The sequence below is a fragment of the Hyaena hyaena genome, unplaced genomic scaffold (assembly GCF_003009895.1).
Source record: "Hyaena hyaena isolate Hyena2069 unplaced genomic scaffold, ASM300989v1 scaffold_614, whole genome shotgun sequence".
NCBI classification, from domain to species: domain Eukaryota; kingdom Metazoa; phylum Chordata; class Mammalia; order Carnivora; family Hyaenidae; genus Hyaena; species Hyaena hyaena.
Genome location: NW_024081244.1, coordinates 952,610 through 1,089,610, shown reverse-complemented (window position 1 = coordinate 1,089,610; position 137,001 = coordinate 952,610). Strand labels below are relative to the sequence as shown.

At 49.8% G+C, this 137,001-nt stretch overlaps 9 protein-coding genes, 2 long non-coding RNA genes and 19 other non-coding genes across 37 annotated transcripts in view; 14 read left to right on the top strand and 16 right to left on the bottom strand.

The window, feature by feature from the left end:
- LOC120248837 (high mobility group nucleosome-binding domain-containing protein 4-like) overlaps window positions 1–7,200 on the bottom strand; it is a 9,249-nt gene extending 2,049 nt beyond the window's left edge. Inside the window, exon 1 of one of the 5 annotated variants that reach the window (XM_039257331.1) lies at window positions 7,062–7,200. The gene's annotated coding sequence lies outside the window, so the exon portion shown is untranslated. Of the gene's footprint in view, window positions 1–2,360; window positions 2,777–5,348; window positions 5,520–5,621; window positions 5,830–7,061 lie in introns of those variants that run through there. The other 4 variants (XM_039257333.1, XM_039257328.1, XM_039257330.1 and 1 more) reach the window with 4 other exon arrangements.
- Window positions 6,098–6,170, bottom strand: TRNAV-CAC. Its single transcript has one exon. It is a non-coding gene; the product is annotated as a tRNA-Val (tRNA).
- On the bottom strand, window positions 6,664–6,736 carry TRNAR-ACG. The gene has a single exon. It is a non-coding gene; the product is annotated as a tRNA-Arg (tRNA).
- Window positions 7,201–10,570: 3,370 nt separating the features above from the next.
- Window positions 10,571–10,644, top strand: TRNAT-AGU. The gene has a single exon. It is a non-coding gene; the product is annotated as a tRNA-Thr (tRNA).
- Window positions 10,645–14,852: 4,208 nt separating this feature from the next.
- On the bottom strand, window positions 14,853–14,935 carry TRNAL-CAG. Its single transcript has one exon. It is a non-coding gene; the product is annotated as a tRNA-Leu (tRNA).
- Window positions 14,936–19,384: 4,449 nt separating this feature from the next.
- Window positions 19,385–26,763, bottom strand: BTN1A1 (butyrophilin subfamily 1 member A1). 2 transcript variants are annotated; one of them, XM_039257260.1, is made up of 8 exons: window positions 26,739–26,763; window positions 26,106–26,218; window positions 25,630–25,977; window positions 23,628–23,909; window positions 22,397–22,546; window positions 21,920–21,940; window positions 21,801–21,827; window positions 19,385–21,273 (listed from the first exon to the last, which is right to left on the bottom strand). In XM_039257260.1, exons 2-8 carry the CDS (start codon window positions 26,182–26,184, stop codon window positions 20,600–20,602), a joined length of 1,581 nt encoding a protein of 526 aa, XP_039113191.1. In that variant the 5' UTR covers window positions 26,185–26,218; window positions 26,739–26,763; the 3' UTR covers window positions 19,385–20,599. The 2 variants fall into 2 exon arrangements, with proteins under 2 accessions (XP_039113191.1, XP_039113192.1); XM_039257261.1 differs by lacking the exon at window positions 23,628–23,909.
- Window positions 26,764–30,883: 4,120 nt separating this feature from the next.
- Window positions 30,884–30,985, bottom strand: LOC120248846. The gene has a single exon (XR_005532695.1). It is a non-coding gene; the product is annotated as a U6 spliceosomal RNA (small nuclear RNA).
- A 4,075-nt stretch (window positions 30,986–35,060) lies between these two features.
- Window positions 35,061–45,886, bottom strand: LOC120248845 (basic proline-rich protein-like). Its single transcript, XM_039257340.1, has 3 exons — window positions 45,841–45,886; window positions 43,627–44,192; window positions 35,061–37,439 (listed from the first exon to the last, which is right to left on the bottom strand). The coding sequence occupies exons 1-3, from the start codon at window positions 45,884–45,886 to the stop codon at window positions 37,419–37,421; spliced, it is 633 nt and encodes a 210-aa protein (XP_039113271.1). The 3' UTR covers window positions 35,061–37,418.
- Window positions 45,271–63,395, bottom strand: LOC120248823 (butyrophilin subfamily 2 member A2-like). Of its 2 annotated transcripts, XM_039257312.1 has the most exons (9): window positions 63,356–63,395; window positions 56,226–56,337; window positions 55,716–55,968; window positions 54,705–55,052; window positions 49,196–49,477; window positions 47,644–47,844; window positions 47,251–47,271; window positions 47,124–47,150; window positions 45,271–46,608 (listed from the first exon to the last, which is right to left on the bottom strand). In XM_039257312.1, the coding sequence occupies exons 3-9, from the start codon at window positions 55,798–55,800 to the stop codon at window positions 45,986–45,988; spliced, it is 1,587 nt and encodes a 528-aa protein (XP_039113243.1). In that variant the 5' UTR covers window positions 55,801–55,968; window positions 56,226–56,337; window positions 63,356–63,395; the 3' UTR covers window positions 45,271–45,985. The 2 variants fall into 2 exon arrangements, with proteins under 2 accessions (XP_039113243.1, XP_039113242.1); XM_039257311.1 differs by lacking the exon at window positions 63,356–63,395 and having other exon boundaries at window positions 56,226–56,466.
- An 8,043-nt stretch (window positions 63,396–71,438) lies between these two features.
- LOC120248781 lies at window positions 71,439–81,178 on the bottom strand. 2 transcript variants are annotated; one of them, XR_005532684.1, is made up of 3 exons: window positions 76,973–81,178; window positions 76,468–76,576; window positions 71,439–71,982 (listed from the first exon to the last, which is right to left on the bottom strand). It is a non-coding gene; the product is annotated as an uncharacterized LOC120248781 (long non-coding RNA). The 2 variants fall into 2 exon arrangements; XR_005532685.1 differs by lacking the exon at window positions 71,439–71,982 and adding an exon at window positions 74,019–74,332.
- Window positions 74,219–74,290, top strand: TRNAW-CCA. Its single transcript has one exon. It is a non-coding gene; the product is annotated as a tRNA-Trp (tRNA).
- On the top strand, window positions 75,410–75,481 carry TRNAM-CAU. The gene has a single exon. It is a non-coding gene; the product is annotated as a tRNA-Met (tRNA).
- TRNAH-AUG lies at window positions 76,952–77,024 on the bottom strand. Its single transcript has one exon. It is a non-coding gene; the product is annotated as a tRNA-His (tRNA).
- On the bottom strand, window positions 77,365–77,446 carry TRNAS-AGA. Its single transcript has one exon. It is a non-coding gene; the product is annotated as a tRNA-Ser (tRNA).
- TRNAR-UCG lies at window positions 80,941–81,013 on the bottom strand. The gene has a single exon. It is a non-coding gene; the product is annotated as a tRNA-Arg (tRNA).
- Window positions 81,179–83,101: 1,923 nt separating the features above from the next.
- Window positions 83,102–83,173, top strand: TRNAW-CCA. Its single transcript has one exon. It is a non-coding gene; the product is annotated as a tRNA-Trp (tRNA).
- Window positions 83,174–84,041: 868 nt separating this feature from the next.
- On the top strand, window positions 84,042–89,141 carry LOC120248784. The gene is made up of 2 exons (XR_005532686.1): window positions 84,042–84,332; window positions 88,562–89,141. It is a non-coding gene; the product is annotated as an uncharacterized LOC120248784 (long non-coding RNA).
- On the top strand, window positions 87,249–87,319 carry TRNAG-GCC. Its single transcript has one exon. It is a non-coding gene; the product is annotated as a tRNA-Gly (tRNA).
- TRNAM-CAU lies at window positions 87,687–87,758 on the top strand. Its single transcript has one exon. It is a non-coding gene; the product is annotated as a tRNA-Met (tRNA).
- On the top strand, window positions 88,187–88,268 carry TRNAS-UGA. Its single transcript has one exon. It is a non-coding gene; the product is annotated as a tRNA-Ser (tRNA).
- Window positions 89,142–89,390: 249 nt separating the features above from the next.
- TRNAQ-UUG lies at window positions 89,391–89,462 on the top strand. Its single transcript has one exon. It is a non-coding gene; the product is annotated as a tRNA-Gln (tRNA).
- Window positions 89,463–89,908: 446 nt separating this feature from the next.
- TRNAQ-UUG lies at window positions 89,909–89,980 on the top strand. The gene has a single exon. It is a non-coding gene; the product is annotated as a tRNA-Gln (tRNA).
- A 7,096-nt stretch (window positions 89,981–97,076) lies between these two features.
- On the top strand, window positions 97,077–97,158 carry TRNAS-GCU. The gene has a single exon. It is a non-coding gene; the product is annotated as a tRNA-Ser (tRNA).
- A 4,464-nt stretch (window positions 97,159–101,622) lies between these two features.
- On the bottom strand, window positions 101,623–101,695 carry TRNAR-UCG. Its single transcript has one exon. It is a non-coding gene; the product is annotated as a tRNA-Arg (tRNA).
- A 4,473-nt stretch (window positions 101,696–106,168) lies between these two features.
- Window positions 106,169–106,240, bottom strand: TRNAM-CAU. The gene has a single exon. It is a non-coding gene; the product is annotated as a tRNA-Met (tRNA).
- A 748-nt stretch (window positions 106,241–106,988) lies between these two features.
- LOC120248816 (histone H4) lies at window positions 106,989–108,829 on the top strand. The gene is made up of 2 exons (XM_039257299.1): window positions 106,989–107,460; window positions 108,362–108,829. Exon 1 carries the CDS (start codon window positions 107,004–107,006, stop codon window positions 107,313–107,315), a length of 312 nt encoding a protein of 103 aa, XP_039113230.1. The 5' UTR covers window positions 106,989–107,003; the 3' UTR covers window positions 107,316–107,460; window positions 108,362–108,829.
- Window positions 108,830–116,048: 7,219 nt separating this feature from the next.
- Window positions 116,049–116,473, bottom strand: LOC120248808 (histone H2B type 1-C/E/F/G/I). Its single transcript, XM_039257289.1, has one exon. The coding sequence runs from the start codon at window positions 116,457–116,459 to the stop codon at window positions 116,079–116,081; it is 381 nt and encodes a 126-aa protein (XP_039113220.1). The 5' UTR covers window positions 116,460–116,473; the 3' UTR covers window positions 116,049–116,078.
- Window positions 116,474–116,841: 368 nt separating this feature from the next.
- On the top strand, window positions 116,842–117,342 carry LOC120248799 (histone H2A type 1-E). The gene has a single exon (XM_039257280.1). It carries the CDS (start codon window positions 116,857–116,859, stop codon window positions 117,247–117,249), a length of 393 nt encoding a protein of 130 aa, XP_039113211.1. The 5' UTR covers window positions 116,842–116,856; the 3' UTR covers window positions 117,250–117,342.
- A 909-nt stretch (window positions 117,343–118,251) lies between these two features.
- On the top strand, window positions 118,252–128,332 carry LOC120248843. The gene is made up of 3 exons (XM_039257339.1): window positions 118,252–118,672; window positions 126,733–126,843; window positions 127,770–128,332. Exons 1-3 carry the CDS (start codon window positions 118,268–118,270, stop codon window positions 128,268–128,270), a joined length of 1,017 nt encoding a protein of 338 aa, XP_039113270.1. The 5' UTR covers window positions 118,252–118,267; the 3' UTR covers window positions 128,271–128,332.
- LOC120248812 (histone H2B type 1-C/E/F/G/I-like) lies at window positions 126,428–126,859 on the bottom strand. The gene has a single exon (XM_039257294.1). It carries the CDS (start codon window positions 126,840–126,842, stop codon window positions 126,462–126,464), a length of 381 nt encoding a protein of 126 aa, XP_039113225.1. The 5' UTR covers window positions 126,843–126,859; the 3' UTR covers window positions 126,428–126,461.
- Window positions 128,333–137,001: the final 8,669 nt, after the last annotated feature.

Sequence of the window (137,001 nt, the reverse complement as noted above, 5' to 3'; positions counted from 1 at the left end):
ATTCTGTGTCTCCCTCTCTCTCTGCCCCTCCCCTGCTCATGCTCTGTCTCTCTGTCTCAAAAATAAACATTAAAAAATTTAAAAAAATAATTCCTACAGATATATGAGAGAAGGACAAAATGAAAAATTTAAAACAATGAGCAAAAGTGTTAACAAGAACTTAGAAGCAGCAAGAACGGTCCATAAGCACAGACCAGTATGCCCAACCTCATTAATAACACGGGAAATACATTCTGACATTTCACAACCATCAGATTGGTGGAAACTAACCGGTCTGACAAAATCAAGCATTCAGCAGATGTGGAACAAGGAGACATCACACACTGCGGGGGCTTGTTGTTTATTTGTGTGTAAATTAGTGTATTAAATTTGAAAACATCCTGAAAAGCAATTTCACTTCCAGGTATTTACCTAGTGGGACTCTTGGAGATGCGCGTAGGAAATCCCTCTGAGAATGTTCACACCACCCTCCCGCCTTTCAATAGCAGAACAAGTCCCTTATTAGCATCTATTAGCATCTATGCAGAGGAATGCTAGTCGGCGGCAGAAACGAATAGATTAGGAGGAATCTTAAGAACATAATGTTGAGCAAAAACAACAGGTTGCAAAACAGGTACAGTATAGATCCACTGACAAGCACCGCAAGCACGCAGTACAACTGAAACAAGGGACAAGATAAAAATCAGGACAACAGTCACATCAGAGGGGCTTGGGAGAGATGGTGGGTGGGTGGAGAGGGCTCGAGGGTCCAGAGGAAGGGGCGCAGTCTTCCGTGGACTGGGGGTGGGGACAGGACGTGGCTGGGACAGGGACAGGCAGGACATGGGTGGTGTACTATTCTCTAGGTTCTACAGAGACATTTTTCTCATCTGCTCAAGAATTAATAGAAACCACTTTTGAATACGTGGGTAGCCCAAAGCCCCATTTCAGGAACACCCAGAACAGAAAGTGATTTGAGTTTGGGTAATTAGGACCCGGGGCTATGGCCGGCATTCACAAGCACTGCGTGAACTTTCTTAAAGCTTTAGGCCAAGACCAGCTACTCACATCTCTCATCTCTGCCCTACCCTGGAAACCATTTCCTGGGGAACTCTGTAAGGCTGTGCCCTGCCCCGCTCCACAGTGTTTTAAGAAAAGAGAAAGAAAAAGATCATCTTGTCCCTAAACTGCTCCAAAGTTCTGTCGTGTTGTTTTTGCTGGGCCTCACTATCTGGATACTTCGTGGGCAAACACGATCCTTGAGCAAACCTGGTTGCGATCTTTGTGTTCCTTGGCTAACAAAAGTAACCACCTATAAATGGTGCTAAAATATCAAATTAGCTATTTTTCTCCCCATGTTTTCACCATGACTAGAATTACTGGAAATTTTATTTCTCCCTTCCCGCTTGTGCGATGGAGGGAGAAATGTTAGTATAAAGAAGAAGCAAAGGGCCTGGAATCGGTCAGTATTTCCCTTGGGAGCTGGTACGGGCCTCTGGGAACAGAGCCCGACACTAAGGAGAGGAAGGTTGTGTTCTCGGCTGACCAGCCATGCGCTGAAAAGCTAATGTGAGATTAGTGGGGCCCCTGTCCCCCTGCTGTGCCCTTCCCCCGCCCCCGAATATTCCAGATGACTGCAGGCCTGAAGTCGCTGCCGCCACAGAAACACCGGGAAGGCCTGCCCTCCCCGGAGGCCACGCGTCCCTAGACATTCCCTGAATCCAGGCCTAATTTACCTCTTTCTACTTCCTCTCCCAAAGGTCCCACTAGAGAAATGCTTGAACAATTCTTAGAGAACAAAAGGTGTGCTATTTTTTAAATCCAAATTCTGACACAATAAAGACAATGATTTTTAAAGAAAATAACTGAGGACGCCAGAGAGGCCCCTCGGGCGTGGTGGGTGGTGTGGCCGGAAAGGGACAGGAAGGAAGCAGCGCTGCCAGGTCCTGTGTCACTGTCAGCAGGGCGCCCGGTCCCCATCCACAGGGCCCGCTTGCATGAGGCAAGTGATACTGTCACTCTAAACATCCTGCATCTTTTCTCAGAGGCCTTCTTGTTACCAGAGGATGGGAGAGGAAACCCAAGGGGGCGGCTCTGTCCCAGGACGCGCGGCCAGAGACGGGCGGCTCCACACCGGCCTCGGCCCGCGGCTCCCGAACCGCGCTGCTTGGCCCACGTCGCGGCCTGGGCGGCCTGCGTCTGGGGCCCGGGCCCAGCCGGCCTCACCTCAGGTCCCCTGCAGTCCAGGCCACGCAGGGGGCCGTGATCGCCACGTGTCAGGGGCCGAAAGCCGGCGGGGAACAATAAAGATCAACTCAAGGAAAGCGGGCCGCCGGCTGGCAGCCGTGAGTATGTGACTTCGGTCCTTCGCCCACACTCACCTTCAGGCTGCTTAGCAGGAGACCACGGGCCGCTGTCCAGGGCCCCAGCAGACGCAGGACACATACGCAAACAAGGAAGAAGGGCCAGTGGGATCAGGGGTCCTTTCGTTTCCATGAAGGCCGCAGAGGGCCGGGCAGGGCGGGGCTGTGGCCACACAGTGGTGGTAACTGGAAAGAGATCTCTGAGGTGGGGCATGGGGAGCGCGGGGGCTTTTCTAGGGCAATGGAACTACCCTGTATGTTACCATGACGGGGGACACGTGACATTATGCGTCTAGCAAACCTCAACCGTGTGCAAAGAAGGAGGCCTAGTGTGGACCGTGGGCTTCAGGTAAGGACGCGGACATCCCGGCTCATCGGCCAGAACACACGTACCGCACCGCTGCCAGTGGTTAATAAGAGAGAAAGTTTAATAATAGGCCAGACTGTACTTTCTGCTCAATTTGTCTGAAAACCTAAAGCTGTTCTTAAAAAAAAAAAAGTCTACTGATCTAAATGTTTTTTTTTATTTTTGAGAGAGAGAGAGAGAGAGAGAGAGAGAGAGACAGCGTGAGCAGGGGAGGGTCAGAGAGAGAGGGAGACACAGAATCTGAAACAGGCCCCAGGCTCTGAGCGGGGCTCAAACCCACGAACCATGAGATCATGACCTGAGCCGAAGTCAGACGCTTAACCAACTGAGCCACCCAGGTGCCCCATAAAGTCTACTCATCTAAAACAAAAAAAACAAAAAAGAAAACCCCCCATAGTTTAAGATTAAAAAAAAGAAGAAATAGTCTGTCAGGCAATAAAATACCGAATTCTCAGGATGACAAGCATTCCGTTGTGCGTGTGAGGCAAAAAAAAAATATTCCGAACTGGCAGATAAATCTACGTACTTTTGTAGCTTGGGGAATACAGTAATAGGACCTTCGATGCTATCTCCAGGGCAAATTATCAAGATTTTTAAAGTTCTAGGAATTTAACAACTCCCCTTTGTTACTACGGTTTTGTCCATGGTGCAAGGCTCTCTCCCCCGCAGCAGTCCCGGGAAGGGGTACACGGGCTTTCCTTAACACACTTTTGTTAGCTACGAACACGTGCATTTTCCCATTAGCAAAAAACCTAGAAAGTTTAAATTAACTGGCAGAAAGAGGTGAAAACACCTAATAGTCATATAATGAGCGAACCCTAGCTTTCATGTGCGGGAGAAGTGTGCAAACGCCGGCTCCGATGAGGAGATGCGGGTGAGCTAGAGTCCTCTGTGACGGGCACGGGGAATTCTCCAAACCGTGTCCATAAACTATGTACTACATCCAGCTCAGTCTCCAGAAGTGAGCTGCGTTTGCACACACGCCCCCGAATTCATAGGCAGAGGTCCTAACCCCCGGGACCTCACACTGTGACTGCAGCTGGGAGGCAGGGCCTTTAACAAGGTAGTTAAGGTAAAACAAGGCCATGGGTGGGGGTGCACCCAGCAGGGTTCATGTCCTTATAAGCGGGGGTCGGGACGCTGACCACACAGAGGGGTGACCGTGCGCAAGCTAAGGAGAGAGGCCTGGGAAGAAACCAAACTTGCCAACATCATGATGCTGGCCTTCCAGGCTTTAGAACTGGGAGGAGATACGCTTCTGTTGTTCACGGCCCTCGGCCTGCGGCATTTTGTCACGGTGGCCCCAGCGGTGGCCCCAGCGGCCGGACGCGGAGGTGACGTCCTCACTGACCCACCCTCCTGGCTTAGATTCCTTGCGAGGTTTCGCACAGCTCTCAGATTCCTTCTCCCACATGTGTTTCCTCTCTTCTCGTAAGCGTCTCCCGCATCCAAAGAGCACACCCCGCCCCGTTGCCAGCAAACAAACCGGGCGCCAGTCAGCGGCACTTGCTGAGCTGGATTTCTGGGGGCTGGTTCTAACTCCGGTTCTAGTCTCAGGGCCCCGAAGCCACAAGGCCACCTTCTTGTCTCTGCCTCTTACTCAGGGCAAGACGGTGCTCTGGGCTGGAGGGGAGGCTGCTAACGCCACGTCTGGGAGAGACAGTAACGGGTCTGACAAAGAACAGATGGTGCGCAAGGTGCCTCCAGCCACTAGACCAGCGCCCACCTGGCGGCAGCCACGGTCTAGGGCCCACTTGCTGCCCACATGCCAAAGGAAGTGGTCAGTCAGGGAGGGCAGCCCAGCCTCCACTGGGGGTTCAGTGGGGGACACTGGGGGCACAGGGGGAGCAGGTGAGACAGGGCAGAGTGTCTAGAAGGGCAGGGCTGCGGCCGCATCTTGCCAGGATGCCCCTGGTTGGAAGAGAAGCACAGAGCCACGGGCTTCTAAATGAAACTCACGCATCTGCAACAGACTGGCTTGGGGCCCCCTCGCGTCCCAATTCCGGTGCCCGGTGCTCCTGCCCACTGGCATCTCGGAAAGAAGGGGGAGGACAAATCCCCAACATCTCCCCGGCCCCTGAGACCCGGGCCTCCCTTCTGGGCACCACATGAACTCCCACGTATGTCTGAGTGTCTCTGAGTGTCGGGGAAGAGACTGTAAATGAAAATGTCTTAGATAGATTTCTATCCGGCACCTGCCAAACCTTATCATCTTGCTAGCAAGGGAATTAACAAGATGATAAAAGCATTTGTTTTTCAAAAAAAGTACGAATATGGAGGAGGGAGAAAGAAGGAAACCTCATTAGGTGAAGACTGCCCTTTCTTAGGCCATAAACACCTCACATTCGCATCAGTCATTTCAGGGACCCCAGCGCGCTGCGGCCTGAGGGTCTAGGCGCGGCTGACCCTGAAAACCGGCAGGGGTGCAGCGGTGGGAGTAAAAATACATCTAGGAAGGCAATCCTGAGGCCCCACGTGGAGTACCAACCCTCCTGTACCAGAAAGGCCTTTGATGGATCCAAATAAGATGCAAGCGGACCATGGATCAGAGGTCAAGCGGCCAAACACCAGGACTCAAGACCCGATCTGAGCAGGTGCGTCCGGTGACCCCAAGATTCAAGGCGACAGGCAGAACCCACCGCTGGTCCGTTTCTTAACTTTCTGCGGGCGGGGGCGCGGAAGGCCAAAGCGGAGGCAGACGCGGGCCTCCGGGGTCCCGGAGGGGGGGTGGCTTTCCCGCAGGTGAGGCCCGGGGGAGTCGGGGAGAGGGATGCCGAGGGTGGTGGGGGGCAGGCCAGCCCACCCGCCACGGCCCGGCCGGCGCAGTCCCTTCGGGCCCCCGGCCGCCCCCCACTTGGCCCGAGCGCCCAGGCGACGCGCCACCGGAATTCCGCCCCTTCCCAGAGACTCACGCCCGGGCCGGCGGACGCACCGTGATTCCGGAGGCGCGGCGGCGGGAGGGCCCCGGTGCACGACCGCCTCGGCGGCGCCCCCGAGTCCCGCGGCCGTGCGACAGGCGCGGGGCTCCCAGCCGCGGCCCGGGCGCGGGGGCCCTCGGCTGGGGCGGGGCGGGCGCGCCGGGCGGGCCCCGCCGGGGACAGGAAGGCGGCGGCGGCGGCGAGGAACCGCTTCCGGGGCCGCGGGCGGCCTCGCGTCCGCCCGCGAGCGGGGGAGAGCCGCGTCTCCGCTCGCGAGACGTCGGGCCGCCGCCCGGGGCCGCGGGACCCCGACCCAGCTGGGGCGGGGCCGCCTCAGCCCCACGGCCCCGCGGCAAGACGACAGCGGCGGGGAGCGTATTTATGAAGACGTGAGATTTTGTAGAAAAGAAATGAAACAAAACGTTAAGGGATTAGATTAGTTGCAAAATGGGGGAAAGAAAAGGAAGCGCTGTTTCCGCCCGGTTTCGAACCGGGGACCTTTCGCGTGTGAGGCGAACGTGATAACCACTACACTACGGAAACGTGGCGGCGGAGGGCTTCCTGAGAGGGTAGTTCGCCTGCAGAACACGCCCCCAGGCCCGCCGTCCCTGCCGACGGTCGTCGTTCGTGTGCGCGTGCGGCCGGGGCGCTCTTGCTCTCACCGCACAGACCCGCGACAAGCGCGGGCCCAACCCTCGCAGTACACACATGTAATCAAGTCCATGACATTTTATTCTGGAAATGACTAGATTGGGAGAGAAAAAAGAGGCTTCAACGTTCACGGACGACCCTCCGCTGTCACCCCTCCCTCGGCATGGGCCCGCCGGCGGCCGCGCACGGGTCGCGGGCAGCCTGGCGCCCCCGCGTGGCCGAGGTGCGGAGCTCGCTCTGCAGGGGCGTGGGGACCGCCGCTGCGGGAAACGCGCGCCTTGCGGCCCGGGACACCGTGCAGGCAAACCTCACTGTGTCGAGTTTTCGGGCTCCGTGGCGCGTCGGCGAGCTCTGCGGTCGGGGAGCAAAATGGCGCCGGCCGCCCCGAGCCAGCCAGGAGTCGAACCTGGAATCTTCTGATCCGTAGTCAGACGCGTTATCCATTGCGCCACTGGCCCGCACGGAGGCGCCTGTCGCCTCGGGTACCTTCGTGAGGACGCCGCGCCGGCGGGGCCCCGGCAGCCGCTGCTCGCCCAGGGGCGTCCGGGCTCCCCTCGCGGCGCCCTCTCCGCCCGCGTCACCTCGCCGTCCACGCGTTCGCTCCGCAACCGGTGTTACGGTCGGAGGCGCTGGAAGCGGAGCCCTGAAGAAAAGCGCTGTGATCCCTGTCCATCGACAAGATGGCAGCGAAGCGCTAAACAAGTAGAAAAATCATGATAAGCATTTGGAGGAAGAGAAAAAGACCGGGAAGACCAGGAAAGCCCAGCGGAGAAGGCGATTCACGAGAGAGAAAGGCGGGCATCAGGGAAGGGAGCCCGCGGCTCCGGGGAAATCTGCGCGGCAGGGCCTGGAGGCGGGAGCGCGCGCAGACGCCCGGCTTGCGAGGACCGTGGATGTGATCTGTTGGCCCCTGGAGGTCGTGGTGGGGTGGGGTGATCTAGCTTGCTCTCTGGTCTCTCCTTCGGTAGTTAAAAATATGTATTTCAATATTTACTAAGCAAGGCTCTGTGCCAAGCACCTGCTATGCCCGTGCGCCTACGGCTGGGCCTGCGACTCGGAATTTGACACCTTTTAAAAGGAGCGTCATCAGCTCGTGCACACGTGAACGCGCCTGCGTTTGCTTTCTTGGGAAGCAAACGAGCATCTCCCATATGTGCGCTTCACCCTCTTATGTTTCTGAGACGTAATCGTCATCTCCATGCCTGGGTGAGCATCGCAGATAAGTGGAGGGTCGTTAACGGAGTAAAACTGCCTGACATTGAGAACATATTCACTGAGTTTAGAAAACAGTGGTTTTCAGTTCACAAGGTTGCAACAGCCCTAAAGAATAACATATGTGCTCCTGCTCTTTCTGCATAATGTTAAAGTAGACCTAGTTAGGAATTCCCCCCCCACCCCCCCCGACTGTGGAACAGGGGACCCCTGGGCAGGTTTTGTACTTGTATGTCTAGGGCACTGGGTGGCTATGGACTGCCTCACAGAATGATACTTTCAGCTGGTAAGAAAAAAGACGAATATGTAGGATTTCAAAGAGAAATCAATTATATTGAAATACGTTATCAAAATATTAAAAATGTATGATGTGGCAATATTTGAGCTCCTTTCTTAATGCACTAAATGACAAAGTACAGCAGGTCTAATAAATACTGTAATTTCAAAGCACTAATGAGCTTGAATGGTATTTAAAGAAATTTGTAACCATTGTAGTTTGATGTGAAATATTTGTGATTTCCAAAAGTGACAAAGTAAAAAGCGCTGAAATACAACAATAATTTGTTGCCAACACTCATAAAGGAAGAAAACACAAAATTTCAGTACCAAGTTAGTCAAGATAAGTATTTATTTTCCCATCCAAGTTCACAGACTACCACCTCCCTATAAGAAGCAAAAGATTTCTGTTCTAAAGAGGAGCTTGGAAACATGAAGAGTCACGCTTAAATTTTCAGAGATGAAGCAAACAGAGGTACTTCGTGGTTCTATTTTCTCCTCATCGCATTCCCAGGATGGTCTGGCCAGACCCCAAAGCGTCCCTGGAGCCGCTGTTACGTCTTGAACCTCTAAAATGGGCTTCAACTCAGCTAGCTGGGGGCTTGTCCACATGTTCTCTCCTCAGTGTCCGCAGAGACGTCCCTTTGTTGAGCAGGCAGCTTCAGCTGCCTCAAGTTCTCCGCCACATTCACAACCTGACATGAGCTGAGGCTCGCTTTCCCCTCGTATTTGGAGATCTTTCTGTGGGTCACGTTTTCTGAGAGTTCCAGTTTCTAGTGTTCAGTCTTTTCTTCAGTGGTTGTATCAGTCAGAGAAACAGAGCCCAGAAAAAAAAACAGAACTAGTAAGAGAATATGAATGAACAAATGAACGAATGAATATTTCTGAGACTGGCAAGTCGGGAATCTGCAAGGCGGGCCTGTAGTTTAGAAAATCTCAGGCAGGAGCTGATGCTACAGCCTTAAGACAGAATTTCTTCTTCCTCTGAAAACTTCCCTGTACTTTAAAAGAAAGCCCTGCACCTGTTTGGAAATACTAATTTGTGGGAAATAATCATTGGTTCAGCTGGCTGGCTCACCCAGGTTATGGAGGATCTTATAGTCAACTAATTGTAACCATGTTACCCCATAAGGATATTTACAAAGTATCTTCACGTCAATATCTAGATTAGCGTTCAGCTGAATAACTGGATACTGTACAGCCTCGCCAAGTTAGCACATCAGGCCAACCGTCCCAGGGCTCTGTTCTAGTTTCTCTCTCAAGCATGTGGAAAACGGCACACTCTGCCTCGCCCATGTTTCCTCACTTTATTGTCAGCAGTCTGTGACACAGAGATCTGCACCTTCTCCAAATTCAGATGCGTCGAACGGAGCCAATGTGGGCCTTTCCATGGGCTCTGCTGGTCACACTGGCAATTGACCAGAGGATAGAAGTCATACCCAGATTTCTGGAAATGATTGTTCTAAGTCTCAGTTTCCCCCAAGATTTGTCTCCAGCTTATTAAAGAGCCGCTTTGACTTACCAGCATTCCGCTACAAATTTTGACAGCTGGTGACCGACCAATGGAAAAAACCCAAATCAAATACTCACCGCGCTGCTGCCTTTCTGGTGGTCTGCCATGGTTTGCTGTAAGCCGTAGTGGGTGTGACTGTGCTCCTTATGATTGTGTGGGCTCCAAGCACACTAAAAACATAATGGCTAATCTTATAATATTAAGGAAATAGGTGCTTGTTTCATGGAGTCTCAAACTGATGTCATGTTTCACGGACTTTCAAGGTTTTTAGTGCAATGAGAAATCTAGCAGAGTCATGGGATTGTACACCCCAGCCCCCAGCTCCCCGTCACGCACGTAAGGTGGAGGTAAGTGCCAAGGGCTGCCTTGTAGAGTGTGACAGCAAAATCCTTCAAATATGGATACACTTTAGAAAAACTGAAAGGCCGATTTCAGCATTATCACCAGGGAAACAGATTTCAAGCCACACAGCCAATCATAATTACAGTTTTCGTCTAGAAAGTTACGTTCTTGGTTATGACAGTAATTTGTAAACTCTTGGGAGTTTGACTAACGGCCTTGGTTCACATTCTATTCCCAAGGACAGATTTATTTTACAGAGAATAGAATAAGTTGGGAATCGTTACAAACACACAAGTCCCCATGACAACATAGAAATCCTTGTGAATGGCCTCAATTTGACATCTTAATCAAAACAAAACCTTTGGACAAGATTTAGGACAAGAAAGCTTCTCTCCCTCTGTAGCTGCTTCTCTCTGTCTTTCTAAAACTAGGTTTTAATTATGAAGTCTTGTATTTTTAGGGTGTGACTGTGGAATTCCATTAGTTAACATGATAAGCAGAAGCAGGCAGGTGGAACCCAATTTTACTGGAAGAAACGGGGTGAAGAATGACTGGAGTTTTAATTTAATTAAGACCGTGAAATACAGAACACAGAGCTCGCTCCCGCGGGAACCGTTCTCGGTGCTGCAAGGGGTGTGGTGTCAAAGGCGGGCGCCCCTCCCCCCACCCCCGGGGCCTCAGGTCACACCCCCCCTGCGGAGGCGCGAGAACTGCCCTCCCCGCAGTTTCTGGGACAAGGCGACCCGGCGCCCGCGGGAAGGGGACTCAGGTTTCCTGCAGCCGCGGTTTCTTGGGCCTTCTGGCGGCGAAGCGGGGGCTTGGTTCCTCTGGTTGTGAAGAAGCATCTGCGCTGCTCCTGAGCCTCAACGGTGAGAAAATAGAGACGCGCACACTACAAAAGCAAACATCATTCCTTTTCTCTGTGGATGCGGAAGCGGGCAGGCGTGCTGGCTCCGTGGCTTAGCTGGTTAAAGCGCCTGTCTAGTAAACAGGAGATCCTGGGTTCGAATCCCAGCGGGGCCTTTTGTGGTTTTCCCGCTCCCAAGGAATGAACATCGAAGTGTAATATTAGGGGTAAATTTAGTTAGCTTCAAGGTGTAATATTGGGGGTAAATTCTCCTGCGGAACTTAACCAAAGTGTTTTATGTGGGTCTGAGGGTGACCACTCTGTGTACAAAGAAAAGGGAAAAAGATGAGTTTCTAGCTTTCGTAACTGTTAGCAGTTTTGTTTCACATGTAATATATTTTTTTCCAGCCAATACTAGAGGAAACCAAGGAAAGCAGAAGGCAAAATCAGTAAGTTTAAACTACAAGCAACATCATAATCCCTGGCCATTCCATGCTCTTTCATGGGAATTCCAAGCCAATGCACTCTTAGGAGCGGCAGGTAATATCTGCAGAAAGATCAGCCTCTGGAATGATTGATTGACGTGCAGCATCTCAATTCACAGCAGCCACTAAAAGCCAACCACGTCACTCAGGCCGCAAACAACTAATTTAAAAGGTGGTGTTGTGCTCAGAGTTTTTTGGAAAGGAGACTCAAACTCAAATAGTCGTCACCAGTGATTTCAGAAAGACGGTGGCAGGGAGAAGCGTCTGTCTGTACATCACAGAGTGCTCGGCCCACTAGGACGGGCCGCCTTGCGAATGGCAGCCCCAGGCTGACTGGAAGACGTCCCGGGAGAGCTGGGGCGCCGACTCCCAAGCTCTCCAAGAGGGAAGGAAAAAATGAGAAGTGGGAAAGAAGTCTGGAGTCTCACTCGCAGTCAGGCCCCTGCAGACACTGGCAAAATGGAAGTTTCCTCTAGTTGTTACCATCTCCCACCAGCGAGCTCCCCACCGCCTGGCACAGAAAGTTCCCCTGGCCTGCTTTTACCTTCTTCGGGGCGCACCATTTTATGTAGATGCTCAAGGGTTCAAACGTGATCTCCTGTCCTATCTATGGAAACAAAATGTCCCCGCACTCCGAGGCTTCTCAGCTCTGCAGCTTAATTCCCCGCTTTTCTTCAGAGGCATCAGATAGCAATGGAGAGACAGACCCTCTTGTTCACAACCTCCTCCCACCTTCTGTCATGAAAGTGTGTTTTCCAGGCCTCGAGTCCAGACTTCTACCAAATGCTGAGGACACGGTGCAGACGTCCACACTTGGCCACTACCTCATTCTGCTTCCAGCCCAGAGGCCCTCTGTGGATTGCGTGATCTGTACCACCGAGGTAATGATACTGGCTCCTGAAATTATAGAATATTCCAGGTGAGGAATCTAACCGTCTCTCCCAAAAGCTCGAAAGCGTTTCTGACTCTCCATATATGGACCATGAAAGTGGTTTATATGTACAAGTGGAAGTGATGTGCAATCCAGTGCTTGTTTCACCTCCCAGGGCCTGTTTGAGCAGAGCCGGTTCTATGACAAGCACGATGCCAGTTGCACGTGGGTCATAAGCCTGGGGGGAGGGGGTGGCGAACAGTTCAATGGCAGTTGCAGAGTACGGGGCCGTAATAACATGGGGGGCGGGGGTCCTGGGGGCCGCCGTTCACTATTTAGCCCAGACGGCTGGAGGAAAGAGGTGGGGGAAGCCTTCATGAAGAAGTGACACCCATACTGAGCATGGAGGAGACGGAGAGAGAGGGCTGGAGCCGAGTGGAGGAGGTGCTCCAGGCAAAGGGGACTGTGTGGCTACAGGCTAGAAAGAGAGCCCTCAGGGAAGACCTGCGGGAGCGATGGGGCGGGGCGGGGGGGGGGCGCTGTGTGTGCAGATCACGAAACTCGTCTAGGTCTGGAGATGACCACGGCCCCTTGGGCATCCTCACCATCTGTGGCCTCCTGAAGACCACGGATGGACTTGACCTGACAGTAAGTTATCAAGTGCTTCATGGGAGATGTTTGTTTGTCTGTTTGCTTCATGCTTTGTTTTCTTTTTAAAGACCATGTGGCTCAGTCAGTTAAGACTCTGACTCTTGGTTTCTGCTCAGGTCACGATCTCACGGTCATGGGTTCAGGCCCTTGTCAGGCTCTGTGCTGACAGAGCGGAGCCTGCTTGGGATTCTCTCTCCCTGTCTCTCCGTCTGTCCACTGCTCAAGCACTCTCTCTGTCTCTCTGTCTCTCTCTCTCAAAATAAATAAGTTAACAACGACAACAACAACAAGAGACCTGGGTGGCATTTGAACTCACTTTGGGTGAAGGGCAGAGGCTCTAGCTGGATGCCGAGGTCGCCCCGGGAGCAGGTGGGGCCAGAAGGGACTGCGTTTCTCTCTTCATCCCAGAGACAAACACTCATCCACCGGCTTTTCGTCTGACTTTGTCGCCCTCCTGTCTCCTTCTCAGGGCGAGGGCGAGCTCTGGCCTCCAATCTCCGGATCTCCAGAGGCCAGCACAGGCCCCAGCAAGGAGCAGGTGCTCCAGCGTAACAAAAAAAATTGATCCGGTGTTTCTTATTTTCCAGGCATTTGTCCTTTGCCAAGCACTTTCCATCTACCAAGTCATGCAGTCCTCAGAGCATACGTGTGCAATAATTTTCGGTTATCTCCCTGCCTTTAGAGAGGAGGGTGCCAGGGCACAGGCGTACAAAGTCACTTGCCTGGAAGGGCATAGAGCTCACCAGTGGCGGAGTCAGGGGCTCACGCAGCCTGAAGACCACTGCACCTGTTCGTGCTCCGAGTGTCTCCAAATGCTTCTCCTCTTTGTCCCTGTTTGCCATTTCCTCTTTTCTCATGTGTTGCCAGGGCCCAAGGGAGGGCTCTAAATGGGCAGAGGTGGACTGAATATGTGGCCGCCTGGGCAATAAGGAGAAACCTTGTTTGTTCTTTTCTACCCTCACTGAGGACAGTCTTTCTAAACAATAGCAACTCACTTTTCTTTCAGGGTGTGTGTGAATGTTTCTGTGAATTGTGAGGAATTTGGGAGACGGCAGAATGATTCTGAGCATCAGTGATCATAAAACAGATTCACTCTGCTTTCTGTCCTTGTAACCTGAGATTAGATTGGATTTCTTTTTTAAAAAGGAATGGTGAGGAGAAAATTCCAGTCACCTGTGCTTTTTGATTATTTAGGGCTTTTGCAATAAATTATGGAAGAATGATATTCACGATCTAAGTTTTGAGTTCAAAATAGAAACTTAAGGGGCGCCTGGGTGGCTTAGTCGGTTAAGCGTCCGACTTTCGCTTAGGTCATGATCTCACGGTTCGTGGGTTTGAGCCCCGCGTCGGGCTCTGTGCTGACTGTCAGCTCAGAGCCTGGAGCCTGTTTCAGAGTCTGTAACTCCCTCTCTCTCTGACCCTCCCCTGCTCACGCTGTCTCTCTCTCTCAGAAATAAATAAAATATTAAAAAAAAAAAAACAAAATAGAAACTTAATATTTTTAACTCTAACTATTGCCGCTTAAGATAAGCAGGTTGGACATCAGGAGACTTGAATTTGAGGGATATTTCTGAAGATGTCGCTAAACATGAATTTCTGTGTGTCTAAATCACATTCCCTGGGGCCTGGATCCTGTTCTGAAGTGTAAACTTTTAACTGTTAGACCCGCATGACCGGTCATTTGCTCTTGCTGTTTGTCAAAGAGAGCTTCATAATGGAATACACAGCTTCATAACAGAAAACGTAGGAAGATGTTCATTAATGGCACCCTTTTTTGTGGTGGCGGGGCGTTGGACCCGGTCTGGGAGTCATCCCTGCAGGCAAACCCACGCCTTCAGATCTCTGTGCAGCAATTAAAAGCAATTGGTCTAGATGTGCCTACGGCAACAGAGGTACACCTCAAAACCACGGTAGGACAGGGATAAAGTTAAATAGAATGGTATATATGAAACAGCGTCATTTATGTAAATTAAAACCGCAAGCGCTTGCACCAAAAATATATGCCACAAACACGTTTAGAAGGAAAGAGATGACCTTTCTTAGAAATTTCCTATGGGGGTGGAGGAAGGGACATGAGCTTGAGAAAAGTGTATTATTATAAGGAAATCTATAAGCAAACAAAAGAAAAGCGGGCCCTGCCCACATCAGTGTTTGTGATTTAGGAGTAACATCCACTGAATTCCTTGAATGTGAAAGAAGGGACAATCACAGACACAGAAAGATTAAAATGACCAGACCTTACACCGCCTTCTACGTACAGAGCGCTTACATTTTAGAGCGTGGATAATAATTTTTTTAAGTTGATCATTTCACTGTTGGAATCTGGGTAAAAGTAACGGGGTACCTTCCGTAGTCAAGGATCTGAAAAACACCGCTCTGTCAGGAGTGGGATTCGAACCCACGCCTCCAGGGGAGACTGCGACCTGAACGCAGCGCCTTAGACCGCTCGGCCATCCTGACTCGGCGAGCACCGCTCTTGCCGCGAGTGTATTTCTGGGTTACCCGAGACGCCAAGCCGTTCCCGGCTCAGGACGCCTCGGGAGCAGGAGGGACACCGCGCCCCCGGGGCCGCGGCCCAGCGACTCCGGCGGCCGCGCGCACCAGCTCCGGGCTCCGGGCGCGGCCGAGTGGCCCCTGCCGTGCGACCGCGGCTGCCAGGCCCCCGGGAGGGGCGGGGCGGGGGTGCGCGGGGAGAAGGGCGCCCTCCCTCCACGGGGGCAGAGCCCTACTTCCCTGGCGGCACCGCGTGGCGGGAACGCGCGCTTTGTGCCGGGGGCTCGGGCTGTCGCGGGAGCGCGCAGGGCGGCAGCGCGCCCGCAGGTGCTCGCGAGCCCTCTCCCTCCTCCCAGCGGGTCGGGCCGCGGGACGCGGTGCGAGGAGCCGGCGGGCGGGGCTCTCCGTCCGCGTTCGGAGGACTGGCCGGCTTTCCGGTGCGGATGTTCTACTGCAGTGAACAGTCGTCTCTGGACCTAGTAAGCCTGGCGTGGCCTTGAAGCCAGGCCTCTACTGCCGCAACTTTTCCAAACACACCTCCCGTCGGATGTGACCTACCTCGTGGTTTCGTGCCCAGCGTTAGCGTCAGGATGCTGTGGTCGGGACATCACCGACTGGGAGTCAGGGAACCCGACCGTGAGCTTCAAACGAAGCTGGAGCTAGTCGGGGACCTGCCTGGAAGCGTGCGCACGAGTCAGGTCGCCTGTGTTGGCCCGAGGAACTGCTTTCCTAGATGCTTTACAGTTTCCTCTAAGTGCATTGGAAGAATGAACCCGGGCCTACAGAGCTTGAATTCTTTTTTTTTTTTTTTAATGTTTTATTTATTTCGAGGAGAGAGAGAGAGAGACAGCGTGAACAGGGGAGGGTCAGAGAGAGAGGGAGTCACAGACTGAAACAGCTCCAGGCTCTGAGCTGGCAGTCAGCACAGAGCCCGACGCGGGGCTCGAACCCACGAACCGTGAGATCATGACCTGAGCGAAAGTCGGACGCTTAACCGACTAAGCCACCCAGGCGCCCCCAGAGCTTGAATTCTTAAATGAAGCATCAAATCCCCATCCCCGGAGAACCAGTTAGACTCAAATTCTCAGTCTCCCCCGGACCTACCGAGTCAGACATCTGGGGGGACAGAGTCCAGGAATCCACATCTAACAAGCGCTCCACGGAGCCTGAGGGGCGCCCAGGTTTGGGAGTCATCGGCCGGAAGCTCAATAGCCCTGTAATTCCTAACAGAGAAACTGGTCCGGCATTAGCAGGTGACAGGGGGGAGCAGGTACTGCCAGCACTGTCCCCCCCTCAGTCTCACTGAATTAGAGTACCTGAGACTCGCACCTGGGGACTGTGTTCGTTAGGGTTTCCCCTCCCACCCGGGTGATTCTAGTGTGCACCCAAGTTTGAGGTCATTACTTTAGGATTTCGCTTTAGAGAAAGGCTGGATCTCTTCCGGGTGCGGTGGAGGGGCCACGTTCAGAAAACGTGTTCCGGCCTCTGTGGTACAGGGCTCTGGCCCCAAATAGTTGTGAAACATGGAGAGCAGTGGTCCAAGGCACACGTTTCGGTGGCTGCTCATAGGCTCATATGTGGCTCCACCTGTGTGGGATGCCTGCCCGGGAATCACTGGAGGTGGCCTGAGATGATTACAAGCAAAGGTGGGTTCCACCCCACCCCCCGCACCCGAAATGTCCAGCCTTTCCAGGAGATGAGGTGGAAACAATCCATAGAGCGCATTCAAATCCAGTGGTCGTATGGGAGGAGGTTGCGCGTGAGCATTTTGGGAAGACAAACAGATCTCTCCAGGAAGAAGATAAAGTTTCCGGGTTCCAGAGTCCACAACACCCAGTGTCCTCTCTTGTAGGAGATTCAGAAATAAAGCCGGACTGATCATTTCCTCCAGGCCCGGCTAGCTGGTGCCAAGTGGAAAAAGAGCCTCAGGCTCATCAGAGAAGTTCTTCCTCAAGGGTGCCTCATGCAAAGCGGGGGTGGGGGGGAAGGACACAGATGTTTCCTAAGAATATACTGTCAGGTTTGTACCGTGGCTCGTGACCCCTTTTCCTCAAGTGGTCAAGGAAGTCACGGATCGTGGCGAGGTCAAGAGTCATGGAGGAAGGGGAGGGGAGTCAGAGAGCTGATTAAAATCTACGGCTGTCTTTCCTTCTAGTCTCAGAGAAGGGTTCTTGGCGCAGCCCCATCTGTTCTGGATACATTTCAAGATACACATTATACATTAAACCAGCAAAGCAACTGCCTGAGGTTCCCAAAAGTTTTAAAGAACTTTGGACTTTTTCTTTGACGTTCTGAAAATCTAATTTGAACAAAAACTGACGCTTAAGTAGTGATATATGATGTTTTTCTTCCCGGGTATAGTGTGGGGTGGCTGGCCTGGGGGGACAGTGTGGGGTGAGAGGTGTTTGAGGAAGGGTCGTGGGAAGGCGGAACTGGTTCTCCGGGGATGGGGATTTGATGATGGAGGAAGGGGCCCTTTCTGTCTGGTGGTCCAGGTGCCGGCCCTCGGTCCAGGTATAATGTGGCACGCTTACTTTTGTCTTCTCCAACCCTCTTCATGCCTAAGAGTGTCCTGAGCCAACGGGCCCCACCTTGATAATTTCTCGAAGCCTCTAGCCCTCCCACTCAGTTCAGTGGAAGGTGTCCTGGACAGATGGCAAGGACACCCCCATCAGGTCCTGGCTTAGCACAGACTATATGCTTTAATCAAATCACTTTATGTCTCTTGGCTTCACATTCTCATCTCTGAAAAGAGACAGAGGGAGTAAATGTTGACAGTCACTTCTCATCCATTACATTTTCTTCTTGATCCCTTTCGCAAATAACACCTGTGTGGGCTCCTGATTTACAAGCCTTTATGCAGAATGATTTTTTTAATTTTTTAAATGTTTATTTATTTATTTATTTATTTATTTATTTATTTATTTATTTTGAGAGAGAGAGAGAGCATGACCTGGGGAGGTGCAGAGAGAGGGGGGACAGAGGATCTGAAGTGGGCTCTGTACTAATAGCAGAGAGTCCGATGTGGGGCTCGAACTCACGAACCGCGAGATCATGACCTGAGCCAAAGTTGGACGCATAACCGACTGAGACACTCAGGCGCCCCTATGGGAATGATTTTAAAATAATGCAGTAATTCATATGTGGAAATGTCATTATCTAGATATTGTTATGTACGTCTTGAACCCCAAATCCGTAGGAAGACACTGAAACCAAAATCATAACCAAAACCAAAATGGAAATGGGGCCCAGGAGGTGACAAGAACGAAGATGAGTACCAGAGCGTTGCTGACAATGCCACCTGTCACAATACACAGTGGATGTGACAATAAGAGACCTACCTGTCTGGTGTTCAGAATTCTCACCTGAGAGAGAATGTTGGGTTTTAATTTGTTACGATCCTCTGTAAGGGTAGTCAGTAGACTGAAAACTTAAGAGAAGTTGGGTTTTAGCTTAATCATGAGAAATATATGTGGTGCAACGATGGAAATATGTTAGTGTGCATGTCATTTGGAATTTGGATTTCTGGCTGTTTGATCTATAATGGGTCTGATTTTGATGATTTCTCAGCAGAAGACACACATATTAGGTGATCTTCCCACCATTTGGTGACTCTGGAGACTCACATTCAGAGCTGGTTGAATTGCATTAAGGTCATCTGTGAAGGAGACCATTTCCGACCCTTGCTTGGGGCAACCTACGGGAAAGTGTTCGTGTCACTGAACCGCAAATGTCTTCAAGTAGGAATCCACAGGGCTTCTCCTCTGGGGGAGCGGCTTCTCTTCTTTTTAAAAATTGTTTATTTATTTTTGAGAGACAGAGAGCAAGTCAGGAAGGGGCAGAGAGAGAGGCAGACAGAATCCCAAGGAGGGTCTATGCTGCCAGCGCAGATCCCGACGTGGGGCTCGAACTCACAAACCACGAGAGCATGCCCTGAGCCAAAATCAACAGTTGGATGCTTAACCAATTGAGCCCCCCAGGTGCCCTGGAAAAAGGTTTCTAAAGATCACCTGAGGTTTTTGTTTTTATTTTTCCAATTACTAGGCATTACAATTAAACATTTCCCAAATATTTCCTCCTCCTGGAAAAGTACTGTTAAAATGTGAACAGGTGGCTTCACTCACCTACACCAGGGGCCAATTCCTTCTTTAGTAGTAGATACAGGGTCACCACGCAAATAGAGGCTGAGGGTGGGCAGCCACTGGCACCCTGGCCTTTCGGTAAGTAGCTAGACCCTCAGGGGACAATAGCCCAGTGCCCACCTGCCCCGGGGAGCCCACTGCCGTCAGGCCTGCAGATGAGCCCTGGATGCACAGAGCCGCGCCGCTTCGGCCAGCCAGCCACACCCCCGTGCAGTTTCGTTCCTGTTTCTCAGTTCCGCTTGTTGGGATAAAGAAAGGAAGGTGCAGATGCTGCTTTTAGCAATCAACAAACTTCTTTATTAGGTCAAGACCATAGGCGACATCTATGCTGGAAACGGGAAAAACACAAGTAGAAGGGGTGAACCCAGATAAATCTGCAGTCCGTTGGTATGACAAGCCACAAGCGTACGGGAAAATGCAAACACAAGCAGGTTCAGTCAGTCTAGCTGAGCTGAGCACGACTCAGCACATGGGGGCCCTGGGGAAACGGCGCGCGCAGCAAGCTCGGCGGGGAGGGAGGATGCGCTGCTTGGGGCGCTGCCTGAGGGCACGTTCAGGGGGTTAAGCCAGATGTTGGGATGAGGGGCCCTGAGGCTGACACGGGCTGGTACAGAGGTGACGTCACTGACCAGGGTTTCTGGAAAGGCTCTTGAGATGGAGAGATTCTACATCAAAAGGAAGAAGACAGCTGCAAAGTTTTGGGGTCCACAAAGTGAGGCTGGAATGACCCCAGAGGGGGGGGAAAAAGAGGCTGCTGAGAGGAAAGGAGCTGAGTCATGGCTTCGCACACAGCTCCGGTTTTGTCTCATGTTCTCTCCTGGATCAAATCTTCGGTCTGGCCCCCAGCCCTGCTCATGTCATCCCTCTCCACGCGCCCATGCCATGTGCTCAGATCCCACAGGAGTAGGGCCAGTTTCCTCTACTCTGTAGGCCATGTCTTAGAAAATCTGAGAGATAGGCCCTAAAACTCGGGGGGCAGACCGGGTATTCATCATTGGCCTAGGTTCCCCTTACTTTCCTCCATTGCGATATCCCCCCAACTTCCTTTATGGGACTTCAGCCTCGACTTTTCCCTTCCCAGAACCTTATGGGTTTCCCGCTTGTCTAAAACCTGTCCCTCTACTCATCCCTATTCTGGACACGGAGATGTTTCTCTCACAACCACAAGCCAACCTAACCCCATCTTGATGGCTGAGCTGTCCCGCCTATAGGATTTGGCCTGGGGCGGGGACGAGGTTGGAGAACACTACAAACAGCTTCGGAGTCCTCTCCTTGCCCACCCCTCCCCCCACCCCGAGTCTCTGTACAGAAACAGATTAGGAAGGCCCTACACCCCACACTCTCTAGCAGCACCAACACAACCTTCCCAAGACCAACCCATCCCTACCCAACAGGAAGAAACAGGTTGGGTGAGGCCGGCAGCTGGCGACTCAGAGGGGACAGAGCCGAGGGCTTAGCATAAAGGACAGCAGTTTAGCCGGGCTATTCCCTACAGTGCCCCGTGGCTGGGCTGGGTAGGGATCAGCTTAGAGTGGAGGGTACCTGCATCCCCAGAGGCAGGGTCCTCACCCATGGCGGACAGTGGGATCTCCTTAGCGAAGTCCTTGGCATCAACAACTACTGTGACTTTGTCAGGCCTATCAGCGCTTGCGCAGATGGTCAGGGGCTTCTTACCACAAGACCACAGGCAGAAGAAAGGCCGAAGGGGGCCAGAGAAGGAGGCGTCGGAGAAAGTATAGATATGGGCGCCACTGGCCATATTGTAGAAGGAGACGTCCCCTGATTCATAGTCCAGGAAAATCCCCACCCGCTGGGGGGGTCCTGCCAATGGGAGAGGGGTCCGCTGTGGGGTGAGGGCCCAGTACCCGTTCCCATACAACTCCACAGCCCAGAACCCGTTCTCAGGAGTCATGGGGTCAAATCCTTTCTTCACCACATTCTCCCTACACACGCCGACCGCCCAGTCGGCCCTGTCCCCCACCTTCACCTCCCAGAAATGTCGCCCTGATGTGAAGGTCTCACGACCCAACACACAAGGCCAGGAGTCAAATCTCTCTGGTTTCTCGGGCAGTTGCTGGCGTGAATCTTCCAGTCGGACAGATTTTGAATCCTCAAACAAAAAGAGGTGGGGGTGGGCGGTGTCTGGATCCAGAGTCACGTCAACTACAGACAGAAAGAGAGCAAGTCTGAGCATCAGCGAGCGTTAGAGGGGACAAGACATAGTCTTTCTTCTCAAAAAAAAAAAAAATATATATATATATATTTTATAATAAAAAATAATATATGATAATATATAATAAAAAATATATATTTTAAAAATAAATATATATTTATAAAAATATATATATATATAGACTGTTCTAGACTTTGGCAGGTCTCCTCAGGAGGAGAGCCGTTTGGCTTGTTTTGCTGTCTCTATTTTCCTCTTCTGTGAACAGCCGCAGGGTGATGTGTGAGCTGACTGTCCCCAGGGCCTGAGGGGTGCCTGTCAGAGGGGCCTGTCTTTGAAACATCTTCCAAGGGCCCTCTCTGTGCCTCAAGGAAAATGTGGAACCCGTTTACACCACCCTTCCCCTATTTCTCCTCACCACGAAACCGTGTGAGTGTTTTTGCTCTCCAAGCGTTACGGGACCTCAAATCCCTGGGCGATAGAGCCTCAGAGCCCTTGAGAAGTTCAGTGAGTGACTCACCTGCATGCAAGGTGGCCTTTTTCCATTCTGCAATGAAAGAGAGGGAGGAGGTCATGGGCGGGTTTTCTTATAAGAGAGAGAACACCTTGTGGGTGAGCTAACAAGGAAAGAGAACTTACTGAGCTCATCTAGGAGTTTCTCTGGAAAACAAACAGAAACACCTTAATGACCTTCCAGAAATTCCTTAATGACAAGAGTAAATGGCTCATCTCTGACTACTTAACTACTGAAGCTTTATCAATAAGTGAGGAACAAGGATTTTGTTTTGTTTTGTTTTTCCTAAGAAATGTGCAAGACATTCCTACCGGCTCGGGATGAGATCTTTAATCTTAACTGGGAAACCGAGTTAGAAGTGAGAAGAGAGTCTGAGGGTAGGTAATGAGTGAGCAACAGGTCTCCTATCTCAGGCAGCATTGGTTTTGACTCCTTCTGCACCCCAGACCTTCATATTGGGGATCAGCGGCTTCAGGTGCCTTACGACCCCCCCTCTTGACTTTTGGAATCCTGCACTCAAATATCTCCCCGTCCGCAGTCATCAGACAGGACTTGATCCATCCGCACTCGGGAGCAATCCTGACAAGCAGCCTCTGACTTACCTGTAGAGCTGAATTCATTTTCCCTCTGTCTGGATCTTTCCCGGTATAGTCTCCAGGTGCAAAATATGGACCCAATTGTGAGAAGTCCCAGGACCATCAAGATGACAGCCACTGCCACCATCCAGGGAGTCAGCCGTGGGAAGAAGGAAGCTGAAATGAAATCCCCAAGAGGGACATTGTGCAAGTCTAAGCAAGTCCGCCTCTGCTCCTGATTCCAGGGGGGCTGGAAGGGAAGAGGACCTGGGCCTCCCCCATGGCTCCTCGGGCAAAAATGAGTCCTTCCAACGCTGCTCTAAGCTTTTCAGAAAAATGTGGATCTCAGGTAGGAGAGGGCAATGAAAGAAAGAAATGAAGATGGACAGGAGTCATTTCGGGACAGGACCTGGGAAGTAAAGAAAATAATGGACCAGGGGCACCTGGGTGGCTTAGTCGATTAAGCGTCCGACTTTCGCTTAGGTCATGATCTCGCGGTTCGTGGGTTTGAGCCCCGCGTCGGGCTCTGTGTGACTGCCGGCTCAGAGCCTGGAGCCTATTTCAGAGTCTGTATCTCCCTCTCTCTCTGACCCTCCCCTGCTCACGCTCTCTCTCTCTCTCACCTAGAAATAAATAAAAAAGAAAAAGAAAAAGAAAAAGAGACAAAGAAAAAGAAAAAGAAAATAATGGACCAATGCATGTTACTGCGGAAATTCTTTCTTAGCTATCAATGCAGGATGGGAGCCAAGGGGATGAAGGAATAACTGAGGGAGGGGCAATGTCACCTCCGAGTGCAAGAGAAAGGGACTCAGTGACCAAAGAATAAAGAAAGGTTCCTGCCTGAGCCAGAGATGGTCTGGGGGGAGTAATGAGATTTGCTTTCCTGAGGACCCTGGAAACCTAGACGGAGCTCTAGCATGGGATGGGGGAGACCGAGGGGCAAGGGTGGAAATGGGTCTCCCTGTTACTCAAGGAGAGAAGGCTCTGAATTAGGAAGCCCCCAGGGACAAAGCTTCTGTATCTCCGACATGTCTGCTAAAATGGAAAACCTGGGATTTCTGTGAGATCTAGGGAGGGTTTATGTGTTCAGAATCCTTCTTCTTTTAATGGGATAAGTGGGGTTCCCTCACGTCGGTGGCCAGGGGGGTAGGTGGGGAAAGTAGACAGCTGTGTCATGAGGGCATGGCTGGGGCAGCTGTCCCAGATGATACTGCCCTAAACCTGTGTCACCTAGGAACCCAACGCTGATCTCACGGACCTGGTATGGACATCTCTACTTCCTTCTCCTGGCCCAGAAGGAGGTTCCGGAAGTGGCAGGATATATTCTTCATGGAAGTGTCCCGGATGATCACAGAAGCTGCCACAGAGAACAGGCCTTCTTCATCAGGATTCTTAGACTCTGACATGGATGGAAACTTCTCCCCCTCGGAAGTTCTCCACTGCACCTGGGGCTCTGGGTACCATCCTACTGAGGTACACTCCAGCCGGATCGCTCCACTTTCTTGAACTTCCATACGGATTTGAGGATCAGAGCCCACAGCTATGGAGAGACAAGGTGGCCTTACTCCGTGGTCACCCTTCTGGGAGCCTCACAACCACAGGGTTACACAGTCTGAGACACAGAAGCACATGGAGACTAGGAATGAGAGGGCTTCATGCTCTGTCTCTGTCTCGTTACACAAGGAAACTGAGGCACCAGTAAAGGGAACCTTATCAGACAAGGAACCTTATCAGAGAGGGATGCCATAATGGGATTTAGTGTCTGAAATGTAGGCAGGAGTTTAATGGACACACATAGGAAGCTTTTCCAGTCAGCAGGGACAGCAAGACCAATGGCTTAGAGGCAGGCTAGGGAGCTCCAGAGAAGGGAGAGGGCTTTGTGATCGGAAGTATTATGAAAAGACTTTGAGGAGGAGAACCAGGAGTGGGTATTTCAGGATGAACAGAGAAGGGGTGTCCTTGAGGAGAAGGGGGATTGGAGGTTCGCTGCATTGAGACTGTAGCTGACAATTTAAGTTTCCTTTCCCCGTGATACTGACTCGGGAATTTTCTTAAATGGTTTCAACCTCATCGCCTCTCCCCCACCCCAGTTATGTCCTAACATATATCAAAATAAAGCTGCATTTATCTTTTCTGTTTCCAGCCTAAGTATTTTCTAACAATGCTACAGAGTAAAGAAAAACACCAAGCTGCAGAGGAGAGCCCTTAAACACGTGTCCACAGCTATTAGTTTAAATCCACGTTTCAGTTTGTATGTGTGAAAATGCATATTCTTTTCATGAAAAGGGCTGCACTTTCAGCAGATTCTCCAAGATGTCCATCACTTTGAAAAGGTAACAATAACCGTTTCCTGCTCTCAGATCTTTAGGGTTTTATAATAATCAACCTTTAAGATAACTTCCCGACAAAGGAGATGTGAGTTCTACACCATGCTGCCGCATGCAGCCTGTCCTGAGGCGGGGGCCACCCAAATTACACCCAAGTATTTTTTAAATTGTATTTTAATAAATACACAAAAGGCAACACATCTGCATATTACACATTATACGGGGCAGTCTGAGGCACAGTAATAGTATCTCACCAGTATATAATGCTTGTCGAATTGACAAAACACTTTCTTACATATTGTCTATTTTTATTTCATTCTTGCAAAATCTTGTCTGAAAGATGCACGCCCAGTTTTATAGCAGGAGCTTAAGGCTCAGAAAGGAATTACTCTGATGCCATTCACTAGTAAGTGGGCAAGACAGACCTCAATGCATACTTTCCTCCGGAATGCTTACCGTTTTCCTTAATGTGTCGCCCTGAAATCTGGCTTGAAGAAAAAAAAAAAAAAAGGAACCAAACCCCAAAAACCTTTCTAGGTGGATGAGGAACGCCAGCGAGCAGCCACCGCCTAGGATGGTGGGAGCCGGTCCTCAGGCCCCGACCCACGCGGCGGCCTCGAGGGACGCGGCGGACGGCGCCGCCCGGCCTCCCCGCGGCGGTGGTGAGGGACACACCACTTACGTGCGCGGTCCCGGGACCGGACCGAGTATATGCTGGTGGCGCTCCCGGAAGAGAATGTCGTACAGCCCCGCTGCCAGCAACGTGGGGAAACCCGACGACGCCCTTCCCGCCGCCCCCCCGCCCCCGGCCCGCCAGCCTCTCCGCCCGAGACGGGATTCGTTCGGGCCGTGAACGTGGGGGCCTCGAAAGTACGGGAGCCGCAGGGGGACAGACGCCGCCGGCAGTCCCCGGGGGCGGGCCCGCGCACTCACCCGCCACCTTCAGGTGCACGCTGGCCTCCCCGTAGCGTCCGTCCTGCCGGAAGAGGCAGCGGTACTCGCCGTCGTCCGACGCCCGGACCCGGTGCAGGCGCACGGCGGCGCGCCCGGCCGCGAGGCCGCCGTCCAGCAGCGTGGCCCTGCCGCGGAACTCGGCCGCCTGCTCGGCGTCGCGCGCGCGCCCGTCCCGGCGCACCAGCACGGCGGCCGCCCGCCGCCCGCGGTACCAGCGCAGCTCCATGCGCTCGGCGCTCGCGCTCGCCGACAGGCTGCAGGGCAGCTCGGCGTCGCCGCCCAGCGCCGCCACGACGGGCTCCGCGGGGCCGACCACGTCCAGGGGGGCTGCGGACACCGGGCGGGGGGGGGCTGAGGACCCGCGCGGACGGAGGGAGGTCCGCCCCACCCGGCCCCTGGCCGAGGTCGCCGGGGGAGCCTCAAGGGGCCAGAGGGGGAGCCCCAGGGGGACCTACCCGAATCCGGCCGGGACAGCCGGACCAGAGTGAGGACCAGCAGGCACGCGGGGAGGCAGGAGTTCGGGAAAGCTGCCATGTCCAGGCTTCCTGGGCCGCAGGTCGCCGGCGTCCTGCGGGCGACGCAGGCCGGGAGCCGATCTTTCGACGCCGTCCTCCCGCGGGGTCGCGAGGCGTCCCCCCCCCCCCCCCCGGCCCCGCGCGGACTCCCGGCCCGTGCGCACACCGCCCCGGGTGGCCAGGCAGGTGCACAGCCGCAGAATAGACCCGAAAACCCCGAAAGAATCCCAGAAGGGAGGCATAACATAGCATAGTACCCATTCGTGGGCTGCGTATCAACGAACCGCTGCTCCAAAAAGCTCCCCCCCTCTCTTTTTTTTTTCCCCAAATATAGTAATTTGGTATTTGTTTCCAGCAATGATAATGAAGATGAAGCGACGCAGGCAGAGATGGAAACCAGGGGATTGAACTGGAGGAGTAAGAGGAAAGATGGGCGAGAGGAGGGGAGCTGGAGAGAGCAAAGGGTAGGCGGTAGAGGGCCCAGGACCGGGGAGGAAGGAGCCAGAGGGAGACAAGGTGCCCTCCAGGCTGCTGGCGCCCTCGGGAGGGACCAGGGCGGTCACAGGCACTGACCTCTGATCTGGAAGGAAGAGGCACCAACGAGCCTCGCTACCAAGTGGCAAAGCCCGTTGTGGCCTCAGGGGCAAAAGTTAAAGGCAGGGAAGAAGGAAGCGGGAAATAATCTCAGGAAGGCCTGCCCCCAGCTCCCAGATGCCTTGACTTTGGGAGAAAAAGTTTTCCAGATGGATGAAGGGTCTGTGCCTTTGCAGGCTTCAGCTCAAAGACCAGGATATTCAAGGACAAGCTGGACTAAATACAAGGGGATCGGGTGAAAAAGGAGGGTCAAGACAACTGAATGAGAGGGCAGGCGTTAGGCCGGATAATTTCCCTCTTCAAGTCTAACGTCTTTTATCCTTAAATTGGGGTGGAGGGGGGCACTGGGAGCATTAAATGATATTAAGCCTGTTGAGTGCTTAGCGCATGGTTAGGATTTAGAAGAAGGTAAATTGTTATTCTGTGGTTTATGTGGGTTGAAAGTTTAAAGGTAGTCTGGCTGCAAGAGTGTGACTAGTTTGCACGGCCTCCCAGATGCCTCCCTGCAACCAATTCAGCCTTATTTTGGGTTAAACCTCTTATTGTTATGAAAAGAAGGGAAAAATACAGGAAAACATTTTTTTAGTTATTTTTTAAAAGACTTTATTTTTTTAATGTTTTATTTATTTCTAGGAGAAATAGAGAGACAGCGTTAGCAGGGGAGGGTCAGAGAGAGAGGGAGTGACAGACTCCGAAACAGGCTCCAGGCTCTGAGCTGGCAGTCAGCACAGAGCCCGATGCGGGGCTCGAACCCACGAACCGCGAGATCATGACCTAAGCGAAAGTCGGACGCTTAACCGACTAAGCCACCCAGGCGCCCCTAAAAGATTTTATTCTTAAGTAATCTCTACACCCAATGTGGGACTCAAACTCACAACCCCAAGATCAAGGCTCTCATGCTCCACCAACCGAGCCAGCCAGGGGTCCCTGGAACACACTTTTACAAAGTAGGTCATTTATTATGTCACCAACCAATGACCGCCTCTGTTCACAATCTGGCAGAATTGAGGAAGCTTTTGCATAATCAGAAACATTGTTTATACTTACATAATATCATTGTAGATTCCTATAATTCCCAAAACTGTGGGGCATCTTAGTGTTTTGTTTTGTTTTACCTATTATAACTAGTGCACTTTATACATAAATCTTTGTCCACATCTTTGATAACTTCCTGACGAACTTCCTGATGAATTCCCAGAAAGACAGTCATCAGGTCTAGAAGCTCAATTATGAGCATACTGCCAAAGTTCCTTTCTGAAGTGTTAAACCAGTCACTGCTAATGGAAACGTGCCTCTCACCTAACTCCTTCCAACACGGAGAGCAATTATTCCCTAATCACCAATGGGATGGGTGAAATGGATCAAATCATTATTTTACTAGGCGTTTATAGGACAGCAAGGCTGATCACTTTTCCTGTTAGCTATTTAATATATTCTGGAAGTGATCTTTCCAGGCAAATTGCCCATTCCCCCCTCCCCCAACATTCTGCTGCTGTTTCCTTATTCTGTATGAATTTTTTATAAATTCAAGATGTCAACCCTGTATTTGTAGCGCATATCCTTCACCACTGCAGTCTGTACTTTACCTTTGTTTGAGATTATGATTAATATCAACAAGAGGGGCACCCGGCTGGCTCAGTGAGTTGAGCCTCTGACTTTGGTTGAGGTCGTGATCTCAGAGTTCAGAGTCTGAGCCCCACATCGAGCTCACTGCTGTCAATGCACTTCCAATCCTCTGTCCCTGTCTCTCTGCCCCCCCCCTGCTCATGCTCTCTCTCAAAAATAAACATTAAAAAAAAAAGACCAAAAAAACATAACTGCTCCAGTTGACTGCTAGAATGATTTTTACCAAATGGAAATTTGATCGTGTCACTTTTTGCTTTAAAACCCCTACATATCTCCTTAGTGGCCCCAGCACCAAATTCAGACACTTGATCTGGTCAAGAAAATATAGGATCTGGCTCTTTCCCTGCTTCCTTCCTCTCGGCCTCTCTGCCTCCCCTCCGATGGCCAACCCGCCTCTCGGCAGAATTTGGAAGATGTGGTAGCCTCAGCCCACAGCACCTTCCCAGGCCTCCAGACCCCAGTGCCGGCCTCCTCTCCTCCTCCAGACCCCAGCCCCGCCCCGTCCTCCACCGGAGCCCGGCGCTGGCCTCCTCTCTCCCTGGAGCAACTCCTTCCTCTATCTACAAACTCCTGCTCTTCCCTCAAAAGCTCATGTAAGGGCAACTTCTTCCAGAAGCAAACAGGTGCACCCTCTCTTCCAGAGCTTCTCCTTCGTTCCCTTGGCTGGAGCTTCTGGGGGTCCCACCGGAGGCCCCTAACCAGAGAGGCTTCAGGAAGAAGCTCCCAGCACTGCCCAACTCCAGTGAGAAACACTCTTAAAGTCTTGAGTCTTATCCATAAATTTAGAGTAAATCTCATCGTTTTACTTCATCATATATAAGATCTGTTTAAATAGGACTCTGGATAACGCAAAACCGAGTCTGCAGGACCCGGGCCAGGCTCTTCCCGTGACACAGAGAGCTTGCTGGTCCCCTCTGCTGGCACACACCTGGCCTGAGTCCTACTTTGAGAGGCACATGTGTTCACTGTTGTGTTTTGTTTCCAAGTCTATCTTCCTCTCCTACACTGAGCTCTCCAAGTTCTTACTCCCTGACTTCTCATCAGCATAAAAGCCAAAATAGAGTCGGCAGCTGCAGTCACACTAACTGGTCCTTGGCCTTCCTAGTCTGAAAGGCTCCTATCTCATTCTCAACTCCCCTGTGTGTCTACCTTCTGAAAATATCATCCATAATGGGTTTCCTCTCCTCAACTTCCCCGGGTAGACTCCTGACCCCTGCTCTACACTGTCCAAAAGATCTCACAGGGAATTTTGGGGGGTAAGCAAAAAAAAAAAAGGGGGGAGGAGAGAGAGAAAGAAAAAAGAGAACTTTTTCCTGCACCCAAGGGAGCTACAAGGAACAAGAAAGAGGCCAGGGAAATAAATAGAAAGCAATGGTATTTAGAAGCCAAGCTACGTGGCAGCCACAGTTTTGATTGGGTAACATCTGAGTCATTTCTACATAAACTAACAGCCTTGGGTCATCAAAGGCAGGATCTCTGAGTCAAGGCTCTCTCAGGCTCGCACTGTTTGTGAGGTGTTGAACCGAGTGGGGCTGCTATGGGGAAGGTCTGGTTCCTCCCAGGGCCAGTGGAGACCCCGTCTGAGCTGAGGAATGTGGGTGCTCCATATGGAGCAAAAGGTCAGGACCTACCTCCTCTGCCCCTTTCCACCCCTGTTCAAATGTCCCAGTATTGCAGACTCGCCACATCCAGGGATTGCTCACATCTTTGTTCTAGGTGACCTTCATCAGCACTTGACTGAGGCAACCACTTGCCCCTTCTCTCTCTTTTAAAAAGTTTATTTGTGGGGCGCCTGGGCGGCTCAGACTGTGGAGCGTTCGGCTTTGGCTCTGGTCGTGATCTCATGGTTTGTGGGTTTGAGCCCCATGTCGGGCTCTGTGCTGACAGCTCAGAGCCTGGAGCCTGTTTCAGATTCTGTGTCTCCCTCTCTCTGACCCTCCCCTACTCACACTGTCTCTCTCTCTCTCTCTCTCTTTCTCTCTCAGAAATAAGTAAAACATTAAAAAAAGAGTTTATTTGTTGACTGATGCAAGTAATCTCTCCATCCAGCACGGGGTTCACACTCTCAACCCTGGGATCAAGAGTCGCGTGCTCTTCTGAGCCAGCCAGGGGCCCTGCTTTTTCTCTCTTTGAAATTAATTTATTTTTCATGTTTCAGAGATCCCATGACCATGGGATCACGAGGGGTGACCTGAGCCCAAATCGAGAATCAAGATGCTCAGGAGCTCTACTTCAATCCTTACCCTTCACATGAAGCTGCCGACTTCCCATGGATGATGGGGATGCCCCGGAGGGGGGCTCGGTCTCGGGGTCTTGGCCTTATTTCTTTTGCCAAATGGAGCCGAGACAGAGGACGAGGGGAGGGGGCATCAGGTGGAGTGCTGGATTTAGTGGCTTGTGAGTGAGCTTTGTGGTCACCTGCTTTCTCGGGACACACACTGCTAGCATGCTGGTAATAACCACATCATTAGATACGTCGACATTATTATTACTATTATTAAAATATGGAACACTTCATGAATTTGCGGGTCATCCTTGCGTGGGGGCCGTACTCATCTCCATATGGTTCCAATGTGTCAACATCACAAGGCCGACAGATGCCCCCATCTGCCCAGCCCGGGTTAAATTCAGGCGTGTCCTGCACCAAAGTGCCTACGTGCAGGGGCGGGGGGTAGAAAGCAGGCGCGGGGGCTTGGAGAAGATGCGGATGGATTTCTGCGCAGAGGAAGGGCCCGCGGAGGTGGAGGGGGTGAAGTGTGCCCTGGGGCGCAGGACACTGAGGGCTGGTTGAGTGGGGACATCTCTGAGTCATATTCCTGGAAATGCTTTTGAAATGGAGAGTTCCGGGAACAAAGACCAGGGGCAGACTGGGAACTTCCAGGGGACAAGCAAGGGAGGATGGGCGGAATCCCGGGAAGGGGTCAGGGTCGTGTGGACCAGTCCTGAGTTCTTGCCAGAATCTACCCCCGCAGCCTCTCTTCCTGTTACCTGGTAGGCAGAGCCCTCTAAAGCAGGCCCCCCTTCACCCTCTGGGGGAGGCTATAAAAACATGAAAATACAGAGTTTAGCTCCCTTCTGGGGTGAAGATCACAGAGAGTGTATGCAGGTGACTACTGAGAGGGTGAGACAGAGAGAGACCGACGGAGAAGAGACAAGAAGAGGGGGAAGGAAGGGGAAGGGGGGGCTGAGTCAGTGAACGTGGGAGATTCAGAAGGCATCTCCTTCTTCTCTGCAGGAATGAGACAACATGCTAGCAACTGTCACCTGTCCATGGGAAGACTTTTCTCAACCTGTTCCCCGGCCTCCGCTGCGCGCCCCCACCCCCACTTCTTCCTCACCAAGGGCTACAGATGAGCAGCATTCAGGGAAGGAGAGAGGAGTTAACTCATCTCACAACCACATTCTGAGAGGCCCGTGTGTCTCCTTAGGAGGAGGCAGAGGCAGTTTACACGGTCTCTTCTCTCCAGTCTCGTCACTGAGCTGCTGTCAGTGCTTTTCATTTTTGCGTCTCCTGGGGCTCGGAGCCCATAGTCGGTAGGGGCTCAGAGTCGCAGAGAAATGAAGAGCCACTGCTGTGCACACACTGTGCTTTCCCCTTCTGCGGTGACAGGGAGGCTTTGTGTTTTCTAAGTGATGCAAAGCCTTGTTGACGGAGCCATGAGGGAGAGCCCCAGAATTCTCCAAGCTCTTGTAGGGCTTTCTTTGGAAAATAAACAGAACTAGGGGCGTCTGGGTGGCTCAGTCAGCTAAGCGTCCGACTTCAGCTCAGGTCCTGATCTGGCAGTTTGTGGGTTCGAGCCCCACATCGGACTCTGTGCTGACAGCTCGGAGCCTGGAGCTTGCTTCAGATTCTGTGTCTCCCTCTCTCTCGCCCCTCCCCCTGTCGTGCTCTGTCTCTGGCTCTCAAAAAATAAATAGACATTAAAAAAAAGGGAAATGAACAGAACTAAAGCAATTCAGATGTGAGTTAAGAAGTGGGAAGGAGGAGGGAAGGTGCTTAGGAATCCCACAGTGCAGTGACTGTCCCCTTCCGTGACTACTTGATTACCGTAAAACTCTCACTACATCACGAACAAGGAATGCTTTTTGTGGCAGTTTACGTTCTTAGAAATCTGCAGGAAGTTCCTTTTGGCTGAACATGCTAAGAGAGGTTGCTGTACCTGGGAGCTTAAGTGGAAGTCAGGAGCCACGTTTGGGATGGGTGGGTAGGAGGGCCGGGGGCTGACAGGGGCACTGACCTGCCCGTGACCCCACCGGTGCCCAGCAGCCAAGGCGGACCTGGGGCCAAACCCTGCTAAATTCGATGGTACCTGTTACAGCAGCCCCCCCGTGGGGGGGCTGGGAGCTGGGGTGTCTCGGTGACAGGGGGCGGGAGGGATTTGTAGGATCTGTTTGTGGTGGGGGGTTGGGAGAGGGTCACAGAGGGAAGGGTTGCTCTGCGCGGACACCGGTGGAAGTCAGGGGGCTGCTGCAGGCCTGGGAATTCGGACTGTTACTAGGACGTGGAAGGTCGGAGCGGGCTGGAACTGTGACGGGCAGTTAGCCGAGAGGGGGATGCGTGGTCGTTTGTGGTTTGCACGTGGCCTTGCATTGTGTCTGCGCTCCGAACATGACTGCACAGGAGACTGGTCTCCCTGCAGCACGATCCCGGAGTGGCCTGTCCGTCCTTGCCAGCAGCTGTCATACCCGCTTCCCGCTCTCAGAGCCCACAGTCTCCTTCAGATCTAAAGGTATTCGGGATTTACTTACGTATTATTTAATGTATTTGGAGGTTTATAACCTTGAGAATCCCTTCCAATTTTATGTATTTACTCATCTGTTTTGAGAGTGAGTGAGAGAGCGCGGGCCGGCGAGCAGAGGAGGGGCGGAGAGGGACACAGAATCCCAGGCAGGCTCTGTGCATGGAGCCCAACGCAGGGCTTGAACCCATGAACCGTAAGAGCATGACCTGAGCCGAAATCATGAGTCCGACGCTTAACCTTAACCAACCGAGCTACCCAGGTGCCCCTCCCTTCTGATTAAAAAAAAAGTTATTTATTTATCTACCTATTTATCTACTTAGTAGATAGTAGTAACTGCTACACCGAACGTGGGACTCAAACTCCCAACCCCGAGAACAAGAGTCACGTGCTGAGCTACCCAGGGACCCCGAATCCCTTCTAATTTTGAAAAACCTAGAATCATAGTTCTAGATTCTTGACTGGGATGACTTTTGACTGGAAGTCATCTTAAAGGGTTAAGGGATCCACGCTCCGTTAAGGTGTAAAGGCCCTCAAGGCACAGACCCCCTCCGGAGCAGCGGATCTGGTGAAACACACAGGACTCACCGTCAGCGCTCCCCTCTGGGTGCCTGCCACCCCATTTCACTTCCAAAATAATAGTCCCCAAATGAGAATTCTCATGTGGGTGATGACCACTGAGAAAAGAATCAGTCTTCGATGTAAGGGAGGAAAAAAAAGTCCTAGACATTTTGATGTTGAAAATTAGGGGCGCCTGGGTGGCTCAGTCAGTTAAGTGCCCGATTTCGGCTCAGGTCATGATCTCACGGTTTGTGGGTTCGAGCCCCACGTCGGGCTCTGTGCTGACAGCTCAGAACCTGGAGCCTGTTTCAGATTCTGTGTCTCCTTCTCTCTCTGACCCTTCCCTGTTCGTGCTGTCTCTCTCTCTCTCTCAGAAATTAAAAATAAAAAAAACATAAAAAATTTTTGAAAAAGTAGCAGAATAGGCCACTCAAATTATGTCACTTTGTTACAGAAATTGTTTTGAGCTGAAGGCACTCTAGAAGGGGCCAACACAGAAGCAACGATTTCGGTAGAATTTTAGTCCTGAACACTATGGGGAAAATGCATTTCTAAGGAATTATCCATTATGTGTATTTAAACTCTGCCAGAAAAAAAAATAACTATTTTGTTTTAATCTTTTTGTATCGAGTAGGTTTTTGTATAAATTAAAGGTTTTTGAGTGGGGTGGGAGGGAGAAGCAGGCCACACAGGAAAAGCTCTTGACTTTCCCCGTTTTGCCTAAAGGCAAGATATAAATTCTCTTACTGGAGACTGACACTCACCAGCCCCGAGAGGAACGAGAAGAGTCTGCAAAGCTACCATTCCCCATTCCTTTCCTCCATATTAGCGCCTTCCCAGCTCTTGCCCTTGGGGCCTACAATGGTTTTCCTTTGTCCCATCATCTCTGCAAGTGTACTGTCCTTTGCTGAAGATGGAAATTAAGTTGGAATTCTGTCACCAATGTGAGTTACTCTTCATTAGGTTTGTCTCCTGTGATGTGCACTGCGTGCGTGAACTGTTTTCCTCTTGCTAATGTTTCCGTTAGAGTCCGAGGCGAAAACCTAAGATGAGAAGAGGTAAAGCTTTGCCTCCCCTGCGATGACACAGGGAGAAGGGCAGGCTGCCCCCAAAGGCACCACTCTGCATAATGATGATCTTAATCATTGTTACTTGTTACTGAGGAAACAGTGCAAGGACACTCCCACCCTCCTCCGTCCCACTGAAAGCAGGAAGCAAATCTCCCGTATGGAAAATACCCTCCCTGTCCCACAAGGAAAAAGACACCCACATCACCAGACCCGGGACTTGGGAAAGCAGAGAGGAGCAGCTGGGATTGTTCTGACCCCAGGGTTTACCACCTCTCGGCAAAAACAGAAATTGACACGAGGCCAAGAAACGATTCCAGCAGCGTTTATTGGGGTCTATGCTCCACCACCAGGGAGGCAGTGCCGTGAGCAACCGTCCCAGCCGGCTCTCTGAACAAAAGCTGTCAAAGCCTGCAAAGGGGCTGGGGCAGCAGGTGGACACAGGACGTTGGGGAGCTGGCGCAGTGGACAGAGCACGCCCCTGCACTGGGGGTCTCGTTAGCATGTTAGGTCCCCACCCCTGGCCGCGATTATTGGTATTTAATGAAGATAAAAGTAGGTGAGGGCCAGCGCTGGGGTCCATCTTGGCCAAAGCTGTCTAGTTTGGTTTCTTCGTTTGAGTTCCTTCTGGAAAACACCCTGTCCCCCAATCCTTATGAGATAGAATGCTCAAAAGCACGTAGCTCAGCCTCTTCTCCTAAGGTGATCAGCACAGAGCGATGGGCTTTGTGGCTGTGGCAGGGGAGTGGGGACCCAGACACAGCCCCTGGTCTACCTCATTCCCCCTGAGAGATTTTACCCTCCTTATTCCTAAGGAGGAGGGGCCGAAGGTCTCATCTTCTGAAACTGCTTCTTGCTGAGCGGGGCGCCGTCCCTGTCCCGCCTGGAGGGGTAAACATCTCTCGCTGGCTGCTCTACCCATCTGTAGGGACCCTGTTCCTCCCGGGGCTCGGTGGGTGGGACCCTTGGGCCACTATCAGTTTGACAGGAAACTGCTGTCCCCTAGAAGACTCAAACTTAACCGAAAGATTAAGGAGGTAGGTTCCGAATATTAACAAAAGAACGTTTGCCACCAGAGGGCCCAGGAAAGAAAGGCATCATGCAATGCTAGGCATATAACCTCTGAGTCCTATAGTCTGGGCGCTGAGGCTCTTGAACCCATGCAATGACCTGGCTTGTCTGTAAATCTCCTGAGTATTTAGCTCGACTTCCCTGGAGTCGTTGATGTTCCTACAGCAGGTGTCACTGACTACCGCACAGACACCCCCTTGTGTGGCGGGAAGATAATCTAGAGCTAACCTGTTGTCAAGGGAATCAGGGGCTCCTGGAGGCCCTCTGAGGGGTCACCAGTGCTTGAGGCCGGGTTCTCGGTGACCCGGGTCAGGCTTTTTAAGGTTGTCTCATGATAGGCAACCCCTTCCCGGGGGGGCAGCCGGTCCCGCGGCGTCTCAAGGCGCCGCCAAGATGTGCGCGGTGCTCTCCTACGTCTGGCTGGAGAGGTGACGTTATATATAGCGGCAGCTAATCCTTCTGGGCCCACTCGTCCCACAGTGCATTCTCCCCGGAAGTGGACATTATCTAAACACGAATAGGCCACTGCCCGAAGAGGCCAGGAGAAGGAGGAATCGGGGCTCCCTTCGTAGGGCAGCTTATTCTGTGGCGGGCCACAGAGGAACAGGTATCCACGGGGAGCACAGGCCCGGCGGGCTAACGAGGAATTAAACCAGCTTCGTAAAAGGGGCCCCCAGGTAGGCGTGCTCTTGCATCTGGGGGACAGGGGCCCCCCGTCCATCGGCCCTCCACCCAGCTCTGCGTCCTCCTCTATCCCCTCGCGGCTGTCGAAGGCAGATGGGGTTTGATAGGTGAGCCTCCAGGAAGGGGTTGCCGTTCCTTTCCAGTGAGTGCAGGAGTAGTTAGGCTGGTCGCCCGGGGGGAGCAGAGAGGGGTCCACACACCAGTGCGTCTGGTTGGGGATGCACGAGGAGCTTGCGACGGAAAAGGACATAGGGTAAATGGGGGGCGAGCTCCCCGCACCGGGAAGGCAGCTGTTGGTCTCGCAGGGGCAGCAGGGCCGCCCCTGTTCTCTACAGAGAAGAGGGCGCTTAACCTGGAGGCCAGTTTGGTTCCAAGTGTCTGTAAGGGTCACACACGTCATATCCTTGCGATCATCAAGCTCCGCCACCAGGAGTGGTATGCTCCTAATGGGTCCAGAAGTCAAGGTGAGTGGAACGTCCTCATTTGTGGGTACAAACTGGAGCTTAGGAACCCCCTTCTGTGGGTGGGGATGGCAGATCCAACAATTAGAGAGATTATTTCCCGAGGCCACAATGCTGGATAAGTTGACAACTGAGTTTTCTCCCCAGGCTCCCCTCCCTTTGTTATGTGCTTCCCAACTCATCCCCAGGAGAAGGGTCCAGAGGAGGGTCCACGTCATGCCTCCCATCATTGATGTTAACCTTCTAGACCCAGCAGGGGCGGAACGCGTCTTTGCCAGAGAGTGGAGGTGACCCAAAACGGTACCCACAGAGAAGAAAAAGGAAAGCAAAGGCAACCAAAAGAAAAGTCAGCAAACCAATCCACCAAGATAGAATCACTTATCTGATTCTGAGGGTCGCTTCTTGAGCCAGGTCTCTGAGGTCTTCCACAGGCTCACAGGAGGAAGACGGTTATCGGCCTTCCAGGCGGTTCTGAGGATGTCCAGGAGAAAAGGATTTTAGCCTGGAAAGATGTCCCCAGCTAAGGGTTCCTTGCAGCTTAACTGCCACTGGAGTGGCTAAAAATCACCTGATAAGGATGCTTCCCCTTGGGTAGCAGCTGATTTTTTCCAGGGAGCCCTCCTTCCAAGTTGTAAGGAGGGCCTGACCCCCCGGCTTCATCTGCAGAGGTGCCATCTCTTCTAAATTACCTCCAGGGCGTGCTGGCAGCCTGGGACCAGCCAGCTTTCTGCACGTGGCCCAGATTAACCAAAGGCTGCAAGCCAGGCTGTCTCCCCGTGTGGCAGGACACGGGCTGGACCAAGGGTCTCCCACATCATTTCAAATGCGCTGAGTCGTACGGGCGGGGGGACTCCTGAGAAGCGTGAGAGGAAGCAATTTGACCCAAAGCTGTTCAGTTTCTCGACAGAGTGTTGCTCACATCTTTTTTAGGGTCTGATTCATCTTTTCTACCTTCCCCGAGGAATGGGGGTGCCAGGGAGCACGTGATTTAGAACTAATTCCCAGGGCTGCCAAAAGGCTCTGGGTGACTTTAGCTGTAAAAGAAGGCCTGTTACCACTTTGGAGAGACTTAGGAATTCCCTTTTAGGGGGGATTTACAGACCTCAGTTGCCTTCCCAGACCCGGGTGGGGAAGGCTTGTACCCATTCAGTAAAAATAGCAACAAACATGAGGTAACACCTGTAGCCTGACCGTGATCGCATCTGGGTGAAGTCTACTTGCCCTCTCCCAGGACATGCCTTCTGGGCGGAGACCGGCATGAGAAGTGGGGACAGACTGGATGGCTCTGTGGCTTATTTTGTGTGCAGAAGTCACAGGCAGGGGCAACTTGTTTTATTGTCTAAGTTGCTGTTCTAGAAAGACCCTTTGCACCAACCTCCATTGGACATCTCTTCCATAATGGGTGGCATCATGTGAATGTTTGAGCTCTTATTGTTGGGCTTCCGGGATGAGGATCTTGTCCTCTCCCATAAGCCACCCGGCACCTCGTTCTGTATATCCCTGTCTGCGCCCTCCCATTCCAGCAGGGAGCTTTGAGGGTGGCCGGAGAACTCAGAGAAGCCAGCTATCGAGGTGGCGGTCGTTTGATCTGGTTGCTGCGCTCCATGGACTGTTTGAACAGCTGATTGGTCAGCCTTATTATTTTCTTTGCTTACACAGGTCCCATCTTTTTGACAACTTTACAATGGACTACAGCCACCTGAATGAGAAGCTAGACTACCTCTAGGAAACTGAAAATTGGGTCCTTATGCTTCACTGGTGAATTTTTACTGTTAACATCTTTCTGGATGGCCGCATGGGCATGTAGTACACAGAATCCATATTTTGAATCAGTGTAGAGATTTAATCTTTTCCTTCCCTCAATTGCAAGGCCCTAATTAGGGCTACCGGGTCAGCCTTCTGGGTGGACCAAGTGTTGAGGTGAGTGCTACTTAGGCTCACGATCACATAGCCTGCCTTCCAGATACCTCCCTCCACAAAAGTGTTCCTGTCTATGAATGACATCATATCTGGTTTGTCAAGGGGTTTGTCTAGAAGGTCAGGTCTGCTAGAATAGGTCTGTTCTACTGTCTCCATACTGATGTTGCAGACCCTCCTCTTCTCCAAACGGGGGCAGGGAAGCTGGGTGTAGTCCAGAGGACCTTTAAAATATCTGGGGAATCCGGCAAGAGGGTCTCCTATTTCCTTAGCCTTCCTCCAGCCAGCCAACGGAGCCCTCTAATCCCAATTCGGTCTGAACCTGACCGGGAGTCAGGCTGACCCAGGGTAGGCTTACTGGCCTTGCTCACGGAGAGACATGTGGCTGTCACTGCTGGGCTGTCCCTGTGCACCCAGGTCTAGCTAGTTTGAAAAGCAGTCTCTGATGAGAGTCCAGCTTTTGAGTTAGGACCCCCAAAGCCTGACTTTCATGGACATAGAAGGTAAAAGGCTTATCCAAATAGGGGAACCCCAGGGCAGGCGCCCCAGCCAGCTTTTTCAAGGCTCTAAAAGCCCCCCCGACACAGTCCATTGTAGGGGTTCCCTTCCTTCCCCCTTCATGTTCTCATACGGGGGTTTGCCATTAGGGCCGTAATTGGGGAACCAGACACGACAGAACTCTTTGAGGTCAAGAAAGCCACGGCGTCACTTTCTAGTCTGTGGAATGCACAGGCGCTGATGGTCCTCTTGGGGTCTGTGGCCAGGATACGGGTGCCTGGTATTGGGATGAAGCCCAAATACTGGCCCTGTTGTGATATGTGACCCTGTGATGGGGACCCCATATCCTCTGTTAGCTAGGAAACTTATGGCTTTTGCAGTATTATGGCCCAAGGACTGCTTGGTCAAACTGGCTATTAACAAACAGCATTTTGTGTTGTTGTTGTTGTTTTTTAATGTTTATTTATTTTGAGAGAGACAGAGTGTGAGCAGAGAAGGGGCAGAGAGAGAGGGAGACAGAGGATTCAAGGCAGGCTCCAGGCTCTAAGCTGTCAGCACAGAGCCCGACGCAAGGCTTGAACTCACAAGCAAGATCATGACCTGAGCCAAAGTCAGACACTCAACCGACTGAGCCACCCAGGCATCCCGCCATCTCTCTATTTCAATTCTTATAACTCTTTTGTCGGTATATTTCCAAACAGATTTGGAGGGGGTTTTCTCTAAAGCCTGTGAGAAGCACCACCCAGGTGTACCGAGTCGTCTCTGGAGTATCGGGGGTTTTCCTCTCAAAGTCAAGTAAATACTGACTCTCCTCGTGAAGGGACATGCAGAAAAAGGCATCCTTCAGCTCAAGGATGGTAAAAAACTTAGCATCGCCTGGACCCTGGGTAAGCGGAGTATAGGGGCTTGAGTACTACTGGCTGTGTGAGAACAGCTTTATTTATAGGCCTGAAATCCTGTACAAAGCAATATTCTCCACTGGCCTTCCTCACTGGGAGGACTGGGGTGTTATGACTGACAAGGCTTGATCCGTCCGCACTTGAGAAATTTTGAAATGATCAGGTGGATTCCTCCTCAAGATTTACTTTTTATGGGACACTGTTTTTTCCAAGGACACCCGCACTGGGTTTTCCCTTCACCTGAATGGGAAAGACTTTTTTTTTTTTGCCTCACCTGGGACATGAGCCTCCCACACAGATGGGTCTACTTGGATTTATGTGCGGGCTGGGGCCTGGGACCACCCAGTGGTGCCCATGGATGAACTCCGTCTTTCTGTTCTATCTCCATTTTAATGTCCCCCTTCTCAAGGTAAACAGTGGCTCCAGAATTGTTTTGAAGATCTGTCCCGGTGACCGAACAAAGCACTCGGGGGCATAAGGGAAACAATGTGTAATAACAGTCCATGTGGCCTCACAGGCGAAGGGAAAAGTCAACTGTCTCACCGCTGGCCGGCCGCCCCTCCCAGTCACCGCACGGCCACCGCTGCGGAGGGGCCCACGGGTTGAGTCAGGGAATGTAGCTTTCCTACGTGCCACGTCAAGGGCGACCGAGGCTCTGCCAGGGCCGATGGTGAGGGGCCGGGTGGGTGCCGGGCCCTCTGTATGGTTGCGGGGTCCCTCGTCCAAGAGACTGGCTGGGGCCGGGGGTCCCTCCTGGGGCGGGCAGGCTCTGGTCCCCCTCCCCCCGCCGCCTTCTGCCTGCATTACGCACACCTGTCCGTCCAGGGCGGCCCCCGCTCTGCCTTGGTGGTTCAGGCTGCGGTCGTCTGGGGTCCCGGGGTCCCCCTGAGGAGGAGGCTGGACCAGGGCAGCCGGAACCTCCCTGTTTTGCTACCCTTGTCTTTACTGGGCTCCTCTGCCCGGTCTCAGTTACTAAAGACCTTGAAGGCCTTCTCCAGCAAGGCGGACAGCAGGGACTGCGGACCTGCCTCTGACGTCTGTAGTCCCCCCACAAGATCGGAGGCAGGCCGGGCGACACAGCACATAGTCAGACCTCCCCGCGCTGACTCTGGGACTCCGTCTGCGTGTCTGCGCCAGGCGTCCGTCACCGGATTAGAAAGACAGCTGGAATCTCATCCTTTTTGCTGATGCATTTCCCTCACCTTGTCGTAGCTAGCTGGTCTCGCTATGCACCTGTCATCCCTTCAGACAGGCGGGTGATAAAGTGCCTCTGGGCCCTGGGGATTCTGCCCTCCTGATCCCACTGCGGGGCCCCGGCAGGGACAGCGTTTCCTCCGCCCCCCGGGGCTGGCAGACCCCTAGACCCCAGGCTGTCAGCGTAATCCCCAGCCTGCCCAGGGTCCGTCTTTCCCATCTCGGGTGCAGCAGTAAGGACTGAGATGACATCTCGTCAGGGGAGGGAGAAAGCTAGATTTAACGTCATAAATTTATCCCTAAATTTAGAGGAGTTGTTTTTGTTTTTTGGAAAAATGACCCAACTTTTCCTTACACAGAACCAAGTCTGTAAGCGAGAAATGGACAGCACTCTGGGACTCCCTCCTTCAGGTATGGCCTTCCCTCCGGGGAAACAGATTCGGTTGGGGCCCGGCTGGGGTTGGGGCCTGGCTGGGGCTGAGCGGGCAGGCGCAGTGGGGCTTCCTCCAGAGGAGGGAGGAGGACGAGGGGCAGGGAAGCTCCGTACGAGTAAGGACGCGGGGAGCTGCTGGAGGAAGGAGGGCAGGTTGTGGGGTCAAAGTCGCAGGGGCAGAGGGGGTTTGGGAGGGGACTCCTGCGAAGGGGTACTAGGTGCCAGTTGACTAGAACAGGGGACTGTCTAAAATGTCTGGTTTCGGGGCACCGGGGTGGCACAGTCAGTTAAGCGCCCAACTCTTGACTTTCAGCCAGGTCATGATCTCACGGTTCGTGAGTTCGAAGCCCCGCCTCAGGCTGTGCGCTGACTTTGCAGAGCCTGCTTGGGATTCTGTCTTCCCCCCTCTCTGTCCCTCCCCCACTCTCTCTCTCTCTCAAATAAACAAATATAAATTTAAATAAATAAATAAAACACCCAGGAGGGGGTGCCAGTGGTAACCATTGGAGGCCACAGACTCTGCAAGGATCCTTTACTTTGGGGTCTTGGGGTCTCTCCTTACTTCTGAAATCTTTTGCAAAACAAATCCAACTGCAAGATAGTATTAAAATGTAACGATCCATTTTGAGGCCATTGTTCCTGGTCCTTGGTCTCCTAAGTTATATAGGGGCCGAACAGTGCCGTGCAAAAATAATAATAATTTTTTAAAAATTAATTTCCTTTCCTTTTCTTTTCTTCAAGCCATCCGATTTAAACTGATCCCAACTGTTAAAATAACATTCTAGAAGGGAGTCTTTTGCCCCATTTAAGGTGTGGCCCATGTTGGGAACTTGGATGGACCTGGTGACTTATTTGAAAAAAAAGATGAAAGCTGACTAGCAGGTATAATCACAGTTTGTGACTCTCCTTGTCCCAGCTGGGCTATTGGTAGACGCAGGTCAGTAGGAGGGAAGCTTGATTTCTTGAAAAAGGCGGCTCCCCCCCTCCCCCCGTAGAGAAAAAGGTTAATCCTTGAGGCCCCCCAATCCTGACCAGGTCTGGATTTCTTCAGCCTTACACTGGAACTAAGTCGGGCTCACCAGGAATGCTCCTTCCCTCTGAATAGGATAACAAGTTACCAGATGTTTCACAAGACAAACAAAAAGGAAAAAGACAAGATGGTCAGGAAGTTAACACTTAACGCAAAGACAACACAGAGCCCTCAGGGCATCAGCCCCATTCGGAACGACAACAGAAAGAACACAGATCTGACACTAAAGAAAATCACAAGAGTCTGGAAGTAATTCCAGGTCTCAAACCCAGGAAACAGAGGCCAGCCACAAGGAAAGCCAGGGGAGAGGCTACCAGAGGCTCCGGGTGACCTGCAGGGGACCGACACCGGGGGAGGGGCCTCAGTGGGGTACAGGGGACACTCACGCCGCTGACCCCCGGTGACCTGCAGGGGACCGACACCGGGGGAGGGGCCTCAGAGTGGGGTACAGGGGACACTCACGCCGCTGACCCCCGGTGACCTGCAGGGGACCGACACCGGGGGGGGGGGCTAGGCTTGGCGGGGGCAGGGGGCACTCGGCCCCGGAAACGCTGGCCCGGACGGCCTTGCTCCGCCCGCGAAACGCAGACCACAGTGACAGGGACGGAGGGAGACGGGCAACAGCCGGCGCAGCCCGGAGCGCGGCCCGAGACCAGGGCGGTCCCGGCGGCGGGAGGCACGACTTACCCCCAGCTCCGCGCCGCCGGTGAGTCGCACGGGAGGGGCCCCTCCGCCGTCCGCAGGCCCCGAGCGCTCCGGCCCTCGCGGGGTCCCGGCGTGGTCGCAAAAGTCCGACCGCGACCCCAGGGCTCTTGGACTCTCAGCGCAAACGGAAATCGACATGAGGCCGAGAGAGGGGCCGGGGGGGGCGCTTCCGGGGGTTCCTCCAGCCCCGGGGGGGCGCCAGGCGAGAAGTCCCCGCCGGCTCCCGGGACCCGCCCGCCGCTGGCGAAGCGGCCGAGGCGGGAAAGCAGGGGGGCCGGGCCGGCAGGGGCGGGACGCCGGGAGCTGGCGCGCAGGCGCAGTGCGCAGCACGTGCCTCCCCCCGCCCGGCGGGTCCCGGGAGCCTGTCAGGTCCCCACCCCTGGCGGCCTGGTGGGGGCGGTGAGGAGCCGGCGAGGGGTCGGCGCCGGGGTCTTCTACGCGCCGGCCGGCTCGGTCCGGGTTCCTCTGCTGAGTTCCTTCCGGCAAACCTCCCGCTTCCGCATTCCTGCGAGGTCTGCAGCCCTGGAGCGTGTGGCCCAGCCGGTCTTCTAGGGTGACCCGCCCAGAGCAACGGGCCCGGGGGGGGGGGGGGGGAGTTAGGAAGGGTCCCCTGGGGGAAGTGATGGATTTTCAGAGGCTTGAGGACTAGGAAAGAGCCAGCACGTGTGGGGGCCACCTGCCCAGGGTCCCCGCATTACTTGATGAGGGAAGCCCACACCCCGGAACACCCGAGCCCCCCCCAGGCGGGATCGGTGGGACATTCCTCAGGCTCTCCTGGCTGCCCGGGAACAAAGGAAGGGGGAAAACAAGTGGTTACTTGGTAGAGGTCACAGCCCCGCAGGACCAGAGTCTACATCAGTTTACAAGTGTCTTAGTCAAAGACAAGAAAAAGGCAATCTTATCAATAGCTTAGTCTTCAGACGCCTACGGTTTCAGTTTCCTAGAGCCTCAAAATGACAGTCCCCTCCAAAGGCAAGAAGGAAAGGTAAATAACACCGAGTATCTTTAAAACCTGCGGTTCATTGACAAATACCTGAGGTGAATACAGACAAGTTTCTCCAGCAACTGCCCACAGTCTTAATGTTAATGTTTTACTAGACGGAAAACGACCCTAGCTGGACCGCGGCCAGGGCGTGGCATACGCAGGTCCTTCTGGGGACCTCCCTCCCTTGTGACTTTACCTCCCCCAACCCCACAGTATATAAGCAGTCCCTCCTCACGACCCCAGTGCCACTCCTCCTGCCCACGTCCCGTCCCCGTGCTTTAATAAAATCACCTTTTTTGCACCAAAGACATCTCAAGAATTCTTTCTTGGCTGTCAGCTCCAGACCCTCACCACTCCCAAAACCCCAGTAGTAGTAATAATAATAATAATAAAATAATAATAATAATATAATGGTTTTGCTCTCATTCTTTCAAAGTTTTCTAGAGATGATATGACTTGTGATTCTCCAACGCTGAGTACAGAGGCAGATGTGAGGGTCCAGCCCCATCTTCTTGTAGAAGCCAGATATTAGATTTGCAGGAACCTTCGAGAATGCCACAATTTCCCAATAACATTTATTTTGCTTTGGAAACAAGTTATTCACAAGACATGTTTTTCATATTAACATATAATTGGTTTATTATTGCTATTTTCATATTATAAATTATATTATTTATACATATATATTTTCAAATTATAAATACATTCTTTAAATGTCTCAGTGTCAACCTTTAATGCCATAAATATTCACAGGTATAACCCAAGTAAGCCAAAGCTCTTTGGGGTCCTCAATAATTTTTTAATGTCTAAAGGTAGCCTGAGATCAAACGATGAAAACTGCTGCATTGTCCACTGAACGTGACACTTGGGTCCGCTTGGGTCAGGACTCACCCGCTCAGCTGTGACCTTAACCCTTAGGCCATACTCAGGCACTGCGACTCCCAGTTTATTGAGGGGACACCTGAGCCAGGCCACCACATGTCTTCATCTTTCATCCTTCTTCAGCTCAGTTCTAGGCCAGGAGCGCCTTCTGGAAAGGGAGGGGGTGTGTGGAAATGGACCACCAGCTCCTGAGCCCCCGTAGCTGTACCTGAGGCTCAGTGGCACCCAGGCTCCTGTCCCCTCCCACCCGCCAGGCTTGGCTGCCCTGACCCTGACTTCCCTTTGTGGTTTCCCTCCCCTTACAGCCCAGTGTGTCCTGCGTTCGTCACCCGAGGCCACAGAGCCGATGTCCATCTGAGCACCTGACTGTGTCATGCTGATGTTAAAACCTGTCACTTCCCCACACTTTCTTCCCGGTTGGGAGCTGCATGGCAGCGGGGCTGTGCGGCGGTAGTAGTGACGGCCAGGGCCCCTCTACTTGGCTTTGAGACCAGGGAACGGATCCTGGTGGCCGCGCTGGGTCCCCGTGTGGTGAAGGATCAGGCCATCCTCAGGCACCGGGACCCCCCGGGCCCCCGTGAAGGCAGGGCAGACGAAGAGGGGGCTGTCATCAGACCCCAGCCTGAAGAAGGGTCTCAGGGGCCCAGAGAAGGGTGCGCGGGGACATGTGTAGATGTGTGACCTGTCCCTCATGTTATAGAAGGAGATATCTCCCGCTTCGTAGTCCAGAAAGACGGCCACGCGGCGAAGCCGCTCTTTCAGGGGGAGGATCTTCTCGGGGGAAGACAGGACCCGGTACTGGTTCCCAAACATCTCCAGGGTCCAGAAGCCGTTCTGAGGAACCAGCAAGGCCTCGCCTTTCCTCTCCACACCGTCTCTACAAACGCCCACAGCCCACACCATCACGTTCTCGACCTCCACCTCCCAGTAGTGCCTCCCGGAGGAGAAGCTCCCCAGGCCCAGCACGCAGGGCCGGCAGTCGAATCTCTCGGGCGTGTCAGGCACACTCGGCCTGCGGGGGCCTCGCCGCACGCTTCTCCCGTCGTCTGTTAGGAAGAGCTCGGGATGCGCCGTGTCCGGGTCTAGGACCACGTCAGCTGCAGGGGAAGGTTTAGGTTGGGGGCTCAGGGGATGGTGCCATTCCTGGACCCCAGACGGGGCCCAGAAAGGTGGCGGGAGACCTTCCCAGAAAGCCCCCCGAGCCCGATTCCGCAGCTGGCGCACACAGCGGCTGAGGCTGCCGGTCTATCTCCCAGTCACTCGCGAGTTCTGAAATTCACGCAAAGAGGAAAGGTCCGAGGACCACGGTCTCCGGCACAGCCTGGGTTCCTTGGCGCTTTGGGGCACATGGGGCGAAATCGGAAGATGCCAAGTGCCTGCCAGGGTGAGACATTTGCATCCTACCCCCCTTACCCCCCCCCCCCCCCCCAGGCCAGACACACAGTAGACTGTGGGGCAGAAGCGCTGGGACCCAGAGCTGGGGGGTCACTGCCAGTGAGCTGACCCCAGTCCCCACCCCACCCCCCGCGGGCTCGCACCCCAGGTCATGTGCTCTAATGCGCCCCGGCCAGTGGGGGGACGCTGGAGAGCTGAGGGAGAGTGAGGCGCTCACCAGCATGGAGCAGGCTTCTCCTCCATCCTACAACAGAGGGACAGGCACAGAGGTGAGGCTCAGGGGGCGGGCAGAGACGCAGCAGAGCACCGACCGCACGGGACCCTCCGGGAGCTGCCACACTTACGCAATTCTTCTTGAAGTTGCTCTGAAACATAAACAGACACACGTGAATGTATGTCCTCAATAGAAGAAAGAAGAGAACTTAAATGAGTTTGTATCAAACGAGGAAGGATTGGCCCTTCGTGAACACCACCGTCCCCCTCCCCTCCTGCCTGTCAGACTGTGAACATTCCGGAAATAGCCTAGGAGCCGGGGGTGCTCAGGAGGTTTGCTTCTGTTCCCCAAGGCAGCCCTGCAGGCAGCGAGGGACGTGGACAGAACAAGCTGTGAGGGCGGGTCCCAGATGCCACTGTCCCCAGCCCCTTGCCGTCACCTCTTTATACCCTCCCTGTCCCCAGCCTTCAAGCTGCCAGAGCTGTGTCCCTGTGTGACCATGACCTGACCTCCTATCTTTTACCTCTTATTTGACGTTCTTTCTCTCTTTCCACATCTTCCTTCCCCAATTCCTGACATGCAATTTCTTTCTCTTCATTTTCAACCTCTTTTTTCCTGCGGAGTTTCCTGGCAAGACAGATGCTTCCAGCGATGAGGAGCAGCAGAGAAGGCGGGGTGGCAGCCAGGCCCGCCATCCAGGAGATCGTGCAGGGGGGCAAGGATTCTGAAAAGGGGGCCCCAGGATGAGAGAGCCCCATCAGAAGGGCTCCCTGAGGTCCCTGCTCTGTTGGCTTCTGTCTGAGAAACCCCAGAAAGGGCCCCTGGCTCTGCGTCCACTCATCCCCCAGCGACTGCCAGGGCTGGGGGCCCAAGCAACCGCAAGGCAGGCATCCCTGGAGTCACCATGGCCTGCCCACAAGCCGCACCTGCCTCTTGCGTGCGGTTCCTCAAAACTGCCAGACAGGCTCCAGCCTCAGGCCCTTTGCACATGCTGTTCCTGCTACCTGGGCTTCTCGGTCCTCAAATATCTGCCTGGTTCATTCCTCACCTGCCCAAGTGCCATCTTTTTACTGATGACTTCCTGACCACCTGATTTGTAATTACAACGCCCCCCTGCCCCTAGCACTCCCCATCCCTTCCCCCAATTAGTTTTTCTACAGTACTTAGCACTGTTATATCGTCTGCAGCTTAATTATTTCACTTCTTGCTCTCTGCTACTCTAGAATGAGGGTGGGGATCTTTGTCTTTTGTTCACAAATTTATCTTTGCTTTCTAGAACAGTGCCTTGAGCACAGATGATGCTTGTTAAGTATTTGTTGAAAGAATGTGTATGCGTGTAGATAGAGTCCCATCCACCCCTCCCTTCCCTTGAGAAATTCCACTGACAGGAAGGGAGACCAGGCGGCCCCCCTGGGTGTAGGTAGCCACTTGCCCAACCATTCTCCATTTGAGACTGTTCTGAGTGTTTAAAGATTGCTGTGGGGCCTCCTGGCTAATTCAGTCAGAAAAGCGGGTGACTTGTGATCTCGGGGTCATGAGTTCGAGCCCCACAGTGGGTGTAGAGATTACTTGAATAAATAAATATGCTCCAACAAAAATAAAACAATAACACAATTGGAAATTGCTCCAGGATAGGGACCAGAGCAGAGAAAAAACTACCAGGTTTACCCTCAGAGAAGACTGCTTGGGGGGCACCTGGGTGGCTCAGTCGGTTAAGCATCTGACTTTGGCTCAGGTCATGATCTCATGGTTTGTAGGTTCGAGCCCTGTGTCAGGCTCTGTGCTAAGCGCTAGCTCAGAGCCTGGAGCCTGTCTTCGGATTCTGTGTCTCGCTCTCTCTCTGACCCTCCCCTGCTTATGCTGTCTCTCTCTCTCTCAGAAATAAATTTTTTTAAAAAATTAAAAAAAAAAGAGAAGACTACTCGGTTTTGCCCTGGAGACAAGGAGAGTGGCCCCCAGGTCTTTGGGGTGCAGGACACTCATGCCCCACGCTCTCCCTCCCAGAGCGCCAGGCCCCCGTCTGTCTGTGTGAGGACACCCCCCCCCCCCGGCCCTCCAGGGTGCAGGGGACCAACCTGGAATGAAAACCACAGTTTCCTTCTCCTGGCCAAGCAGGGTGTTGTTGACGACGCAGGATGCGTTCCTCACAGAGCAGTCCCTGATGACCACGGCCACAGTGACGGTGAAGAGGCCATCTGCGCCCACGGTGTAAGCCTCCTCCAGGCTGGGCATGACCTCACCATAAGGGTCCCTCCAGACGGTGCGGGGCTGCGGGAACCACCCCCCGGAGCTGCACTCCAGCCGGGTGCCTCCGTCCTCATGCGCCTTCATCTCAACGAGGGGCTTGGAGCCCAGGCCTGGGGACGGAGAGCAGGGCTCAGCTAAGGAGGCTTCCGCGTCTTAGCCAAAGGGTCTCAGATCCGCTCTCAGCGGGGCGAGCCCCGGGAAGGGGGAGACAGCAAGCGGCCAGTGGCCAGAGAACTGGTTATGAGTATCCCACGCGTGCCCCCAGCACCCCTTCCGTGAAGGGAAGAGGGAAGGGAGGGAGAAGAGCCTGACGGTGCGGAACACCAGGAACCAACATGCCGATGGGTCCTGAGATCTCTGAGGACAGGATGGCACCGCACCTTGCCTGGCGCTCTCCCCTGGCCCCATCACACCGGCACGCGTCCGTCGGTCTCCTGAGTGTTCGGTGATTGGTTCAGTTCAGTGAGAGATTCTGGTGGGAGCGTGCACTCTGGCCTGAGGCAGCCCGTGGAGGATCTCCCTTTCTGTTCCGGAGCCCTTCTCAGCAGCACTGGCTTCCGGCCATATGCTCCCGAGCGTGTGACAAGGACAGAAGCCTGCGCCGCCAGCAGTCTTAGGAAACTTTTGACCTCGAATCACTGTCCCTTCTCTCCTGGCTAACGAGGGCATCATGTGACCGCAGGCCATCAGGAGTGGCTGGGTTTTAGGAGAATGGACAGAACTAGAGTGTACACCTACCCTTGCCCTCCTGGGGGGCTCAGTCAGCCAGGTGAGTTCCTGACGTCCCTCCACAACATCTAACTAGTAGAAAGATCTGGACGCTCCTGGCATCCTCAAGAAGCAATATCACGTCTTCAGTGTCAGCAGAACATCACACAAAATTCCTGAACGCAGTCTCTTACGACTTATTCTGTCTTTAAAAGAATCTCTAATAAAAGAGAATATACCAATGCCAGACCCGAAAATGCAGTCTTAGGAGACTTCCGCCCCGTTAGCCAGGGCTCCATTGATCGTCCAAACTTTTTAAAAAATGTTTATTTATTTATTTCTGAGAGAGAGAGAGAGAGACAGCGTGAGCAGGGGAGGGTCAGAGAGAGAGGGAGACACAGAATCTGAAGCAGGCTCCAGGCCCTGAGCTGTCAGCACAGAGCCCAATGCAGGGCTCGAACCCACGAACCGCAAGATCATGACCTGAGCCGAAGTCAGACACTTAACCAACTGAGCCACCCAGGTGCCCCCAAACTTTTTTTAAATTTAATGTAGTTTAATTTTATCTTATCTTATCTTATTTTTATTTATTCTGGAACAACTCAGCAAGATAAAATTCCAGCTTATCGTTGGATGACACTGTTTCCTCCAAGCTGCTTCCAAGCAACTCCTTTGTTAGGGCTGCGTGACAAATGAAAAGACAAAAACCAAAATTACAGCAATCGCTGAAGGCTAGTGGCACCTGCTCCATCTGATTTTTGCCAAGAAGAAAGAAACAAACAAACAAGAAGCCTAGTTGCATATGGAAAGGCTTACACAGAAACTGAGCAGTGGGATAAGACTCAAAAGAATTGGGCAAGTTGGAAGGGAATTCTACAAAATGGGGTTCAGTAAGGCGAGCATTAGACAGTAGACTTGAAGACAAAGCCAGCCAGCCAATTAAGCAAACGAGAACACAAGAAACAAACAAGTGTACACTTCAGCTCAGAGCAGGCCAGGCCAGGCTGGAGTGGTGTCCACGGGGAAAGGACAGAAGGTTCCGGCCGCATACAAGCCCATCCCGGGCCCCTGCACGGGTTGCTATTAGCAGTCAGGACACCAGGGTGAGAAGTCTTCCTGCCATAGTATTTTCTATCAGCCACATACAAGATTGCCCTTCACAGGAACAAAGACGGGGGCTCCTACCATCTGTGAATTGAGGGGGGGTCACACTGTCCCCTAAGCCTTACTTCCATCGATCTGATGCACTGAAATGCCATTGATTTATGTGTATCTTAAAGGCTTTTCCAGTCTTCAAATGTTTCTTTTAAAATAGAACACACTGGCCAGAGAGTCAGCGCATACCTTAAACCCATTATTGATAAACTCCTAGAAATCGAGGTGTAAATGCCACTTTCCTTCCGAAGTCCTGCCTGATTGCTCCCGGCTCAATTCCCACTGGTTCCCCTGGGGGTCAACAGGCTTGGTGATTAATCACACTTTAATGAACTCATCTGTACAAAGCAGTCACTCTCACTACCATCAGTATTTGGGCAAAGGGGGAAAAATGGCAAACTCAGTATTTATCAAGACAAGGGAGGGGCGCCTGGGTGGCTCAGTAGGTTAAGCGGCCGACTTTGGCTCAGGTCATGATCTCACAGTTTGTGAAATCAAGCCCTGCGTTGCGCTCTGTGCTGACAGCTTGGAGCCTGGGGCTGCTTCAGATTCTGTCTCCCTCTCTCTCTCTGCCCCTCCCCCACTCATGTTCTGTCTCTCTTTTTGAAAAAAAATTTTTTTAATGTTTTATTTATTTCTGAGAGGGAGACAGGGTGAGCAGGGGAGGGTCAGAGAGAGAGGGAGACACAGAATCCAAAGACAGGCTCCAGGCTCTGAGCTGTCAGCACAGAGCCTGACGCGGGGCTCGAACCCATGGACTGCGAGATCATGACCTGAGCCAAAGTCAGCCGGTTAACCAACTGAGCCACCCAGGCGCCCCAATCATGTTCTGTATCTCTTTAAAAAAAAAGACAAGGGATGGCTGTACATCATAGTTTGCTGGACAAACTACTAGCCCTGGTGGATTTCACTTGTCCCCATGCTTCTGACTATCAAAATCAGAGACTTTGAGTGAGAAAGTATATGGTCCCCCATCTAGACCCCAAGACCCCAAGTGCCAGGAGCGGTGCCAGATGGGGCTTCACGCAGGGTCCCTCTCCCCAGAGGGACAGCTCCCTCCCTCCATTCTGCTTCTGTTCAATTGCCATCCTTTCAGGGAAGCTGTCTAGGACCATTCTTTTACCCCTTCCCCCTGCACTCCCCCCCCCAAGTATCCCTAACCCTTCTCTGCTTTCTTTTTTCTACCCTACTCACCACCATCGGGTATAAGACCCAGCATAATTAATTATAATATTTATTGGCTGACTGCACTCCTAGAACGTGGGCTCCATGAAGGCAGGAGACTTGGTATATTTTGTTCACTGCTTTACCCTCAGTTTGTTGGAACAATAACTTGGAACATAGGAGGGGCTTGTTGAGTATTTGGTCTTTTTTTAAATGTTTTATTTATTTTTGAGAGACAGAGACAGAAACAGAGACAGTGTGAGCAGGGGAGCATCAGAGAGAGAGGGAGACACAGAATCCAAAGACAAGCTCCAGGCTCTGAGCTGTCAGCACAGAACCCGAAGAAGGGCTCAAACCCACGAGCCATGAGATCATGACCTGAGCCGAAGTCCGACGCTCAACCGGCAGAGCCACCCAGGCGCCCCGAGTATTTGTTGAATGAACTTGTGAATGTCTGTGATGAGATGGAGCCCAAAGGTAAATCAGCAATTTCTTTTTTTCCACTCATTCATTTTACAACTATTTTTTAAAATATTATTTTTTTCATGTTTATTTATTTTGAGAGAGAGAGAAAGAGCACAAGCAGGTGAGGGGCAGACAGAAAGGGAATGAGAGAATTCCAAGCAGGCTCCATGCTGTCAGCGCTGAGCCCAACTCGGGGTTTGAACCCACCAACTGTGAGATCATGACCTGAGCCAAAACAAAGAGTTGCCGCTTAACCGACTGAGCCACCCAGGTGCCCCTTTTAAAATATTTTTTAATGCTTACTTATTTTTGAAGGGGGGAGGGGCAAAGAGTGAGGGAGACATAGAATCTGAAGCAGGCTCCAGACTCTGAACTGTCAACACAGGGCTTAACCCGGGGGTTCAGACCCACAAACCATGAGATCATGACCTGAGCGGAAGTTGGACACTTAACCAACTGAGCCACCCGGGTGCCCCCAGGACTATTTTAAAGTACCTACTAGATGTCAAGCAATCTACTAAATGCTGGAGATAGAGTGGTGAATGATTGCTGGTGTTAGCCCGATCCTGATTGGTTCTGGTTGTGATTTGGACTGTAAAGCTTAAAAAAACAAAACAACAACAACAACAACAAAAAGTCCAGTGACAAAGCCCGAAAGGGTACAAAGCCTGAAAGGTACTCTTTAGTGCCATCCACCAAAACTTTTCAGTTCACCTGGGCACACGGCGGGGATAGTGCTTCCGCTCTCCTGTGCAGTGAGGCATGTGACTGGCTCTGGTCCGTGAAATGTGAGTCTAAATAACACGCAGCACCTCTGAGCAGAGGCTTTATGAGCCAGCGGGGGATCTGCCAGGCCCTCCTGCCCTCGCTAAGGGGAACGGCAGAGCTCCGCTCCCTGAGGGCGGGGCCTGGGAAGTCAAGCCCCGCTTGGCCCGTGAGGACCCGTTTCATTGTCAGAAGCGGACCTTTGTTAATTTAACATAGTGAGTTCGCAGGGCTGCTTGTTACCAGAGCGTCACCCAGCCTGGCCCGACTAACGCACACATCAAAGATGATTAAAAATATGGACTGACCGCAGGCTCACAGGAAAGGGTTTAAAGAAGCAGCTCTCAGTCTCAGAATGAAGGTAGCGCAGGGATGAGATGCGGATCACCTACAGCTTTATGCAGCAGATTCATTTATTCATTCAGTTACTACTTGTGGAGCACCTGCTATGGCCCCCAATCTGTTCTAGACATGGGCATAGACAGGAGCAAAATAGGAAACAATGTCTCGAGTGGAAGAGACATAATAAGCAGGATAATAAGTAAAGTGGAAGCCTCTTCTATGGAAGAGGCTGTATGTGCTGAGGAGAAAAGCCGGGAAGGGGAGTTAAAAGTATCAAGGATAGTGTTTGACCCTCACAGTCATGAAAAGCAACTTGACTAGAAAGAAGAAATGGATCGGGGACCCTGGGGGTTCAGTCAGTTGAGCATCTGGCTCTTGATTTTGGCTCCCGTCATGATCTCGAGGTTCATGGGATCGAGCCCCACGTCAGGCTGCACTGACTACGCAGAGGCTGCTTGGGATTGTCTCTCTCCTCTCTCTGTCCTCTCAAAACAAACAAACAAACAAACAAACAAACAAACAGAATTATCTCTAGGGATTAAGCATTCTCCCTGGCTCAGGGCTATCGCAGGGCAAAGCCACTCATTTGGCCCGGAGGCAGGAGGAAGCCCCTTTTCCCTGTTCATAGAGGCTTCTCGGCAAAAATCTGCTGATCTGCAAAGGGCTTGGGGTGAGAGAGAAACTCTCCGTAAGAGGGACACTGAAAAAGCAACCAAGCAAAATGAAATGAGGACGCACCTGCCACCATGAGCCGCAGGATGGCCTCATCGTAGGATCTGCCTTCTTGGAAATAACAGCGGTAGATGCCGTCCTCATGCGCCGTGACATTGCGTATGATGAGCGCCACGCTCCCCTTTTTGATACCTTCGCTCACAAAGGTTGTCCTTCCTCGGTACGCCTCCAGCTGCTCCTCCGGTCTCTCTCGTCCGCCCTTGTACACGAGCACTGCCCGGGAGAAGTGAGTGCGGAGCCACCGCACCTCCATGTCCTCTGCGTTCTTCTCGGGGGACAGGTGGCACTGAAACCTAGTGTCTTCTCCCACCGTGGCCAGGAGTGGGCCCGCTGGACCCACGACAGTAAACTGGGCTGTTCCGCAAAGGAGACAGGGCACAGCCGTGGAAGACGGAAGAAGGGAAAGGAAGTGGCTACTCTGGGAGACGGCTTATTCTTCCTAAGGGCACAGGGGCTTCCTGGGCTGAGGATTCGGGTGCCAGCTGCGGCTGGCTGGCAGCCACCCCCTGCTGAGGCTGCTGAGGCTTGTGAACCAAGTTCCAACAGCTCCACGGAGATCTCCCAGACCCCGCGCGCACAGAGATGGTCTCTCCCCCAGCCTAGCCCGGGCCTGGAGGGCACCGTGACCTTGAGCGGGCCACTCCGGTAGCCACTAGAGAGTCCCAACGGAAACGTGCCCTAAATGCAAGATCCACGCACACACAATCCCACTAATTCACAGTTGAAATAACGCGCTTCTGGTTATGTGGCCTTAAGCAACAAATATTAAACTATATGTCATCTGTTTCCTTTTACTATTTTAAATGTGGCCGCTCAAAAACTTAAACATTGTTCACGCAGCTCGCCTGTGGGGCCCTCGCTGTATTTCTGCCCAAGGCGCTGGTGTGAATTAAACGAGCCTGTGCACAACGAACGCAGCTCGACCCCAACCGCAATACCTCGACCTCCGGCCTGACTGCAGACTCAGGTGTGCATTTTCCCCTCCGCACGGCTGCGGGGGCTCCGGGGCGCCCCTACCTGAGAGCAGGGCGGCCCAGCAGAGCGGCGCCAGGCAGAGAAGCGGGCCGCGCGCGCAGAAGCGGGGGGCGCGCGCGCGCTGCATCCGCGCCACCGACCGGTCAGCGGGGAGGCCTGGGGGTTCAGACGTGGAGCAATCAGCCACCGAGACGGGGCACCAGCTCTGATCCGAGTCCCGCTTTCCTGCAGCCCGCCCTGGGGTGGTCAGCGCCCCCGCTGTCTCCGGGCTCAGGCAGCTCCCGGTAGACGCTCCCTGGATTAAGCCAACAGCACAGCGATCGGGGAGGCAGTTCTCCGCCCTCCCCGGCTCTCTTCTCCGGCCAGAGTTGAGTTTCTTCGGGTGTCACCTGATATTTTCCATACCCTTCCCCTCTCCCTCCCTCCCCCCTCCCCCGGAATCCCGGGGTGCGCTGCGAGGTGGGGACCCCGCCGCCCACAGGGTGGGTTCCCACCTACCCCCCCAGCCCTGCCCCAGAGGGGTAGCTCTACTCCCCTCCCTCCCTTTCCTACCTTCTAGAATTAACTTCTGCGTTCTCTTTTTCTCCTCTGACGTTCAAATGATGATTTTCCTGTGGTCCCTCTTCTGTCCCATCTCATAGTCACAAACAGAGAACAAACCGTCCTGAAATCGGAGGGGGAAAATACGTTTCTTCGCCTCGCGTTACTCGCGGTGTGGGCAGCGGCAGGACCTGGGACCAGGTCCACTCTGACCGCAGAGTCCCAAGATGTCAAGGAATGGTCTGGAGCCCGGGATTGGCCGGCTGTGGATGAACCAGCCAATGGTATCCCTGAGTCTACTTTCTCACCAGTTACTAGGCAGAGTACACAGACAGTTATAAAATCTCACCGCTGCAGAGTTTTTTGAGATTATCTGGCCTTTTAAAATTTCCTTTTCTTTTTTCCAGAAGCAAGGTAACCACCAGGAGAGACGTCTGAGTGTGTAGCGCTGGCGTTGGGGGTGATGAGGCAAACATAAGCAGCCCCCTTTCCAAAGCCGGAGGAATCTGTTCGGGTGCTGGGCTTGTGGGGGTGGGGGGGGGGCTGGAGGGGCCCCGGGAGAGTGAAGGAGGGAACCCAGGGGGGGTGCGGAGGTGGAAAAGAAGGTGCAGTGGCCGTTATGGACACCCCGTCATTCATTCAAAAACTGAGTGAAAGATGCAGAATTTGAGACGCTGGGTCAGCGCAGGGAGGTGAGATTCCAGCGGGAACAGGAAGATGGCACTGAGCAAAGGCCTTCTCTTCGGCCTTCATGCGCTGCCAGTAAGAGGCTGAGTCCAGTGAAGAACGAAACCAGCGCCGTGACAGGCTTCAGACGGCCCCATAAATTAGAAGGCCCGAGTTTCGGAGGCTGACTCAGCAGGCTTGAGCATCCGCCCTCCCCCTGCCCGAACCAATCACTGGAGGTTGGGAGGTACCGGTCGATCCCGCCGCTATTCTGGCCGCTTTGCTTTAAACTCCCAATCCCTCTGCCCCGTGTCAACCTCTGCTGTCGCCTTGTCCTGTCACACTGTAGTTCCGCCCATCGCCCCTTTCCCGCCCTAACTGTGATAAAAACCCTGCGCCTCCATTGCTCGGGGCTCTCAGCACGGATCCACTGCCCTGGTGAGGTCTGAGAGTCTGCGCTTAAGTCCGAATAAACGCCCTTTGCTTCTGCATACGTGACTCGGACTCCTTGGTGGTCTTAGGGTTTTGGGGAGACCGCGATCTGGGCATAGCATTTGGGGGCTCGTCCGGGATTTCCCCCCCAAACCCCCAAGGACACCCCGACACGTAGGGCCTACCGCCGGCTGTTAAGTGTATTTGTCTCTTTGTCTAACTCTTCTTGTCTGTCTGATCTGTTTGAGGTCGGTCTCTGGGGCCCTACGCTGGTCTGGTGGACGCGCTAGAGACCCTGGGCCGTGACATCTCAGAGACGTCTCAGACCCACATGGAACAGATAGGGGTTCAAGACCCAAACCTCACGGCTTTCGGGAGACATTGCAGGTTGGACCCGCAACACGGCGCAGAGCCAGCGTCTCACTTTCAGTCTTGCCTCTGCTGGCCAGGGGGATTGCTCTCTGTTTTCTGTGTTCTAATTCTGTTCTCTGTGTTGTTTTATCTCGTTTGGAAGGACGCTATGGGACAGACTCAGAGTACTCCCTTAACTTTAGTACTGGACCATTTCAAGGACGTAAGGAAAAGAGCAGATGGACTGGGACTTAAAGTAAAAAAAGAAAAGTTCTTTACCTTTTGCAGAAACGAATGGCAGACCTTCAACGTTGGATGGTCAGTGGATGGGACCTTTGACCTTCCCACCATTTACCGGGTCAAAGACCTTGTTTCTGACAAGCCTGGGCATCCATACCAGGTCCCTTAGATCGTAACTTGGCAGGACCTGGTCGAAAACCCTCCACCTTGGCTCCGGCCCTTCATATCTCCCCGTGGCCCGCCCTCTAATGTACTAACAAAGGGCCACCGGGAAAGCCCCCCACCTAAGTCAACCCCACTTTACCCTGTCCTCCAAGGGGCCACAGAAGAAAGCCTTATATTTCCCCCACCCTATAACCCTACTTCAGGGCCCCAGAGCAGTCCCAGGGCCCAACCTGAGCCTAGGGAGGAACCTCGACCCTCCCGGAAAACCTCCCCAGAACCCTCCCCCCGAGGTAGTCCCCCGCATACTAGGAGAAGGGCCCACCAGGAGCTGTCTCGGCAATTGGCTGATTCTACGGTCCTTCCCCTGAGGGCCACTGGTCCTCCGGATGAGCAGGGAAATCAACCCCATCTATATTGGCCATTTGCCACTAGCAATTTGTCTAACTGGAAGCTACAAACCCCTAAATTCTCTGAAAAACCAGAAGACCTTATAGACCTACTGGATTCTGTGATTTTCACTCGTTTGCCCACCTGGGATGACTGTCAACAGCTTTTACAGATTCTCTTCACCACAGAGGAGCGAGAAAGAATTTTAACTGCAGCCCGAAAATTAGTTCCGGGTATAGATGGAAATCCTACAACGAATCAGGCCCTAATAGATGTGAGGTTTCCATTGACTAGACCCGACTGGGACTTCAACAAGGCTGAAGGCAAGGAGAGCCTACGCCTTTACCGCCAGACTCTAATGGGGGGTCTCCATGCAGCCGCTAGGCGGCCCACTAATTTGGCTAAGGTTAGTAACGTACAACAGGGAAAGGAGGAATCTCCTGCTGCCTTCCTAGAAAGGGTCATGGAGGCGTATCGCACATATATGCCCATGGACCCAGAAAAACTGGAAAATAAATCTGCGGTCATACTTACTTTTGTAAACCAGGCGGCACCAGATATCAGAAAATAGATAGCCCCGTTGCCCGGGGCAACCAGTGGGCTGACAAGTTGCTAGAGAGGCTGCCCTAGGTCCCATTTTCATCACGGCCTTGAACTACCCAGACGCGGGGTCACCTACACTTCCCTAAATACTCCGAGGAAGAGTTAGCCCGTATCCAGAGTCTCCCCATGGTCCAATGCAATGAGGGATGGTCGCGTCCTAATGACAATAAAATTATCCTACCTGAACTTTGAGGAACACGGATATTACAGCAAATGCACCGAGCAACCCACATGGGAGCCCAAAAACTAAAGGACTTGGTCCGACATGCCGGACTAAAAATTCACCAGTTAGACTCCAAAACTGATAAGATTGTCACAACCTGCAAGGCCTGCCAACTGACCAATGCCCGAGTCGGGCCTACAGAAAAAGGAACTAGGTGCAGGGAAACTAAACCAGGAGCTTACTGGGAAGTAGATTTTACAGAGATCAAGCCAGGAAAATTTAATTATAAATATCTATTAGTTTTTATAGACACCTTTTCAGGTTGGGTAGAAGCATTCCCGATTAAACATGAGACCGTGGCCACGGTAACAAAGAAGTTGCTGGAAGACCTCATACCCAGGTATGGCTTCCCGGCAGTACTGGGATCAGATAATGGACCTGCTTTCGTCTCACAGGTAACACAAAATGTAGCAAAAATAATCGGGGCAGACTGGAAACTACATTGTGCTTACAGGCCCCAAAGTTCAGGTCAAGTAGAAAGAATGAATAGAACCTTAAAAGAGACCCTTAGCAAATTAACCATGGAGACTGGCGGAGATTGGGTGGCTCTCCTTCCCTATGCTCTTTACAGGGTAAGAAATTCCCCATATACCCTAGGGTTCACACCTTATGAAATTATGTATGGGAGACCACCTCCCATTATTCCTAACCTTAAATCAGAATTATTAGCTGAATTTGATGATTACGACCTAATGTACTTTTTAGAAAGGCTCCAGCGTCCTCATCAGGATGTCTGGCCCCGTCTGAAGGCCATCTACGAGGCTAGCCCTACTCCAGATCCTCATAAGGTCCGTCCCGGCGACTGGGTGTACGTAAAAAGGCATCGACAGGAAACTTTAGAGCCGAGGTGGAAAGGACCCTACACTGTCATCTTGGCCATCCCCACCGCTCTAAAAGTCGACGGTGTTCCCGCCTGGATTCACCACACTCACGTCCGCCTGGCTGACCCCCTCACGGTTCGAGAAAATTTCATCCCACAATGGAGAGCGGACCGAGACGGCAACGACCCCCTCAAGTTAAAACTGCGACGCTCTTGATCCTACTTTTTACAGTATGTAGTATTTCCTCTGATCCCCTAAACCCCCACCAGCCTACCACTGCCAAATGGGTTTTGCGAGGGCCCCTAGTGACACCTAGGGACCTAGAACGGACTGTTCAAGAAGTAACATTAACTGGGCCAGCGTCTATTACATTCCCCACCTTCCACTTAGATCTCTGTAGTCTAGCAGGAGATCACTGCAACGCAAATCCAAGGATTTGTAATGGGCAATGTGTAGACTGTAACACTTTTGGGTGCTGACCTCGTGCTGACTGTCAGCACCAAAATCTAAGACGACAGACCTTTTGTGTGCGGCCCGGAACTGGTAACTTTGACACCTGCGGAGGCACAGAGCAATACTTTTGTGCTTCCTGGGGATGTGAAACTATCGCTCCATGGGTCAAACAATCCAATAACGACCTAATCACCCTTGTTCGGACCAATAATGAAACTAGTCCAACCAATAGAAACCCAATCTCTATTCAACTCACTCCTAAGGGCAAAACAAAAAACTGGTTGGTGGCAAAGGTATGGGGCATTCGAATCTGGCTCCCCGGTAACGACATAGGCTTCCTATTCTCCATTCAAAAGCAACTTGTAACAGTCAACCAGTCACATAGGCCTGAACTTAATCCTAGCCCCCCAGGCCCACACCTAAGCCAAATACCGTCACCGACTCCTTAGTCCCCACTCATTGGAACCCAAACCCTAGCGGTGACTGAACATTTGGATCCTTTATGGACATTAATGACCCACACCTACCAAATACTAAATGAGTCGAGACCTAATTTAACAATGTCCTGTTGGTTATGCTTTAACCCCAAGCCCCCCTACTATGAGGGAATAGCCTTTCTAGGTAATTACAGTGTTACTAACCGAGTACAAGAATGCTGCTGGCAGCAGACTGGGCAAATACTACTCACCCTACAGTCGGTGACAGGACAAGACCTATGTCTGGGCCATGTACCCGCTACACATCAGCATCTATGCGATAGAACAGATCGAATCAGCTCCCCTGGGTACCTAATTCCACCTAAACAAGGCTGGTGGGCCTGTACTACGGGACTAACTCCCTGCGTCCACGGGACCATATTATATAATACGAAGAGTTTTTGTGTTTTAGTACAATTAGTTCCCAGGATTCTGTATCACACGGACGAAGAACTTTTTCAGGCTATAACCGATGCCAAGCCCTCAAAATGGACCAAGCGTGAGCCGTTCACGACCCTCACCCTATCTGTTCTGTTAGGCCTTGGGCTTGCCGGGGCTGGTACCGGAATTTCGGCCTTAGCAGTACAGAGCAGTAGTTATAACCGTTTGAGGGCAGCCATAGACGTGGATATACAGAACTTAGAAACTTCAGTATCTCATTTACAAAAGTCCCTAACCTCACTGGCCAAGGTAGTCCTTCAGAACAGAAGGGGGCTGGACTTGTTATTCCTTCAACAAGGAGGACTCTGTGCAGCATTAAGAGAAGAAGGCTGTTTCTACACAGACCACTCAGGTGTAATAAAAGAATCTTTAGCTAAAGTTCGAGAGGGACTGGCTAAGCGAAAACGGGAACGAGAACAAAACCAGGGATGGTTTGAGTCACGGTTCAACAGCTCCCCCTGTTAAGCTGAAGGCTTACAACCTTAATTTCAACCCTCCTTGGCCCTTTGTTAATCTTGATATTTATATTAAGTTTCGGGCCTTGTGTCCTTAACAGACTAATGGCCTTTATCAAGGAGCGCATAAATACAATCCAGATAATGGTTCTCAGAGCCCAATATCAACCCCTAAACCAAGACAGTAGTAACCCGACTGACCCAGGATTGGGCCAGTTACATGACTGAGGGTGGAATGAAGAACCAAACCAGCGCCATGACAGGCTTCGGTCATGAAGTCAATATGTCACTCAGTCATTATGGGCCTTGGGCCCCATAAATTAGAAGGCCCAAGTTTCTGAGGCGTGACTCAGCAGGCTTGAGCATCGCGCTTCCCCCTGTCCGAACCAATCACCGAAGGTTGGGAGGTACCGGACGTTCCCGCCGCTATTCTGGCCCGCTTTGCTTTAAACTCACCAATCCCTCTTCGCTGTATCAACCTCTGCCGTCGCCTTGTCCTGTCACACTGTAGTTCCGCCCATCACCCCTTTCCCGCCCTAGATGTAATAAAAACCCTACTCCTTTGTTCGGGGCTCTCAGCACGGATCCACTGCGTTGGTGAGGTCTGAGAGTGAGCTTGAGCCCGAATAAACGCCCTTTGCTTTTGCATACGTGACTCGGACTCCTTGGTGGTCTTGGAATTTTGGGGAGACCGCGATCTGGGCCTAGCACCAGCACCCTCTCCACCCCCATGGCACTCCCCCGCATGCCCACAGGCCTCAATCCGGCCCTTGTATCGCTTTGTTCTAGAGTAATCGTCCCAAAGCGCATGGCTTAATATTTCCCCAAGTGCCCAAATGCTTCCTCGAAGGCTGAGCATGCTCCCCGCTTGCTTCCGGTCGCGCCCCTGCGAGCCCAGCCTTCTCTCACCCTGATCATTCTCCATTTCCGCCCCTTGAATCCCTGCGCAGCCTTCGCGCCCCCCTCCGCCAAGAACAAGTCCAGATGTCCCCAGTCCGGCGTGTCCTCAGGCTCTTCTGATTCCCGGGACTTTGCCGGTTACTATATTCTGTCCCGCGTCCTTGCACGCCGTGCGCCCTTGTAGTTTACTACCCTTTCACCCCGTGCACGTCTCCGCAGCCACTTGCACCCTATGACTCCTCTCTCCTCTCCCCTTACAAGTCCCAGCACTGAGCCGTGCACACAGCAGGTGTTCAGTGTGAGTGAGAAAGCTAAGTGGCGCCCATGCCCCAACCTTGTATCCGCACACGCCTTCAGTGATCACGCGCCTTTGCTTCTCTGGACCACATCCACACTGCACATGAAAACTGCCTTCCCAAACCTCCCCCGCATGCCTGCTTCACGTGTGACTCGTTACGTCGCACTGAGCCATTCACTCAAAATGTGCAAGGCCTGCCCCGAGGCATCTGTCTGTGGGATGTCACATTACCTATTACAGAGGAGCGGGTAAGTCAGGAGAAGCTCGGAATGCAGGTCCAGGCCGGATGACAGACACGTTTGCTGAAGCCAACGGCACAGTTAACGGGAAATACTGTTTCTCCCAAGGCCACGCTGCAGCTGTGAAGACACAAACGACCCCCTCCCCCAGTGCTTCCTGCTTTTGTTCTCACTGAGGAAACTGTCTTTAACCTTCACATTCTACCGAAAGCTTTGATATTTGAAATCATATCAATAGGAATGAAATGCTCTAGTTTGACCCAGAGAAGCAGCTTGATTTCTGAACTAGATGCTAGACACCAGGGAAGGGCCCCCAAAGGCACATTTCCACCCCCCAAGCCTCAGACTATTGATAAGGTCATGTGCTCTTGGCCTGGGCACCTTGATTATGATATGAATGTTATCAAATCGCTTTGATGTTTTTTGTCTAGGGACTTTTTTTTTTTTTTTTTTTAAGTAAGCCCCCATGCCCAAGGTGGGATTGAACTCACCATCTTGTGATCAAGGGTCACATGCTCTACCCACTGAGCCAGCCAGGAAACCCTAGGTTGGAGGTTATTAAGGAGGGAGTCTACCAAGCCCTGGGAAGTGAGGAAACTTTTGGAAAGCTTACCTCCCTGAGGAACTGTTGCTATTTCTATGCATTCTAGAACATGGAAGGTTTATATATATACTGCTGAGAGTATTGCTAGCTGCTGTAATAAATATATTGCAAAATATCAGAGGCTTAATTCAACAGTAATTAAAGTCTTGCTCACATAATTGCCAGTGGTTGGCAGGTAGGTTTTGTGTGTGGCTCCTTTCATCTGTGAGTCCCTATCCCTGACAGCAGCCCTCCACATGTGGCCAGAGAGAAGAAAGAGTCAGTGGCTTTGGCCTGGAGGTGACACACCTCACCTCCACCCATATTCCCTTGGTGAGAAAAGTCCATGGACCCACCTAGGAGCAAGAGGTGCTGGGAAATGCATTTCCCAGCGGGACAGTTAATTACCAGTGATACCTCAATTCCGTGGAAGGAAAACACATGCATTTTGTTGGACAGGTTTCTCAGCTTCTGTGGGAAAGCTGAGCCTGGAGCCTGCTCCGGATTCTGTGTCTCCCTCTCTCTCTGACCCTCTCCTGCTCGCCGTCTCTCTCTCTCTCAGAAATAAATACAAACATTAAAAAACAAAAAAACACAAGCCCCACTTTCCAACTATCTACAGTGGGGAGAGCAAACAAACCTTGCAGACCCTCTCTTCTTCCTCTTCTTTTTTCTTTGGGAGGGGCCAAAAGAGGGGTGCTCTCCAGAAATGTTGTTCTCAGCCCCAGGGATGGTAACTTCTAGCGGACAGAGTCAGAATGCTTGAAAAGGCTCAGTGAATGAATCCCATACCTTTAGACCCTGTTTCTGTTTGTTTTAAAAATAGACTGTCCCCGAGGCCAGTTTGTGGAATTCGAGAAGTTTGACTCCAGGATATCTAGTCTCCCCTTGGTACTCAGTTTCAGGTGCCCAGGGCCTGCTGACTTTTTAACCCTGTCCCTTATCAGACAAACTTCTGTGAGGCAGTGTCTTGGATTTCACATTTGCATACTTGAGGGGAAATGGAGTCAGGGCGTGAAAGACAGGGTTTGTACCCAAACCATTGGTTGAGTAAAAAGAGAAAGAGATGAGAGAGAGAGAGGGAGAGAGAGACAGAGAGACAGAGACAGAGAGGGAGAGAGAATCATTACTTACCTTAAAAACTCATTGGCTCTTTTATATCACATTTGAAATCTCTTTAATATCACATTTGAAATCTGTGATTTCTAATTCTTGAATAAAAGGCTATCTCCCTCATTAAATAGATTTCAGGCAATAGTGAGCAGGTTGGAGATATATTTTCAGTTGCTAGTGAGTCTCCTAGGCGCTGGGATTATCCTTTATCCAAATCAGGCCTTGGAGTTAAGCCTGTTTTCAATGCTTTCCCAGGAGTGGCGGGGGGAGGGGGGGAGAGCAGGAGCCCTTTCTCAGGGTCCTCCCCAAGATGATTAAGCTGCTCAGAGTCACAAAACAGGAACCTCAGATATGGACAAAATAGTCCCCCACCTGATCAATGGCAAAGATTTACCACCATTTTAAATATATATTTACTCTGTAGTGGGTTATGCATATTAGACAGGTTTCTATTGGGTTTTTTTTTTTTGTTTTGTTTTGTTTTTAAGATTTTTTTAAGCTAATTTACTTATTTTGAAAGAGCAAGAGAGAGAGCGCACATGAGCGCACGCTTGCAAGCGGGGAAGGGGCAGAGAGAGGAAAAGAGAATCCCAAGCAGGCTCTTACAGGGCTCTAACTCATGAACTGGGAGATCATGACCTGAGCCCAAACTGCTCCCTCTGCCTGCACGCTCTCCTCTCAGCGCTGCACCTGGCTTACTCCGCACCATTCAGGTGTCCGCTCAGCCTCAGCACCTTGCTGGAGAGGGTCTTAACCTCAGCACTACGGACACTTTGAACCAGACAGTGGGGAGCTGTCCTGTACATTGGAGGACATTTAGCAACATCCCTGGGCCCTCCCCTCTAGGTACCAGTAGTTTCCCTCACCTCCATTAATACTCAATAGTATCTCTGTATGTTGCCAAACATTCCCTGAGGGAGCCCAAATCATCCCGGTCCCCAGCTGTGGCCACCGTTTTCTTTCCTTCCTATGTTTTGTTTGCTTGTTTGTTATCACTGTGCAGTGTGAACTTGGCATTGGTCTTGATCATCTCTTTCCCTGGAACTTTGAACAGTGCCTGGTATATGGCAGGTGCTTGGCAAATATTTGTGCAATGCATCAATGAATGAATGTAGTTTTCTTCCCAAATTAGTACTTCATGTTTCACGTCCTGCCATTTTATAATTCAGCAGAGTATTGGGAAAGGTTTCATGCCTTTTTCCTCCCACAATATTTAAAGAAAATTTTTATTAAGGACATTTTCTAACGTACACAGAAGTAGAAAGAATAGTATAAAGAATCCCTCGGGTGTCCGTTCCCAGCTTCAACGACTTTTACACTTTGCCAGAATGGAAAGTATTTCATCTCTCTTCCCTCGTTTTTCTCCCAGCACACCATGCGATTTTATCCAGAAGGATAAATCATTAATAGTTAAGGACTTTTTTCTTATATAACCACAATGCCTTTATCATGCCTACTAAGAATTACGACTACTGTAGTAATCTAGGTCCACCCACGTTGCTGCAAATGGCAGGATTTCATTCTTTCATTTTGCCAAGTAGTGTTCCCTTGTATATATAAATCACATCTTTATCCATTCATCAGTTGATGGACATTTGGGCTCTTTCCATGATTTGGCTATTGTTGAAAACACTGCTATAAACATTGGGATGCATGTGCCCCTAAGAATCAGCACTCTTGTATCCTTTGGATGAATACCTAGTAGTGGAATTGCTGGGTTTAGGGTAGTTTTTTTTTAGAAAATAGTTTATTGCCGAGTTGGTTTCCATATAACACCCAGTGCTCATCCCCACAAGTGCCCTCCTCCATGCCCATCACCCCCCTTCCCCTACCCCCCATCAGTCCTCAGTTTGTTCTCATCATTCAAGAGTCTCTCATGGTTTGCCTCTCTCCCTCTCCCCCCCTACTTCACCCCTTCTTCTCCCCCACGGTTCTCCGTTAAGTTCCTCCTAATCCTCCTATACGTGCAAACATATAGTATCTGTCCTTCTCTGCCTGACTTATTTCGCTCAGCATAACACCCTCAAGGTCCATCCATGTTGCTACACGTGGCCAGATTTCATTCTTTCTCATTGCCATGTAGTATTCCATGGTATAGATAACCCACATCTTCTTGATCCATTCATCTGTTGATGGGCACTTAGGCTCTTTCCATGATTTGGCTATTGTGGAGAGTGCTGCTGTGAACACTGGGGTCCATGTGCCCCTATGCCTCAGCACTCCTGTGTCCCTTGGGTCAATTCCTAGCAGTGCTATTGCTGGGCCATAGGGGAGTTCTAGGGTTAATTTTTTGAGGAACCTCCACACTGTTTTCCAGAGGGGCTGCACCAGTTTACATTCCCACCAACAGTGTAGGAGGGTGCCCGTTTCTCCACATCCTCGCCAGCATCTGTTGTTTCCTGAGTTGTTCATTTTAACCACTCTGACCAGTAAAACACCACTTTTAAATAGTACAGGGTGAGTTCGTTCTACTGAAGAGGCATCTGAAGCTCAGAGACGCTGAATAAGCTGCTCTAGCCACAGCCAGGGGAAGAGGGTCTCAGTCTAAAGCCAGATGTCTCAGCCCGAAGTGTCTGCTTGTCACTGTGATGCTGTCCTGAATCTGCATGGTACAGAAACCGGTGGACAAGCATTGAGGTTGTGGATAGTATAACACAAAGGAAAACATTTTGAAGGCACATTTGACTTTATGGAAGTGATGCAGAAGTGCATTATGCCACCTGCTGGCTGTGACCATGAGGTAACACAGCAGGCGTATTTCCACTACACTGTAAAACTGCATGCTTCATCTCCAAAAATGACCAGCCGAAGAATTCAAAAAGGATTTCTTGAGTCAGTGTGCATCACTCAATACAGGTCAGATTAATCTCCGGGTAAATTTAGTTGAATCATAAAATTTCATATTTGAAAAGAATTTTAAGCCTTGGCCACATGAGATGCCCACAAAATGCAGAGACCCTCTCAAGTACATCCTTCACCGGCAGGCACCAGATCTCTGCTTAAACACCCCCCAGATGGGCAGCTCACTACCTTACGAAAGGAACAAGGCTAACTGTGAGAAAGCTTTTCCCCGACAGTGCAAAATCCTTGTACCTTCCTTTCATCTTTTGTTTGTAGCTCTGCTCTGCGGAGCTAAAAAATTAATCCAATCTCTGAAACAGTATAGTTCCAAATGTCATGATTACAGTAATAAACTCCCTCTCTCTCTCTCTGTCTCTGTCTCTTTTTATTGTTCACATGGAGCACTTGCTAAGGCCTATACTAACCCATTTGTTCCTCACCAGAACCTGGTGAGGTGGGGCTGCTGTTCTCATTTTAGGGCTGAAGAGAGGGCTCAAAATCCTCCCTGGCCACTCCCTCCTCCTCTGCCTTTTTCTCTCTTCCAGGTTTAATCTCCCCCCGTGACGTCTAGGAGGCCATCCAGGCTCTGCACAGTCCTTGTTTATTCTCTCTCTCTCTCTCTCTCTAGCGCAGACACACTAAAGGTTTGAGCACTGCTTTATCCTGTCTTCGTGTCTGAGTTCGGACAGGAGGCTCTTCTCCTCGGCACGTTGTCCAGAATAACCACAGAAATGGATTTAATAAAACCGTAAAATACAGGAAAGGTCTAGCAGTCTTGACATCCTCACCCCGAAAATGTTCCTCTGCATCTGGTCATGGATAAAGTAGGCTTTCTGGTTTTAACTCACAATGTTTCAGGTTGAAAATAAAAGTGTTAGGAGAAAATGAAACAGTATCTATAGCACATTGTTAAATGTGTCAACAAGGAAACTACAGGCCCCAATGGACCTTAGGCTGAGTCACCAAGCCAGGGCTTTACACCTAACCTAAAACTGCAGTTTCAACCTCCCCCCGACAGGCAGTCCTAACTGGTCAGTTAGGAATTTTCTAGTCTGCACCAATGGGGCACTCTGCTACCGCAGCCTCTCCACCCCCACCCTCCACCTTCTCGCCAAACGGAAGGTGACTTTGCCCGAAACAATCTTTCCTTTTCTTTTGAATTTAACCGCCTTGCCCCACCTCCCTCCCGTTTCAAGCGGCCTCTCAGAGCTCCTCCCCTACTTGCTAGATGGGATGGTGAACCGCTTACTGGAGCCAGTTACATCTTCAAATTTACTTAGGTGAATTTTTGTTCCTTAATAGATCCGAAGTATCCTGACTGCTGTCCAGAAAGCGATGATTTCCCTCCAATAACTTGCTTTCCCCCTTCCCATGCTCTTTCCACCTCCGGTCATTCCTTTCGGCCCCCCTCCTTCCCCTCCCCCTCCTCCTTCCCCTCCCCCTCCTCCTTCCCCTCCCCCTCCTTCCCCTCCCCTCCCCCTCCCCCTTTCTCCTCCCCCTCCCCTCCCCCTCCCCCTTTCTCCTTCCCCTCCTCCTTCCTCTTCCCCCCCCTTGTCCCAGACGCTCAATTGCAGGTTTCTCCGCCCCCTAGTGGCTGCCCAGCGTGTCTGCACTCGCGGGTGGGGCAATAAACCACCTCTGACCAAGATCACCTCTGGTCCCATAGGTGGACCTGCCTGAACCCCAGGGGATCCCCAGGACTGAAGGGCATGCGTTTGGCCAGCAAGAACGTCATAACGTAGCAGGATTCTTGCACAGAGAGTGGTGACACGGAGGCTTTTTAATTTCCAGGAAGCAACTTTATTCCCGCTGCACCTCAGTTGGGTTCGAGTACCCACCGCCGCGTGACATCTTTTTTTTAAATTCATTTTTTATTTCTTTGTCTCCCTTTGTGTGTAACACACAAACATGTAGTCTGATTAAGTAGCCCCAGTTTACAAGGTCATGAGGGATGTTGTCACCTAGGCACCCCACAGCCAGTTTCCCTTGAAGTTTTCTCTCCCTTTTTCCTCTCTCCTGAGGGAGGGGATCTACCACGGTAATAGAATTAGAAGAGAATAGGTTTGACCACTATGGGCCACACACTCAGGACTGAATCTGGGGGCTCCCTGTGTTCTGGGAATTGAATCTCACTCGGGGGATGAAGAGAAGAGTGCTGACCTGCAGTGCGGTGAGGATTGCCCTCTGCCCTCTGCCTCCCCAGCCTTGTGCCCTGGTTGCTCCGCAGATCCACCCTTTTCTGCGCTGCCTGGCGAGGGGTTGTGGGTCCCCTGGGCCTCGGACAGGCCCACACCTGGAGGGGACCCTGCAGACCGTCCCCCCATGCTGCAGTTCTGCCTCCTGGCTCCTATGTCTTCGATCTCACAGAATCTCACAGAATCTCACACTTTTTTTTTTTTTTTTTACTGTGATGCACAGTAAGATACAACTTTTATATTATAATTTGGGGCATACTCAAATTTATACACACTGCATACTCTTTTTTGTCCTTTTATATTTGAATCTATCTATCTATCTATCTATCTATCTATCTATCTATCTATCTATCATCTATCTGACCCGTATACTCTTGATATGATGTGGGCCTGGGGAGCCAACAGTCAAGAAAGAATTCTTGAGATGTTTTCGGTGCAAAAAGGTGTCTTTATGAAAGCACAGGGACAGGACCCGTGGGCAGAAAGAGCTGCACCTGTGTTTGTGAGTGGTGACTGGCTAAACACCCCCAGTTTGGGGGCTGAGGGGGTGAGGACAGCACAAGCCTCTAAGGAATTTGGTAATAGAGCTCTAAGCACCTTGAGGGGCGAGCCGCTGCTAAGCTACGTTATTTACTCCCACCAAGTAGAGCCTCAGTGAGGAGCCCCCTAGGACGCCGTCAGTGGGCCCATGCCGGGAGGTATCTGCACATATCTTGGGGTGTGTTTACGGCTCTCTGGGAAAGTGACTCTGGCCGGAGCTAGGCTCTGGTGGTAAAGCAATAAAGGACGTCCTCAGGGGCTGGAGGGGGTCACCAGCCGCCTGGGTGCTGCCAGCCCAGCAAGTCTGGCCTTTTGTTTTCTCGGCTCCCTCTTTGAATCCATTCTGTTCAGTTTGCCTAAGGAGAGTCTGCCATTGTTAACAGTTTAACAGTGGGATTTAGTGCAATTACATTGTTGTGAGACCACCGCCAACATCCATCTCCAGAACTTTTTCGTCATCTTAAACTGAAAGTCTGTCCCCATCGAGTAAGGCCTCCACCCCATCCCTGTTAGCCCCTGGTGACCGCCATTCTACTTTCTGTCTCTGAAGTTGACTGTTGGAGGCTATTCCTCGGGTAAGTGGAGTCATACAGGATGATACAGTATCACAGGCACTGCAGCTGCCCAAGTTCCCACTTTCAACCCCTTTGACGATATACCTAGAAGTGAAATCGCTGGGTCATATTGTAATTCTAGGTTTCATTTTTCAAGGAGCCACAACACTGTTTTCCACGGGGTTGTATCATTTTACATTCGCACCAGCAATGGGTAAGAGTTCCAATTTGTCCATATCTTGCCAGCACCTTTTCTTTTTCTTTTTTGGTAATAACCACCATAATGAGTGTGGATCTTTAGGTTTTAAACACACTTTACTTACACTGGGCCCCTGTTTCTTCTCCTAAACATAAATTTATGTTGGCACTGCAGACGCAGTCAAAATGTGGCCTACAGGGCGGGGACGGGAGGCTGGAGGGCGGCCCTGGGGTGGGGACCACTGCAGGAATCAGGAGGAACCCAGCGGCCAGGGGAGACAGCTCCGAGTGAGGAGATGGTGGCAGGCCCAGAGCATGTCCAGGTGAGCAGTCAGGAGGCGGCTCCTCGAAGATTTCAGCAATGTGTCTGGTTAAAGAGGGTGTGAGGGTCTCAGTAGTGAGACATGAGACATGAACAAAGTTGTTTGGAGACCTAGACAAGCTACTGATACGGTGGGGGTGGGGATCTGTCAGCAGGTAGGCGATGGTGGCCGCAGACAGTCTGTAGGAGGGGCCTGGCCAGAACGAAATGGTTTGTTCCAAGAGTCCATGTCCTTAGATCTCCAGGATTAGGTCCAAGTGTCTGGACGAGGTACTAAGAAGAAACAGAAAACATGGACACAAAGACAAAGGCAGCCATTAGGGCCACGCTTTAGGATCACACTAGACAATAAGGGTGATTTGATGCTGACACCGCGACTTCGAGAGGACCTGAAAACTCTCCTGCCTGAGCCTCAGATCGAAATAGGGTAATTAGCAAAATCAGGGCTACTGAGGCCTGGGATCGTGGGTCTCCCTCTTTGGGAAAGAAAAGGTTGTCCAGGCAGCAAAATAAGGCAAGGGAGAGAAGCAGCTTGGTGCTCTGGGAACCTGCTCGTTCTGTGAGAATGAATAGCAGTTTAATTTCAAAATGTGATCCCAAATTTTTCCAACAGTAGCAACAATTATAAACAACCAGACCCAAATCAGCTGTGCTATGAGTTATCACTAAACACCAACTGAAATACATGAATAAGGAAACTGCTATGAGCTGAAGTGTTTCACCGAGTTTTAAATTTCAGCTGCCAAAAATAAATAAATAAATAAATAAATAAGAAATCGACATCAGTAAATTTTAGGCACTGGTTTAGGTTGACATTCGTTTACACTCACCTCCGCAGCCCTGTCTGATTTTTGCTGTAATTTGAGATGTTAACCTTTTTTTACCCTCCCTCCCCAATTTTACTTATTTCAAAAAAAAAAAAAAAAGAGGACTATTTCTAACACCTGAAATAAGCCAATGCCTTTAATTCTGTGTGATAACCCCGAACTCCAAATCTGTGGAGGAAAGTAGCAATTGACACGTGTGAATTTTACCTCAGTCTCCGCCAAACCAGGCTGGTGATGTGTGCACATGCTTTTAAGAATTTCAGCAAACTTCATGGTGATAGTAATCACAGTAGTGTGTACTTATGCAAAATGTATCTACTTTTAAAATATCCTCTCCACCTACCGTGGCGTTCAAACTCACAAGCCCTAGATCAAGAGTCACATGTTCTCATCACTGAGCCAGCCGGTGTTCCCTATACGAACCTTTACTAACCTTACTCTGTGTCAGGTAGGCGTCATTCTAAACATATATAAATATATAAACTTGTTTCGAGCACATACTTTTATCAACACAATCCTAGGAGGTAGGCACTACTATTTTATCCCCGTTTTTTTTTTTAATTTTTTTTTTATGTATTTTATCCCCGTTTTATAGGTAGGAGAGGAAAGTATAAATTTCAACTTTCAGTCAGCAGCGCGCCTGCGCACCCGTTCCTTTTTGTAAGTGAACTCAGATTCTCCCAAACCTTTGGAGGCTTATTTTCGGAAAGCTTGACTGATCGCACCTCGCAGTGAGGCGAGCCCAGCACATCCCTCACCGGGGTCCCTAATCTGGTCCCCCACCCCGCGGAGTGACTATACCCGCACATAACCTACCAAGGGCACGCCACTGCCTGCGAGGTCAAATACACGCTCCTCCAATCCTGTATCGATGGTCCTTGACAATTCCCAGCCCGAACCCTGAGCTCTGGACCCATTTTTCAAGATTAAGAAAGGAAAACCCTAAGGGTATGTCTGTGTTACAACAGGGGATAATTTTCCCGAATGGAGGAGTTCAGGGACACTCTCCCTCTCTGAGGAGGTGGTCTGCGTGGAGTCAGGCCTGCAGAAAACGCTCCCTGAGAGGGAAAAGCGGGGTCTCCGGTCCGAGACGGGTGCCTTCACCAGCCGCACCCCGGCGCCAGAACGACCTACTTGCGCACCCAGGAAGGGAGTCCTTGCTGTTTTTCAGCTGCAGTGGGTGACCCAGTGACTGACCCCCAAGGAGCCGGGCGGCAGGAAAGCAATCGCGTGTCCCCGCAGCGCAGGAGAACAGGGGGCGGGGGCGGCAGGTGCGGCTCGGGTCCCAGCGCGCACCCCGCACCCCGCACCCCGCGTCAGCCTCCTGCCCCGAAACGCCCGCCAGAACCTACGAGCAAGTCGGAAAACAAATTCCAAACCCGCCCTGGCGGCACCTCTGACTTGGGGGTGGGGGCGGGGGGCGGGGGGCGCGGAGAGGACACCATTGTCCCCTCCCTCCTGTCCGGAGCGACCGGCCTTCAATAGCCATATTTCTAAAAAGACAAAACCCACAAAACTCCCCCCAACGCCTATTTTTATAAAGACGTAGAAACCCAGGAGTGAAACAGAACAGGAAGGAGAAGCGATCCGGACGCAGAGTCGGGGGGTGACGGGAGGGACAGCGGTCCCCGCGTGGTCTTCCCCGAGTGCGACAAATCGACGGCAAGGACGCGGCTCACAGGGACCTCGTGGCGCAACGGTAGCGCGTCTGACTCCAGATCAGAAGGTTGCGTGTTCAAATCACGTCGGGGTCAGTCGTTTTAGCGGCTGTGGGAGGTTCTGGGCTGTGAAGTGAGCTGTAGGAGGAAACGGTGACTTCGCCGCTCTCTCCGACCTTGGATGCCCGCATTAAAATAGCTTTAAAAGCTAAAAATGAAAGGCAGGCATACACAGGAACATACAACATTATTACTGTATTTTGGGGCCCATAGAAACATATTGCAAACGTTCTGAATTTCACTTTTCACCAACTCGCCCATTAATATTCCCAGCCGTCCCTGGCCTCTCTCCACGCTCACTTCTGCGCTGGCAGACCCGTCTCTTCATCCCCGTCTCTCCGGCAGACCCGTCTCTTCATCCCCGTCTCTCCGGCCTTCGGAAGCTGAGCAGGTCTTCTCAGACAGCTTGTTTGGGTCTAGAAGGTGACCTTAGCTCACCTGCTCCACACAGGGGTCAGCTTTTCCAGACCAGAGAGGTCACATCCCAAGCCTGTCCTTGGCTCTCTGCGATGCCCTGCTGCTGCAAATCACAGAAAGGGCCAATTCCTTTCCAGACGCAGAAAACCTGAACTTTTTTGTTTGTCACATTGAGTCGAGAGGGAATGAACCACTAAATCAGAGAGAGTCTTCAGGGCTAGAAGTTTTGTGAATCCCCTAAAACTCTATGTAAAGTATGTGTGCAGGAATGCGCGTTTCACTCTCGCCTGGGGCTCAAGACTTCCGTCCCCCGACAGATTATGAACCATCACATCACAGCATGGGAGAAAGGGGACGCACGTTTCCTTTATCAGAGTCTATTATCATGTACAACTTAGAATAACTTTAAGACACGACCTCTGGGATACCAGCAGACATTCTGTTACAGATATAATGTACACACTCACACAGTGCACAATATCAGATGTTACATCGAGCTATGCCTTTGTGCACTGGAGAAGCATGTCCACGAGAGGCTTTTCCATTTCTTCTTAATGGAAGTTAGTTCTCTTAGGCGTTAGTTCAGACTCAGGGCTAGCGGACTACAAAAGACAAATTACTACTCTGAAGAGAAAAAAGAGAATCCTTTTTTAATTCCACAGATTAAAAGGAATCTACAGGGAAAGTGGACAAACCAGAGAGAAGCTAAAGATTAACTGTGAGGACAGCTGTCCCCAGAGCAGAGTGGCGCAGCGGAAGCGTGCTGGGCCCATAACCCAGAGGTCGATGGATCGAAACCATCCTCTGCTAGGCTTGGTTCCTTTTCTCCCAAAGTGATTTTTCAGCTCAGGAAGCGAGAAAGAAGAGATGTTTAATTCTTGTTACAAATCTGGTGAAATGTTTGATTCTATGCATGTAAAAAGGAGGATAGGAACAAAGACCTAAGGAAAATTCCTACCTGCCATCTATATATCTTTGGTGGTGTCTGTTAAAGTAATTGGTCCATTTTTTAAAACCTATGAAAAGGTGCTCCACATCATGTCATGGGAGAAATAAAAATTAAAAATCACCTCTTAAAATGTCCAAAATCCAGAACACTGACATCAAATGCTGGCAATGACGTGGGATAACAGGAACTCTCATTCCTTGCTGATGGGAGTACAAAATGGCACAGCCACCGTGGAAGACAGTTTGGTAGCTCCTTATAAAACCAAACATACTCTTACTGTACAATCCAGCAAATGCACTCTTTGTTATTTGCCCAAAGGAGTTGAAATATATGTCCACACAGAAACACAAACACAGATGTTTATAGCAGCTTATTCATAATTGCCAAAACTTGGAAGCCATCAAGATACCCTCTGTAGGTGAATGGGATTAATAAATTGTGGTACATGCAGACAATGGAATATTATTAGGCACCAAAAGAAATGAGATACCAAGCAACGAGAAGACAGGGAAAAACCTAAGTGCATGTTACTAGGTAAAAGAAACCAAGAGGAAAAGCTACATGTGATATGATTCCAACTATATGTCGTTATGGAGAAATCAAAACTATGGAGACACTAAATGAACAGTAGATGCCGGGGTTGGTGTGTGGGAGGATGGATGGATAGAGAGAGAGTGCAGAGGATTTGGGGGGCCGTGAAAAATACCTGCACAAATCTGTAACGATGGATACGTGTCATTCTACATCTGTCCAAACTCATAGGATGTATAACACCAAGGGTGAACTGTAATGAACTTGGGGTGGTTACGATGTGTCAAAGTAGTTTCATCAATTGTAACAAATGTACCTTGCTGGTAGCCCGTGTTGATAGCAGGGGACGCTGTGCACTGTGAAGCATGTGTAGGTAACTTCTTCAGTTTTGCTGTGAATCTAAAACCACTCGTAAAAAATTAAATCTTGAAAAAAAAAAGAGAGGAAAAGAATTGGTATTTAGAAACATTCTTTTTTGTAAAACTCTCAATCTGTACTTTCAGAGAATGATGCATTTGAAAGGTCTTCCTTCTATTCAGTTTTTATCGTCTAATGTGAGGACTAGTCAATTTTGAAAACAATTTAATGATGTGATGTAAGGTAAATTTACGTATGTAAAAAAAAGTATGAACTACAGCTAGAGGCTATATTATTAACTTTTTTGTTACTTTGTGTCAAATCTTATTACAAAGAAATTTTTAAAAAGGCTTAAAATTATTTATAATTTTATAAATTATAAATTTATAAAGTGGCTTAAAGAAGATGGGAATTATGAATCTCAAAGTAGATAACCAAAATAACGAGCCAGCCAGGAGTCGAACCTGGAATCTTCTGATCCATAGTCAGACGCGTTATCCATTGCGCCACTGGCCCACGGGCGTTAACCTTATTTACACTACAAGAAAAAGGAAGCGGTAGAATGACTAGGTTGCTCTAAATATGAATGTGTGAAAATCTTCCCTTCCAACTTTATTTTCCCTATCACCAGGATTTCCAACCCCGAAACTTAAGAATTCAAACGAAAGAGTTCAATTAGTTCTTTTGTTTGGGTTCACTCATACAATAGGATTCCTTTGCGGTCAGTAAGAATTCTTCCATTTTGATGTCACTTGAAAACATCTGAGCGAATGTTTTAATGTTTTTAAAAGTAGGCTGTGACTGAAGATCGAGTACACTGCACTGGAAGAAGAGCAAATATATAAAATCCACCCGTCGTAGTCGGCAGGATTCGAACCTGCGCGGGGAGACCCCAATGGATTTCTAGTCCATCGCCTTAACCACTCGGCCACGACTACAGCCAGCACAGTCTTCTTATCCCCACCTCCTCCATGGTACCATATATCATGTATTCTAGGCTACTTCAGGATTTAGTAACACAAGACAACAAAAGAAATGATCCCTGCTAATGACACCCAACCTGCATTCCAGCACGTGGCAAACTGAGAACCCTTTTTGGGTCTTTTCTAGAACCCAAATCAGCGATTTGTTGCGATGATCTTCTTTAACTAATCGCCTTCAAATGATACTTTAAAAACCCTCATATTTTCGCCGTAGGACATTTATTCTCAGTGAATAATCTGACATTGATGTCCTCACAGATACCTTATGTCTTCACGCACTTAATCCAGTGGCTGGAATACAGTAAGGGCTCAATAAATTGTCAGCTGCTATTGTATCTATCATTTTTAAATTCAAGAAAGGGGACCCATCAAAATGTTCTATAGGGAAGCCTATCTCCTGTTTCTTGGCAAAGCTCAAAGTATTTTAAAGCAGCTGAATGCATACTGTGGAATGAAATAGGCAAGTAGAAAATATTTCTGAAAGTCAAGTCTGTTTCACAGTGTGGGGCCTTCTCTCCCAAGGGGAAGAGCAGCTGTATCTGATACTCTGCAGATGATAGTTACAAAGAATCTGCAAAAATCACCTTCAGAGCAAGCACGGATCCCAGGATCTCCACATTTCTGAAACTACACAACCATGAGTATCACAATCTTACCTGTATGTGTAGGAGTGTGGATGTATTAGTGTGCAAATCCAAGATTCTGTACTTCATCGATAGCTCCATTCAGTGAACAGAAGAAGGATGAGACATGACTGGCAATCTACTGCTCATGTGCTGAAAATTATCTCCAGCCCAGGCCATTCTTCTGGACTTCATACTATATAGCTGTCTTGGTCATTTCTTTTTGCAAGTGCATGGGCATCTCAAGAGCATCTCAAAACGAATGCTCTACCTACCCTTTCTCCCCAAGCTTGAACCTCCTTCAACAACTCAGATTTTATCAGGAGCCAAAACCAAAGACTGAGAACTCACCTTAATTTTCTTCCTTTCTCTGACTCTCTCCCCATAGCCCACAGCTTATCAAGCCTTCAGTTCAGCCTCCTAATTTTTTTCTCAGATCTGGCTCTTACTCCAGAGCCACAGGTCCATTTTCTTAGATCAGCTTCTTAGAGTTTCTCATAGGAGTTATTGCAACAACTTCTTAGAAGTACTTTGGCCTCCAGGCTCTTGTCCCTGAACGGGTTCATTTCTTCATTCTTTCAAAATTGTTCTGAGCACAATCTTGTGTCATGCATCCTGCTAGGAGCTGCTCACTCAGTGGAGAGAAGGAAAATACGCCACTCCTTTGAGGACTTTCTAGAGCAAATGACTATACAAGTGAATGTTTACAATTGGGTATCCAAGCGAGGGGTCCAGGACACCAAGTGGCCTATTGAGGTAGTGCCAGGCCCCAGACATGGTCATCCTGGGTGGTTGCCTGGAGAGTAAGTCGTTAGGCTCCGAGTTGCGTGAAGCCAGTTTCCGGTTCTACCTTTGCTGCCTCCGAATGGGTAGATGGATGCTCTATGAATATATGTGGGATGAGTCATATTCAAGCTCAGATCTGAAGGATGCTGGCCCAACTGGAAAGACCTAAACCACACAGAATAGGAGAGAAACTGAACACTGTTCTGTCTTGCTGGAACATTCTATTTTGGAGGTGTCCAGGGAGGGACAGCGGTGAGAGAGGACACCAGAGATGTTGTAGGTAGGGCTGTGTCACCACCAACTGATATGTTCACCTGAGCCTGCAAATCTGATTGTGTCCCTTCCTTCCTTTGAATTCTCAAAAGGTACTCTGTGGCCTATAAGGAAGGTCACAAATTGCAGGAGAGGCGCTCGTCATGGGAGCTCTCTAACTTCTCAGCTTCCTTTCGGCCACTCCGTCCAAAGGGCCTGGGGACTCCTGAAGGAGGTGGGCTGCCTTCCTCACAAGGTGCGGGTTTCTTCATGCTGACGCTCCGGCATATTTCCTCGGATCCCTGTGCCTTTTTTGCTCTTTGGCCTCTGTTTACACAGGGCAGCTCCTGCCAGACTTTTTTTTTTTTTTTTTAATTGGAACTTTTACCATAAAAATATTCAAACTTAAAAAAAAGTTGAAAGAGTAAGGAATTATCTGTAGGTCCAACATCCAGATCCAACAATTGTTAACATTTTGCCATATTAGTCATATCTACTTCTTTCTTCTGGGCCATATAAAATTCCTTTGCAGACATCGTGATGTATCACCTACAAGGTACCCGAGTATCAGGTGCACATAGGTGTTAGGTAACCACAGCCTCAGTATCAGAACTGACAACCCCAGCGGTTCTTTATAGAAACATCTAACATCTAGGCCTTACTTGGGTTTCTCTAAGTATATCTTTAGGAGCCAGTGTTTCTAACAAGGATCCAGTCAAAGATCATTCATCCATTGCCTTCGATTTGCAACGTTTCCTTAGTCCCTTTCAGTTTAGAACAGTATCCCAGCTTCTCGTTCCCGTTACTGTTTTGACATTGACTTAAAAAATAAAAAAATCCAAGCCAATTATCTTGTAAAAGTCTCACATTCTGAGTCTGTCTCCGTGTCTCCCAAGGCAACTTTTATTTATTCCTCGATGCTCTTTAAACCAGGAGTTAAATTGAAATTATGGATTAGATCCGTTTCGATTAGATTAGATTCAGGTTAAAATGTGAGGCTTGACACTGTCTAGTTGATAGAGTACTTAGTTCCCATCCAGAGGCATTTGTCAGGACATCCACTGTCGGTGAAGATAGAATCGTCCCCACAGAGCTTCCTTCTCCCCCTGTGCAATTAGCAGGGAATCTTCGGGGGGGGGGGTTGTCCTTTAACACCACGTGCTGTTTCCCGATAACCCTGTGTTAGGGTTTTAACATCGTTCATGCTCTTTTCTGAGTCTCTTATTTCTCTGGGGATTGCGGACGGTGGGGGGCCTTCTAATTCTACCCCTTTCCTACATTTGTCTGAGGCTACCATCAAGCGTGACCTTTGTCCTGCCTCCTCCCGCCCCCCGTCTTTGCTGGGGTTCCCAGGGCGGCTTCACTTTCGCGGCGTTAGCAGGATTGGGACGCGGTGGGCCGGCGCTCGGCAGGCGAGGCGGGCCTGGGGTGCTGCGCCGCGGCGGCGCGGGGACCCGGGCAGCGCCCCCTGCAGCCGGGCTGGAACCCCGGCTCCCCGAAGCGCCCGATTCTGTAGGCTGGGGTAGCGCCGGGAGGCGCCGGGCTGGCCGGGAAGGTCCGGGGGCAGCTGCGGACCAGGAGAGGGGGCTGTGCGACGTCGAGGGACAGTCCCTCGGAGTGGGGGCGGGGGGTGGGAGGGGGCGGCGAGGTCGCAAACGGAGGAGGCCTAGGGGAGGGGCGTAAAACTGTTAGGTCAGCGTGAGAAGATTCTGTTCACCGACTTGAACCGAGAAAACAGGAGCATCAAAGAGCAGGAAGGGCCTGGAGTGTAATAAGTGAGCCCCGCAGCAACCACGAAGGGATTCGAACCCTCAATCTTCTGATCCGAAGTCAGACGCCTTATCCATTAGGCCACGTGGTCCTCCGGCGAGGTGAGGGGTTGTGTGGGCGACACTTGATGAAGGAAAATGATCCTGGCGCTGTAACTGCAGCCTAGTGATACCGGTCTTGCAAACCAAGGCATTTCCAAGGCCTCCGACGCCTTGACAGTGTAGACTCCTGACTGCAGGGAATCACCGCGGGGGGGGGGGGGGGCCCTCGGTGATGGGTACACGGAGCACACTTGTTGCGCTGAGCACTGGGTGGTGTGTGTAAGTGATGAATCCCCGAATTCTACACCTGAAACCAATATTACACTGTCTGTCAACTAACTGGGATTTAAATACAATCTTGAGGACGAAAAAGAATTCTAGTTTAGTTGAGGAAACAAGTTGGGTGCAACGGTCAGAAATACTGTAAGGTCAGGGGCAGGATAACCGCGCAGGACGGGCTCTGAAGCCACAAGAACCAAGAGACGCCTTTGGACGGCACGTGGGAGCGGAGGCCACAGCCACGAGGGGCGTTGAGCCCCGGTCCCTGCGCCCTGGGGCCACCGCGGCAGGGAGACACGGTGCGAGGAACACACGAATGCACCTGCGCGCGCTGCAGAAACCCGTGTCAAAACAGCTCCGAAACGGAAGTTGCATCCAGTGGTTGTGACAAGTTGGGGACAGGAGATGACGCAGCAACGCCTTACAATCTGGAGGTTGTGAGACTCAGGAAAGCGGGGGCCTAAGCAAACAGTGTGGGAAGAGCAAAGAGGCGGTCGGATTTGCCCCAGGCCCTCCATCCTCGCACCCCAGTGCCGCGCTCAGGAATTGTCAGCAGGGGCTTCATGTAGAAACTTCCATGTCAGGGGCAGAGCCGTGTGCGTCCCGCCGGCCCCCTTCACAATACTGAAGGCCTAACCCCCAGTCCCTCAGGATATGACTGTATCCGGAAGTAGGGCTTCCAAAGACCTAGATAAAGCCGGGGGGGGGGGGGTTGTCAGCTGGGTGGGCCCAGATCCCAGGTGACTGATGGCCTTCTAAAAAGAGATTAGGACACAAACACAGAGGAAAGACCAAGTTGAAGATGCCTGGGGGAAGACAGCCATCGATGGAGAAGCCTGCTGACAGGGTCGACCTTTGGCTTCTGGCTTCTAGAACTGTGAGAAAAGAAATCCGTCGCTCAAAGCCCTCAGTCTGCGCACTTGGCTGTGGCAGCCCCCGCTGACCCATCCTCCATCCTGGAAGGGGACGGGGAGAGTCTTTTCTTGAGAGAGGAAAGTCTGTGATCTCTCGCTGGAGCAGGGATTCTCAAACTCCCCCTCCCCCCTCCCCACCCCCCCATGGCCTGGACAACTTGTTGACACACACAGGCGGCAGGGGCCCACCCCCAGAGGCTCCTATTCAGGAGTTCTGGGGTGTGGACAAAGATGAGCATTTCTAGCAAGTTCGCAGCTGAAACTGAGGCTCTGGTTCAGGGGACCACGTGTTGCGACTCACCAGAGGAAGATCAAGCGCAGGCCACTAGAAAGTGGGAAGAGCTCACGCAACAGCCACTTGATTTGAGTTGTGTTCATGTACGACCTATATAGACCGGAAGGCCGCACACTCGCACTGAGAGGAGCCCAGAGAATTTCGGGAAGGGATGTCATTTACACTGGGCTCTTGAGACCATGCAGCTCCTCAGCGGGTTGGGGGGCTGAGAAGGGAAGGGAGGTGGGCCCGGCCAGGGCAGGCACTGCGGCGGCGTGAGGCCACGAGTCTGCTTCAGAAGAGGGAGAAGTCTCGTGAATTATCGGTAAAACAGTAGTGCAAAATTTGCTGCCATTATTATTCCTGTTTCACTGTGGATCTAAACCTAATAAGCACAGGAGTTTTCTCAAAACAGGGGAATTTTGAAGAGTGGGAAGACTGAGCCTGAGAAAGCACTGAGTTTTCCTCAGAAGGGAGCATTTTGGCTTTTGCATTAATATTTAATCTGGTTGATTCCTTTACTTTCTTAGCAAGGCATTAGCGAAGCTGTGGATAGTGGGGAGAGAATGGATCAAACGCACTGATAAAAAGAAGAAAATCGTTAGGATCTGCAGGAGAGGAGAAAGGATTATTTAAATCCTAATTTAGAAGATGAAGGGCTTTCCTCCTGTGGCCTCGTGGCGCAACGGTAGCGCGTCTGACTCCAGATCAGAAGGTTGCGTGTTCAAATCACGTCGGGGTCAACGACGGTAGCTTTTTTTTTAGGGTAAATTGAAAAGCAAGGCGATTTCCCTCCAAGGTGTACCTAGTGGTTGACTTTGAGAGGCTTCCAAGGAGTTGTGACTGTTAAAAAAAAATTTACTGAGCACATAGTAAAGCTCTTACCGACTATTCAGGCGCTCATGCCCTGGGCAGTATCCCATCTAGCAGATAGAAAGGAGCCCCAGGGAGTCGTAGAGGATGAGACTTTTACAGGCAGAAGGGACTGGGAGCGAGGAGGTTATACTAGCAAAACACAGGTTGGTTCAGGCAAAGTCACGTTCCTTTACGGGACGACAGGCATCTATCGCCTCCCTAGTGCTGACCCAGTGATTTCTCCTGGACGGGCTGAAGCTTCCATCTCTGGGAGGTGCCCACGCTGTAGCTGGGAAGCCCAAATCTCCGTGTGGAGGTCGGGGCTCAGCGCAGGTGACTCCACCTTGGGCCCGTGGTCCTGTTTTTAACATGACAGAAAGGACAGAATATCTGCTCTTCCCAGAGCTTTGTGGGATGCGTTCTATTCGGCTTCTGTCCCTGAGCCGCCGCTGGAATTCTGACTGCGGCAAGGGCTCCCCGGATGCGCGGCGCGTCCCTTGCAACCTTCTTTAAAGAAAGGTTTAATTTAAACACTCTCTTCTCGGGCGTTCACCACATCAGGGAACGCACACTCTTCTGTTTCCCTCTCTCTGCTCTGCTTGCTTTCTGGACTGTTCCTTCGCCCATCTGCCTCCAACAGTGTGTGCATCCTTCCCATTTCAGTCCCGCCCTGCCCCCGCCCCCGCCCCGGCCCAGCCAGGAGTCTAGAGCCTTCTGGACTCGACCTCTTCCTCAGTCCCCGGTGTGAGCAACGAGTCCTGCTGTTTGATTTCCTAAAGCTCCACAGCCCCGTCGACTTCTCCTTAGCAACGTCTTCCATCAACATCTCTCGCCCCGGATGTGGACATGAATCTCGAAACTCCTCTTCCCAGATCTCCTCTTGTTCAGGGAAATTGGGGTCCTTACTGTCCACGTCTGTACACAAACCTTGTCCTGATCGCCGCACCGCCTGTCGCACAGGCCGCACATACACGCTGCTCCTTCCCAGGACGGGGCCTTGTCTGAAAGGAATGTTCTCCCGTGTTTACTGCGTGGCTGTACTGCCAGGTGAGCAGGGCCCTGGCCTCAGCCAGCTGCAAAGGCCTCGGTCTGGTCAGCACTGTGAGTTCAAGGACAGACACGTAGCCCAGCCGACGAGCCACACAAGCGGGAGGTGTATCAAAGCGGAAAGTACACTGTGGAGACGTGAGAGCAGGAGAAACTCGGGTGGAGGGGGGAGGGGGAGAGGAGGACGGGGAGGGGAAGGGGGAGAGGGGGAGGGGGAGGGGAGGGAGGAGGGAGAGCACTCGAGGGCGAGCAGGGAGGTTTTCGCTGGAGGTGCCGGAGGCGGGTTGTGTCTATCTTTTTGAATTGATAGTTATTAACTAGGGGGCCAAATGTTTATTACTTAGGAGTGGGAAGCAGGCTTTGGCTTTTTCTTCCTCACCTGCCCAGGGGTTTCCTGTCCTGGCGCCACCGCCTGGGACTGTCCCGTGTGATGGGACTTCTCGCCGAGCGCGGCCGGACAGGCCTCTGGCCTTCTCCAAATCCCAGCAACAGAAGAAAACAAAACTGGACAGTATGAGACATAGAATCAACTGGATCAAGCTACCTAATGTGTCGGCACTCCTGGCTGGGCACGGCCTCCTCCATGCTGGCCTCCAGGAGTCCTGTTAGAGCCTGAAGCCTGCTCTGACACAGTCCCACTTACACGAACACCAGTTACGTGTGTTATACTGAAGCTATCTGTTTACAATAGAAATACGATAGCATTTCTGACGTTCGGAGGTTCATTAAAAAGCTACATGACATAAAAATCAGTAGCTAATATTTCATGGGTGGTTTTATACTGGTTTTCAAGTGGCTTTAATGGACATCCTTTGAATTGACTTTTAACGCCCCTGGAGGAATGTAGGCACCGTTTACACAGGAGTAAACAAGAATGAAGCCATTACGTAACTAGATCGAGTTGATTTTTATGTCTCATGCTGTCCAGTTCTGTTTCCTTCTGTTGCTAGGATTTGGAGAAACCTATTTCATGGCCCAAATTCTTTCTTTAAGATCAATGTGATGTTGGAGCTTCCTGCCATCCCTCCCCTTCAAAGAGTCCGAACCAGAGCTCTCAAGTAAATACTGTAAGCTCTCTATTCTGAAGTAGAGGTGTAAAAAGGTTAGAGACCAGAAGGAGACCCATGTGAAACTGGCTTTCACATGCTTTGTATAATCCAGACTATCAGAGCCCATACCTCCCTGAAAACCAAACTCAAGACTCACTTTGGTAAAGATAACTTTCACTGATCATCAGTGGTGTTCTTTGTGTTGGCTTTTTCTCCAAACTAGTGACAAGTCTTGAAAAGCAAGGGGTGTAACTTCTATTTATTTCCAGGTTCCCCTTTGGCTTTTGGTTCTCAAGCAACGCACCGACCTCGGCAGCCGTTGGTCACCCTCCCAAGGGGAAGCGATGGGGAATAGGACTGGGGAGAATTCCTACTTTCAGCATTTTCTTTACTCTTCTCGCCCCTAATGGCACCCTCCTTATACAAACGTAGGTCTTCACAGCAGAATGACCATAGGTCTTTTTTCCAAAGTGCGGTAACTTGTTTCAAACTTGAATTGAGCACTCTCACCCAGTAATTAGCCAACTTCGCTTGCATTCTAAACGAGAGATTTTTTTGGAACTTGTTTTCATTAACAATTTAAATGGAGACAGACACTCTTATATGTTGGGTTATTTATGCTTGTTTTACACCTTCAAAAGCCTCCAAGGGTTGCATGTTAGCAGTTTCACTTCTTCTAGGTCACAGGTTTTCTCAGCATGCTTAGGTATAGTTTTTTGTTTGATTACGTGCAGGGGACCAGCCTCTGCAAGCCAGGGTTGGCCCGGAGAGTGATGGTTGGCGTCGGCGAAAGAAGACACGGAGCAGCCTCTTCAGGTGGACTGCTCAAATTTATTTTTCAGCTTAGGGTTTTTATGTAGCAAATTCAATCAATCATGCTTAAACAATTTACATTTTTTAAGTACAGTCATAGGACTTAACATTTCTAAGTTTTCTTGGCAACAGTGATTTCACGGTACGTAATTTCCACTTCAACCAATAAAATTTAACCAGGTAGTCATAGCAAAGTTTTACATATTCTTTACTACGTATGACAGGGTATCTAAGGATAAGTGAAGCCTATTGCCAGAATACATGAGATCACAGTGCCCTTTAATTGTTTAAATTCAGTGGGCAAGCAAAAACAGGATATACTTGTACCCGCAGTTGTAGGTAACAGACTCTCACAACCCCTTACTAAGAAAGAACAATATCAACATTTACCATAGATGACGTATGGAAATGTTTTACGTGGCTCAACTAGAATTTGGTCTCTGCATTTACCAATCTCATTCTTTGACCAGAACAATCCATAAGTTGCCTTACAGGCTTGAGGTCAGCAGGCAAATATTTCTCTAACACCTTTTCGAGAAAGCCCTCCACAACTAGTAAGTCTTGTTTTTGTCTCTGCTTATGGCATAATATGTATTCTTACTGGCAATTAGACTCATACAAGGAAAATGAATTCTAGGTCTCTCATAGGCCCCATGCATAGCGGACTGTCTCCAATTTTGCTAATTGCTACAATATTTATTAGACAACATCTGATTGAGGGGACGGACATGATAGTTAGGTACATTCCATTTTGGAGGAAGGGGGAACTTTAGGCGATTCTGGTTTCATATTAACCCTAGAATAGACTAACAGCAGAAGTGAGAGTAAAAGGTACAGACAAAGTAGAGAAGAAGAATTCTTCCGGGGGTTCTTCCGACTGCATTGCAGTCTCTTCCCTGGGCCTTGCCATCAGGGATGACCTGTGCGGTTTCGGTCTCCGGCAATTAAGTTTAGAAAAATCCTAAGGAAACAGCGCACAATCTCGTTGCACTACCAATCCGCAGACAGTATAACTGTCGTTATAAGGATAAATACAGAAATCATGAACTGAGAAGCATTGGTGGTTCAGTGGTAGAATTCTCGCCTGCCACGCGGGAGGCCCGGGTTCGATTCCCGGCCAATGCAATTTACGTTTTGCCCACGGCGCCGGTGAAAATATTTTCACTGAAAAATTACAAGCCAAAACTACTTCGAAGTAAACCCTCCTTTTGCAATTTCACCTTATAAACGATGCCAGTTGGCGTGCATTTGGTTCCTCCATGACCTGACACGTCATCCTGCTGGAGCTACGTACACTCTGACCTCAACCGAATTCGGGCGCGAATTGTAAACCGCTGGTATCTGAGGGTCGAGCGTGGTGGTGCAGAGAACCGAAGGTATCCTTTCTCAGCCTTAGAGGCAATCGCTGAAAAATAGCCAGACATCTCGTAAAGAAGGCTCCAGAATTCATTGCGTTGAAATTTAAATTTGAAAAACCACCTTGGGTGCGGCTAGCAGAGTGGCGCAGCGGAAGCGTGCTGGGCCCATAACCCAGAGGTCGATGGATCGAAACCATCCTCTGCTATCTGTTCAGCAGCCTTCCTTGGCTCCAGCCCAAATTTTAGAAAAAGGAAGTGAATAGAACTGATCACTATCAGAGGAGCCTGGGGACCAGATCCGGATGTGTAAGAATTCCCAAGGGAATGTGGTACAAACACCTGCTTCCTGTCTGGTCCGGTTCGTCCCTTGTAATTCAGTCTCTGAGTTGGGTACCGTCGCACCTGTTGGATTGAACGCGGGCGATCCCCGCAGGGGCTTCGGTATTTCGCACGTCAGGCAAGCGTTAGAATTTGTAATAACGTCTGTTACCAACGTCTCGATATTCAAAATCTTGTTCTTTTAAGTATGATGACAGGCGGTCCAGAGTTGTTAGACCAACAAGCAAGCCGATGTATGGACAGGAAAGATATTATTCCTCATGGGAATATATCCAGACAGCTGGGTAGCAGTCGCGTAGTCGTGGCCGAGTGGTTAAGGCGATGGACTTGAAATCCATTGGGGTCTCCCCGCGCAGGTTCGAATCCTGCCGACTACGGAGTAGCGTTTTTCTTCCAGGTGTTACCCCTGCTGGACCAACTTTGGAGACTGCAAAACACACAACATAGCACGAAATACACCATTTTCCCGGATATTAATATATCTGTCCTTGAAGCTGTAAGCAGGTAGTTGTCTTTTAGTATAACAGTGGATGAAGAAAATTTTTGAAAATGATTTTGGGAAAACATTAGGGATTTCTGAAACCTCTATAAAGATGCTAAAACATGCCCAGGCTTTAAATCTTTTTTTTTTTTTTTTTTTTTTTTTTTAAATTGCTGTTTCCCTATCCAGAATCCAGCTCGGGTCTGACTTCTGAAACTGAACCCTGGAATTTGGGCACATCCAATGCATCATCACTCTTATACTTGTGGGCACATTTGTTGCTTTGCAATCAGTGTCTCAAACAGGAAATCTCCAACCTTTCCTCCTTCTGAAGCCCTCTTATCATGCCACTTAGGAAGCCAGAATTGCAGAGAGGAAGTACAGGATAGAGAATTTTCAAAACTGTTTTCAGACACTGGCTAAATATTATTAAGAAAAAAAGAACTGTTGTGCTTGATAAAACTACCAGATACACAATACTGTATATGCAACATAAATAAGAGTAAGTATAACAAACATTTATCTTTTGTTACACTTGCAATCGATCCACTACAGAATGCAGATAAATGAAAAGAAGAACGTAAAAATACTTAGAAATGTAAAAGTTCTTAATCCTTGTAATTACTAGTAAATCCCCATGTTACATTTGACTTTTTTCTTTTTGCGTTTTCTGAATTCATACATTCCCTAAGAGATATTTTAAGTGTTGACACTTTCCCCTATAAACCCACAGGCAGACAAATGTTCATTGTCCAAATTAGGAATTTGATTCAGGAAATCAAATGCACAGTTTTGATTTTTCTAGGAACACAGGTACTCAAGCCCTCCATGAACCTGGAGAAAATTCCAAGCAAAGACGAGCTCTGTTGGGCTTTCCCCCTGACCGAGCAAGTCTGTTGCCTCCTGGGATCCAGGGAACGTGGACCTTCCGCACCTGTTCAAGACAGAGATCCAACCACACGCGTGCAACACGCTGCAAAGAGCTTCCAAAAACTTGCCAGAGAACCCAGCCATTGTTGGCCCCATGGTGTAATGGTTAGCACTCTGGACTTTGAATCCAGCGATCCGAGTTCAAATCTCGGTGGGACCTGTCAGCATTTTAGTATCTTCTCTTCTCTAAAATCAACCCTGCACCTGCGTTGGGCCAGAGACACTTGTGCACCTCAGCACCGCATCCTAGACAGCAGGGTGACACTGTCCTGCAGAACTGTGTGGCTTGTGTGCTTTTCTGGAATTCTATGTCCTCGTCTGCCCACCCCCACCCCCGGCATTGGAAAATCAGGTTATCATCTGGATCCCCTAAGTACTTCTGTTTCACACCCCAGACCTCACTTCTGGGTTTGGGTTCTAGCAGGTTCTAACATGAACTTGGCCTTATGTTGGAATGCGTGTGAGCCCTGTTGTTGTGTTTGTTTCAGAGCATCTGCTGTCTGGGATATAGCGGTTTCCTATTGATATTTAAAAAATAAAAACCATACTCCTATATAATCCTATATTTAATATTCATAGATTTTCCATTAAGGACATATGTGTAATGGCCCCATGGTGTAATGGTTAGCACTCTGGACTTTGAATCCAGCGATCTGAGTTCAAATCTCAGTGGGACCTGCTCTGGTTTTGGTCACCTGTCCCCACATTTCAAATTGCTAGTGCATCCTGCTGTGTGGGCATGAATTTTACACTTGGGCTTTCTTCTCCAGAAGAGTATCATGTAATTCCTTACTCTCTTCTCAGACTCATGAGAAATAACCTATTTATAACAGCTTTGTGTCCTTCTGGGAAACTCTTTGGTCTTCCTGGGTTCCTGATGTCAGCCTGATCCTCTTTAGTCTTCAGGCCCTAACGGTTCATGTATCAGATGCCACTCCCTCTTGTCTGAAGCTCGTCGCAGTGCACGGGCCCCACACACGTACATACATAACCACTGTAGTAGAAAGCGCCTCATGGAAGGACCCTGAGGTTAGCACTGTAGACTCTAAGTCCAGCAGTTTGAGTCCAGATCTCTTTGGGACCGCTGCACCATTGTGGTGATTTTTCCTCTGTGGTTCTCCTAACTCATTTGCTCACCTTGGAGGCGAATACATCTGGCAGCAGGCTCTCCAATTACTTCCGGATCAACAGCCAAATCAACACAGGGTCCCTGGCCAAGAGAGAATTGTCTCTGACTGCTTACCTCTGAGTACCTACTTCCTCCCCCTCACACTTGATGTCCCTTTTTGCCTTTCTGCCCTGAGTTCCTCAGATCCTGGTAAGGTAGAATCCTGGCCCTGGTGACTAGGAGTTTATGTTTTACAGTCCCCTTCCCAGGTCCCTCCCGTCATGGAGCCTACTTGAAGTGTTCCATCAGCTTCTAATCACTAACTCCGTCCTGAGAAAGCTCCTCCTGCACGGGGGTCTCGCTGTAGGTGCATGTTAGAGCCTCCCCGGTCCGCGCTCATTAGAGGCTCCATGCCATGCCCTGGGCTAATGTGCTGCCTACATTATTTTGAAGATACACTGACCTGTTAGGAGTACACATCAGTCTTTCATTGGAGGCCCAGCTTCAAGGGCCTCATGATGTAATGGGTAGTACTTGGACTTCAGCTCTCAATGGACTGGTTGCAGCTTTGGACACCTTGCCCTTGTGTTTTCCCAAACCAAGGGTACACTCTGCTATGAATAGATGCCCCCTTAGACTCTCACATCGCCCCCCCCCCCCCATCAACATCCACTCCTTGCTCTTTCCTCTGGTGACTGAAAACTGTCCTCTCTCCATTAGCCTCATGTCTTCCTAGAATCTCTCCTCTTGATGCCTGTTTTTGCTTTGCCTGGTGCCTGAAGTCAGACCCCTGTAAGTTAATTATGTATTCGGGGAATTAAGAGTTCATAGGTCTCAGGCCGCACCTGTCGCTCCTTTCTCCCCTGGAGTTCACACAAATGTTCTGTAGGCTAACTCTGAACTTGGAAATGTCCCAGTCGTGAAGTGAGACCCTAGCCATCAGTTTCCATTGTTTCTATACAAGAGGCTCGCTCTTAATGTTCCCTAGATTGAGTTTATGCCCAAACATCTTGAAGATCAACTGACTGGATTCAATAGTATACGTGTCTTCCCTTGAAGGTTTGTTACGCAGGATCCCATGGTGTGATGTTTAACCCTCTAGACATTGGATCCTTCTGTTGACTCTCCTCTCCTTAGTTCAAGTACATCTTCCAGTGATCTCAGTGACAGTAAGAGAAGAGGCTCCATAAACTCCTCTGGTCTCTGAACATTGTTCCGGAAAAAGCCCTGCAAACTTCCTCACGCCTATGAAGCCCCAGTCATGGTAATGTTTTAGAACCTCTGTATTAGTTCCCCATCGCTGCTGTAGCAAATTACCCCGTATTTCTGGCTTAATATGACATGCATTACCTTTCTTACAGCCCTGGAGCTCCGCAGCCTAAAAAGAAGGGGTCAGCAGGTTTCCTGGAGACTTCAGGGAAGAATCTTATTTCCTTGCCATTTTCAGCTCCTAGTGGTCTCTTCCCCGAATCATGTCCTGCCTCTATAGTCACAGTTCCTACTATTGACTCTGACCTTCTTTTGGGTGCCCTTGGAAAATCCAGGTTAATCTCTTCATTTCCAAATCCTCAATTGAATCGCATCGATAAAGTCTCTTTTACCAGGCACGGTGGTAACGTGTTCATAGGTTCTGCAGATTAGGATGTGGGTCTATGTCAGAAGCCAGTATTCAGCCTACCACATCCTTTATTAACAAAGAGAAAGTGTCTACTAATGCTCTTTAGATTGATTCTGTTGACCAGGACTTTGTTCAGAGGTCAAATACAGATCCAGCTTCCACATGTCCAATAGACACTCTTCTATAAGGGCTCCATGGTGTAATAATTAGCATGAAGTCAGATCTGGAAATCTTACAGTCTTTTGTATTTTTACCTTCTCAATGGCATTCCCTCCCCTCCACGGGATCTCGGGGCCATCGGGCCTTCCCGAGTTTATGGATTATCTGTTGTATAGACTGCCACAAGATTGGCACCTATACAAGATACACTTCGTCTTACAACTGCGGTGAGTCTCTAGGGTCAGCGTGGCTGGGTCTTCTGCTTCGGGGTCCTTTGTGATCTGCATCCAAAGTATTGGCTGGACTGGAGTCACCTCGAAGCTCAACCAGGGAAGGATCCACTCATTCCTAAATTCACATGTGTGTTGCAGGATTTAGTTCCTCAAAGGCTGTGAAACTGAGGGCCTCAGGTGCTGGCTGGCTGACGGCTGGAGTCCGTCAGTGGGTCCTTGCCACATGGATCTTACCAATGTGATGGCTCGTTTTCTCAAAGCATGAAAGCTGAGAGAGCAACAGTGCACATGTTTGGGTAAGCTGGAAATCACGATCTGGTGTCATCTAATCATGCAAGGGACATCCTGTCACATTGACTGTGTCTGTATGATAGGAGCAAGTCACTAGGTCCAGCCCACACTCAAGGGAAGGAATGACACAAAAAATATGTCTACCACACTAGATTTCAGAGACCCCAGAAATCCCAAAGCAGAATGAGCCCTGTCCGGCTCTGGCCTTCTCCTAGGACTCATACTTCACAGGTAGCTTTTTTTTTTTTCCCCTTAGTCAGCAAGTGCTCTATTGAGAGGAATTGCTGGTACCTCCTAACTGAGAACATTCTTTCTAGGTCTTAGTTTTTATAGTTTTCCTTTATCTTTCTTTACAATTAAGCCAGCATTAAAGGGCTAAACCATCACTCTCGTAATATCACTCCTCACAAGTGAATCAGGATCTCTATGCATAAGGCCCTCCGCTGGCTATTTTCCTGGAGTTTCCCAGGGATTCAAATGTGCGGCAAGGAGTGAGACCCGGAGAGCTCACGTCCCACTGCTGGTACCCTTCAACTCGCCGCCACTCCAAGGCATTTACTATTTTCTTACACAGGTTTTGATTTTTAATTATTTATTCCCTATTTCTGCATAATTACATTTCACCAGGGCAGGGAGGTTTACATGCTCCTCTGCTTAGAACATTGCCTGGCATATGTCAGATGCATGATAAATATTCTTTGAATGATCGAATAAATAAAAGAATCAGTGAACTCTTCAGATGGGCCTCGGTCACCACATTTCACAGTCCCAGTCCTAACACCTCCCCAAGCCCAAATAAATAGTTTTTCCTTCCAGCAGCATTTTCGAATTCGTCACTCACTTAAACTCAAAAACGACAACTTTGTATCTTTTACCTGTGGTATGATACGTGCTGCCGAAGTGAGCACTCTTCTACCTGTTTTAGATGGATATGTTTTGATATTGATTTGATAATTCATATGTTTGCTATTTATGAAATCATTTCTTGACCCCTCCTTAGGCCATTCAATTTAAATCCTGATCATGTCTCAAATGTCATCTTCTGTTCTCCTTCATCCTAGTTTTCTTACTGATTTTTATTATATCATGCTGCATGTGCGTGTGTGTGTGTGCGGGCGTGCACACACACACACACACACACACAGAGTTATTTACTGATTTTTGTGATACCATTGGGTGTGGATGAAAGAGAGAAACCAGCCCCCGGCGCCCGGGAGCAGGCATGATCAGACATGTGACCTGGGTCGCTCGGAACTGGTCTGGCGCTCACTGCTCATGGGATTTATTTGTTGAGCAGGAACAACCTCACATGATAAGAGCCTCGGCAAGGGCAAGGGCGTTCTCTGATCCTGATGGTGCGAGACAGAAACAAACAACAACAGAACGTTTCATAATCTAGTCTCAGAATAGACTGAAAAGGTCCCGTGCGCGCCACAAAAATACCAAACATCTGCCCGCGTGTGTAAGGGACTGCTAGTTTTACCAATTTAGCTTCATTCTGTTCTTACCTTTTCCCAGATAAAACTTATGAGGATATCAAATCACAGAATGATGCCTTCCCCTCCTGACAGCTGCCACCAAGAACAAAGCCTGGCTTCCTTGACCCCTCCCTCAAGTCACCCAACATAAGACACAGTGCTACAATAAGGCAATAAGGCCTTTTTGTTAGTTTGGTTTGGTTTTTCAAATTCCAGATATAATGGACGTGTAACATTGTGGAAGTTTCGAACGTGCAATGTGTTGATGCGTTTATGTGTTGTGGTATGATTACCGCGTGCCATTACCCAACACCTTCATCATGTCACCTAATACTCATTTCATTTTTGTGATGAGAATGTTTAAGATGTGGTCTCTTAGCAACTTTAAAGTATATGCTATACTATTGCTGACTATAATCACGTGCCTGTCCATGAGATCTTGAGAAGTTATTTACCTTCTAACAGCAAATTTTGTGCCCTTTGACCCCCATGCCCCCCCCTCCCCGCAGCCCCTGGTAACCGCCATTGTACTCTCTATTTCTAAACGCTTAGCCAAGATTCCACACGTAAACCATCCCATGCAGCCTTTGTCTTTCGATCTGGCTCCGTTCACTTAGCATAACGCCCTCGAGGTCTACCCATGCAGTCACAAATGGCAGTTTCCTGTATACAAAGATACATTCACTCGTTGACACTTCGGTCTGTTTTTCCAAATTTCAGCGATTGTGAATGCTGCTGAAGCGAACAGGGGAGTGCAGATATCTCTTTGGGTAACTTGTTTTCATTTCCTCTGGATAAACACCCTCAAGTGGGATTGCTGGGTCACAGGGTAGTTCCGTTTTTAATTTTTTGAGGAACCTCGATACCGTGTTCCAGAGCGGCTGCACCAGCTTCCATTTCCAGCAACAGTGCACAAAGGACCCCTTTTCTCCACAGAGTTACTAACACTTGTTACCTATTGACTCTTTGCTGATAGCCATTCTAACTGATGTGGGGGCATTGTGGTTTTGACTTGCATTTCCCTGATTATTAGAGATGTTGAACATGTTGGCCAGTTAGATGGAAATGTCGTTCCGTGAAAGGGAGGTCTACACAAAATGGCGTCCAGAAGCCCAGGGAGCTGGAAGACTGAAGAAAAGGCCGACAAGTCTAGTTTGAGGAGAAATGGTTTATCAAAGGGATTTAGGTAGAGAAGTGTGTCTTGGGTGACTCCACGTCCTGTGAGACCTGCTTTTATAGCCTTGGAGGCTGGGAGCACACAGGAGGACTGCCTGGAGGAGATGTTGGAGACTCACAGTTGTTTCTCCAGAGCAGACTGAGGACGTGGTGCCCAAAGGTGTACTTATCATGGGGTTGGACAGAAACACTGTGTATGTGGGGGGTGGGAGTGTGTCTGGGGGCTGTGCTCAGGAAGGCTTCAGGTCACAGGGTGGTCATCACAGCAGAGCTGCCTGAGATGGTGCTAGGCTAGTCCATGCAAATGTCTATACAGTTCTCTGAGCATTTTTAAATTGGACTTGACTGTTGTTGTTTTTATTGAGTTGTAAGAGTTCTTTCTATATTTTGGATAGTAAATCCTCCTCCAATATATGGTTTGCAAATATTTTCTCCTATTCCATAGTTTGCTTTTTCATTTTTTTGATAACTTTTGTCCCGCAGACCCGATTCAGTTTGACAGAGTCCTACTTGTTGATTTTCTCTTTTGTTGTTTGTGCTGTTGGTGTCTTATCCAAAAAATCATTGCTGAAAGAAACGTCGATGAGCTTTCCCCCTTATGTTTCCTTCTAGGAGTTTTATGGTTTCTTGTCTTATATTTATGTCTTCAATCCAATTCCAGTTAATTTTTGTGAGTGCTGTGAGATCAAGGTCCACTTTCAGTTTTCTGCAGATGGTTATCCAATTTTGGATCAACCCAGTATTTGGATTACATCCGATATGAAGGTTGTGCGGCCTCTTTGATGTTGAGGTACATTCTCTCTATACCAAGGTTGTTGAGAGTTTTTTTGTTTTTGTTTTTTTTAAATCATGAAAGACTGTCGTGTTTTGTTAACAATGCGGCATGACAGACGTGAACGTGAAAGAATGTTTGTATTTAATAAGGTCTTTAAAACCTTATTAAACACCCCTTTAACTGAGATTCTGCAAGGTCTCTGGAGGTCTGTGCTCTTTCTTGGGGCGGCAGTCACAGACCCCTGACCCAACTGCAGGCGTGTTCCCGGTGATCTGTGGCGGGTGGCCATCGAAATGGGCAATAATGAAAAAAATAAAAATAAATGACAGTAAATTCTTTTTAAATCAAACCTACCTGCACGAAACAAACAAAACAAATAGAAACAAAACAAAACAAAGCTCCTTCAGAATGTCCTAAAATTTTTTAATAAAGTCCAAAGTCCAAAATCTTTGGCGTGGCTTCCGGAACCGGGTACAGTGTGACCTTGACGCCTCACTTCCAGCTCTCCCCGGTCACCCACCTGGCCTTCCTGGAGGAGTGACTCTTTCCAACAAGCGCTAATGTTGCCCGGGGCAGCCGTCCTTCTGGGAGTCCCGCCCAGAAGTGTCCTCGGGTAAGAGGCGTGATACATGGTTTCAGTGTACGTGCCCTGATAGGAACGACGAGATCCAATTTGATTTCTAGAACCAAAGCAATCATTCACTCCGTTCTTCTGTCAGAGGCTCCCACGTTTCCTTAGGAAGCGTATTTTGTTTTTATTCGGGTCCACATCCTCCTTCCCCAGGCTATAGTCTTTATTTTATTTTTTCCTTTGTCTAGATAAGAGGGCCACTTACAGGGAGTAAAGAAGTCTTCATTAACAAAACAATAGGAACTGCAAAATAGAGCCGTGCGCAGATAGCAACATAAGATTTGTCTCAGACGCTGCCAGCAGGTGACGAGGTGGCCGAGTGGTTAAGGCGATGGACTGCTAATCCATTGTGCTCTGCACGCGTGGGTTCGAATCCCACCCTCGTCGTCGGCTTTCCCTCTGCGTCGCTGGAGTGAGGTTTTAGCTCTTTGTGAGCGATATGAGTTGGAAGTGCGTGTAGGAAGGGGAAAAAAAAAAAAAAAAAAACCCAAACTACGAAAGCCCCAGTAGCTTTCACTATTTATAACCTAGCCTGTTTTAACCGTTTTACAGACCTCGGAGGGCAGATTTACTCCCATCGCCTTGATGGGAACGGCGGCCTGAAACTCAGGCTCCGGACCCTCCGCCGTCCTTCGCGGGTCAGCCCCTTGCCCGGCGGCCGGCGACCCTCCAGCCTGCGTTCCCGACGCAGGTCGCAGGCCTGCTCCCCCCGCGCCTCGGCGCGGTGATCTCACGTCTCCCAGGGGAGGTCCAGCCGGCCGTGCCGTTGCCGACGCACAGGTAATGCTGGCGCCCCCTTCTGGTAAGAGATCCCTTTACAAGACCCACATCGACTGTACCTTTCGCGTAAATTCGCAAGGAAAAGCATCTTCTCTATTTTTTTTTTTTTTAAAGTAGACCCCAGGCCCATCAGGGGGCTTGAACTGCCGACCTGGGGAGCGAGAGTCACGTGCTCTACCGTCTGAACCAGCCAGGCGGCCGAGCGTCATTCTCCATTTTGGATTTTGGTTGAATGAGTTTAAATCAAAGATCTTTTCCAAGCGCCGCAGCCTCTATTTGTTTCTCCCTTCTTTGCTCATCCATCTTCTGCCGTTTGCATCTTAATTTTAGCACATAATCCCTTAAAATCTCGCCGTCACCTGTTCTCACTTTACTGTGAACTAGGCAGCAAGGCTCAGGTATACAGTGTACAACAAACAATCTGTAGGGACCGTAGTAGAGATTTTCTCTTTGAAAACTACTCCCTCTGTCACCTGTCTCCGTTTTACAGATGAGGAAACTGACGTAGAAACCAAACCAACTGTTTTAAACAATCATACAACGAGCCTTTCCTTACTAAGGTTCGTGAAAACCAAGTTCTTCCAGATCAAGTGGTTAGGGTGATGAGTTCTTTCCAGTATGTTCACATCTTGCAACTGACACTGTGACTTCTGAGATCTAGAATATTCTCAAGTACATCTGTCATAAGCCAGTGGATCTTCGAAAAACCTCATGAGGATTGAGGCCTATGCAGCACGAAATCTGAAGCAATATCTAATTTTGAGTTTTATCTAACAATATCTGGCTTATATGGCACTTGCAGTTTGAAGATGGTTTACAAACTCCTAAATATAAGAAGACCACCAGACCGTTAAAAATTAAATGAAAAAAATCACAAAAAGCTGTTGATAAGGTTCCTAAACAAAAATTAAAACTATCACATGGCCCAAGACACCCCTTATTTGCACAATACCGTAGCGTGTTAAAGTACACCAAACCGGAAAATGTCGTCACTGTCCTGACTGGCAGAGACCGCGGTCCCTTTTACCTGGCTGAGCGACGCGTGAATGGAAGATGCCTCATAAAAGTTAACTGCCTTTATCTCAGTGATATTTGGTGCTTCCAAATTCAAGATAATTGATCTCCTGCCCAGCACTAGGAAGGCCAAGGACACAGTGTGGTTGAACAAAGTTGGATTTACTGTCTTGTTACAATGAGGGAGGCAAAATATGATGCTCTATTAAGTGACTCCACTACTCTGTGACCGGGTACCTTCAGAATTTTTGTCTCAAAGGTGAGAGGATCAGAGCAGAACTAGAGCTAAAATTGGTTTTAAAAAATGCAGTAGTTCCTCACGTGACCCAGGAAGGAGTGGAGGTTTGGTAATCTTCGTTACATGGACAATATCATTGCTTTTCATCTGTGTTCAGACATGATTATGGGCAGTTTTTTTTTTTTCTAATAGTTTATTGTCAAATTAGTTTCCACATAACACTCAGTGCTCATCCCCACAATGCAGGTTTTTGTTTTTATCTTGCTTCGCGATCATCACAAAGTGGACTTGCCTGTTGTTGGTATTCTCGGAAATTATTTATGTTCAACAGGAATTTCCTAGGGCTTAGCTGGGAGCACCGGGCCAGCTCCTAGCAACACTCGGGCCCAGCTCTGGGTGTCAGACCAGTTCCTGGCTGTCAGCGGCTGCTCTTCTCGTTCTCAAAGTGTGTAGAATTCATACACATGATGACTCATTTTTAATATGAAATATTTAAGGTAACAAAAAGGGAGGAATAACTGCTAAAATTCAAAAATCTGTACTCAGTCCTCACATGATTAAACTGTTGGCAATTTTCCATTCCTTTCTGTATCCGAGCCCTTTGCCTGAACTCCTCAGTTCCTCTTCAAGAGATGGAGTGTCGTCCCTTATCTCTGGGCTGCAGCCTGAGGATGACTTGGGTCAACCTTAGTAGACACAAGTCAAGCAGGGCCTTTAAATACATTTGCCATCTTCGTGACAGGAAGTCCCCTCCAGGGAGTGGCTGCAATTTCACTCATGGTCCCAGAGGGAACATGCTTCAAGGTCACGGGAGCCCCTGCAGCAGGGAGCCCAGGAGCCACATGGCGCTGTGCCCACAGCTCAAAAATACAGCCTTTCGTGAGCTTGGCCAGATCACTTGCCTTCAGACATTTGAGTAGTAAATGCTTACTGTTAGGTGCTTTTAGGAGTTTGTGTTTTGTGTGTTTGTTACGGAGCAATAGCTGACTGCAACACACAGTCTTTGCTGCTTCCAGGTCATGATAAAAATCCTTACATTTTCGAAACTACCTTCTCTAATATATCATATAATTTATGTATATATTATATAATCCACTTACTCTCTTTTATGTTTCCTGTGTTGTTCCCTTCCCCTCTCCCTATCCCCCAGCCCAAGTCTCTTAAGGACATGGACTTTTGCATACTTTGTTTCCTGTGATCCTCGGATCTTAGATCCTATATCCCAGAGTCCTAGCGTGCTCCAGAAACACTTACTACATTTGTGAATTTGCTCTGTCCGTGTCCAGCAGGGCCCAACCCCCATGTTTGTAATCCACACCCAGGAAGCCTTCTTTTTTCTGTTCTTCCAGTCACTTTTCCCATCCATCGCTAATGAGTGGGTTTTTTTTTTTTTTTTCCTGAATCCCCTTCTCAAAGCCGGAAGGCTTACACATCTATTGGGGGGGGGTGCATATATTCTTATTATATATTCTTATTCTCTGGATTTGGGGACAAGCCCCCTAAGCCCCAATGACCATTTAAGGGTCAGGATATCTGCAGATGGCCCTATCATTTTTTATTTTCTTCTCTTTGGCACTTCCTGGTCTGGAAAGGCTGTCTGCTCCTCTTGGTATCCTTTGCTGTGAATGCAGGAGAAAGAGAAAGAAGAAAGGGTAAAATAATTTGTATCAGGAACATTTTTATCTTCATGGATCAGAACTTCTACTTCCATGAACCTCCTGGAGAGGGTGTGGGCGAAAAAAGTCAGTTTATCCTCTGGCGCGAAGGGTTCGATGCCCATCCGGTGGGGAGGGGGAAGCTTTTGCCTGTTCTCAGGAAACCAGAAACATGAGAACAACTTAAATATTTCTTAGCTGCAGCTTTATCCAGTTCTTTTGAGATTGTATCCTTTCTGGGTTTATAAAGGGTTTACTTAGTGTACATGGTACATTTTGTGAGGAAGCAGTGAGTGCTTTCTTATGACATGAACGCCTTGCCACTTTTTTTTTCTCTGAGAAATCTCATCCTCTGAGAACCAGCGCTCAAGCGCCAACTTTTCTTTGCAATTTGGACCCGACAGCCGTCTAGAGAAACCCACAGTCACAGCAGAGGCTAAAAGAGAGGCTGGGGAGAGGAAGAGATACTAATTATTCCCTTGTTTTAATACTCATTGCTCTGACCTAGCAAAAGCACTCATGCGCGCCATGTGATGTGAACAAACTGTTTCACCAGGAAGTCAAGAATTGGAAATGACTCTTTCTCCATCCTGAAGTTTAAAATCCGGGTTATTCAGGCATAAAAATGTGGGTTTTTTGTATTTTCTACCGCTATCTTCTCTGTCTTCCTGTTTGCCTACACACTCTGTAAACAGCTGGGTTCTTTTCCTGGCCTTAACGTTTCTGTTCTGTAGTTCAGGTTTGCATATGAGCTGTTCTCATCCTTTTGATGACGACACAGGTGGAAGCAAAAAGGCAGTTAAGGCGGAGAGGAGGGTGAGAGTGAAAACCAGTAACACAGACTGCAGCAGCGGCAGCCGGAACGTCCAAGGACGCACAGACTCAGACCAGAGGAGACAGAGACAGAGAAGAGATTCGGGGACAAACGACAGGTTCCCCCGGTGCAGGCCCCAGGGCCCCGCGTTAGTCACAGACTCCGCCCTTCTTAGAGAGGGGTCGCTTTACACATCCGACGCCTCTTAAAACCCGGATCTCCCAAGGCTTTTCAATGCCCCCTTGTGGGTAGGAAAGACGAGCCGGGTTTGTAAAACCGGTGACAGGTGGTCCCTCCTCCCGCCGCGTCAACTATAGCCACTTTGGGGGTTGAGTAAAAAGAGCCAGAGCTAACCACGAAGGGATTCGAACCCTCAATCTTCTGATCCGAAGTCAGACGCCTTATCCGTTAGGCCACGTGGTCCCCAGGTGCGTGGTCGTGTCGCAACACTTAGAAAGTATAATGAGCCCTCCGCCGGGTCCTGAGTCGCCCATAGCGCGCCACCCACCCGCGCTTTCAACACTAGGTTCCTGGGGTATTTGAGGCCCCGGCGGCGGGACTGGAACTGACAGCCCGGGTAGGAACTGACAATTGCCATGCGTGCTCCGTGGGGGACAAAAGTCGCTCACGTGACCGCTCCCGGGCAGAAAACCTGCTCCTGGGGCCGAAAAGATGCCAGAGGACCGCCTATCTTCTGCGTCAAGGGATGTATTCGAATGCGCTTGGAGCGTCCTCCCTGTTCACACTCATCCACACTCACTAGTCTCAGACCCCAGGTGCCTGGACCGTCCCCGCACAGGGACCGTGTACCCGCCCCCACAAGGCGGTCGGCACCCGCACCAGTGTCTTTCTCGGCTCTTGCAGGCCCCCCGGTAACAGCTTTCCCCTTCTCACACTCTGGTACCTTCTGCGATTGTTGTCCTGTGTCGTCAGAGCGCTTTTCAGCGTGTCTCCGTCGGGAGAGGAGCGTGCTTTTTGTTGGCGTTGCTTAGGGCTTTCGAGCGGGCCAGGGTCACTAATAGTATTTGAGGTTTCCATATGTGAAGAGAGAAATACTATCGCAGTATCACAAACATTGACGGTTAACAATTTCTCCGTTTCATAGATGACTCCACACAAGAACGTGTTGCAATAAAATTCCATGGACGAGTCATTTACAGAATTTACAGTGTTCTGTAGAGCGCTTGGCCCAATAAAGTGGTAGAGATTTACACTTCTAGCTTGGATGGCTTCTTTCCAGTTCGTCAGTGAGTCTGTGTGACCTTGTTTAACGATAATGTCGACAATTTACATACATTGAATTTCGTTAATTTTCTTAAAACTGGTCCTCTTGGCTCATTTGTGACAGGTCTTGGCTTTTCTTGACTAGCAAATTAGAAGATTCTGGAACACAGACATGGGGTCTGTTATGTGTCCCTCCTTCCTTGTCCGCAGAATACCATCAGGCAAATAGTAGGAGCTCAATAAAAATGGGCTCAATTTCTCACATACATATTTTTGGGGGGTGAAATTTTGCGATAATCTTTAATGTGGGGGTTATTGAGCTAAGATTATTTTATCCTGCAAAAATCTGACTACGGACATGTTCTCTTTCTCTCCCCCTGGAAGCAGGAAGACGGTGGCTAAGCCATCGTGGGTGGTGTTGGTAGAAGTGGTAAGAGGAGACCACCAGGCTCAGACATGTGGCCTCGTGGAGACATGATTTTCGGGAGGATCACTGGCAAGGATGTCCAGCCAAAATAAGTTTTTTTTAAGTTTACTTACTTATTTTCAGAGAGAGTGAGAGAGAGCAAGCGAGCAGGGGAAGGGTGGAGAGAATCCTAAGCAGGCTCCACACTGCCAGCACGGAGCAAGACGTGGGGCTGGGACTCAACAGCCGTGAGCTCACGACCCGAGCTGAAACACCAGGAGTCGGGTGGCTTAACCTTCCAGCCAAAATTTTTTTTGAGGATGGCTGGTATCTTGGTTTCTATGACATTTCCCCTCAAGCATCAACATATATTCTGGTGATACCCAAGGAACATATATTCCAAATACCTGTGGCAGAAGATGATGAAAACCTTAGGGGCGCCTGGGTGGCTCATTCGGTTGAGCATCTGACTTCGGCTCAGGTCATGATCTAACGGTTAGTGGGTTCCAGCTCTGCGTCGGGCTCTGTGCTGGCAGCTCAGAGCCTGGAGCCTGTCTTCGGATTCTGTGTCTCCCTCTCTCTCTGACCCTCCCCTGCTCACGCTGTTTCTCTCTCTCTCAAAAATAAGTAAAACATTAAAAAAAGAAAGAAAACCTTGGACATTTGATGGTTGTTGGCAAGAGATGTGCTGCTGATACGGGCCTGGTTATGGGATGGTGGCCAGTGAAGGCTGAGTTTGGGGTTTGGTCTGTCGGTCACGTTCACCTGCCTGTTTTCAGAGCTGTGCAGATGCACTGGCTTCCTGGCCTAGCGTGCTTTACGGATACTGTTCTCTTCCCTTGGCAACGGTCATGTTCTAATATGTTAGACAGTACACTTACGCTCGTCTGTGAATGGAGAGGTTGAAGAAATGATTTTTAAAAACCGCATACATTATGAAAGACATTGTTGCATAGTTTGCTATAAAACCAAAAACCAACACCCTTACCCCAAACAGTCAAAGATAAGACTACCAGCTTGAAAACTCCAGAGATTTTTTTTTCTGATGAGAAAATTTGATCGTATTACTCCTTTGATCAACGTTGGTGATGGTTTCTTACTGCCCACAGACAAATAAAATCAAAACCCATTTGCATTGCACATTCACTTCCTTATGACTGGCACTTTCCCTAGCTCTTCTGCCACAACGCAGAATTACATTGTAGGCCCCAGAATTTTCAGGGCTCCTTTGATATCTTTGAGCCTCATAGGGCCCCCAAAGGCCTGTGAATTTGCCTGTTCTCACAGGATATGACCTCACAGGTCACATAGGAGCCCAGTTCCTCTATCAACCAGACCAGGTACATCCGATCAGCCCCTCAACCTAATGGGTTTCCCCTCCCTGTCAGTCTTGGAAGCTGATAAGCCAATCCATCTTTTGGAGGGAACCAGGGGCCACTGTACCCCCTGGTTACTAGGAAGCTTACCTCCCACAGCCCTTGCTGGCTCACTCTGTTTGAGACTGTAGACCGAGAGACCGTGCATGGGATGTGGTGCCCTCCTCCTCCAGGCCGTGAGTACATGTGACCAGCAGACAGCTACCAATGTCATCCGTCCAGTGTTGAGCAAGGAATATCCGGCCATCTGGGATACTGCTTAGGGCAGACCGCCTTCACCTACAGCGTGAATGGGACTCTGAATACGGCCACTTTTCTCCTCAAATCCTCCTCCTGCAATCTCTCTCACCTCCACACTCCATCGCACTGAATGTTTTATAGGTCTTTAGAAACCCTTAACTGTTATGCCTCCTCGTACTTGTTTTTGTTTTGTTTTGTTTTGTTTTTCCTATCTGGAAGCTTCTTCTTGGCTGCCTGCTAAGCTCTTACTCATTCAGGTTGGGACTCAACATCTGCCACCTTTCCCGAATTGGGTCATTACCAGCGCAAAGGTAATGCAGCAAATCTAATTTACTTGTTTTTCACAGATCTCGGTAGTCACAGTGATGACCCTTTGTCAAACTCTGAGAACGGAAGTACTGGAATGTTCAGTTACTAGGTAATGATGTTATTCTATGTACCTGAAGCGGTGGATCACTATGAAGCAGGTTGTCAGGTTATTTGAAGTAAACTTGGAAATTCCTGACGCGTAGCTGGTGTCAGGCAGGTGTGGAGGTCGGTGATTGGCTCCCTTCCAGAACTTGGGCTCCAATACTCACTCAAGTGGACTTTGCTTGGCAACCAGAGTTCACTAGGGACTGTAGTTCGCAACTGGAGACAAGAATATCCGTATTGTTTTTGAAGATGGAGGCCAAGAAAGACTTCTCGTCTTTGCTCTTTGTATCTTTCCCCTCCTGTGTCTGCACTCTTCCCTTTGCTGTGATAAAATCTTAACTGTGAGAATATGTTGAGTCGTGTGAGTCCTTCTAGCAAATCACCCAACTGGCAGGTGACCATGGGGCTATCAAAAACCCTCATTTTTCCTTCTTCCACTGTACTTTGTGCATAATCTCTTAAAAGAAATATCTTATTGTACTATACATACTTATATACTTGTTGAAAAGCACGTCTAGACTGTAGGTTACTTAAATACTTAATGTGTAGCACGGTGTCACACAAATATCTGAATAGGGATCTTTTCTAAGAGAAATATAAAACATACACTTTACAAATGAGCACAGAGAGCACTTCTGTTGGAGACTGTAAAGGGCGGTAGGCGGTAGAGACACATTTACCAGCACCAACCACATAAGTGGTTTTCTCAAGTCACAGCTCAGTCGTGGCCACCAAAACTTTGCACTCTGTCTCAAACTGTTACATATTTATTCTAAAGATTCAGACTCTGGTCGTTGCAAAGTTTTGGCCCTGGGACGGCCCAGCAGATCAGTCTATGGCTTTAGCCACGCGGCCACAGCTCACTAACAATTAGTGCTTTCTGAATAACGTTTAGAAGGAAAGAAAACGCCTTCTCTCGGCTTCCAACCCTGCCCTCACTCCTACACTCAGCTTATTTTAGCGTTTTTCCCAGCTTCACAGGGCAATGGGGCAGTCATGATCATTTTGGCAACCACTAGAAATATAGTTTATGGTGGGAGAACATCTTCGTTAATGATACTTGAGTGTCCATGACGGCCGGTCTATTCATCTCTGGAGAATATCAAGTTTCACCGTTATTTTCAGGAAATAAGTTTCACCCCAGAATGAAGCAAAACAACAGGCTCTATTTTCTTTCCGTATTGGGAAACGAAGCTATAGAATTTTAACTATAAGCCTGTAAGGAAAAAAAGCAGATAGCAGAGGATGGTTTCGATCCATCGACCTCTGGGTTATGGGCCCAGCACGCTTCCGCTGCGCCACTCTGCTCCCTGGCAAAGCGTGCTTCCGAGTGACACTCTTAACTGTGTTCAGAGGCGATTACGGACACTGGAAAAACCTCGAAAAATCGAGGTCGCCGATTCAACACCTCGGCGACCATAAACTGTCAGTCCTCTTCGGGATACTGTCGCTACCACCAGGGCCAGCGACGGACACATTAACCCACTGTTGGAGTTCCGGAGGCAGGGGGAGGGGTGCCAGGGTAGTCGGTGAAGATTAGGAGCCGCACTAAACCGGGAGGGCGGGCTTCGCCCGGCAGGCGAGAGTCCGCTTCGGGTCGCTAAGCAGGCGCGCGGCGGCCATCGGGAGGACGCCCCTCGGGCTCGGTGCGCGGGTGACGACCGCCACGGGAGGCCTGGCGGCCGGCTCGGGCGCGAAGGGCCGGCCCGCGGGCGCAGGAGCGCCGGGGGCGCGCAGGCCGACGCGAGCGCCTGAGATCAGCCAAGGCTCCCCACACAGCAAAAACAGACGAGGGCGCTCGCGTCTCTAGCGCGACGCACCTGAGAAGCCCCCAGCTGCCCACACAGGACCCCAGGACCCCCGCCGCCTCGCGGAGCCCGCGCTCCGGAAGTCCCGTCTCGGGCCCTGCCTCCAGTGACGTCACTCCAGCCGCCGTGAGGGGCGGGGCCGGGCCACGGCCGTTCCCGCGCGCGCGCTTCCAGTCCTCAATTAGGTCCGCAATCGGCATATATAAGGAGATTGTTCCAACCGCTTCCACGCTTTCTTCGGGAGCTCTCTCGGCGGTGCTGTCATGTCCGGCCGCGGCAAGGGCGGGAAGGGCCTGGGCAAGGGCGGCGCCAAGCGCCACCGCAAGGTGCTGCGCGACAACATCCAGGGCATCACGAAGCCCGCCATCCGGCGGCTGGCCCGGCGCGGCGGCGTCAAGCGCATCTCCGGCCTCATCTACGAGGAGACGCGCGGGGTGCTCAAGGTGTTCCTGGAGAACGTGATCCGGGACGCCGTCACCTACACGGAGCACGCCAAGCGCAAGACGGTCACGGCCATGGACGTGGTCTACGCGCTCAAGCGCCAGGGCCGCACCCTCTACGGCTTCGGGGGCTGAGCGCCCGCGACCTGGTACCTCCGCATCACAAAAAGGCCCTTTTCAGGGCCGCCCACACCTCATGAAAGACTGTAACTTTCAGTTCCTGTTTAAGAACTTTCTACCTGAGGGTCCAGGTTCAAGTTTGTGGGAGTTACGGTCTCAGGTCTGTCGTGCTCTTAACCTGATGGCTTTATGACGTTGGGACATGGTTAAACTGTCCGTGGCTCTGCAGCGGCTGGGATTAAGCCTCGGGGAATCCATCGTTTCCTGGTGACCGACAGGGTCACGTGGCACCGTCGGCTCTACCAGGGAGCTTCCTTTGTTCTCGAGCACTTCCGAGTTAGAAGTCGCGTGGGTTTGGCTACCGAATGCTAGAAGGGATTCCCACCGGGGAGGGAGCGGACGCGCCTTTCCGGCCGGGTTCCCGTATCCAAGATGGCGGGCGCCGCGGCGGGTGGGCGGCTGCGGAACAAAGACCGGTTCCCGCCGCCGCCGGCCCCGCCCCGCCCCTGGGCTGAGCCGCGCTCGGCCCCGCCCCTCTGCCCCGCCCCCGCCCCGCTCGGCCCCGCCCCCTCCGGCTCCGGCCCCGCCCCCCCGGCCCCGCCCGGCCCCTGGGCTGAGCCGCGATCGGCCCGCGGGCTCTGCGGCCGGGAAGGTCCGGGGGCTGTGGGCTGGGCCAGTAGGCGTAGATCTGGCAAGGTGTGCGTGGCCCAGCGCGCATTTTCCGATGTATTATGAAAACCTCACGTAGTTACGGATGTTACTTAGTGGTCAATATGGAAACGTCACCTAACCTTAAGGAGCCGTGGTAGCATTTTTAAAAGTATATATAAGCATCAGGATATTTCACCCCCAAATTACTAAGTGTAGGGGAGGAAGTGATGAGGGAGCTTCGACAAGCTGATGGCAAAATACAGGCGCCTCCCCTCCCCCAGGTGGGATCTGTGTGATATTCCTCGGGCACTCCTGGCCACCCAAGAACAAAGGAAAGGGATGTAAGCGCTTCCGATGGTGATGGGGGAAAGTAAAGCAAGTGAAAAATTTAATTCTCTTCCTGTCTACAGCCATGGACAAGTCCTTGAAACCAGCAGAGTGACCTCCCTCTGGGAGCTCAGCTGCCTGGATGATGACACTTTGCAGGGGACAAAAGAATCTTGGCCTAACACTATCCTGACCAACCCGGCCCCCAGCCCAGAACCTGTAAGGCTGCTTTAACACACAAAAATTCCTTTGGAAGCTTCCTTTATCTCAGCTGCCTCAACGTATATACTGACAATCATACTCCAAACTTGTGGCCCCTGATACACATCTGGAGGGTCTCATGACTGACGTTTTACTAAACCGTAATGAATGGCGTTTCTCTAGCAACAGCTAGCCCCTCAAGGTCCTGAAAACCTTGCTTCCAAAATTCCTTAGCGATTTACTCTATCCCTGACCCCCCTCCCAACCTAAGGCTATATAAGCAGTTCCCCATCAGGTCAGCTCTTCCTGCCCACGGTCCTGTCTGTCCCCGTGCTCTAATAAAATCACCTTTTTGCACCAAAGACCTCTTAAGAATTCTTTTTTGGCCGTTGGCTCTGGACCACCTCACCGTCACCCCAAAACGTCATCAGAAATATTTCACTTCCTTCAGGGTCTTCCAGCTGGACTAAACTTTATAGGAGACATTACCAGGAGGAAAGAAAAAAACATCCAAATGTTTTATTACCTGTGTCCAGAGGGCCAATAAGAAATTTGAGGCCCAGGGGCGCCTGGGTGGCTTAGTCGGTTAAGCGTCCGACTTTCGCTTAGGTCATGATCTCGCGGTTCGTGGGTTCGAGCCCCGCGTCGGGCTCTGTGCTGACTGCCAGCTCAGAGCCTGGAGCCCGTTTGAGAGTCTGTGACTCCCTCTCTCTCTGACCCTCCCCTGCTCACGCTGTCTCTCTCTCTCTCTCCTAGAAATAAAACATTTAAAAATTAAAAAAAACAAAAAAAGAAATTTGAGGCCCAAACAAATGAATAAAGCAGGCAGTTTTTAATACCTTCTAGATAGAGAAAATGGATTTGTGAAGAGTGGGCAGGATTAAAAACACATGTTTGAGGGGCACCTGGGTGGCTGTCAGTTAAGCGTCGACTTCAGATCAGGTCATGATCTCCCAGTTCATGGGTTCCAGCCCCGCATTGGGTTCTTCCTGACAGCTCAGAGCCTGGAGCCTGTTTCAGATTCTTTTTATTTATTTATTTATTTAATTTTTCTGAGAGAGAGAGAGAGAAAGTGAGCAGGGGAGGGCCAGAGAGAGAGGGAGACAGAGAGAGGGAGACAGAGAATTCCAAGCAGGCTCCAGGCTCTGAGCTAGCTGTCAGTACAGAGCCCACTGCAGGGCTCAAACCCACAAACCATGAGATGACCTGAGCCAAAGTTGGCGCTTAACTGACTGAGCCACCCAGGCTCCCCTCAGATTCTGTTGTCTCCCTCCCTCTCTCACTGCCCTTCCCCCTCTCACACTCTGTCTCTCTGTCTCAAAAATAAATAAACCACCAAAAAAAAAAAAAAAACCCAAAAAAAACCAAACACATGTTTGGGAGCTTTAATTAGGAATTCTAGGAGGAATTTGGGTTGAGGTAGCACATAAGTAAAATTAACCAGGATTGTTTCTACAGCTTTCTTGGCTTTAAGGTTCCTATTTCTGACGATGTCGTTTTACTTAGTCCAGTGAGGGGTTCCTTTTATTGGGAGATTTATTTCATTTCGAGGGGACAGAGGAGGGTCTAAGTGTCCTTGCATGTGCTGTTTCCCACGTAGCTTCCATTCAAAATAATACGCCGTTGTAAAGTTGGGTCTAGTGGCCCTTGGCCCTTTTCTTAGCTGGTGAATGTAGGGTATGAGAGAATAGGAACATTCTTGGCAAATCTCAGTGATTTTAACCACTGCATCCAGGATGGTAATGCCAGTTGCTCAAACGGATATGGATATGGAAGTAACACGTTTTGGGGAGCATCACAGGGTCAGCTGTGGACATGCAGAATTCGGGATGCCTATTACATATCTAAAAGGAAAGTAGACCCTGTACAGCTGGACATATGAATCTGCAGTTCAGGGATGAGGTCTGGGCTGGAAACATTATTGGGAGTTGTCAGAGTATAACTGCCATGATGCTATGAGAGTGAAAAAGCCACGTGGGAAGATGAGCTCTCTTAGGAAAGAGGGTTGGTAATGAAGAGAAGCAGTTCAAGAACTGAGCCGTAGGTCAGATAAGTAAGGAGTGTTTGGTCTGTATTCATGATATGTGGATATGTCACTGATGGTTTTACAAGTGCTTCTGTAAGTCTGCCTTTCTCCTGTGAGTCTCAGAACAAGCAGAATAAATATTCTTGTATTACAGATGGGGAAAGGTGCCCTCAGCCATGAGTATGCCATAACAGTGGGGCCCTCACTCAAATAATCTGTTGAAGTAAGAACCATGAGAGATCACTCTGGAGATCCACCGGTACATCTAGGCACCCTTCTTAAAATGCACCCACCTTCCGCATATATTTTGCATGCAATTCCAGGGAGTTCTCAGGCTTCCTGAAGCCTGTTTGTGGATGCCATCAGAGCTCTGTGTCGGACGCTGCCTTTTCTCTTCCCTTACCTTCACCAGCTCCTGATCTGAGAAGTGGACCCTGAGGACACACATCTCTGGTTCTGTGGGATTTGTGTTCCTCGATTGTTGTGGAGATGCTGTCTACACAATAATGTAGAAGTTAAGTCATCAGCCCAGAGACTTCCCTTGAACTTCAGACTCAGAGTCCCAGCGACCCACCTGACTTCTCTACTTGGAGGCCCATTAATATCCATCTCCAATTCCGTCCTCACCACCACGAGAACAGCCTCTGTCATCCACATCTTGAATTTGGAAAATGGCGAGTCCGACCTTTCAGCTGGAGTTGTTTTCGATTCTCCAGCCCATAATTCGTCCTGTCAGCTGTACCTGGAAGACACAGCAAGAAGGCGAGCATTTCCCTTCCCGGCTCTTTCCCGTTGCTGCTGCTCTGGCCCAGCGGCCTCACGCCCACCTCTAGTCCTACAGCCCCTTCGGCCTCTGCTTCTGCTTCTGCTCTCCTGTAGTTCACGCAGCAGCCAGAGGGATTGTACTGAAGTGTAAATCACATCAAGTCACTTCTTGATGAAACCCTCCAATGGCTCTCATTTCACTTAAAGTGAAAGTCAAAGTCTTTTAAGTGGCCTACAAGCCTTACTGGCCCTTGTTACCTCCAATCTGTCTACACCCCCTCTCCTTCTTAGCCCAGTAACACTGGCCCTGGAACTTTCTCAAACAGGCCAAGTACACAGATCTTTCAAAGACTCTTCCATCTCCCTGGGCCTCTCAGCTCCCAGATCTTTGGAGGCATCGCCTCTCACTTTCTTCACTTTTTTATTCAAATATCCTTTCAGGGAGGCTGTCTGTGATGACAGTCCAGCCCCTGAGCACCCCAGTCTGTTTTTATCTGCTTTTGAGAAGCTTGCAGTCTATTTGGAAAGTCAGCACACACTCCCATGAAATGCAAAGCAGAAATGCACACTGTCAAGGGTGTCCAAAGAGCATAACTCAAGTCTGCACTGGAAGACCTAAGTGGACGCTCACACAGGCTCATGCTCAGTTCAGGGGACCTGTCAGGGTGCGACGGGGATCTGGGCTTTACTCTGGACAACAGGGAACTCTGCAAAGTGGTTTCTCCTTTTGGTCTTCCCTACAGCTTGATTTTCTCATTGTGGAACAATTATCTTTTTCAAAACCCACTGTTGCTCTTAGCATATTGTATTTCAATGGCGCGTGGGTATATCTTTCCTTGTTAGAGTGAAAGTGCACTGAAACTCTCAAGTGCCTGGATAAGTAGATGGGAATGAAATGAAGATTAAACAAATTTACAGTTAATGAAACAAAAGACTTCAGGGTACATGAGGCGCCTGGGTGGCTTAGTTAAGCGTCCGACTTTCGCTTAGGTCATGATCTCGCGGTTCGTGGGTTTGAGCCCCGCGTCGGGCTCTGTGCTGACTGCCAGCTCAGAGCCTGGAGCCTATTTCAGAGTCTGTATCCTCCCCTCTCTCTGACCCTCCCCTGCTCACGCTGTCTCTCTCTCTCTCTCTCTCTCTCCTAGAAATAAATAATAATAAAAATATTTAAAAAATAAAAAAAAAAAGACTTCAGGGTACACAAGTAACCTTGCAGAAAGGGAAAATATTTCTAGAAGGATCCATTGAAATATAAGTTTTGTGTGTATCAACGGTGATTTTGGCAAAGTGCCCTGCTTTGTCCCCTGTGAGCATCTATAGACTTTTGGGGTCTCAGGGGTAATTTTTCTTTCTTATAAACAAAACCCAGTACAAGCAACATTCAATAGCTTAGGAGGCTTCTGTCGTTTTGTGGGAAGTGACGTGATTCCACCAATACAATTGTACATTTTACTTTATTAGCTTTGTGATTTATAATTCTCAATGTATACAAAGGAATATCTTAACTACATATACGAACTGGAAAGGATAATATGATGATGACCACATTAGAACCCAACTGCCAACTGGGTTACACAAATATTACCAACAAGTTGCTTTGATCTACTTTTGTCCTCCTTCTAAACCCCACCAAAGATAACCATGGTCTTGAATTCTGTCATTTTCTTGCCCTTTTTTCTTATCCTTTTAAAATCACACATGCGTTTAAATCTAAACAATATGTGGCTTTGTTGCTTAGTCTTTGTTATCAAAGAATGGCGTCTGTGGAAGAACGTCCTATCGTTCCAGACATCAGCAGCTCCGTCTGATGAGAGGATTTTATTTCCTGCCCCAGTGCCATTAGGCTTGCTCACGGGATTTGCTAGGGTCAGTGAATGTGAGTGAAAATGACATGTGCCAATCGGTAAGCCATTGCGTGGTCTGTCTCTGTTCCTTCATCATGGTTCTTAGGCTGACGACATGTGGACTCAAGCGGTAGCTGACCCAAAGTCAATAAACACGTGCAAAACATAAACCTTTCTTGTAGTAAGTTACTGGGATTTTGGGATTGTTTACCCAAAACAAATGGTTTGACACCGTTTTTATATCGCATCTGGTTTCTGGGAATTGCTTTATTCAGGGAACATTGATTTGCCAGGTTGTCACATGTGGCGAAAGCTCGTTTGCTTTCATGGCAATGTTAGATTGTGTGATCAGGCCTGATTCTGTCACAATTCACCTGTCTATCTGTTGGTTGACAGTTGCTTTGTTGGCTGCCTTAAGAAAATTATAGGAGGCTTTGTTGGAATACGAAAGATCAAGTACACTTTTCATCGTGTGGATTACTTCATAATATTCTGTTAACAATATTAATATGTGTGTGGGTTACTTGTAATAATAGAATATAAGGCTTAAAATATGTGGAAGTGAGAAGGAGATATACTTTCAGGGGAAATAGTCAAGAAATCTGCTTTAACCTGGGCCCCTTCTCTGATTCGCTGAGCTGATTCAGAGACACTGTTTTCAATTCTGAAACGAAGGGACTTAAGCAAATCAGCAGTTGCCAAATGCTCATCTATGGACAGTGTTGGTCCCGGCCACGTTTCTCTATTCTGTGTAAAAATGAGAAACAGAAGTTCAGTGTAGTAAGTTTTCCTTAATATTAAAACTTAATTAAATTTATTTGGTATAAAGGACCACATTTGTTTGGTATAAAGATTTCTTATTCTGAGGCTATCTGTATTCCCTTTGAGGATCGTTCTTTTCTGAAATGAGATTGATTGTCTTTGAAGTTCTTGGCCACAGCACAGCCATCTGTAGGGTGGCCCTGGCTTTCCGTCGTCTGGGAAGGATGGTGAGCAGCAATTCCGTGATTCTCTTCTAGCTTTAGAAGTGCAGCTGCTTTTTTCTGAAGACGATTCTTCATTCTGGCCAGACACTACAGGGAGATTAGGCAAAGAGAACAGGAGGCATGGGAACAAACAAGGAATAAAAAGTTACTAACAGCTCTCATGTGAGTTTCCAGTGTCCCTTCCTCATAATCCATCACCTCTTACTGTTAAATGAGGCACCCCTAGTTCAGGTGAGGTATGAGGAAATCCCTGGACAATCAGTCACCTGTTGCTTGTACTGGGGGGTAGGGGCAGGGAAGTCTCATGGTCACAGGCAGTAGGTTGTCCTTAAAAGAGTTCAGGGTAAAGAGATACTTTTAAGGAGGGGTGCAGACTATTAGAAGGGGTTTAGATGGGCAGACAAAGAACCCAACCTGGTGTCACATGGCTTTATACTTTTGTGGCTATCTGCCTTGTTCAAGGCCGTAGGACTCAGATCCTAATACGGGCACCTTTCCTACCACTTCATCCAGAAGCTTTAGCCAGAGCTAATATTTTGGATGACTTTCCTCTGTGCAGGTACTGTGCTAAATGCTCTGTGATCTTTTATTGATCATCAGCAATACCATGCAGTAGGTACTAATTATTAGTCCCATTTTAGAGGTAAGGAAATATTCACTTAAGTTTTAAGAAGTTTGCTCAAATTTAGCCTTGAAACAGGCTGCCAGGACTTACCCGTCTTAAGAGATTCCTCCTCACACCAGGCTTGTGTATTTCTTTTCATGAATACATTATTTTCAAATGTACTTAACAGTACCTTTGGAGAGCAAGTACTGAATGCCTTCATGGCACATGGGGCTTAGCAAATCTTCACAAGCCCAATACAAAACTGAGTCACTTATTTAATGCTCATGGAAATTTACCATGTAGGCATTTGTAGATAAAGATGTGAAGCTAGTAAGTAGGAAATGAGATTTTTGAGCTGTTTTACAGCACCAATGCTCATCCTTTCTCCTCTCTACCACAGTGCTCAGAAAAGTTAAATTTGCTTCCCATGTGATTCTTACCTTCCATATCCATAATGTATATTGCATATAGTAGCTATTGATGTAAGGGGCTGCTTAACCTTAATTCCTCAGGTCATTCACTTGTACACTGGGAGATTGTTTCATGGGTGATTATAGATGGAGATCATGCAAAGGACAAGTACAGACATGTAAATTCCTTTGAAAGCTTCTTCCTTAAAATGAAATCCTAGGTAATGAAGTAACTTTGGACAAGGCTATTCAGGACTCACGGAAGTTTAGGAAGAACTCTGGGACTCCCCCCACCTCCTGTTATCCAGTTTTAGGTAGTGTCTCCTTCACCCTCGTACGTTGAGCCAGGTAAAAAACGCTAGTGGAGAGAGCTCCTGACCTTGCCCAGAGGCAGTATTTAGCTACGTTACAATTTTTGGTGAATTCGTGGAATCGGGACAACGTAGGTTAGAGGACTGACTAGCAGATCCACTACCGGTTAGAAAGGCAGGCTGCAGAGGACACTTCGCTCCATTAAATGCCGCTGTGGTCACTCACAAGCCAACAGCAGATTACAAAAAGGTGGTTTTGTTTTTTCTCGAGTACTTCTCATGAGTTTGGGCCACTCGAAACTAGGACTCCAGCCAGGTTGTCCTACAAGTTACTGCCCCCAAGGTGGTGGGGAAAACAAAATAAAACCAAAGTCAGGAAAACGAAATTCTCGAGGTGGGGGCATCTCTAGGTCCCCTCCTTTCAGGAACTGCGAAAGTAGCCAAGCCAAATGCATCATAATCAAACTGTTGGGCCGCACACGCCCGGTTACTTCTGTCCTCGGACTCTAAGGTTATGAATACTCAAAAAATCAAAGGCTAAGTGCAACTAACCATTTTCACAAGTTTGGAAAGTTATAGCTCTTTTAAGTGGCAATATGGGTGGCTCTTAAAAGAGCCTGAAATCGCTGGTGTCGTTGTGGCCAACAAGTTTACTTGGAGCTGGTGTACTTGGTGACGGCCTTGGTGCCCTCGGACACGGCGTGCTTGGCCAGCTCGCCGGGCAGCAGCAGGCGCACGGCCGTCTGGATCTCCCGGGACGTGATGGTCGAGCGCTTGTTGTAATGCGCCAGGCGCGACGCCTCGCCCGCGATGCGCTCGAAGATGTCGTTGACGAACGAGTTCATGATGCCCATGGCCTTGGACGAGATGCCCGTGTCGGGGTGCACCTGCTTCAGCACCTTGTACACGTACACCGAGTAGCTCTCCTTGCGGCTGCGCTTGCGCTTCTTGCCGTCCTTCTTCTGCGCCTTGGTCACCGCCTTCTTGGAGCCCTTCTTCGGGGCTGGAGCGGATTTCGCAGGCTCAGGCATTGCGTCCAAACACTCCTAAGCAAACGCGAAGAAGATACGCCTACGAGCAAGCGACCTCTTTTTTATTTGGTGTGTATGCAAATTAGGGATTGCAGAATTACGATTTCTGATTGGCCTCTTAAGTATCTTAGCTGCTGATAAGCTCCTTCTTTATCCTAAACTCTCATTGGCTCTTCCCCATAGTTCCTCTATGAATACATTGACCTTTCTACCATAAACGTTTTATGTAAATTGGAAGCAGGTTTGTCTTGGATGTGCTTTTTTTGATTGGCTGGAATTTGTGTTCGGCCAATCGCATAGGCTGCTTTACCAAACCTCTGCAGACTATAATAGTCTAGCTTCTTTCTCCTTAAGCTCAGTTTTTCTTTTTCTCTCGTCGTACTTTTCTCTCGCCGTTATGTCCGGACGCGGGAAGCAGGGCGGCAAGGCGCGCGCCAAGGCCAAGACGCGCTCGTCGCGGGCCGGGCTGCAGTTCCCGGTGGGCCGCGTGCACCGCCTGCTGCGCAAGGGCAACTACGCCGAGCGGGTCGGGGCCGGCGCGCCCGTGTACCTGGCGGCCGTGCTCGAGTACCTGACGGCCGAGATCCTGGAGCTGGCGGGCAACGCGGCGCGCGACAACAAGAAGACGCGCATCATCCCGCGCCACCTGCAGCTGGCCATCCGCAACGACGAGGAGCTCAACAAGCTGCTGGGCCGCGTCACCATCGCGCAGGGCGGCGTCCTGCCCAACATCCAGGCCGTGCTGCTGCCCAAGAAGACCGAGAGCCACCACAAGGCCAAGGGCAAGTGAATCTATCTAAATCCCAGGACACAACTACAAACATTTCTAACCCAAAGGCTCTTTTCAGAGCCGTCCACAATTTCGCATAAAAAAGCTGGTAGCTCTAACAACGTTACTTTGTGTTAAGACGTTAATGACTACAGCTTCTGATTGCAGTTTGTTCGCTGGAAATTATTTTGGTTCGTGAATGGGGTCTGGGGAAACGGGACTTTCAAACAATAAGCCTAGTATCGCTGCGGAAGCCACTTAGAGCAGTGGGTTAATTGCTCATCCGGATAGGTGGACTCCCATGTTGCCTAGGCTGTGTGCTTAACAAGTTAAGACTTCACCAGTAATAGGGAAACAAAGCGCATAGTGAAACGAACCCTGTGGGAATGGTGTGCGGGGGTGGTAACCCGGGAGTGCATTTACAAACAGCATAACCACAGGACCGAAAATTGGAGTAGGCTGTTGCAATTCTGAACCGAAAGCAGCACTATTCTATTTGGCTACGACAAGAAACTCCAACATTTTGTTACGCACTGGTGATGTCCTGTTGTCTTCGTGACGAGGCGTCTTACCTGTGGTTTCCCAGAGTGGACATAGGAAGTGGCAGTCAAGGCCACTCAAGGGTCAGTTCAGTAAAAATAACCATCTGAAAAGAACAAAATATACATAAATCAGTTCTGGAAACGTAGTGCTCGGAGCCTCAGGCCCCGTTACGGAGGTCTCGTTCAGAACTGGCATCTTCCCCGACCTCCCAAGTGATTTCTTACAACTTAAGATGAATTGAACCACAATAAACAGAATGAACAAGCGCCTATGATCCCTGACTTTAACAAAGACTACCGGGGATTGGAATGAGGAATAAATCATCCAATCGGAGTCCGTTTTAATTCACCAATCACGTCTTTCACTCTAGCCAATGGTTTCGGTGCGCGGGACTTTTGAAAAATGCAAGACCAATCGAAATGTTTCTGAGTATATATAAAGGCAACGCCTTTGGCCTTTTCTGTCACTTTGGCTTTCTCCCTTCAGTTTCTTTGAGATGGCTCGCACGAAGCAGACGGCGCGCAAGTCGACGGGCGGCAAGGCCCCGCGCAAGCAGCTGGCCACCAAGGCGGCCCGCAAGAGCGCGCCGGCCACGGGCGGCGTCAAGAAGCCGCACCGCTACCGGCCCGGCACGGTGGCCCTGCGCGAGATCCGCCGCTACCAGAAGTCCACCGAGCTGCTCATCCGCAAGCTGCCGTTCCAGCGGCTGGTGCGCGAGATCGCGCAGGACTTCAAGACCGACCTGCGCTTCCAGAGCTCGGCCGTCATGGCGCTGCAGGAGGCGTGCGAGGCCTACCTCGTGGGGCTCTTCGAGGACACCAACCTGTGCGCCATCCACGCCAAGCGCGTCACCATCATGCCCAAGGACATCCAGCTGGCGCGCCGCATCCGCGGCGAGCGGGCCTAAAGCTTTCCCCATCATTGGTTCCAACCAACTCAAAGGCTCTTCTCAGAGCCACCCACTTTATCTGTAAAGTTGCTGTAACTTTGTTCATTTTAAGCAGTCTTGGTTTTAGTGGTATTGGAGACTTTGGTGTTTGCTTTGGGTGTTTGTTTTTAATTGTTTAGGTTGGTAGTTACCCTTAGTCGGCCGTGTTCTGCAAGAGCTCCCCTTATCCTCCTTAGGGTGTTCTAAACCCCTTAGTGAGCAGATAGGCGATTTGCAAAAGTCCGAAGATAGTCCTGGGAAGGGGGATTGGGATGTAAGTTCCGGAGCCTGGGGGTTAGGGGTGCTGTCTTGGCCGTGGTAGCTGCTATTAGGTGGTCTGCAAGGGTGAGTAACAAGGTTAATGGACACGTGGAAATTGGGGCCTTTACTACCAAAAAGTAAACTTGGGTGCTGGTGCCTGTGCATTTGCTGTGTACACCTTGGATGTAAGGAACAAGTTCCCACATGTTTCGGGCATTGCCAGTTTGGAAACCATTGCTGTGTGGATGTGTTTAGTTGTTTTCTTCATGTCTGAAACCTCATTTTGGTCAATTCCTATCCCTAGAGTCAAAAGCGAATGTTTTCATTTTCCTGTAAAAGGACTTTTTTTTTTTTAAATATACAGAACAGTGCAGGCTGATCGTTGACTAAAAGGATTAGATGCAGGATTTCTAATGAGCCTACTGGTCAGAGCCTATAACAGAGTCCGGATAGTTTCAACCATTTGTAGAGATGAAGATTTTCACACCCCACCTAGGCCTAGTCAGAATCTGCATTGTACCAAGTTCACCTCATGTGATTGTCACTAACACCAGTTCAAGCAGCCCATTTTATAAAATGATATTTTTGGTCTCATGAAGAAAGCTACCTGTGAACTCTCACCAGGAATAATCATTTGCAAACAGCATGTTTATCTTAAGAGTTACATGTTCTCCAAATCAGTAGCAAGGACCTGGTAAAATAGTTTGATTTAATAGAGATCAGTGATCTCAATATTGATTGCACATTAGGAGATCAGTGAACTCGGGGTGCCTGGGTGGCTCGGTTAAGCGTCCGACTTCGGCTCAGGTCATGATCTCACGGTTCGTGGGTTTGAGCCCTGCTTTGGGCTCTGTGCTGACAGCTCAGAGCCTGGAGCCTGTTCCAGATTCTGTATCTCTTCCCTCTCTCTGACCCTCCCCTGCTCACGCTGTCTCTCTCTCCCCCTCAGAAATAAATAAAACATTTAAAAAAAAATCAGTGATCTCAATATTGATTGCACATTACAGACAATTGGAGGTTTTGTAAAAAAAATAATAACTTTGCCTGGGGCCTAGTCAGTACCATTTTAGTTGTAGTCTGTGCAGGTGATCCTAGACAATGGTAATTATTAAAACTCAAATGCTGCCAACAAGAGGCTAGGATCAAGATGAGGTGCTACATAAATTCCAGTCTTGTGAGCAGCTCCTGTTTACCTTCTGACTCCGGGTTTAGCAAGCAATTATATCTATAGAATCAGGCTTGTAGCTTGCTTTCAGAGAGAGTATACTGCCTTTTTTTTTTTTTTTTTTAATAGAATAGATTATCTGGCTTGCTTGACACCTGTTAATCTCACTGCAATGAATCAAATAGTATCTGGCTTTTGTAGGAATTTCTGAGGATAGAGCTGATGTGAGTCCATGATGAGAGGGCGGCTTTGGTCAATTGATAATACCAGATTAAAAAAATGTTTGTTTCAGTTTATTTATTTAGTTTTAGAGACAGCGAGAGAGCTAGCACGAGTGGGGTATGGGGTAAGGGACAGAGAGATAGGGAGAGAGAATTCCAAGCAGGTTCTGTGCTGTCAGTGCAGAGCCCAATGAGGGGCTCATGAACCGCGAGATCATGACCTGAGTAGAGATCAAGAATCAGATTCTCAACTGACTGAACCACCCAGGCACCTCGACAATCCCAGATGTTAAGGGATACTACAGAGAGGAACATTCTGGACTTCCTGGCAGACAATCTGTGGATACGTCATACTGGGCACGAAGTGCTGTTTGGGTATTCACCTGGTCTTACTCCAAGGTCTTTGTTTATTAATCTTCTCACCCCTGTCTTTGCCCCATTCTTTTCATTTTTAAAACTTTTTTTATTATGTGACATTTCAGAATATATGAAAGTAGAAGTAACGGGTTGATAAACTCTGTATACCCTGTACCAGCTTCAACATATACATTTTATCTATACCTCTTCCACCCCCCTGCCTTGATCATTGCCAAGAAAATTGTATCATTTCCGCTCTCAATATTTAAAAGCACGTCTACCATTTTAAAGCCTAATTACGATGCCATGATGATTTCCCTAACAAACGTTTCTCAACATTGATGAATTTAAAAATGTATTTACTCCACCCACATATTTGTTTGGCATTTACAGTGTGCTAGGTGTTGTTCTGTGCATCGGGAATATACTCAGAACAAAACAGAATTCTCAGCCCTTGGGGAGTTTACATGTGTGTCTAGGAGGGACGGACAACAAACGAGATGAATAGCAGAGGTAGTACGGTAGACGGTAAGGAGAAAAATAAAGGTGGAATAAGGAGTGTCACGGGGAGTTGAAATTTAGATGAGACTTAAATTTGAAATTTAGTTGAAATTTAGGCCTATGAAGACTCCGATACAAGCATAGACTTGAACGCAGGGGAGAGGAGAGAGGAGGGGAGGGAGGCTGAGGGTGCTGGCTGTATCGAGTAGGCGGGGCACAGTAGGAGGAGATGAAGACAGAGATAGAAAGAAGCCAGATCGAGTAGGGGCTTGTAGACTTTAGCTCTAAGAGGCTAGGCCTTGGGAGGAGTTGAACATAGGAATTTCTGCCTGTTTCTCAGTTAAGCAGGTTCTGTTTTATACTTAGATACTCCAGTTGTTTTCCAGGACAGAAATTAGGGCACAGTTTTCTTTCTATCCAGAGCTTGCAAATAGAAGCTGACCTTTATTTAACATTTTTTTTTTTAATGTCTTTATTTATTTCTAGGAGAGAGAGAGAGAGAGCGTGAGCAGGGGAGGGTCAGAGAGAGAGGGAGACACAGACTCTGAAACAGGCTCCAGGCTCTGAGCTGGCAGTCAGCACAGAGCCCGACGCGGGGCTCGAACCCATGAACCGCGAGATCATGGCCTAAGCGAAAGTCGGACGCTTAACCGACTAAGCCACCCAGGCGCCCCTATTTAACATTTTATATTTAGGGAGAAAGGGGAAAATCTATGTAGGTTAGGGGTTAAATGCAATTCATACCCTGGTACTTCAGATTTACTAGTTTTAGGGCCACAGGCAAAATGTTTACCCTCAGGTAACAAACTCCATTTGTTTGAATTGCAAATTCATGATTACAGACACGATGTCTATGTCTGATGTCTTCGGGGACTAGGCTAGAGGCTCCTGTGTCAGGAACAGTGGCGAGCCACCCGCTGCATTTCACTGGGTAAGTCAGTCAGCACCAGTGTTTCTGGCTGGATCTACGCCCGCTGATGCCAGGTCCACACTCTGGGTGGCATCTCTGTCTCTGTTAGGTCATTTGCCAAATAGAGACGTTAACAATACCTGTCTTGGGAATTGTCTAGGTGGTAAAAGAGCCATGACTTCCTTAGTTCAAAAGTGTGCTTTGGTGCCTACATAGATCATTTCATTTAATCCACACAGTAACTCTGTGGGTTAGGGCCATTATTAGCCCAAATGCAACGATGAAGAACTTGAAGCCTAAGCGAGGTGAACTACTTCACACAGGTGCTCGTTTGGATAATTGAGTCATGGATTTTTATCTCTGGTGCTAGAGAATGGATGACCATTGTGTGTTACATGCATATTTTAATTTTACTTTATCTGAATATTCATCAAATACTTTTTGCGTGCTTACAGTTTTCCCTCCATTGTTGTTCGAGGTGCTGGAAATAGCAGCGAATAACATGAGTAAAGTTCCCTCAGGGTGGAGCTCACTGACATTGTCCTTGTCGTTGTGGGAGGCAGGAAATTAAAAAATAAACAAATGCAGTATTTGGATGAGTAAAGAGATTAAAGAGCTGAATAAACAGGCCAAGCAGATTAAAGAATGCCAGGGAGTGGGAGGGATGAGTGATGGAGGGTTGTAGTTTTAAATAGGGTGGGTGGGGAAGAGTTGCCCACTAACATGCCGCTGAGGCAGGCGTTTTTCATGTTTTTAAAAAGTATCACTCCAGGCTCCTGAGCACACAATTAGGATGGTGAATCGAAAGGCAAGGGCAGGAGTAGATGAATGTTAAACTCATGGAGGACTGCCAGCCCGATTCAAGGGGACTAATAATGGTGTGATAGTTTATTTAAAATGAAAAATGAGAGATTCTAGGTTCCAAATAATCATTGTCCTTATTTTTCAGATGAAAGAGTACAAACAAACTGAATGGTTCCACACAATGGCCAAGGTCACCCAGCTAGTGAATGAAGGCACAAATTTCAGCCCAGGTAGTGGCCTCGAACGCCTCCAATTTTCAGCACATCTTATCGGTCTTCTGTGGTTGCGTACATTATGATTTCCTCTATGAGACAATATTTCATGTCCTAGATAAGAGACCATGCCTGGTTCACCTGTGTGGTTTGACTGAATGATCGACAGTGACAGCGAGTGAGGCATTTCAGGCACGAGCAGCTTTGAGGAACATGTCACGGTACCTCCAAATGAGAGAGAGCAGAACTTTGTAGAACAAAAGGCGAGGACTGAATCTTCTAGGGGGTTCGATGCATAAAGAATGTTACCCTAGTGGTTATCTCTTCTGAGCGAGTTGAGAAAATCCACCCAGGTAAAAGACAGGACTGAAGGCAGGACTGAGGCAGGTAAGGCTGGAATTTGTGTACCAGGTGGCTGCGCTCGGAAGCTACAAGAAAGCCAGCGGGGGGTCGCTGGACTCCAAACTCAGCCTGAGCTTAGTCACTGGTTTTGAGTCTGACCCTGTTGGTCTCCCTCCATCTTCCAAGGTGTTTTCCGGAGCTCCCAAGCCCCGTGCTGATCGCACACCCTTCGACTGGGATTCCCAAGGGCCACGAGCCCTGTTCATCTCAAAAAGAAATTTGAGTACTAAACTTGTACCATTTTATTTTCTCCAAACCTGAAACAATTATTGCCAATATTTATTCGTTTGTGTCGTATCAGGAAGCTCCAGTGTCTTCCTGAGGTTGTAAGAACTCATCGGTTTCCTTCTTTTTATACCGTCTTTAGGTAAGAGTGGTGGCGGGGACAGCCACACAGTTGTTCCCTGAAATTGGCTTTCCTTGCTTATGTAGCAATGCCACTTCCCCGGCTTGCTTTGTAGCTCGTGTGGCCATCAAGTATTTTTGGCCAATGGTATATTAGCAAAGGCAGGCTTACACCATTCTCAGGATTTCAATAAACGGAAGGGAAGCCCCCTTCCTCTCCCTTCAGGACAGGATGCAAGCAAGATAGTTGTAGCTGGAGCAGACACCCTGGACTACAAGGTATAAGAATGACAGCTAGAAAACCAAGGTAGGAAGTTACCTTCATGTCTCCTTTTTTTTTTTTTTAATTTAAAAAAACTGTTTATTTATTTTTGAGAGAGAGAGAGAAAGAGTGCGAGTGGGGAGGGGCAGAACTTGAAGAGGGCTCCTGGCTCTGACCTCTGAGCTGCCAGCACAGAGCCTGACGCGGAGTTTGAACTCATGACCGGTAAGATCATGACCCGAGTGGAAATCAGACGCCCAACCAACTGAGCCACCAGGCGCCCCACCTTCACGCCTTCAAATATACTACCAGGCAGGCCATTTCTGGGGACACAGCCTCCCATACTGGCTGCCCGTGACATCCCAAGCAGCCCTGCCCTTTACCGGGTGTTTGTCTGCAGAAGGCAAATGGGGCTAAAGCGGAAGTCACCAGTGAGTGGCCAATTTAAGACTAACTACTGAATATTTCATAAATATTTTGTGTCTCACAAACACTAGCATTTCTCGCTTGTTTCATCTCTTTCCACTCCGTGGAGCACATGAGCTCTGCTCATTTTCTCCATGTATAACATGTCTTACAGGCAACACATTTACGATTTTTAGTTACTACAGCTTTTGTATTTTGTCTCCATCTCATAAAATTGCTTGCTTACCCATTAACACTTATACGTTTCTCACTTAGGAATTACCTGCTTAATATTTCTTATGAGTTTCAGCCATCCAGTTTGTTGGTCTTGTGCCAGTGTTCCATAGCAGAATTCTATAACAGAATCCTCCAGAATAGAGCTAACACGCATTATGTAAAGGGAGATGAGTTCTTTAAGGAGACCCCCCCATCCCAGGTCTGAGCTATCCACCTGTTCATGAGAGAGAAACTGACTCTATCTACTTGAACCAGTGACTATTTTAGGTTGTCTGTCACTCCCAAGGGTGTACATAAAAAAGTCCTTAAGAGGATTACTGGACAAGATCTAAGATAGCGTTCCTTTCTGCATTTCAGTAAGATCCTACGTACAAGTGCACACCTCTTGTACACAATGCCTGTGAACCAAAAGTGAGTCGTGGCCAGATGAAAAGTATAAATATATAGCCCCTGTTGTTAGCTCTAGTCCATAAACACAAACTGCATGTTTTTTCTGCATATTGATTCTTCTCTCCTTCTAGCCATCTCTTCCCTTGCCATGGTCTTACTCAGGATTGAATCCATTCCATTTTGGCAGTGCTGAAGTGACCTTCAGAAAGAGGTTTGCCCTTTATGTTAGTCTGTGAGATTCCTATTTAAACGACCATTTTAGACTCGGCGCCCTGTGTGGTCAAAGATTATTTCTATCCTGCACAATGCGCTCTTCGCCAAGTACCTGTTACTTTCTGAAGTTCGCTTTCTGAGGCTCTCAATACATGAACAAATAAACTCAGAGTCCCAGTCCTTCCATTCAGCACGTCATTTAGGGAAGAAAGTTAGACACACTCAGATCTGTGACCCTAGAACGCTGTGCACTAACCACCTGCCTTGGTTCATACTCCCTGATCCACCAGAGAAATGTCTAGGAGGGTGGACTTATCAACAGTGAGGACAGTAACTGAAGGACTCAGGTTGACATTAGTCTCAAGGTGTTTTGTAAACATACGGCTGACATTGTATTCTGTTAAGGACTCCTATCAAGCTTCTTAAGGGAGGATGGCTTCTGTGGGGGCTCCCAAACACATTACCATAAAATAAGAGGCATTGTCTCCTTCCTCTTAGAAATCCTGTTTACACTTTTTCAAAGCCTGAAATGCCTCAATCACTTGCAGAGTAACAGCTTAAATTTGGAGTTATTCTTCAATAGTTATCTATCCTTTAAGTTCAGTGAAGTCTCCCAACCCCTTCCAGTTACTAGAAATTTAGCTTCTCACGCTATCAGGTGTACCTGAACAATGACTCAGACTCACCAAACACAATATGCTCTCTAGACAGGCTTGTCTATAAAGGATGCCAACATGTAGAACTCGACCAGGACTACCCAAGATTTCTCAGCTACAAGCCCTGACAAAAGCTCTGCCAAGTTAACTTCATTTTCTGAAGCTCTTAAGTTATGCAGCCGAATGCTTTGTTCTCAAAACAAGTTCTTCTGTTCTGTGCTTGCTAAAACCACCCATTTCAAGAACACAGGGTACGGAGAAAACAAGAATGGGAATGTTAAGATGGATAAGGATCTCAACTGCCACATAGTTCTTAACTAATACTATAATACAGTTCAGCATCAAGGCTCTTTATGTGAAAGGTTGAGTGGCTCTGAAAAGAGCCTTTGGGGTTGGGTAACAAGATGCTTACTTGGCAAGTTCACTTGGAGCTGGTGTACTTGGTGACGGCCTTGGTGCCCTCGGACACGGCGTGCTTGGCCAGCTCGCCGGGCAGCAGCAGGCGCACGGCCGTCTGGATCTCCCGGGACGTGATGGTCGAGCGCTTGTTGTAATGCGCCAGGCGCGACGCCTCGCCCGCGATGCGCTCGAAGATGTCTTTGACGAATGAGTTCATGATGCTTATGGCCTTGGACGAGATGCCTGTGTCGGGGTGCACCTGCTTCAGCACCTTGTACACGTACACCGAGTAGCTCTCCTTGCGGCTGCGCTTGCGCTTCTTGCCGTCCTTCTTCTGCGCCTTGGTCACCGCCTTCTTGGAGCCCTTCTTCGGGGCCGGAGCCGACTTGGCTGGTTCAGGCATGGTTCACAGACGTGTCAGAAAAGCCTGAAGACTGAAAACTGAGTGTAGCGCTGGCACACTTTTATATGGCTCGTATGCAAATAGTAGCTTAATCTATCTTAACTACTGATTGGAGCAAATCAACCAGTAGAAACATCTTATGTAAATAAGGTGATTTCTAATCTACTGTTTGATTGGCTGTGTGGAAGCAACTCTAAACTCTTTTCTCCATCATGAGAAAGTTTTCATTTTCAAAATTGCCAAAGTTTAATGTCTTGTCAGTAGTGCTTGTTTATGAGCCTTGTGTCTTACTAGATCCCGACCTAAAGAGACAAAAATCTGTCAGAAATGTATGACACCGTGTTCCTGGCAAATTGCAGTTGCCCGAGTACTAAATGCAATAAAGAGAGCCCAAAAATTAGCTAAGTCTTTAAATATTAAAAAAGCTATGCCATGGTATTACCAGTTTGGTTTGACAAAAGTTGGCCAAATTTAGGCTTTTTCGCGAATTTAACAATCGTCACCTTTCGACAGCGGTAAGATTTTTATGTTGCCTAGGAACAGTGTCTGGAAGTGATGCCAATGTTTGTTGGTGTGTTTGTATGGAATACGGTGCTTTCATTGCTACTATAAAACGTTTCTTCAAGGTCAGAAGCTTTGAGAAATGACAGGATGAAACTGAACGGGGCCCATCACGTCCAGACGGAGAGCTTCTGAAACCGCTCAGGAACTGCAGAGTTTTCATTTTCATCTCTTCCCAAACTCAATTCCAAACAAGAGGATTAAAACCAGTTAAGGTACCGCGAAACATTAAATAAAGATTGAATAAAAGACGGAGAACTCTAAGAAGATAAGCATATTTCGGTATTTCAAGGTTTTCTAAAGTGAGTCCTGGTAGCCAATCAGAAGGCTCTGCAAGTCACTTAATTCACGGCGCGGAATTTGAAGAATCGGACCAATCAGGAGGACCTTGCCTTTATAAATACGAGCCAGCACGAGAGCACTTCTGGTTGTAATCCGTGCTTGCGCTTCCTCGCCATGGCTCGCACGAAGCAGACGGCGCGCAAGTCGACGGGCGGCAAGGCCCCGCGCAAGCAGCTGGCCACCAAGGCGGCCCGCAAGAGCGCGCCGGCCACGGGCGGCGTCAAGAAGCCGCACCGCTACCGGCCCGGCACGGTGGCCCTGCGCGAGATCCGCCGCTACCAGAAGTCCACCGAGCTGCTCATCCGCAAGCTGCCGTTCCAGCGGCTGGTGCGCGAGATCGCGCAGGACTTCAAGACCGACCTGCGCTTCCAGAGCTCGGCCGTCATGGCGCTGCAGGAGGCGTGCGAGGCCTACCTCGTGGGGCTCTTCGAGGACACCAACCTGTGCGCCATCCACGCCAAGCGCGTCACCATCATGCCCAAGGACATCCAGCTGGCGCGCCGCATCCGCGGCGAGCGGGCGTAGACTGGATCTGGTTTCTATGCCAACCTTTAACCCAAAGGCTCTTTTCAGAGCCACTTTCAGTTTCAGTTTGAAGAGCTGTGACCTTGGTAGGAAGTCTTCGCTACGGTTCCCTCCTTGTCCCTCCCCCGTGTTGAAGGCCCACTATGCGCGGCGGCATTTGCCACTTGAACTGCATACCTGTGGTCCCTTGGTAGCGGGGTTGGCTGCGCAGCCCCTGCTCTTCCATCTGAACACGCTCCGAGCTTTTCGATCCTTTGTGCCGTGTGCGTTCTTTTGGCCTGTTGTGCAGTACCCTCCCTGGAGGCTGCTTGACGTGTGTTGGCTCCTTCCAGCCCTCGATAATGGGAGTGTAGCGAAACGACATAAAGCCGCCTTGGATTGGAGTATTTAGCTGAACTAGCAAGTAATGCAGCGGCAAGGTCTATATCCGGTCCTGAGATAGAACTTGGGAAGTTAGTGTCCGGTCAAAACCTGATTTGTAGCTGGCTAGGGGCCGACCCTTAGGGGCAGCAGTGGATGCAGTCAGACGGGCATATTAGGACTGCGTCCTGCCGGCCACGCAGGCGTTCGTTTCCCCCTTTCCTTCTGAAGCGTCTCGGGGTGGGGGGAGGGGAGTGTGTGAGAGCGCATGCGCACACTGATGTTCCCGAGCCCTGCTGAGGGGTGCGGAAGAGCAGTTTGGTGGCAGTCCGTTTATGTCTTTACTGTGCAATGCATCCTCCAGTAGGGATCATCGGCCGTTCTGTGCTGGTACCTACCCCAAACCTGGGTTCCTCAGCGTTCCCGAGTCCGCCTTGCAGCGGCTCTAGCCGCAGTGTGGGCAGCGGCCTGTCTGGGCGGGCTGGGCTGGGCGGGGCGCCACTGCACCACCCCTGGCGCCTGGGGTCGGAGCGAAGCACGTTCCGCCCCCCAGGGAATCGGCTTGTTGCAGCTCCTAACTGAAAACGAGGTTGTGCAGAATGGCTGCACCCTGTATTGAAACCATGGAGTCTCTAAGGCAGGACTCAGACCTTTCACAGGTGGTGGTGAATAACTAATCCTCAAAGAACCAGGGAGGCAACAGCTGCCAGTTTTGCTCAAACACACTCACAATCCTACGACGAGCCCGGGGCCCTGCAGGATCTGTACGTGCAGTCAAGTTGTACCGACATCAGCAATGCGAACTGGTAGCCTCCAGCCAGGGCTTACCCCCTGCTGTGGGGATTCGTAAAGGGCTTTCAGGAACCAAGCGAACAGCTCTGCGCGTCCGTGGGAACACAAGTCCACGGCAGGAGCCTCGGGACTGGGGTGCCAGCAGTTTATCCAACAAACAGTAGAGTCTCTTGTTGGAGTGAATCCTCGGATTCAGAACCCAGAAGTCAAATGTCAGAAACAACTGGAATTATGGCTCAGTGCAGTGATATTGAACCTGGAAGCAAACTTGTAAATGGTAATAGCAAGAGCATGGGATGGCTTTGTGACTATTGGAAGGGGTATTAGGCTCCCAGGTACCATAGCAGCACTTTGTATCTTGAAAAAAATGTAATTTTAAGGTGGAATGCAGGAAATACACAACAGCCAGGGGCTGGGGCAAAACAAAACATTATATGTGAAAGTTCATAACAGTTTTACTTGCAGCAGCCCTAGATTAGAAACCACTTAATATCTTTCAATGGGTGTATGTGAAATAATTCATATATCTATCTGCCTGCGGAATCTTACTTGGTGGTGAAACGGAGGCTGGTGATCCAGGCAACCACCTGCATGGGTCTCAAGGGTATAATACGGAGGGAAAAAAGCGATTGGGGAGGAAACCGTTTTTCTCAGCCCTGGTAGGTTCTTTGGCTGTAATTTGATATAGAAACAAGTTAACAGGAGAAAAACAAACTTAATTACATAAGTGTGGGATTCCCATCAGAACCTGAGACCCAGGGATAAGGCTGTCAGTTGAAATTTATTTATTTGTTTACTTACTATCCATTCATTCATTTAAGTGTTTATTCATTCATCTTGTGAGAGAAAATCCCAAGTGGGCTTCACACTCAGCACAGAGCCCGCCGTGGTACTGACCTGATCTGAAATCCAGAGTCAGATGCTCAACCGACTGAGACACCCAGGCAGCCCTGTCAGTTGACATGGTTAGGCCACCCTGAGCTAATGGCATAGGGACCTGGGGCTTTAAAGGGAAATACAGCAACCTACAGATGGGTTTTTCGGATAAAAAATTATCCCTGGTAATAGCTGTCTTTCTGGGCCAGGCCCCCTATCTAAAATTTTTTTAGTTAGTTAAAGGAGAGATAAAAGATGGAAGAGGAAATATTTGGAAGATAAATGTTTACTATGGCACACAGATAGGTTTCAGATACAGAACTTGCCGTTGGTAACAGCCCAGAACAATTGTCAGGCTTTTTAGCCTCATGGATTTCATTTTAAATTTTTTAGGGCCTTCGGAGAATGGGCTCAATTCAAAGTGCAGTCCAAATAATTTATGAATGAGAATGCTAACATATTAAACTAAAATGGATGTTATGTCTTGAGTCGTGACCTCAGAGAGAGGAGGACTTCAATCTTTATAAGAGCTGTCGAGAGAGATTAGGTGACTCATCCAAGTAAGGTCACCTTGTCAGGTTTTCTGACGCAGTGCAGGCAGGAGACATTCCAGGGAAGAGGAGTGGGGCCTCGTGTAGGGATATTGCCTCTACTTGTATTCAGCGCACACCAGATGTCCTGAGCTCCGCATGTCAGGTACTGTGCTGGGCGCTGGTGACAGGGGACAGACACCACCAGACGCTCAGAGATGGTGGTTTCAGACGGGAAGCAGTGTTGTGAAGGTCATGAAACGGGTGATGTCACAGTGAGTTACTGGGGTGCACACTGTCGTTTTGGATCTGACAGCCAGGGACGCCCTCCTGGAGGGATGGCAGTGTACCTGAGATCCGAGTTCTTGAGAGAGCAAGGCCAAGGATGCTCTAGTCTAGACGACCGGCAGAGAGGAAAGTATCAAGGTGAGCAGCCTTGTGCGTCCGGGAACCAACAGGCCGCCGGTGTGGCCGGGGAAGACAGCCAAAGGAGGGGCCACCGAGCCAATGGACAGCTTACCAGGAAGAAAGTAGGCCAGGCAGCCAGGGCCCACAGCTAATAGGATCCTGCAGATGTTGGGAAGGAGTTTGGTTTTTATTTACGCAGAGGAGGAACACGATCTGGTGTAGGTTTCACGTGTCGATAGAGTCGCTCTGGAGACCTCACTGAGGACTTTCGTGGAGGGCGGAGTGGATGTCAGCGCAGAGCAGTGCGGGGCCGCTGCAGATGAGCAGGCAGGAGCTGAGTCAGCCTGAGATGAAGGCGCAGGGGAAAGTAGAGACGGAAACTGATTTTCACTCTGGGATACTTTTACTTGGAGGGCCAGCTAATCCTTAGACCCATTGCCCCCGTTTTCCTTTAACAATGCGGGATGCCTGGTGTCTCATTTAAAAAACGTGGTGTGTGTCTTCCAGTTACCTTGACAAGAATGATGCACTAATTCATTCTGTATCTTCTTTTATGTCAGTGGCATTTTCTCCTTCTTCTTCTTTTTAAATGTTTATTTATTTTTGAGAGAGAGACAGACAGAGCATGAGAGGGGGAGAGGCAGAGAGACAGAGGGAGACACAGAATCTGAAACAGGCTCTAGGCGCTGAGCTGTCAGCACAGAGCCCGATGCAGGGCTTGAACCCATGAATCATGAGATAGATTCATGAGATAGAATGGTGCCCCATTCTTTTTTCTTTATAATGTTTATTTTTGAGAGAGAGCATCTGAGTGAGAGAGGTGCAGAGAGAGAGACACTGAGAGAGAGAGAGAAACAGACAGACAGAATTCCAAGCAGGTTCCACATTGACAGCAGAGAGTGGGTCTCGAACCCACAAACTGGGTAAGATCATGACCTGAGCTCAAGTCAGACACTCAATCAACTGACCCACCCAGGTGCCCCTGTCAATGAATGGCATTTTAAAGCAATACCTCCTCTGTAGAATCTGTCCCTAAGCTTCAGGAGCTATATGAGCCATGGGAGTGCCCGAGCGAATTTGTACAAGTCACTTCATGTCTGAACTCCTGTAGAAAGAGGATAAACCACCCTACCTTCCTCACAAAAAACCGTTCTGAGGACCCCATGAAATACTCTGTGTACGCTCCGTTGGCTTTAAAGTACCATACACACGTGACTCACTGTGTTTTCTTAGTCTATGTACAGGGCCCAGCCAGAGAACCTAAAAGCAGTGGAGGAAAAAGATCCATGGAAACCTCCAAAAAGAGCTGAAGACTCTTCATGGGCGAAGGAGCAGTGTATGTAAAGGATACCGCTGATGGAAGGAAAGTTCCAAGTATGACGAGCTGTTCTGTATTATTAGCTGTAGAAGTCAGTGGGGGTGGGGGGAGGGGCCCGGAGAGGAGACCGCAGGTGAGCCCGGGCCAGGTAAAGCACAAGACTTGGATTTCAGTCTGCGGATGTTAGAAGAACCGGGGAAGGCTTTCATATTTTGTAGTTTTGCCCAGATGGCATAATGACGTGTGCCCATCACTCAGGTCTCTGCGGCCAGGGGAGGGGTTGTAGCGGGGAAGGATGCAGGCAAATCTGTGAGGACCCTGCGGCCACACGGAGGCAGTGGGAACAGGAGCAGGAGGCTGTGTAGGACCCGCACAGCCCCCCCCCCCCCCCCCCCCCCCCCCCCCCGCCTCTCGGGGTCTCTGCTGGGCCTCAGAGTTAAGCTGACATGAAACACATTACCAGGAGGAAAACACACAAATGTTACTTAATGTTTCTATGTGTCCGTGGGCATCTTCATAGGAAAACGAAGCCCTCAAAAGTGGTTAGGCCTACTGCCTACATACTAGGCTGAAGAAAGATTGGTAATCATGAAATAACAGCAAAAATCGAAGAGGAGAAGGGGGACAGAGGGCTATTTTAACACGGTCTGTGTGTACAGATTTCTCTCCACCATGACTCCTTGTTTCTGGTGATAAGTGTCACCCTTCTTGATAGAGGGGTGACACCTTTCACATGGGATACTTCTCTGCTTTCAGGGAGAAATGGGAAGGTCGGAGCCCCATTCTCACACCTGCTGTTCTCCGACTGTCTTTAGCTCAAATAATCCTTACGCCAAAGTGCCATAATTGGTGGTGGCCTATTCTGCTACTTTTCAGCTGAAGATACTCGGTTCTTTTCTGGGTGCCTGGATGTCTCCCCATCTATGGGACAGTCTGGAAGAGGTGGCTCCAGGACGATCTTTGGACTGATGTGAAGAGAATACAAATTTGTTCATTGGGAAGAATCACAAGCAGAGGAATAGGGCCCAGAAAGCAAACAAAAGAATCATGGAGAACATAGAATCTGGAGCAGGAAAACTACCAGAGATTTGTGAGACCCTGAAGGGAGGAGTAATAATGGGACCAGCTGTCGCAGAGATGACATTCTTCGTTATTTTGAACCTGGCAATTAGCAGGTCACTGGTAACCATGGCCAGGATATATATATATATATATATATACACACACACACACATACATCCATACATATATATTTTTTTGTTTGTTTGTTTACTTATTTTGAGATAGAATTCACGCAAGCAGGGGAAGGGCAGAGAAGAAGAGAGAATCCCAAGCAGGCTCCGCACTGACAGCGCAGAGCCCCACGCGGGCTTGAACCCGCGAGATCTGCGAGATCATGACTTGAATCAGTCTGATGCTTAACCACTTAACCGACTGAGCCACCCAGGCGCTAGCAACGGTATTTTTAGTGAGTGATGCAGAAGTTGGATAATCATGAAAAGTGACCCAGGCACGGTCCTACTCAAGATTATTTGAACGTTTAAGAAAATGCTAAGTATCTAATAATTGATAGAGGTATGGGTTCATACCAAATTATGAAGAGACTGGCCAGGAGCCAGTAGACAGCAGTGAGAAAACAAGCTGGGCTATCACTGTCAGATTAAAATATGCAACTAACAACCTTGTCCCATCAAGTTCTTGCTGGTACTTGTGGGCCCCATTAAGAAACAGGACAGATACAAACTGTCAGACTTAAAAAACCGGTAGCAGGGCAGGCACGACCGCAAGGCCAGCTGTCTGCCAGGCAGGAAGATGGAGAGAAGGATGCAAGTCGCTGGTGAGAAAGCGGGTGCCGTAGAGCGGCCCGAGCGCACGCACTGGATGCAGCGATCGCCCCCGCTCCCCCCGCTCCGCGCACGTGACCGCGGCCATGCTGCCCGGAGCCCCCCCGCGGGACGCAGTGCTTCCTACCACCATTAAAGGGAACGCGGACAAACCTTCCTCGGGATACAGCACTTCGTGTGACCAAGTGGGTGGCCCTGAGAAGGGCCTTTTTGTGCGTGTGGCGGTCGTCGTGGGTCGCGGGCGCTCAGCCCCCGAAGCCGTAGAGGGTGCGGCCCTGGCGCTTGAGCGCGTAGACCACGTCCATGGCCGTGACCGTCTTGCGCTTGGCGTGCTCCGTGTAGGTGACGGCGTCCCGGATCACGTTCTCCAGGAACACCTTGAGCACCCCGCGCGTCTCCTCGTAGATGAGGCCGGAGATGCGCTTGACGCCGCCGCGCCGGGCCAGCCGCCGGATGGCGGGCTTCGTGATGCCCTGGATGTTGTCGCGCAGCACCTTGCGGTGGCGCTTGGCGCCGCCCTTGCCCAGGCCCTTCCCGCCCTTGCCGCGGCCGGACATGGCTGCCGGAGCTCGCTGCCGCACGGCGTGGCGGCTGAAGTACCGCTGCCGCCCTTTATACACCGCTGTCGCGGACCTTTTAGAAACCGGAAGGGCGGGGGCGTGGACGAGTGTCTGCCCCGCCTCTTCCCACTTCCGCCTCGCGGGCCGCTGCTGAGGGGGCGGGGCAAGGGGAGGCGCGCCGGCTGGTCCGGCGTCAGTTTCCCCGCGCAGGTCAGAGAGGAAGGTCTGGGTTTCGAGTCCTGTGCCCGCGGGGTCTCAGGCGATCGGTGTTGAAGTCTCCTAAACTTGTACTATTTATAGAAAGGAGGTGGTGACGCTACAGTTGTCTATAAAAGCGAGATATAACAATGAAAATTAGTGTTCAGATGTGCATTTTCCTTTAAAAATAATTACTTCTTAGCAATTTTAGCAGTACTTGTTTACATTTGGTGGATCACGGGACATTCCCCTTTGGCAGAGCATATACATTTACGCGATTTTCAGCATTCTTGATAAAGAAGGAACTCTAGGAAAGGGAGCAAGTGTTAACTGAATTTCTACTCTGATTCCTGATTTATAAAGCACCATTTGCACTGTAAAGATGAAGAATCCCAGGCTTGGAGACCTAATTCTGTTCTAATAAGTGGTATTGGTAGAACTGAGGTCTTCTGATTCTAGGCTTAGGACCTTGCCACCTACCACTGATCTATGTCAGTAAAAGATTGCAGATACATTATGGTGAGTAAAAGTTTGCAAATTAACAGAATTAATAAAGAATGCTAATAAATTCTGAATTACTGTCCAAATAAAAAAAAATAATGTTCTACATACAGATGATGCACTGATATACTTAATAGACAAATTTCAACAGTTACTCATCTTCCATACGTTCCCATTAAGAACTTGACTTCTATGTACCATAAAAGGTAATTATACAAATTCCTTCTCTGCTGCTACTTACAGTATAGGCAGTCAGAAGATTATTCATTTCCCTTAGTCAGACACTACTTGAAATATAGCTCATTTACAGTTACCTGCAGACTTAGCACACAATAATGCCCCATGCACCAAAGAAGAATCACTGATTTGTTCATTCAAGAACTTAGGATCTAGTATATGCTAAGAATGGTGTACAAATACCTGGTTTACAAAGACCATCATACACATTCTTTTAAAGAACCGAAAGCTTAGAAGAGGTAAGGGAGAAGTAAACATAAGGTGAGGAGTCAGACATCAGCCCAGAATACTAGTTTCCGCCTAGCGGTAATGGGTGGACCAGCTGTACCCCAGCAACATTAGCATCACCTGGGAACTCAAGACACACAGAATTTCAGGCCCAACCCCAAGTCAACCGAATTGATAGGGCATTTTTAAAAGGATCTTCAAGTGGGTGGTATGCTCATTCAAGTTTGAGAAGGGTTGTTTTAAAGCTGGGCTTCCCTACATTAGCCACTAGCCACATGTGCTTATTTAAATTTACACTAATTAAAATTAAATCAAATTAAACCTCTCTTTGGTCACTCTAGCCACATTTAACTGCTCAATAGTTACATGTAGGTAGTGTCTGTCTGTGTGACAGTACAGATACAGAACATTTTCATCATTGCATATAAGTTCTATTGGGTTGTACTGTGACAGTGAACTTCTGAGGAACTTCTAGTCCAGCCTAGGAAGGAAGTATGTGGATACTTGTAAATGAGGCTTACTGCAGGAAGTGGGGACTGGAGTATTTTCAAAGTGCAATAGAGTAGGTAGGCCTCTTCTGGGTACACCAGATATATACAGATAGAGAGGGACATTTAAAAAGGAAAATGGAACTTTGACATTGCAGTGCCCTTCTTAGGAAATAAAATGAGATATGGTTATCCTCAGAGACGAGTTTCAAGTGGGAGAGTGTCCTCAGATGAGATTATCGTGATAGGAAATCAAAACAGATGTGATTTCTCATGGCCCTTCTTAACACATGTGATTCTAACACAATGCTCTACCTGCTATATAGACCTTATTCTTAATTCACTCTTTTTGGTATTTATTCAACATAGTCACTTCTCTCCCTGAACTTTG

Bases quoted from the DNA above. Each gene is read 5' to 3' on its own strand.
- LOC120248823 (XM_039257312.1), bottom strand. From the start codon at position 55,800: ATGCAGCGCGCGCGCGCCCCCCGCTTCTGCGCGCGCGGCCCGCTTCTC. The intron at 47,845-49,195 runs GTTGGTCCCCTG...CCCCCTTTTCAG, and splicing joins AACTGTGGTTTTCATTCCAG to AATCCTTGCCCCCCTGCACG. The intron at 47,272-47,643 runs GTAAAAGATAGG...TTTATGTTTCAG, and splicing joins GAAAGAACGTCAAATAAGAG to AGCAACTTCAAGAAGAATTG.
- LOC120248816 (XM_039257299.1), top strand. From the start codon at position 107,004: ATGTCCGGCCGCGGCAAGGGCGGGAAGGGCCTGGGCAAGGGCGGCGCC.
- LOC120248799 (XM_039257280.1), top strand. From the start codon at position 116,857: ATGTCCGGACGCGGGAAGCAGGGCGGCAAGGCGCGCGCCAAGGCCAAG.
- LOC120248843 (XM_039257339.1), top strand. From the start codon at position 118,268: ATGGCTCGCACGAAGCAGACGGCGCGCAAGTCGACGGGCGGCAAGGCC. The intron at 118,673-126,732 runs GCCTAAAGCTTT...TACACCGAGTAG, and splicing joins GCCGCATCCGCGGCGAGCGG to CTCTCCTTGCGGCTGCGCTT. The intron at 126,844-127,769 runs GTTCACAGACGT...CGGAATTTGAAG, and splicing joins ACTTGGCTGGTTCAGGCATG to AATCGGACCAATCAGGAGGA.
- BTN1A1 (XM_039257260.1), bottom strand. From the start codon at position 26,184: ATGGCAGCTTTCCCGAACTCCTGCCTCCCCGCGTGCCTGCTGGTCCTC. The intron at 25,978-26,105 runs GTAGGTCCCCCT...CGGTGTCCGCAG, and splicing joins GCTGTCCCGGCCGGATTCGG to CCCCCCTGGACGTGGTCGGC. The intron at 22,547-23,627 runs GTCCGTGAGATC...ATTTCATTTCAG, and splicing joins AGTAGAGATGTCCATACCAG to CTTCCTTCTTCCCACGGCTG.
- LOC120248845 (XM_039257340.1), bottom strand. From the start codon at position 45,886: ATGACACAGTCAGGTGCTCAGATGGACATCGGCTCTGTGGCCTCGG. The intron at 44,193-45,840 runs GTGACGAACGCA...GGGTCACCCTAG, and splicing joins CATCGGCTCTGTGGCCTCGG to AAGACCGGCTGGGCCACACG. The intron at 37,440-43,626 runs GTAAGTCGTGCC...GGACATCCTCAG, and splicing joins CCGGCGGCGCGGAGCTGGGG to AACCGCCTGGAAGGCCGATA.
- LOC120248812 (XM_039257294.1), bottom strand. From the start codon at position 126,842: ATGCCTGAACCAGCCAAGTCGGCTCCGGCCCCGAAGAAGGGCTCCAAG.
- LOC120248808 (XM_039257289.1), bottom strand. From the start codon at position 116,459: ATGCCTGAGCCTGCGAAATCCGCTCCAGCCCCGAAGAAGGGCTCCAAG.